This window comes from Drosophila obscura, unplaced genomic scaffold (genome assembly GCF_018151105.1).
Source record: "Drosophila obscura isolate BZ-5 IFL unplaced genomic scaffold, ASM1815110v1 contig_1, whole genome shotgun sequence".
NCBI lineage: Eukaryota > Metazoa > Arthropoda > Insecta > Diptera > Drosophilidae > Drosophila > Drosophila obscura.
In genome coordinates, this window is record NW_024542679.1 from 10,672,064 (window position 1) to 10,790,405 (window position 118,342).

General features: G+C 44.7%; 14 protein-coding genes across 24 annotated transcripts; 7 read left to right on the plus strand and 7 right to left on the minus strand.

Annotated features, from left to right (window-relative positions):
• The first annotated feature begins 17,446 nt into the window (after positions 1-17,446).
• Positions 17,447-18,080, plus strand: LOC111080710 (salivary glue protein Sgs-7-like). Its single transcript, XM_022376495.2, has 2 exons — positions 17,447-17,553; positions 17,647-18,080. The coding sequence occupies exons 1-2, from the start codon at positions 17,529-17,531 to the stop codon at positions 17,889-17,891; spliced, it is 270 nt and encodes an 89-aa protein (XP_022232187.1). The 5' UTR covers positions 17,447-17,528; the 3' UTR covers positions 17,892-18,080.
• Positions 18,081-19,123: 1,043 nt separating this feature from the next.
• LOC111080700 (MOB kinase activator-like 2) lies at positions 19,124-59,580 on the minus strand. 6 transcript variants are annotated; one of them, XM_041593748.1, is made up of 5 exons: positions 41,030-41,566; positions 40,574-40,956; positions 23,371-23,531; positions 21,317-21,413; positions 19,124-21,238 (listed from the first exon to the last, which is right to left on the minus strand). In XM_041593748.1, exons 1-5 carry the CDS (start codon positions 41,456-41,458, stop codon positions 20,146-20,148), a joined length of 2,163 nt encoding a protein of 720 aa, XP_041449682.1. In that variant the 5' UTR covers positions 41,459-41,566; the 3' UTR covers positions 19,124-20,145. The 6 variants fall into 6 exon arrangements, with proteins under 6 accessions (XP_041449682.1, XP_022232172.2, XP_022232171.2 ...); XM_022376480.2 differs by lacking the exons at positions 40,574-40,956; positions 41,030-41,566 and adding exons at positions 23,658-23,994; positions 32,170-32,277; XM_022376479.2 differs by lacking the exons at positions 40,574-40,956; positions 41,030-41,566 and adding exons at positions 23,658-23,994; positions 32,197-32,247.
• LOC111080704 (salivary glue protein Sgs-3) lies at positions 24,805-26,084 on the plus strand. Its single transcript, XM_022376488.2, has 2 exons — positions 24,805-24,904; positions 24,986-26,084. The coding sequence occupies exons 1-2, from the start codon at positions 24,877-24,879 to the stop codon at positions 25,801-25,803; spliced, it is 846 nt and encodes a 281-aa protein (XP_022232180.2). The 5' UTR covers positions 24,805-24,876; the 3' UTR covers positions 25,804-26,084.
• Positions 59,581-59,953: 373 nt separating the features above from the next.
• On the plus strand, positions 59,954-60,620 carry LOC111080707 (mitochondrial import inner membrane translocase subunit TIM14). Its single transcript, XM_022376490.2, has 3 exons — positions 59,954-60,060; positions 60,140-60,379; positions 60,447-60,620. Exons 1-3 carry the CDS (start codon positions 60,058-60,060, stop codon positions 60,558-60,560), a joined length of 357 nt encoding a protein of 118 aa, XP_022232182.1. The 5' UTR covers positions 59,954-60,057; the 3' UTR covers positions 60,561-60,620.
• LOC121404405 lies at positions 60,607-61,043 on the minus strand. The gene is made up of 2 exons (XM_041593758.1): positions 60,872-61,043; positions 60,607-60,811 (listed from the first exon to the last, which is right to left on the minus strand). Exons 1-2 carry the CDS (start codon positions 61,032-61,034, stop codon positions 60,681-60,683), a joined length of 294 nt encoding a protein of 97 aa, XP_041449692.1. The 5' UTR covers positions 61,035-61,043; the 3' UTR covers positions 60,607-60,680.
• A 191-nt stretch (positions 61,044-61,234) lies between these two features.
• Positions 61,235-62,468, plus strand: LOC111080703 (BTB/POZ domain-containing protein 2). Of its 2 annotated transcripts, none has more exons than XM_022376486.2 (2): positions 61,235-61,382; positions 61,435-62,468. In XM_022376486.2, the coding sequence occupies exons 1-2, from the start codon at positions 61,363-61,365 to the stop codon at positions 62,426-62,428; spliced, it is 1,014 nt and encodes a 337-aa protein (XP_022232178.2). In that variant the 5' UTR covers positions 61,235-61,362; the 3' UTR covers positions 62,429-62,468. The 2 variants fall into 2 exon arrangements, with proteins under 2 accessions (XP_022232178.2, XP_022232179.2); XM_022376487.2 differs by having other exon boundaries at positions 61,236-61,382; positions 61,459-62,468.
• A 109-nt stretch (positions 62,469-62,577) lies between these two features.
• Positions 62,578-64,519, minus strand: LOC111080702. The gene is made up of 3 exons (XM_022376485.2): positions 63,774-64,519; positions 63,530-63,715; positions 62,578-63,464 (listed from the first exon to the last, which is right to left on the minus strand). Exons 1-3 carry the CDS (start codon positions 64,436-64,438, stop codon positions 62,663-62,665), a joined length of 1,653 nt encoding a protein of 550 aa, XP_022232177.2. The 5' UTR covers positions 64,439-64,519; the 3' UTR covers positions 62,578-62,662.
• A 5-nt stretch (positions 64,520-64,524) lies between these two features.
• LOC111080699 (protein O-mannosyltransferase 1) lies at positions 64,525-67,754 on the minus strand. The gene is made up of 4 exons (XM_022376476.2): positions 66,870-67,754; positions 66,232-66,794; positions 65,391-66,167; positions 64,525-65,318 (listed from the first exon to the last, which is right to left on the minus strand). Exons 1-4 carry the CDS (start codon positions 67,526-67,528, stop codon positions 64,597-64,599), a joined length of 2,721 nt encoding a protein of 906 aa, XP_022232168.2. The 5' UTR covers positions 67,529-67,754; the 3' UTR covers positions 64,525-64,596.
• Positions 67,755-69,646: 1,892 nt separating this feature from the next.
• LOC111080709 (protein new-glue 1-like) lies at positions 69,647-70,035 on the plus strand. Its single transcript, XM_041592155.1, has one exon. It carries the CDS (start codon positions 69,647-69,649, stop codon positions 70,019-70,021), a length of 375 nt encoding a protein of 124 aa, XP_041448089.1. The 3' UTR covers positions 70,022-70,035.
• An 8,719-nt stretch (positions 70,036-78,754) lies between these two features.
• Positions 78,755-79,132, plus strand: LOC111080705 (protein new-glue 1-like). The gene has a single exon (XM_022376489.2). It carries the CDS (start codon positions 78,755-78,757, stop codon positions 79,130-79,132), a length of 378 nt encoding a protein of 125 aa, XP_022232181.2.
• Positions 79,133-79,228: 96 nt separating this feature from the next.
• LOC111080708 lies at positions 79,229-79,874 on the minus strand. Of its 2 annotated transcripts, XM_022376492.2 has the most exons (3): positions 79,825-79,874; positions 79,601-79,758; positions 79,229-79,541 (listed from the first exon to the last, which is right to left on the minus strand). In XM_022376492.2, the coding sequence occupies exons 2-3, from the start codon at positions 79,671-79,673 to the stop codon at positions 79,309-79,311; spliced, it is 306 nt and encodes a 101-aa protein (XP_022232184.2). In that variant the 5' UTR covers positions 79,674-79,758; positions 79,825-79,874; the 3' UTR covers positions 79,229-79,308. The 2 variants fall into 2 exon arrangements, with proteins under 2 accessions (XP_022232184.2, XP_022232183.2); XM_022376491.2 differs by lacking the exon at positions 79,825-79,874 and having other exon boundaries at positions 79,601-79,817.
• A 2,204-nt stretch (positions 79,875-82,078) lies between these two features.
• LOC111080701 (ras-interacting protein RIP3) lies at positions 82,079-85,187 on the plus strand. Its single transcript, XM_022376484.2, has 4 exons — positions 82,079-82,250; positions 82,359-82,991; positions 83,062-83,213; positions 83,284-85,187. Exons 2-4 carry the CDS (start codon positions 82,442-82,444, stop codon positions 84,172-84,174), a joined length of 1,593 nt encoding a protein of 530 aa, XP_022232176.2. The 5' UTR covers positions 82,079-82,250; positions 82,359-82,441; the 3' UTR covers positions 84,175-85,187.
• A 736-nt stretch (positions 85,188-85,923) lies between these two features.
• LOC111080711 (OTU domain-containing protein 5-B) lies at positions 85,924-89,729 on the minus strand. 4 transcript variants are annotated; one of them, XM_022376499.2, is made up of 9 exons: positions 89,619-89,729; positions 88,906-89,421; positions 88,747-88,814; positions 87,825-88,356; positions 87,605-87,761; positions 87,317-87,519; positions 86,713-87,257; positions 86,454-86,650; positions 85,924-86,395 (listed from the first exon to the last, which is right to left on the minus strand). In XM_022376499.2, exons 2-9 carry the CDS (start codon positions 89,062-89,064, stop codon positions 86,301-86,303), a joined length of 1,956 nt encoding a protein of 651 aa, XP_022232191.2. In that variant the 5' UTR covers positions 89,065-89,421; positions 89,619-89,729; the 3' UTR covers positions 85,924-86,300. The 4 variants fall into 4 exon arrangements, with proteins under 4 accessions (XP_022232191.2, XP_022232189.2, XP_022232190.2 ...); XM_022376497.2 differs by having other exon boundaries at positions 85,924-86,404; XM_022376498.2 differs by having other exon boundaries at positions 87,825-88,359.
• A 20,501-nt stretch (positions 89,730-110,230) lies between these two features.
• LOC111071313 (serine-rich adhesin for platelets) lies at positions 110,231-116,804 on the minus strand. The gene is given in 4 exon segments (XM_041592165.1): positions 110,231-113,074; positions 113,076-114,151; positions 114,278-116,441; positions 116,745-116,804. Coding segments are annotated over 4 exon segments (5,025 nt in total). The 3' UTR covers positions 110,231-111,349.
• Positions 116,805-118,342: the final 1,538 nt, after the last annotated feature.

Genomic DNA, 118,342 nt, shown 5'->3' on the forward strand with positions numbered 1-118,342 from the left:
TAAATTCAAATCTGAGATACCAGGCGCACAGAAATCAGCAGAAGGTCGCTGCTTTTATTAAATTCTCTTTTTTTTTTGCTTGTTTCTCTTTGTATTTCGTTGATCTCTTTTTTCGCTCTCATTTTTCCCATTTTCTGCCTCCACTTTCCACCGCTCAAATGACAGAAAACCGTTAAATTCAAATCTGAGATACCAGGCGCACAGAAATCAGCAGAAGGTCGCTGCTTTTTTTAAATTCTCTTTTTTTCTTGTTTCTCTTTGTATTTCGTTGCTCTCTTTTTTCGCTCTCAATTTTCCCATTTTCTGCTTCCACTTTCCACCGCTTAAATGGCAGAAAACCGTTAAATTCAAATCTGATATACCAGGCGCACAGAAATCAGCAGAAGGTCGCTGCTTTTTTTAAATTCTCTTTTTTTCTTGTTTCTCTTTGTATTTCGTTGCTCTCTTTTTTCGCTCTCAATTTTCCCATTTTCTGCCTCCACTTTCCACCGCTCAAATGACAGAAAACCGTTAAATTCAAATCTGAGATACCAGGCGCACAGAAATCAGCAGAAGGTCGCTGCTTTTTTTAAATTCTCTTTTTTTCTTGTTTCTCTTTGTATTTCGTTGCTCTCTTTTTTCGCTCTCATTTTTCCCATTTTCTGCCTCCACTTTCCACCGCTTAAATGGCAGAAAACCGTTAAATTCAAATCTGAGATACCAGGCGCACAGAAATCAGCAGAAGGTCGCTGCTTTTTTAAATTCTCTTTTTTTCTTGTCTCTCTTTGTATTTCGTTGCTCTCTTTTTTCGCTATCATTTTTCCCCATTTCTGCCTCCACTTTCCACCGCTCAAATGACAGAAAACCGTTAAATTCAAATCTGAGATACCAGGCGCACAGAAATCAGCAGAAGGTCGCTGCTTTTTTTAAATTCTCTTTTTTTCTTGTTTCTCTTTGTATTTCGTTGTTCTCTTTTTTCGCTCTCATTTTTCCCATTTTCTGCCTCCACTTTCCACCGCTTAAATGGCAGAAAACCGTTAAATTCAAATCTGAGATACCAGGCGCACAGAAATCAGCAGAAGGTCGCTGCTTTTTTTAAATTTTCTTTTTTCTTGTCTCTCTTTGTATTTCGTTGCTCTCTTTTTTCGCTCTCATTTTTCCCATTTTCTGCCTCCACTTTCCACCGCTTAAATGGCAGAAAACCGTTAAATTCAAATCTTAGATACCAGGCGCACAGAAATCAGCAGAAGGTCGTTGATTTTTTTAAATTCTCTTTTTTTCTTGTTTCTCTTTGTATTTCGTTGCTCTCTTTTTTCGCTCTCATTTTTCCCTTTTTCTGCCCTCACTTTCCACCGCTCAAATGACAGAAAACCGTTAAATTCAAATCTGAGATACCAGGCGCACAGAAATCAGCAGAAGGTCGCTGCTTTTTTTAAAATCTCTTTTTTTCTTGTTTCTCTTTGTATTTCGTTGTTCTCTTTTTTCGCTCTCACTTTTCCCATTTTCTGCCTCCACTTTCCACCGCTTAAATGGCAGAAAACCGTTAAATTCAAATCTGAGATACCAGGCGCACAGAAATCAGCAGAAGGTCGCTGCTTTTTTTAAATTCTCTTTTTTTCTTGTTTCTCTTTGTATTTCGTTGCTCTCTTTTTTCGCTCTCATTTTTCCCATTTTCTGCCTCCACTTTCCACCGCTTAAATGGCAGAAAACCGTTAAATTCAAATCTGAGATACCAGGCGCACAGAAATCAGCAGAAAGTCGCTGCTTTTTTTTAAATTCTCTTTTTTTCTTGCTTCTCTTTTTATTTCGTTGCTCTCTTTTTTCGCTATCATTTTTCCCATTTTCTGCCTCCACTTTCCACCGCTTAAATGGCAGAAAACCGTTAAATTCAAATCTTAGATACCAGGCGCACAGAAATCAGCAGAAGGTCGTTGATTTTTTTAAATTCTCTTTTTTTCTTGTTTCTCTTTGTATTTCGTTGCTCTCTTTTTTCGCTCTCATTTTTCCCTTTTTCTGCCTCCACTTTCCACCGCTCAAATGACAGAAAACCGTTAAATTCAAATCTGAGATACCAGGCGCACAGAAATCAGCAGAAGGTCGCTGCTTTTTTTAAATCTCTTTTTTTCTTGTTTCTCTTTGTATTTCGTTGCTCTCTTTTTTCGCTCTCACTTTTCCCATTTTCTGCCTCCACTTTCCACCGCTTAAATGGCAAAAAACCGTTAAATTCAAATCGAGATACCAGGCGCACAGAAATCAGCAGAAGGTCGCTGCTTTTTTTAAATTCTCTTTTTTTCTTGTTTCTCTTTGTATTTCGTTGCTCTCTTTTTTCGCTCTCATTTTTCCCATTTTCTGCCCCACTTTCCACCGCTTAAAGGGCAGAAAACCGTTAAATTCAAATCTGGCCAGGCCAGAAATCAGCAGAAAGTCGCTCTTTTTAAACTCTTTTTTCTCTCTCTTTTATTTCTTGCCTTTTCGCTCTTCCACCCACCCCCAAATGAAAAAAACCATTAAATTCAAATCCAGGCACAGAATCAGCAGAAGGTCGCTCTTTTTATTTCGTTGCTCTCTTTTTCGCCTCATTTCTCCCATTTTCTGCCTCCACTTTCCACCGCTCAAATGGCAGAAAACCATTAAATTCAAATAAGATACCAGGCACAGAAATCAGCAGAAGGTCGCTGCTTTTTTAAATTCTCTTTTTTCTTGCTTTCTTTGTATTTCGTTGCTCTCTTTTTTCGCTCTAATTTTTCCCATTTTCTGCCTCCACTTTCCACCGCTCAAATGACAGAAAACCGTTAAATTCAAATCTGAGATACCAGGCGCACAGAAATCGCAGAAGGTCGCTGCTTTTTAATTTCTTCCTTGTCTCTCTTTGTATTTCGTTGCTCTCTTTTTTCGCTCTCATTTTTCCCATTTTCTGCCTCCACTTTCCAGCGCTCAAATGACAGAAACCCGTTAAATTCAAATCTGATAGACAGGCGCAAAGAAATCAGCAGAAGGTCGCCGCCTTTTTTAAATTCTCTTTTTTTCTTGTTTCTCTTTGTATTTCGTTGTTCTCTTTTTTCGCTTCATCCCATTTTCTGCCTCCCTTTCCACCGCTTAAATGGCAAAAAACCGTTAAATTCAAATCTAAATACAGGCAAACAGAAATCAGCAGAAGGTCGCTGCTTTTTTTAAATTCTCTTTTTTTTTTTCTCTTTTATTTCCCCCTGATTTAAACAGCGACCTTCTGCTGATTTTCTGTCCGCCTGGTTCAAATTTGAATTTAACGGTTCTGCCATTCGAGCGGTGGAAAGTGGAGGCAGAAAATGGGAAAAATGAGAAGCGAAAAGAGAGAAACGAAATACAAAGAGAAACAAGAAAAAAAGAGAATTTAAAAAAGCAGCGACCTTCTGCTGATTTCTGTGCGCCTGGTATCTCAGATTTGAATTTAACGGTTTTCTGCCATGAGCGGTGGAAGTGGAGGCAGAAAATGGGAAAAATGAGAGCGAAAAAAGAGAGCAACGAAATACAAAGAGAAACAAGAAAAAAAGAGAATTTAAAAAAAGCAGCGACCTTCTGCTGATTTCTGTGCGCCTGGTATCTCAGATTTGAATTTAACGGTTTTCTGCCATTTGAGCGGTGGAAAGTGGAGGCAGAAAATGGGAAAAATGAGAGCGAAAAAAGAGAGCAACGAAATACAAAGAGAAACAAGAAAAAAAGAGAATTTAAAAAAAGCAGCGACCTTCTGCTGATTTCTGTGCGCCTGGTATCTCAGATTTGAATTTAACGGTTTTCTGCCATTTGAGCGGTGGAAAGTGGAGGCAGAAAATGGGAAAAATGAGAGCGAAAAAAGAGAGCAACGAAATACAAAGAGAAACAAAAAAAAAGAGAATTTAAAAAAAGAGCGACCTTCTGCTGATTTCTGTGCGCCTGGTATCTCAGATTTGAATTTAACGGTTTTCTGCCATTTGAGCGGTGGAAAGTGGAGGCAGAAAATGGGAAAAATGAGAGCGAAAAAAGAGAGCAACGAAATACAAAGAGAAACAAGAAAAAAAGAGAATTTAAAAAAGCAGCGACCTTCTGCTGATTTCTGTGCGCCTGGTATCTCAGATTTGAATTTAACGGTTTTCTGCCATTTGAGCGGTGGAAAGTGGAGGCAGAAAATGGGAAAAATGAGAGCGAAAAAAGAGAGCAACGAAATACAAAGAGAAACAAGAAAAAAAGAGAATTTAAAAAAAGCAGCGACCTTCTGCTGATTTCTGTGCGCCTGGTATCTCAGATTTGAATTTAACGGTTTTCTGCCATTTGAGCGGTGGAAAGTGGAGGCAGAAAATGGGAAAAATGAGAGCGAAAAAAGAGAGAGCAATGAAATACAAAGAGAAACAAGAAAAAAGAGAATTTAAAAAAAGCAGCGACCTTCTGCTGATTTCTGTGCGCCTGGTATCTCAGATTTGAATTTAACGGTTTTCTGCCATTTGAGCGGTGGAAAGTGGAGGCAGAAAATGGGAAAAATGAGAGCGAAAAAAGAGAGCAACGAAATACAAAGAGAAACAAGGAAAAAAGAGAATTTAAAAAAGCAGCGACCTTCTGCTGATTTCTGTGCGCCTGGTATCTCAGATTTGAATTTAACGGTTTTCTGCCATTTGAGGGAAAGTGGAGGCGGAAAATGGGAAAAATGAGAGCGAAAAAGAGAGCAACGAAATACAAAGAGAAACAAGAAAAAAGAGAATTTAAAAAAGCAGCGACCTTCTGCTGATTTCTGTGCGCCTGGTATCTAGGATTTGAATTTAACGGTTTTCGGCCATTTGAGCGGTGGAAAGTGGAGGCAGAAAATGGGAAAAATGAGAGCGAAAAAAAGAGAGCAACGAAATACAAAGAGAAACAAGAAAAAAAGAGAATTTAAAAAAAGCAGCGACCTTCTGCTGATTTCTGTGCGCCTGGTATCTCAGATTTGAATTTAACGGTTTTCTGCCATTTGAGCGGTGGAAAGTGGAGGCAGAAAATGGGAAAAATGAGAGCGAAAAAAGAGAGCAACGAAATACAAAGAGAAACAAGAAAAAAAGAGAATTTAAAAAAGCAGCGACCTTCTGCTGATTTCTGTGCGCCTGGTATCTCAGATTTGAATTTAACGGTTTTCTGCCATTTGAGCGGTGGAAAGTGGAGGCAGAAAATGGGAAAAATGAGAGCGAAAAAAAGAGAGCAACGAAATACAAAGAGAAACAAGAAAAAAAAGAGAATTTAAAAAAGCAGCGACCTTCTGCTGATTTCTGTGCGCCTGGTATCTCAGATTTGAATTTAACGGTTTTCTGCCATTTGAGCGGTGGAAAGTGGAGGCAGAAAATGGGAAAAATGAGAGCGAAAAAAGAGAGCAACGAAATACAAAGAGAAACAGAAAAAAAGAGAATTTAAAAAAGCAGCGACCTTCTGCTGATTTCTGTGCGCCTGGTATCTCAGATTTGAATTTAACGGTTTTCTGCCATTTGAGCGGTGGAAAGTGGAGGCAGAAAATTGGGAAAAATGAGAGCGAAAAAAGAGAGCAACGAAATACAAAGAGAAACAAGAAAAAAAGAGAATTTAAAAAAAGCAGCGACCTTCTGCTGATTTCTGTGCGCCTGGTATCTCAGATTTGAATTTAGCGGTTTTCTGCCATTTGAGCGGTGGAAAGTGGAGGCAGAAAATGGGAAAAATGAGAGCGAAAAAAGAGAGCAACGAAATACAAAGAGAAACAAGAAAAAAAGAGAATTTAAAAAAAGCAGCGACCTTCTGCTGATTTCTGTGCGCCTGGTATCTCAGATTTGAATTTAACGGTTTTCTGCCATTTGAGCGGTGGAAAGTGGAGGGAGAAAATGGGAAAAATGAGAGCGAAAAAAAGAGAGCAACGAAATACAAAGAGAAACAAGAAAAAAAGAGAATTTAAAAAAAGCAGCGACCTTCTGCTGATTTCTGTGCGCCTGGTATCTCAGATTTGAATTTAACGGTTTTCTGCCATTTGAGCGGTGGAAAGTGGAGGCAGAAAATGGGAAAAATGAGAGCGAAAAAAGAGAAGCAACGAAATACAAAGAGAAACAAGAAAAAAAGAGAATTTAAAAAAAGCAGCGACCTTCTGCTGATTTCTGTGCGCCTGGTATCTCAGATTTGAATTTAACGGTTTTCTGCCATTTGAGCGGTGGAAAGTGGAGGCAGAAAATGGGAAAAATGAGAGCGAAAAAAGAGAGCAACGAAATACAAAGAGAAACAAGAAAAAAAGAGAATTTAAAAAAGCAGCGACCTTCTGCTGATTTCTGTGCGCCTGGTATCTCAGATTTGAATTTAACGGTTTTCTGCCATTTGAGCGGTGGAAAGTGGAGGCAGAAAATGGGAGAAATGAGATCGAAAAAAGAGGGCAACAAAATACAAAGAGAAACAAGAAAAAAAGAGAATTTAAAAAAGCAGCGACCTTCTGCTGATTTCTGTGCGCCTGGTATCTCAGATTTGAATTTAACGGTTTTCTGCCATTTGAGTGGAGGAAAGTGTAGGCGGAAAATTGGAAAAATGAGAGCGAAAAAAGAGAGCAACGAAATACAAAGAGAAACAAGAAAAAAAGAGAATTTAAAAAAGCAGCGACCTTCTGCTGATTTCTGTGCGCCTGGTATCTCAGATTTGAATTTAACGGTTTTCTGCCATATGAGTGGAGGAAAGTGTAGGCGGAAAATTGGAAAAATGAGAGCGAAAAAAGAGAGCAACGAAATACAAAGAGAAACAAGAAAAAAAGAGAATTTAAAGAAAGCAGCGGCCTTCTGCTGATTTCTGTGCGCCTGGTATCTCAGATTTGAATTTAACGGTTTTCTGCCATTTGAGCGGTGGAAAGTGGAGACAGAAAATGGGAAAAATGAGAGCGAAAAAAGAGAGCAACGAAATACAAAGAGAAACAAGAAAAAAGAGAATTTAAAAAAAAAGCAGCGACCTTCTGCTGATTTCTGTGCGCCTGGTATCTCAGATTTGAATTTAACGGTTTTCTGCCATTTGAGCGGTGGAAAGTGGAGGCAGAAAATGGGAAAAATGAGAGCGAAAAAAGAGAGCAACGAAATACAAAGAGAAACAAGAAAAAAAGAGAATTTAAAAAAGCAGCGACCTTCTGCTGATTTCTGTGCGCCTGGTATCTCAGATTTGAATTTAACGGTTTTCTGCCATTTGAGCGGTGGAAAGTGGAGGCAGAAAATGGGAAAAATGAGAGCGAAAAAAGAGAGCAACGAAATACAAAGAGAAACAAGAAAAAAAGAGAATTTAAAAAAGCAGCGACCTTCTGCTGATTTCTGTGCGCCTGGTATCTCAGATTTGAATTTAACGGTTTTCTGCCATTTGAGCGGTGGAAAGTGGAGGCAGAAAATGGGAAAAATGAGAGCGAAAAAAGAGAGCAACGAAATACAAAGAGAAACAAGAAAAAAAGAGAATTTAAAAAAGCAGCGACCTTCTGCTGATTTCTGTGCGCCTGGTATCTCAGATTTGAATTTAACGGTTTTCTGCCATTTGAGCGGTGGAAAGTGGAGGCAGAAAATGGGAAAAATGAGAGCGAAAAAAGAGAGCAACGAAATACAAAGAGAAACAAGAAAAAAAGAGAATTTAAAAAAGCAGCGACCTTCTGCTGATTTCTGTGCGCCTGGTATCTCAGATTTGAATTTAACGGTTTTCTGCCATTTGAGCGGTGGAAAGTGGAGGCAGAAAATGGAAAAGGAAAAATGAGAGCGAAAAAAGAACAACGAAATAAAAGAGAAACAAGAAAAAAAAAGAATTAAAAAAGCAGCGACCTTCTGCTGATTTCTGTGCGCCTGGTATCTCAGATTTGAATTTAACGGTTTTCTGCCATTTAAGCGGTGGAAAGTGGAGGCAGAAAATGGGAAAAATGAGAGCGAAAAAAGAGAGCAACGAAATACAAAGAGAAACAAGAAAAAAAGAGAATTTAAAAAAGCAGCGACCTTCTGCTGATTTCTGTGCGCCTGGTATCTCAGATTTGAATTTAACGGTTTTCTGCCATTTAAGCGGTGGAAAGTGGAGGCAGAAAATGGGAAAAATGAGAGCGAAAAAAGAGAGCAACGAAATACAAAGAGAAACAAGAAAAAAAGAGAATTTAAAAAAGCAGCGACCTTCTGCTGATTTCTGTGCGCCTGGTATCTCAGATTTGAATTTAACGGTTTTCTGCCATTTGAGCGGTGGAAAGTGGAGGCAGAAAATGGGAAAAATGAGAGCGAAAAAAGAGAGCAACGAAATACAAAGAGAAACAAGAAAAAAAGAGAATTTAAAAAAGCAGCGACCTTCTGCTGATTTCTGTGCGCCTGGTATCTCAGATTTGAATTTAACGGTTTTCTGCCATTTGAGCGGTGGAAAGTGGAGGCAGAAAATGGGAAAAATGAGAGCGAAAAAAGAGAGCAACGAAATACAAAGAGAAACAAGAAAAAAAGAGAATTTAAAAAAGCAGCGACCTTCTGCTGATTTCTGTGCGCCTGGTATCTCAGATTTGAATTTAACGGTTTTCTGCCATTTGAGCGGTGGAAAGTGGAGGCAGAAAATGGGAAAAATGAGAGCGAAAAAAGAGAGCAACGAAATACAAAGAGAAACAAGAAAAAAAGAGAATTTAAAAAAGCAGCGACCTTCTGCTGATTTCTGTGCGCCTGGTATCTCAGATTTGAATTTAACGGTTTTCTGCCATTTGAGCGGTGGAAAGTGGAGGCAGAAAATGGGAAAAATGAGAGCGAAAAAAGAGAGCAACGAAATACAAAGAGAAACAAGAAAAAAAGAGAATTTAAAAAAGCAGCGACCTTCTGCTGATTTCTGTGCGCCTGGTATCTCAGATTTGAATTTAACGGTTTTCTGCCATTTGAGCGGTGGAAAGTGGAGGCAGAAAATGGGAAAAATGAGAGCGAAAAAAGAGAGCAACGAAATACAAAGAGAAACAAGAAAAAAAGAGAATTTAAAAAAGCAGCGACCTTCTGCTGATTTCTGTGCGCCTGGTATCTCAGATTTGAATTTAACGGTTTTCTGCCATTTGAGCGGTGGAAAGTGGAGGCAGAAAATGGGAAAAATGAGAGCGAAAAAAGAGAGCAACGAAATACAAAGAGAAACAAGAAAAAAAAGAGAATTTAAAAAAAGCAGCGACCTTCTGCTGATTTCTGTGCGCCTGGTATCTCAGATTTGAATTTAACGGTTTTCTGCCATTTGAGCGGTGGAAAGTGGAGGCAGAAAATGGGAGAAATGAGAGCGAAAAAAGAGAGCAACGAAATACAAAGAGAAGCAAGAAAAAAAGAGAATTTAAAAAAGCAGCGACCTTCTGCTGATTTCTGTGCGCCTGGTATCTCAGATTTGAATTTAACGGTTTTCTGCCATTTGAGCGGTGGAAAGTGGAGGCAGAAAATGGGAAAAATGAGAGCGAAAAAAGAGAGCAACGAAATACAAAGAGAAACAAGAAAAAAAGAGAATTTAAAAAAAGCAGCGACCTTCTGCTGATTTCTGTGCGCCTGGTATCTCAGATTTGAATTTAACGGTTTTCTGCCATTTGAGCGGTGGAAAGTGGAGGCAGAAAATGGGAAAAATGAGAGCGAAAAAGGAGAGCAACGAAATACAAAGAGAAACAAGAAAAAAAGAGAATTTAAAAAAAGCAGCGACCTTCTGCTGATTTCTGTGCGCCTGGTATCTCAGATTTGAATTTAACGGTTTTCTGCCATTTGAGCGGTGGAAAGTGGAGGCAGAAAATGGGAAAAATGAGAGCGAAAAAAGAGAGCAACGAAATACAAAGAGAAACAAGAAAAAAGAGAATTTAAAAAAAGCAGCGACCTTCTGCTGATTTCTGTGCGCCTGGTATCTCAGATTTGAATTTAACGGTTTTCTGCCATTTGAGCGGTGGAAAGTGGAGGCAGAAAATGGGAAAAATGAGAGCGAAAAAAGAGAGCAACGAAATACAAAGAGAAACAAGAAAAAAAAGAGAATTTAAAAAAAGCAGCGACCTTCTGCTGATTTCTGTGCGCCTGGTATCTCAGATTTGAATTTAACGGTTTTCTGCCATTTAAGCGGTGGAAAGTGGAGGCAGAAAATGGGAAAAATGAGAGCGAAAAAAGAGAACAACGAAATACAAAGAGAAACAAGAAAAAAAGAGAATTTAAAAAAAGCAGCGACCTTCTGCTGATTTCTGTGCGCCTGGTATCTCAGATTTGAATTTAACGGTTTTCTGCCATTTGAGCGGTGGAAAGTGGAGGCAGAAAATGGGAAAAATGAGAGCGAAAAAAGAGAGCAACGAAATACAAAGAGAAACAAGAAAAAAAAGAGAATTTAAAAAAAGCAGCGACCTTCTGCTGATTTCTGTGCGCCTGGTATCTCAGATTTGAATTTAACGGTTTTCTGCCATTTGAGCGGTGGAAAGTGGAGGCAGAAAATGGGAAAAATGAGAGCGAAAAAAGAGAGCAACGAAATACAAAGAGAAACAAGAAAAAAAGAGAATTTAAAAAAAGCAGCGACCTTCTGCTGATTTCTGTGCGCCTGGTATCTCAGATTTGAATTTAACGGTTTTCTGCCATTTGAGCGGTGGAAAGTGGAGGCAGAAAATGGGAAAAATGAGAGCGAAAAAAGAGAGCAACGAAATACAAAGAGAAACAAGAAAAAAAGAGAATTTAAAAAAGCAGCGACCTTCTGCTGATTTCTGTGCGCCTGGTATCTCAGATTTGAATTTAACGGTTTTCTGCCATTTGAGCGGTGGAAAGTGGAGGCAGAAAATGGGAAAAATGAGAGCGAAAAAAGAGAGCAACGAAATACAAAGAGAAACAAGAAAAAAAGAGAATTTAAAGAAGCAGCGACCTTCTGCTGATTTCTGTGCGCCTGGTATCTCAGATTTGAATTTAACGGTTTTCTGCCATTTGAGTGGTGGCAAGTGGAGGCGGAAAATTGGAAAAATGAGAGCGAAAAAAGAGAGCAACGAAATACAAAGAGAAACAAGAAAAAAAGAGAATTTAAAAAAAGCAGCGACCTTCTGCTGATTTCTGTTCGCCTGGTATCTCAGATTTGAATTTAACGGTTTTCTGCCATTTGAGCGGTGGAAAGTGGAGGCAGAAAATGGGAAAAATGAGAGCGAAAAAAGAGAGCAACGAAATACAAAGAGAAACAAGAAAAAAAAGAGAATTTAAAAAAAGCAGCGACCTTCTGCTGATTTCTGTGCGCCTGGTATCTCAGATTTGAATTTAACGGTTTTCTGCCATTTGAGCGGTGGAAAGTGGAGGCAGAAAATGGGAAAAATGAGAGCGAAAAAAGAGAGCAACGAAATACAAAGAGAAACAAGAAAAAAAGAGAATTTAAAAAAAGCAGCGACCTTCTGCTGATTTCTGTGCGCCTGGTATCTCAGATTTGAATTTAACGGTTTTCTGCCATTTGAGCGGTGGAAAGTGGAGGCAGAAAATGGGAAAAATGAGAGCGAAAAAAGAGAGCAACGAAATACAAAGAGAAACAAGAAAAAAAGAGAATTTAAAAAAAGCAGCGACCTTCTGCTGATTTCTGTGCGCCTGGTATCTCAGATTTGAATTTAACGGTTTTCTGCCATTTGAGCGGTGGAAAGTGGAGGCAGAAAATGGGAAAAATGAGAGCGAAAAAAGAGAGCAACGAAATACAAAGAGAAACAAGAAAAAAAGAGAATTTAAAAAAGCAGCGACCTTCTGCTGATTTCTGTGCGCCTGGTATCTCAGATTTGAATTTAACGGTTTTCTGCCATTTGAGCGGTGGAAAGTGGAGGCAGAAAATGGGAAAAATGAGAGCGAAAAAAGAGAGCAACGAAATACAAAGAGAAACAAGAAAAAAAGAGAATTTAAAAAAGCAGCGACCTTCTGCTGATTTCTGTGCGCCTGGTATCTCAGATTTGAATTTAACGGTTTTCTGCCATTTGAGCGGTGGAAAGTGGAGGCAGAAAATGGGAAAAATGAGAGCGAAAAAAGAGAGCAACGAAATACAAAGAGAAACAAGAAAAAAAGAGAATTTTAAAAAAGCAGCGACCTTCTGCTGATTTCTGTGCGCCTGGTATCTCAGATTTGAATTTAACGGTTTTCTGCCATTTGAGCGGTGGAAAGTGGAGGCAGAAAATGGGAAAAATGAGAGCGAAAAAAGAGAGCAACGAAATACAAAGAGAAACAAGAAAAAAAGAGAATTTAAAAAAAGCAGCGACCTTCTGCTGATTTCTGTGCGCCTGGTATCTCAGATTTGAATTTAACGGTTTTCTGCCATTTGAGCGGTGGAAAGTGGAGGCAGAAAATGGGAAAAATGAGAGCGAAAAAAGAGAGCAACGAAATACAAAGAGAGACAAGAAAAAAAGAGAATTTAAAAAAGCAGCGACCTTCTGCTGATTTCTGTGCGCCTGGTATCTCAGATTTGAATTTAACGGTTTTCTGTCATTTGAGCGGTGGAAAGTGGAGGCAGAAAATGGGAAAAATGAGAGCGAAAAAAGAGAGCAACGAAATACAAAGAGAAGCAAGAAAAAAAGAGAATTTAAAAAAGCAGCGACCTTCTGCTGATTTCTGTGCGCCTGGTATCTCAGATTTGAATTTAACGGTTTTCTGCCATTTGAGCGGTGGAAAGTGGAGGCAGAAAATGGGAAAAATGAGAGCGAAAAAAGAGAGCAACGAAATACAAAGAGAGACAAGAAAAAAAGAGAATTTAAAAAAAGCAGCGACCTTCTGCTGATTTCTGTGCGCCTGGTATCTCAGATTTGAATTTAACGGTTTTCTGCCATTTGAGCGGTGGAAAGTGGAGGCAGAAAATGAGAAAAATGAGAGCGAAAAAAGAGAGCAACGAAATACAAAGAGAGACAAGAAAAAAAGAGAATTTAAAAAAGCAGCGACCTTCTGCTGATTTCTGTGCGCCTGGTATCTCAGATTTGAATTTAACGGTTTTCTGCCATTTGAGCGGTGGAAAGTGGAGGCAGAAAATGGGAAAAATGAGAGCGAAAAAAGAGAGCAACGAAATACAAAGAGAAACAAGAAAAAAAGAGAATTTAAAAAAGCAGCGACCTTCTGCTGATTTCTGTGCGCCTGGTATCTCAGACTTGAATTTAACGGTTTTCTGCCATTTGAGTGGCGGAAAGTGTAGGCGGAAAATTGGAAAAATGAGAGCGAAAAAAGAGAGCAACGAAATACAAAGAGAGACAAGAAAAATAGAGAATTTAAAAAAAGCAGCGACCTTCTGCTGATTTCTGTGCGCCTGGTATCTCAGATTTGAATTTAACGGTTTTCTGCCATTTGAGCGGTGGAAAGTGGAGGCAGAAAATGGGAGAAATGAGAGCGAAAAAAGAGAGCAACGAAATACAAAGAGAAACAAGAAAAAAAGAGAATTTTAAAAAAGCAGCGACCTTCTGCTGATTTCTGTGCGCCTGGTATCTCAGATTTGAATTTAACGGTTTTCTGCCATTTGAGCGGTGGAAAGTGGAGGCAGAAAATGGGAAAAATGAGAGCGAAAAAAGAGAGCAACGAAATACAAAGAGAAACAAGAAAAAAAGAGAATTTAAAAAAAGCAGCGACCTTCTGCTGATTTCTGTGCGCCTGGTATCTCAGATTTGAATTTAACGGTTTTCTGCCATTTGAGCGGTGGAAAGTGGAGGCAGAAAATGGGAAAAATGAGAGCGAAAAAAGAGAGCAACGAAATACAAAGAGAAACAAGAAAAAAAGAGAATTTAAAAAAAGCAGCGACCTTCTGCTGATTTCTGTGCGCCTGGTATCTCAGATTTGAATTTAACGGTTTTCTGCCATTTGAGCGGTGGAAAGTGGAGGCAGAAAATGGGAAAAATGAGAGCGAAAAAAGAGAGCAACGAAATACAAAGAGAAACAAGAAAAAAAGAGAATTTAAAAAAAGCAGCGACCTTCTGCTGATTTCTGTGCGCCTGGTATCTCAGATTTGAATTTAACGGTTTTCTGCCATTTGAGCGGTGGAAAGTGGAGGCAGAAAATGGGAAAAATGAGAGCGAAAAAAGAGAGCAACGAAATACAAAGAGAAACAAGAAAAAAAGAGAATTTAAAAAAAGCAGCGACCTTCTGCTGATTTCTGTGCGCCTGGTATCTCAGATTTGAATTTAACGGTTTTCTGCCATTTGAGCGGTGGAAAGTGGAGGCGGAAAATGGGAAAAATGAGAGCGAAAAAAGAGAGACAACGAAATACAAAGAGAAACAAGAAAAAAAGAGAATTTAAAAAAAGCAGCGACCTTCTGCTGATTTCTGTGCGCCTGGTATCTCAGATTTGAATTTAACGGTTTTCTGCCATTTGAGCGGTGGAAAGTGGAGGCGGAAAATGGGAAAAATGAGAGCGAAAAAAGAGAGCAACGAAATACAAAGAGAAACAAGAAAAAAAGAGAATTTAAAAAAGCAGCGACCTTCTGCTGATTTCTGTGCGCCTGGTATCTCAGATTTGAATTTAACGGTTTTCTGCCATTTGAGCGGTGGAAAGTGGAGGCAGAAAATGGGAAAAATGAGAGCGAAAAAAGAGAGCAACGAAATACAAAGAGAAACAAGAAAAAAAGAGAATTTAAAAAAGCAGCGACCTTCTGCTGATTTCTGTGCGCCTGGTATCTCAGATTTGAATTTAACGGTTTTCTGCCATTTGAGCGGTGGAAAGTGGAGGCAGAAAATGGGAAAAATGAGAGCGAAAAAAGAGAGCAACGAAATACAAAGAGAAACAAGAAAAAAAGAGAATTTAAAAAAAGCAGCGACCTTCTGCTGATTTCTGTGCGCCTGGTATCTCAGATTTGAATTTAACGGTTTTCTGTCATTTGAGCGGTGGAAAGTGGAGGCAGAAAATGGGAAAAATGAGAGCGAAAAAAAGAGAGCAACGAAATACAAAGAGAAACAAGAAAAAAAGAGAATTTAAAAAAGCAGCGACCTTCTGCTGATTTCTGTGCGCCTGGTATCTCAGATTTGAATTTAACGGTTTTCTGTCATTTGAGCGGTGGAAAGTGGAGGCAGAAAATGGGAAAAATGAGAGCGAAAAAAGAGAGCAACGAAATACAAAGAGAAACAAGAAAAAAAGAGAATTTAAAAAAAGCAGCGACCTTCTGCTGATTTCTGTGCGCCTGGTATCTCAGATTTGAATTTAACGGTTTTCTGCCATTTGAGCGGTGGAAAGTGGAGGCAGAAAATGGGAAAAATGAGAGCGAAAAAGAGAGCAACGAAATACAAAGAGAAACAAGAAAAAAACGAGAATTTAAAAAAAGCAGCGACCTTCTGCTGATTTCTGTGCGCCTGGTATCTCAGATTTGAATTTAACGGTTTTCTGCCATTTGAGCGGTGGAAAGTGGAGGCAGAAAATGGGAAAAATGAGAGCGAAAAAAGAGAGCAACGAAATACAAAGAGAAACAAGAAAAAAAGAGAATTTAAAAAAAGCAGCGACCTTCTGCTGATTTCTGTGCGCCTGGTATCTCAGATTTGAATTTAACGGTTTTCTGCCATTTGAGCGGTGGAAAGTGGAGGCAGAAAATGGGAAAAATGAGAGCGAAAAAAGAGAGCAACGAAATACAAAGAGAAACAAGAAAAAAAGAGAATTTAAAAAAAGCAGCGACCTTCTGCTGATTTCTGTGCGCCTGGTATCTCAGATTTGAATTTAACGGTTTTCTGCCATTTGAGCGGTGGAAAGTGGGAAAGGAAAAATGAGAGCGAAAAAAGAACGAAATACAAAGAGAAAAAAAAAAAGAGAATAAAAAACAGCGACCTTCTGCTGATTTCTGTGCGCCTGGTATCTCAGATTTGAATTTAACGGTTTCTGCCATTGGGGGGGGGGAAAATTGGAAAAATGAGAGCGAAAAAAGAGAGCAACGAAATACAAAGAGAAACAAGAAAAAAAGAGAATTTAAAAAAAGCAGCGACCTTCTGCTGATTTCTGTGCGCCTGGTATCTCAGATTTGAATTTAACGGTTTTCTGCCATTTGAGCGGTGGAAAGTGGAGGCAGAAAATGGGAAAAATGAGAGCGAAAAAAGAGAGCAACGAAATACAAAGAGAAACAAGAAAAAAACGAGAATTTAAAAAAGCAGCGACCTTCTGCTGATTTCTGTGCGCCTGGTATCTCAGATTTGAATTTAACGGTTTTCTGCCATTTGAGCGGTGGAAAGTGGAGGCAGAAAATGGGAAAAATGAGAGCGAAAAAAGAGAGCAACGAAATACAAAGAGAAACAAGAAAAAAAGAGAATTTAAAAAAAGCAGCGACCTTCTGCTGATTTCTGTGCGCCTGGTATCTCAGATTTGAATTTAACGGTTTTCTGTCATTTGAGCGGTGGAAAGTGGAGGCAGAAAATGGGAAAAATGAGAGCGAAAAAAGAGAGCAACGAAATACAAAGAGAAGCAAGAAAAAAAGAGAATTTAAAAAAGCAGCGACCTTCTGCTGATTTCTGTGCGCCTGGTATCTCAGATTTGAATTTAACGGTTTTCTGCCATTTGAGCGGTGGAAAGTGGAGGCGGGAAAATGGGAAAAATGAGAGCGAAAAAAGAGAGCAACGAAATACAAAGAGAAACAAGAAAAAAAGAGAATTTAAAAAAAGCAGCGACCTTCTGCTGATTTCTGTGCGCCTGGTATCTCAGATTTGAATTTAACGGTTTTCTGCCATATGAGCGGTGGAAAGTGGAGGCAGAAAATGGGAAAAATGAGAGCGAAAAAAGAGAGCAACGAAATACAAAGAGAAACAAGAAAAAAAGAGAATTTAAAAAAGCAGCGACCTTCTGCTGATTTCTGTGCGCCTGGTATCTCAGATTTGAATTTAACGGTTTTCTGCCATTTGAGTGGTGGAAAGTGGAGGCGGAAAATGGGAAAAATGAGAGCGAAAAAAGAGAGCAACGAAATACAAAGAGAAACAAGAAAAAAAGAGAATTTAAAAAAAGCAGCGACCTTCTGCTGATTTCTGTGCGCCTGGTATCTCAGATTTGAATTTAACGGTTTTCTGCCATTTGAGCGGTGGAAAGTGGAGGCAGAAAATGAGAAAAATTAGATCGAAACGAGAAGAAACGTGTGAAAACTCAGCTGCGCCGCTGTCGTTGTATGGTTAGTGACTAGGCTTAGTTGTAGCATCGGAAATACTAAATAAATTGGATATCGGAAATACCTGATAGGGGAATGTGGATTGTAAAGCATGGAAATATCTCAAAGGGGCGAAGTAATCGATTGTTCTGCAGCTCATCCCCATCCACGAGGCACCGTTCCGATGAGGCAGCACTGAAGCTGGGAATCCTGCCCTGGAGGACCAGAATGTCTGAGGTCTCCTATTATTAATATTATTAATTAATACTAATAATACCAGCCTTGCCCACATTTACTTTTAGCCTTCTGCTGTTCCAGTGGCAGAGGAGAACATGTGGACTGACAACATATTTTTCTATAATTAACCAGCCGAAAATATTGCATAAAGTGGAGTGCATGATGGTATTTGCATTATCGACAAGTGGTTCGTCCATTTTTAACCCATGGAAACTGTTCAAAGTTCACACAACCCGTAAATGGATCAGGCATACCTATAAAAGGGGTCGACTCCTCCAAGGAAGGCATCAGTCTGTGGCATCTGCTCCCCTGAACAAGTCCAATACACCAATTACACACCAATATGAAGCTGACCATTTTCATCGTCGGTACGTATAAAGCTCCGATCCCCGCCAATGGATCGGTTCTTAATCTCCTTCATTACTTCATTTCTTATCCTTTCCATTTCTCTACATTCGCAGCGAGCATCCTGCTCATTAGCTTGGCCGATCTGGGCACTGGATGCAAGACCCCAAACAACAAGCCCCCAAAGAGCAAGCCCCCAACCAATCCCTGCGACTTGTGCGGATTATGCGGTCCCGGTGGAACCGCCTGCCAGGGATGCAAAGGAAGGGACGGTCTCTGCCAGGAGCTGCTCGACAATGTGCGCGTCCTTGAACGCAAGATCCGGCAGTGCGTGTGCGGGCAAAAGGCGTGGTTGCTGTAAAGGGGATCTACTGTATCCCTGAGCCTACTCCTACGCCCTGATGTGATTGTGTGACGTGACCCCTGCCCCAATTGTTATTGTTATGTTTCCATCAATTCATGTTGTGTATATTTACTCTTTTATGTATAAAAAAACCCGTGCGGAGTGCTGACTTCGGTCGCATTCCCATCTTTCATTCCGTTGCAAATATTTAATAAATATTTTTCATTAATCACTGACTAGAAAATGACAGTGGCGGTCCAATAGGCTGGTAGTTGCACCTAAATAACTACCGATTTGTCAGTCAGAATAACGGGGAGATGTTTTACCCCGTTTACCATCTTATTCGTATAATCGTGATTTAATCTTTATTTCCGATCTGTTGTTCTCAATATCCACATTAATGAAACTCATTGGAATGAACATGGACATGGGCTCTCCCTCTGAACTGTCTCTCTCTCTCTCTCTCTTTACTGAAGTTACTTTCACATGGTGCCCGCCGGGATGGATCAGCTAAAGTCGAGTATCGGCAATAAAACAATGCGCTTAAATTGAACATAACAGTTTACATATTTTATTATCTTCCTTCATGCTCCTTCCTCATAGCTTTTGCATACGTTTTTGCTCCAAAGGTTTCGTCAAATGGTTGTTGTCTTTGCTATTCGTTTCATCTCACATTCTTACACACAATAAGCGCATACACACATTCTCGTATGTATGCAATGCATATTGTGTCATCTGTGAGTGCGTGGTGTGTGTGTGTGTGTGTTTGAGTTCGACAGATCGAAAGTTTGTGTTCATTTAGTGGACAGTTCTTTGAGATTTCGGAGTGTGTTATCTACATCGGGAGAGGTGAACCATAGTAACACGCTTATTACATTTCTTTGTTTTTGTTTTCTAAAATTCTACATCGAACATTTCATTTTTTTTTTTTTTTAAAGTAATCGTTTTTCATTGCCATTCGTTCTTTATGGGATGGATGGATGGTCGGAACGGGACAACCAATACAACACAACATACATACAAGTATTATCTGCTTTGCTTTTTTTTGCCAGTGTGTGTTTGTGTGTGTGTTTGGGTAAAATATTTCGTGCATACTTGTAGGTGGCCGCGCCGGAGTCGGTGAACGTGAATACTTTGGTGCATACTCGGCGGCTGGCGTCATTAAGTGGAATGCATGTGGAATGCATACGAGTACGTGTGGATTACGTGCTTTTTTTTTTGTATTTATTTATTTTTGCCCGATACCGATACCGATCTCGATCAGCCGTAAAGTCGTTTAAAGTACAAATTGAAATGTTCGCATCGTTCGTCGCATTAGTATTTTTATGTAGGAAATTTGTAGCGAAAATTCGATCAAAATCGATCAAACAAATAAGACAGAAAGTACATACATACATACATATTACAATTTCTATTTGCCACGAGTAGTGTGCAACTACTCTATCACACAATGCAAATTCAGTTCTCTAACGAAACGAATTTCTCAAAACAATTTTTTAACGCATACTTAAACATTCTAAAACATTTGGTTAAATACTTGGGTTGGGCTGTTGCGGGATCTGTGGGGGAGGAGAGCCTATTTGTATTTTTAAAATTCAATATATGTATTGATGGGGGCATATGTTATGCTTGTAAAATCCTTTCCTTTGCCAACAGTTATCTTAAGGGGCGAACATTTTGGAAATAGGAAAATTTTGAATTTTTTTCTTTGTGTTTTTTTTTTACATTTTCCATTGGACTCTCGTTTGAAATTTGTTTCTTGGTTTTTCTTTTTGGGCTGCCTTGTAGGCCTCTGGTTTTTGCGACTCGAAGTAGTAGGATGACGCGCTAAAATACTAACAGAAGCAGAAGCGAGTAGGCGGCTGCCTTCAACTGCGACAACTCTCTCAAACACTATGCTTTGCTTTGCTTTGCTTGCAGCTCTCTATACAGTTAAGGTATCGTACATATCTAGATAAACGTGCTACCCGGCTTACGGAACTACGGATGCCAGCCAACACTTTGCGGCTTCATAATAATGTCTCACAATATTCATCTCTCTCTTTCTCTTTCTCTCTATTGTGGCTCTTTCTTTGCATTTGCATTTACGTTTTATCTTTTCTTTTTTTTCTTGTTTTTTTTTTATTATTTTTACAATATTTTCAACTTTAGGATCATAGAAGTAACATTAAATAACATTTTTGCGTAATTCTAGTATTTCTAATGTTTTTTGTTGTTGTTTTTGTTGTTTTTGTGGCTGCTGCTGCTGCCGCTGGTGCTGTTTTGCTGCTGCCTATGCCGTTGAGGATGCGGATGTGGCGCCCCCGGGTGCGGCACTTGCTGCATTGCCACCGCCAGCTCCCGCCGCATTGCACTGGATGAGGCCACTGTGCGGCACAGTCGTGGACGCCGGCGCCTGATGATGCCCGTGGCCATGGTGCCCATGGTGATGGTGCTGGTGATGGTGGTGCTGGTGGTGGTGATGGTTCAGATTGTGGTTATTGTTATTATTGTTGCTAAAGTTTAAATGTAGTGCGCCCGCGCCATTGTTCAGGGCCGCTGAGGAGGTGCCGTCCGCTGCTGGTCCCGCCGCAGACGACGACGCCGCCGCCTGGGGAACCGCCGAGGTGCAGTACCGCGTAGTATCACCGAATTCGCCGCTGGTCAGGTCGCCCAGTATGCCACCCAGCAGGCCACTGCTGCCGGCCGGCTTGCAGCCCGCTCCCGCCTCCGGCTGGGTGCAGATGGGCGGCGCCGCAGAGTCCCCGTCGATGAGGGAGGCTGACGCCGACGCCGAGGCTGAGGCGGATGTGGTGTGGCTGTTAGTGTTGCTTTGTGAATTGACGTGCAGCGCCTCCGCGGAAGAGTTGCTGTTGCTGGTGCTGCTGCTATTGTTGTGCTGCTGCTGCTGATGCTGCTGCTGCTGCTGCTGCTCGCAGCCAGAGGCTACGGCAGCGACGACTGGCGGCGAGGACGAGGAGGAGGAGTGCTCGTGCACCGACGAGGACGAATCCTGGCCGCTGTCGTCGGTGAGGCGCAGTGCCACCTCCAGATCGCGCAGCACATCCGTCTCCTTCTCGTCGATCAGATTGAAGCGCCGATGCAGGGCGGTGAGGTGCGCAAAGGTCAGATTTAGATGGGTGTGCAAGCCGAGCAGCGCGATTTCTCGGAAATGCGCCGCATACAGATGCGCTATCACATGGAATTGCAAGCGTAGGATCTTCCGCGCGATCGACTCGAACGAGCCGGGGAACTCGTTCGCGTATTTGGTTGGGAATATCGACTCATCGCTGACCGTCTTCTGCGTGAATGTCATCACGTAGTCGATGTACTGGGGCGCCGCCACGCGCGTCTTCTTGCCCTTCTCGTCGAACCATAAGTACGTTCTGTGGACGGGGGAGTTTAGTTTTAGTTTTAGTTTCATTTAATCGAATCGAATCAAAAGGGTGTGCGCCAAGGCTTACCTGTTGCCAGGTCCAGTCATGTCTGCGCAGCCGGATTGTGTACAAAATTCACTAATAGTTCCGTATACCAGATTTACATGCTCGAAGAGAGCCAGAGCTGCAAGTGGGAGAGATGGAACAAAATAGGGAGAGAGAGAGAGAGAGAGATGCATTAGATATTATCAATTTCGGAAACAGGGAAAAAGGGATATGGGATGGGATCCTATCCTGTCATCAGAGAACGAACTACTAAATAAATATTTAATTCAACTAATTCTTTACCCTGCTTAGATAAGTCTAGAGTTGCCTCAACGAACTACAATGATCGTTAAAAATATGTTTGAAACACTGCAAATAATATCACTCATCATTAATGATAGATAATCTAAGCAGTTCTTAGTTCAAATTTGGTTCAGTCTTTATGGGGTGGTGACATCGAAGGGAGACCGTCAGTGAGGTCAATGCCAAATGCAATATTTGCACAACTGGCGGGCAGGCAGGCGGGCAGGCATATTACGTCATTGCAAGTTGTTGCATTATGGAATGGCCAGAGGCAGAGCAAACAAAAATTAGCTGCTGCCAGATAAGCGTTTGTGGCAGGGGGGGCCAGTGAATGGTTCTGTAAGTCTCTCGAATAGTCTCTCCTCCACAAGATGACCCTGTATTCATATTCCCTAGAAGTTTGTCTCTCTGCAGAGTATTCCACGCTTTATTTTGTTTGTTATTTCTGCAGAAATCGTTCCCAGAGAAGCCAAAGAGGGGCATAGTATAAATAAAGGAGCAGTGTGGCATGACTGCAGACTGAAAGAATGAATCGAGAATGAGTGTGGTATGAATGGAGGCAATAGATGGATGAGTGTGCGGGTGCTGCCTTCGGGTGTTTGTGGAAACTACAATTTGCTGACACATTGCCAATTAGCCGCCTCATTTTGCTGGCAACAAAGAAACGTGTAATTTGCATAGCAGCAGCAGCAGCAGGAAAAAAAGAAGATTATTTACAGGATGATGTAACTTCTGAAATATCGATTCTCGTTCAATGGCAAAGAGGCAAGCAAATAACCTCCTCCGCCAGAAAGCACAGCGGGTGGCAGCGGGCGAGTTAATTAATATGTGACTCACAGTAGGGGGATAACAGATTAGATACTTAATTATTCCCATAGAAAGAGAGAGAGGGGCGAACGCAGCTGAGAGTGCACCCAGGGGCTGAGGGAAACCAAAGGCTATTTGTTGTCCAGCGGCTACCCCAGATCTTGCTATCGGCCACTGACTGATTTCAGGTTCAATGCCTTGGTTAATCCACGGCGCATCGATCGATACGAGGGTTCTATCGCTGCACGCTACACTCTACTCTCCCTATCCCACACTCTTTTCTCTCTGGCGACGGCCAAGGTCGGTCCGAAATGCTACCGAATGGCGATTAGGCCCGCTATCAAATGTTTTTCCCAGCAGCTGCGGCTGTGGCTCTGGCTGTAGCTGTGGCTGGAGCTCTGCCTGCGGCTATGGGACTGTGACTCGTTAAACTCATTTATAAATCACACGATAATGCTGGGCAACAATAGGGGCCTAATAACGCAGCCAAATGCCAAATGCTAGACGTGAATAAATCAAAGCCAATTCGTAAGCAAAAAAAAAAAACAAAAAAGATTGCAAACTTTGCTGCCGTGATTTAAGCTATTTCTAAATACCCTTTTTTGTATTGCAAAAAGAATTTCAAGGAAAATCATTTGGAAATTGAAGAACAACTTTTCTTTAATAAATAAATATATTCGAATATTCGTTTGATCTGCCAGCTTTCAGTATTCAATCCTCATAGTATGTACGAGTATGTATAAAATGGGAGGACTAGTTATCCCATAAAATAAGGCATGATCTGTGTGAAAGATGCTTGGAGGGGGAAGGTGTTCCCTCTGCTAGGGTAAAAATCACTTGCATAAAAACGAAAACTCAGGCCAGAGAACAACACCGAAAGAGCACAGCGCAGTGAATGATGAATAATGAACAACGAATACTGAATGAATACTGAGTGATGAATGAACGGGGCGGGGCGGGGCTGGGCGGCTATGGTCTGTACTTACTGTGTGACGCCAACCATTCATTGTAGTCCAAGCCTGCGGGTAGATCCACCAAGGCTTTGAGATCAGCTTCAGGTAATTTACGTTCTAGGACACTCTCCTCCAAATACAGTTTGGTGTCTGTTGAATTTTGATCGCCATCGCGTTCCTTGCGACGGGCCTTGCTGTAACGACACACAACAGAAGAGATTTAATTAATTAATTTTGGTATAGGAATGCAATGGTAAGGGATATGGTATTATACATGTAATATTATGTATATGCAGAGTATCTGTTGTGTAGACTCTCACCCAGCTACGCAGAGAAAGGTGTCGACAGAGTCCTGCGCATAGCGGTACAGGGTGCCCAGGGTATCACCGATTTTGGCGGGTATTGTCGTCACTTGCCACATAAAACGCGCCGTTTTCAATAGACATTTAATTACATAGGAGGACGGCGGCGACGGTGGTCCTGTCGCTGTTGCTGTTGTGGCTGTTGTTGCAGTGGTTGAACCACTCTTTAGCTTTGACTTTGATTCCGATACGGAATCGAATGTTACTCCCACTATTCGTGTTGTTGGCACCTTTGAGCTTAGAGTTTCTTTCATTTTTTGGTTTGGTTACATTGCTTTGGTCATCATCCTGCGTCCTGCAAGGCACACAGAACACTAAGCAACAGTTCCAGACTCCAACCGAACCGAACCCAACCCAACCGTACCGATCGCGCGCCTAGTTGCCTCAAGTGACTCGATTCAAATGACCAAAGGGCTACTCTTTCGAGAGTTACATGTGATGTGTGTATTTCGATAGCAAGATTCGTGGCTAGATTTCGGGCTACACACTCAAGCAAAGGCATCGGAGAGTGACGAAGTGCGACATTGGACGAAGAAATACTGGAAGGTTTTTGCAAGCGCAAGGTCAGGCGTTCTTAGAGGCGATAAACAAATCTCGAAATTGAAGGAACAGCCGACCTTATAGACTCTTCTCTGGAAAAGTACTAGATGATGCAGATCTGTGTATGGAAATGTGAGTTTTATGCTTAATACTAGAGAATGAACGGCAGTAGGTAGATCGATGATATATGTAACAGTGTGCAAGTTACAAGAGGCACACGAAAACTTTAAGCAGTGTGGCAGCACGCTTTTTGCGCGCACTGGCAGCACTCCCCAAGGGTTGCCACCCTGCATCTAAGGTGAATGTGGGATGCCACTAATGTGTCCCATGCCTGAAGGGTCGGGTACGGCACCGAAAGAACCTTGAACTTGAGCGCACGCACGCGCCCCACTCAGAGCCCCCAAACTGCAGTGCAGTGCACACAAAACGTTGGCACGTTTCGCTATTATTAGCCGTGGGCCGGAGTACGAGTTTATTTGCTCTAGAGACAAATGGTTTTTGATCCATTTTTAAAAAGTTGCTGTGTAAACGGTGGCGAGGCGCCTATAAAAGCGCAAGGCTGCCCCAAGAAAGGCATCAGTTTGTGGCTTAGCCACTTGAGCAGAACTTAATCCCAATTGCGAGCAAAATAACCAAGATGAAGGCAACCATTGCATGCGCCATTGGTGGGTAGTGTAGGGTCGATGCCCGTCCTGGGCATCGGTTCGCCATTTTGACTTTGAATTAATTTTCCGTTTATTTTACAGCGAGCATCCTGCTCATTAGCTTGACCGATCTGGCCACTGGATCGGCGTGTGGATGCACCGAGCCAACAACAACCACGACAAAAGAGAGTGGGTGTGGATGCCCCGAGCCAAAAACAACAACCACATGCCAGCCACCAAAACCGCCGAGCACGACCACCACGACAAGAGCATCGACAACAAGCACGACAAGAGCACCGCCATGCACGAGCACCACGACAATAGCAACGACAAAAGCAACGACAAAACGCCCGACAAAGGCCACCACCACTAAGAAGCCCTGTGAGCCACCAACCAAAAAGACAACCACGACAACCACTAAGAAGCCCTGTGAACCACCAACCAAAAAGCCAACCACGACAACCACTAAGAAGCCCTGTGAGCCACCAACCAAAAAGACAACCACGACAACCACTAAGAAGCCCTGTGAACCACCAACCAAAAAGCCAACCACGACAACCACTAAGAAGCCCTGTGAACCACCAACCAAAAAGCCAACCAAGACAACCACTAAGAAGCCCTGTGAACCACCAACCAAAAAGCCAACCAAAAAGCCAACCAAAAAGCCAACCAAAAAGCCAACCAAAAAGCCAACCAAAAAACCAACCAAAAAGCCAACCAGCAAGCCAACCAGCAAGCCAACCAGCAAGCCAACCACCAAGCCCCCAACCAATCCTTGCGGCTTGTGCGGTCCCGGTGGTTCTGCCTGCCAGGGATGCAAAGAGAGGGACGGTCTCTGCCAGGAGCTGCTTAACACCGTGCGCAATCTCGAGAAAATGATCCGCCAGTGCGTGTGCGGACAGCCTACATGGCAACTGTAAGAGCCAGCCACTATACTGATCCTGATCCCGCTCCCGCTCCGAACTGCCCCCATCTGCCAACCCTTATCTGTTGATCTAACCCAGACTGAGCATGGACTATGATTTCGCATTTGTTTAGTTAAGTTAAGTTAAGTTCGGTTTTGTTTTGTTAGCCACAATTTGGTGTCTGTTGAATTTGTTACCATTGTTAAATTACTTAATATATATTCTGTAAATAAAGCGGGGCGAAAGAAAGCCGGACCATCCGTCGCTTTCGTCTCCGTTAATTGTTTCTGCAAATATTTGCTTGACTTATTATTTACGGGAGATAAAATAGAAATCTAGAAACAGGACTGCAACAGATCCTGGAACTTCTGCAATTAAAAATACAAAATTAAATAAAATTATTCGGAATACCAACTGGATTTGATCGCTCTGAAATGACCTGAATTTCAAGTTCCAGAAAAGTTCCAACAGTCGCAGCAAAAAGTACTCCAAAAAGTATCCCCGGACGCAACTAACAAAATAAATTTACATACGCACTCGTAAATCTTATCAAAAAGAAGAATCAACAATTTGTTGTACATTTGTTGTACGTTTTTATTTGTTTATACGAAATGCCACCCCACCCCCTCCAAAGGAACCAAGAAAAAAGTGCGTGGCGTGGATCGCGTGGCGGCTGCAGAAAGAGAACCAAACTTATTTATCAGTCGAGTGGCGGGGGGTGGGGGTCGCACAAGCAAAGCGACTCTTTGGGCACTTAAAAAAATAAACCCACTTGTGATTATAATTATGCCCCTGACACCACCACGCCCCTCCTCCCTCCCTCCCTGTCGAAGGCCCGCAACCAAAAGCGCGAGAGCCACCGAAGCGTGCTGATAAAGCTCCAAAATGCTTAAGCACATATGCATATGTACATACATACATATATCCACATACAGCAGAGCTCAAAATAGTAGCACATAATAATTACAAATATTCATGATATTTTAGGGTCCCGAAATCTGATTTACTTCTTCCTTTCGCGTGGATATCGAGCAGGTTCGATCCTCTGATCTTCGACTTTACTTTCACGGCCTTTTTTAGCCTTTCAGTAACTATTTCGTTGGCCCCAGCTGTGCATATGTTATGGGTATAGTCATATGACATTTGTGCGCATTTGTTTTTCCCATTTTCCAGCTGTGAAGCAGCCAGGCATGGCCAGCCCCCAGCCCCCGCCTCCAATGGGCAGGTAACTTCCCAGTTCCGTCCCAACTTACCCACCCCCGCCCAGCACAGTGTCTCCCCTATCTGTGTGTAGATAATGAAAATTGGAGGGCCCCGCATGCAGCAGTGCCACATTGTCATTGAGGTTGAATTTGAATATTCCACGGACACCTGCCGGTTGCTGGGCTGGGACGCATATGGTGGCGCCACTTGGGGGCCACAGTTTACCCAATAAGTGCCAAATACAGCCCCACAAACACACACACACAGAACGTACTTTGCGTGACAGGTCAGGCTAGAGGCGTTCAAAGGTCATAGTTTCCATGCAAATGCATTGCCGGATGCAGTCCTTGATGCCCCACAAAGATAGGAAAGGCCTTAGGCCTTAGGTGGAAGGTGCAAAGGGGCAGCCTCACATCAGGGCAAACTGTACCCTTTGTCTTTAGCTTAAAGGCATAGCTTTCGAGACGTCTTTAAGCAGCGATGGATAGCCTTGCCTCTCATCTGTAATCTCTTCAAGGAGTGCTCACAAAAATCGACCATAAGAATGAGAGACAGGTAAAAGCTGCTTTAACCCCCCCTAGCCGATGGTTTAGTCAACGAACCAGCCGATCACTTCATACCCTGTACATCAAACGTACATCGAAAATGTAAGACGCCTTCCGTATCAATTATAGAGTTGTTTTGTTGTTGCTGTCACTGTGCTGTATCGATTTGATAAGGAAATTAGCAGTAGAACATAGTAGGTATATTTGTGACTCTCAATTTCCCAGTGCCTCGTGACGCTGAAGGAAAACCCAGCAAACACGTGCCATTAGTGAAAGCAGAAGGCAGGCTCTGGCTCTGGCTCTGGCTCTGGCTCTGGCTCTTGCTCTGGCTTTTAGTCGATTAACAAAGTCATCGAGTGACATTTTTATGACGACTCCTCCGCCTTGGATCGTGGCTTCCATTTACCATTTACCATTTAGCATTACCCACATTCACAATATGTACACTGACACACTGACACATTCTCTGGGCCGCCCCCAATCGATGGGAGGGGGAGAGCACGATAAGAGACGGGGCTCTGCCTTCAGTTTTGGGGGCTCTTGGAATTTCACAATAACTGCCACGGAACCAAACACACACACACACACACACACACACACACACACACACACACACACACACACACACACACACACACAGGCAAACAAATGCCAGCCACATAAAGTAATTTGATTATCGTCCGTTTTCCGTTTTTTTTTTATATCTTTTAAAGCACCTCACGCCTTACGCCACCCACCCCCCAACCCACCTGGATTTGTGGTCGCAGAGCAGTCCGCAGATATATTTGCACGTCAGGTTCTTGTTTCGCATTTCAGGTCGCAACGCAGGCAACGACGTCGCGACGCGTCAAGCGAAGGCCTAAAACTAAAACTAAAACTAAATTCCGCTAAAAGCGAAACCAAATCGAAAGCACAAATCGAACGCAGAAAATGGGTGCATAAAAATGTGATAAATAAATTGAAATTTGAACACATCAATTCCGTATTTGCTACCACCCCACCACAACGACCCATTCGATGGCTGGACAGGAGCGTGCCATGAAGGGGGGCACACGGCAGTGACCCTGACCCTTCTGAATGATACCAGAGAGAGAATCGTCTGGGCCCAAGAATCAATTAGCCTCATGGACACAAGTATAAGGAAAATTCCAATAGCCAATATCCAATATCCAATAAATGGTCAGCAGGGAACCTGTCTCAATGATATATTTATTATGGCAGCAGCGACCAAGTAAATGAAATGAAACGGAACGGAACATATGGCACCCACCAACCGCTAAACCACCACACACCACACACAGGGGGCAGATTGGCTGAAATTGGGGCATATGCAACGACTCGAGACAGCTCCGGGCGGGAGGGAGGTAGGAAGGTAGAGGCATGGCCATGAGCACACATGTCGCTTCCCCATGTCCATGGATGGCTCCCTGTGCCTCGCCTCGCCACTCCACCCTTTATCACTTCAGATAAGTGCAACCAGCAGACAGGCTTTCCCCATTTCCAAAAGTATTGCGATAGGCTCTGCCTGTTGTTGTGCTGCCATATGCTATACGCACAAAAACCAATCACCGCGATATTGATCTATCAATTAAAAGGCTTTGCCTGTTGCCACATACCCACCCACCCCACATACATAGATATATACAGTAATATATATATATTAGTATCTATATGCAGAGGAGGGGGGTGTGTTGAAGTAGTAGTGTAGTAGAAGAAGCTGTACTCCAAATTATTATGTTTCCTGATCTCAGACAATATTTGCAACACTTTTCATGTGTTTCTTCCCTGTTAAAAAGTGACGAAAAATCTTCTTAAATTTCTTAGAACTAGTCAATAATTATTATAGCCACTATTAAAGTTGTATTTATGGATCATACAAATGTTGCTTCAAAGATTTCCTCACCCCCGGAGAAGCATAATGATATCTGGCATACATAAATGCTGCTGTTTATGCTGATATTTTTCTTTAGTACGAGACACAGCAGAGATTTGGTGTTTATTAGTGCTACTGGAGTTGGGGGGCCGGGGCCGGGGCCCTGTTTAGCTAGCAAAAACTGAACGCTATGGAGTCGAATGGAAATGTATTGCCCAATATCCCAGACCAGACAATGACTAAACTACGCCCAGCAGAAGAAACAAAGGGCACACAGAGCTTCGCACCGACAATAGACAATGGAAAATGCTACTCTACCCCTTGTTTTCCATAACCGCTATTATCTATACATACATATATACACGTACATATGTACAGTCTCTGCAGTCTCTCTCGCTCCCTCTCTCTGTGTGGGGGTGTTATTGTTGTTAAAAGTAAGTGCGACGCACAGTGTAAGTGTCCAAAGGTGTGGAAATTACTATAGAAACAACAACTCCTTAGAGAAAGAGAGGTAGAGAGGGAGAGAGAGTGCGAGTGGTACAATGATAAGTTAATAGCCATAAAAGCTGACAAAATGCAGTCAACAACAATTACAACAGCAAATGCCCGATAAGATATAAGGGACTGATCAGGCCACACAAAAGCTACAGAAATAACAAAAACACCCGCAGAATATTGGCCACAATTTGTTGAGCTGATGCTGCTGCTGCTGCTGCTGCTGCTGCTGGGTTCTGCTGCTTCTGAATGATGATGATGATGATGATGGGACGATGATGTAATGGACTCTATAGGCCATAAATATGGGGCTGTCTAACTGGCTAGAAATGTATTCCCGCTGCCTGCCCCTGCCTGGCCTGTTCTTTGTGTTTCCCACTGGAGGCTGAAGATGGGCCCAAGCCAAGCCAACAACCATTGACTCATTGAGTTGGCCCTGCCAAAATGAGCATGAAAACGTGACAGCATAATGGCATCCATATAAAAGTGCCATTGATACACCATAAAGCCCCACACAGCACAGCAGAGTGTGATGGAAGTAAATGGACAAACATAAAAGCCTACCAAAAAGCAGGCCAACAGATTGGACTCTTTAATCCGAAAGTGTGCCAGCCAAAAGACGCTGTTTTGTGGCGTAGGATTACACCTCGCTGGAAGGAAGAGCCGCAACAGCAAAGCTGAAGATGGGTTTAAGTCTGTGTGCCAATGCTAGAACTGGAATAGGCAATATCCCAATGAAGAATACTTGCTTCACCCGAAATCGCGGAACTAGTTTATTGTGTGTGTTCTTTTTTTTTCTTATAAGATTTATCTTTCTGCTGCCACAACTATCCTCCGATGGCTGAAATTTCATTATTTCCGGATGGGATACACTTTTGTGTGGGAGGAAATATCTGTAGCCATTTGACATTCGGCCCTCCTCCCCCTGATGATGGTAGGGATTGAAATATAACCCAGTGTGAACCGGTTACGATCCGTTCACTCGTCAGATTCATAAATAAAAGCGCGGAGGCCACACAACTGAGCGGGGGAGGGGAAAATTACGTCATATCGCTCGAACCGATGCATTTATCCAGTTGGATTGACATTATACCGCACTGCGCACCGCACCGCACCGCACCGCACCATTGGATCATTGCGATCGTTTATTGACACGGGACAATTAAATGGGGGGTGGGGTTAAGGTAATATTCAAACAGTCAGACGTGTAAAAGTTGGGTAATTTCCCTTATTCTACGAGTTCTAGCAGTACCTGCTCCCGAGTGCGTATAAATTATCATGCCAAATCAAACGATCGCCAGCCAGAGCTTGTTTAATTAATGGCAATTACGGGTACGGGTACTGGTTCGAGTACGGGTTGAGCAAAAACTAAGAACGCATCGAAATACCAGGCGGGCGGCGCCAATGCCATACATATGTCTGCCCTCTTTTGATCGATGTCAATTCGTGAGTCATCCAAAATTCGTGAAGGAAAAACGAGGCACAAGTGCAACAAACATGGGACAAAAATCATAGGTTGAGAAATCGGTGGAGCACACAACACAACACACCACACAACCCACCCGATAACGATCAGGAGAGCACAAAGAGAGAAAGAGAGAGCTCTTATCAGCGTTCTGGAAAGCAAAGCAAAGGCATTGAAAGAGAGGCAAATAAATTGGCTTTTGCCATATCAATCATCGAAATGGGAGCTTGGAGCACGCCACCAGATTAGATTATTAGATTGAATGGAGCTTTTACGTATCACTAGACCCCAGCCGAAGACGGCATTAACCCATAGAACATTCATTTCTGGAGTATCCCACAGTTTGACCCAACAAAAAGCACACAAAAAGAACGGTTATTGCACGTAAATCAAGGCACAGACAATGGTAGGAGGCATGAGGGAGGGAGCGGGCGCTAGCTGAGTTGCATGACAAACTGTTGAAGGTTAAGAGGGGGCGGGGCGGGGCGGGCCTGGCGTCATCGGCCGGTTAATCGAGTGTCGAACGCGTTTTTCAAGTCCATTGAAACGGTTGACGCTGACGCTCGTTGAGGAGATGCCGAGATGCTCTGACGCTGGAGCTGATGCCGAGATGTCGATGCTGATGACAGTGGAACACCACAGTTGTTGCTGTTGTTGTTGTTGTGTCATTTTTGGTGGTCACTGGGGGCTGGGCGAAGGGCGGGTTAGGGGGTTTCGGTTCGGATCGGAATTTAGTTCTTGTTGTTGTTTTTGTTATTGTTTCAATTGGTTTAATTTATTTTCGATCATTTTTCGCACACCACAAAACGAGTCGAGCGAGCGCGTACCGTTATTTATTTTATGCGTTTCTTTTATTGTAAATATTTTTTTGTTTTCATTAATCTCCGTTTTGTTGTATTTTTTGTTTTGTGTTTTTTTTTTGCGTGCGTGCGGCCCGCCGTCGGCAGCAGAATCGGAAGACTGTCTGTCTGTCGCGACCGCACGCGCACCTTTGCCGCAGCGCAGCGGGCTTTGGGGCTGTGTGCGAGCGAGCGAGCGAGCGGGCAGGCGATTGTGTGTGTTAGAAGGCGAGGAGAGCGGCACCAGAGAACCCAGCCAGGCAGGCAGTCACCCGAGCAAATCAGCTGTGTGCTGCTCGCGCCCCCACCCCACGCGCTCTTCTAACCTATCTACCTTGCTCCCTCTCACTCTCTCTCTCTCTCCCTATATGCCGCGCTGCATGCAATCTGAATGAAATGAAATTGGTAACGGCAGTTTGCATTTGAGCTTTCATGTGCATTGCGCAAATATGAAGCTCTGCCGGCGCTGCCTCTGCCTCTCCTCCCCCTCCCATATTATTCTGTTATGCAAACACGCGTCGCTTGGCGTCGCTTCTCTGCCGGGGGCTTTCTGTCGGTTCTCCGCTGCTCTTCCTGCTGCCGCGAATGCCGAATGACGCAGACAAATGTCCAACCGCTGTCGATGGATGGACTGCAGAGACAGGCGACAGAGATAGACCTCATGCAGATGGTCGGAGAACGATGCCTGCCGACTAAAGGATACCCTTTTACATAGATTTCATTCCCCCAGTGCAGATAAAATTAAATAAAATTAAGAATATTAGAGCTCACGAAACTGATCTAGGAAAACACTGAAAGGCATCTCCAAGTTCAGGTATACTTTGTGGGTTTGGCCTACCCTTTATTTCTGTATGTGCGACAATAAAACAGCTGCGCGACTGAGCAATATGAAATATGTATTCAAGATGGGCCAGAGACAGATGCAGGGGGGAATGCGCACGGGTGGGGGGTGGTGCGCTGCAAAAGCGTTCGTCAAATTGTCTGTTTGTCCCCATCAGGGGGATTTTGCTTACGGTTTGGTTTGGTTTGCCTTTGCCAAGTTCAAAATTATTTAAAACAATTAATATTCATTTTGTTCCGTGTTGTTTTATGCCGTTCTGTTGCTGTTGCTGTTCTGTTCTGTTCTGTTCAGTTCTTGCTGCCTTCAATTAGCCTCGCTCGCTCGTTTGATGATGATCATCATGAGGTTGAGACCCATCTCTCTCTCCCTCTCAATCTCCCTCTCTCTCTCTCGCTCTCACTCTGTCGCGCTTGCTTGAACGTGCCTCATGCGGCATCTTGATTAAGGTGTCAGAAATTTGCAGCCATAAATTAATAAAAACAATCACAAAACGGCAAATGACTCGAAATTTATTCAATTAATCGGACACCAGATACACAAATTTAGACACTTTGAATCTGTCGGCAAAAGCAAAAATACGAACAAGGGCAGCGGCGACTGTACCACTATATTTTTTTAGGGGAAAATAATGTAAGGCATTAAATTGCCAGTGTGACGTGAATAAACCAACAGCAGAAACCTTCTCACACGAAATTGATTTACAGACTTCGCTCGCACCTTCCATCACTTATTATAAATTCGAAAATTCTTCATGTGATTGAGAGCTCTCAAGTTATTCAATATTAATCCTGATTAATATGAAATCATTAGTAGAAATATTTTATACAAAAGTCTTTTCAAATTTCGTTTTCTTTCTTCTTTGGGATCCCATAAAAAAACAATAACCGGAAATAAAATAAATACTCGTACATTTTGCAAAAGGAAGTCAGTCGATTTCAATTGTTTGGCACAATAAAAACAAGTATTGCTATGCATATTCGATCTGAGCCTGATGTCAGTATATAATTGCTGCTAGAAAAATTGTTGGACTGCGGTATTTTATTGATTTTTGCATTGGAAGGGGGCGAAAGGAAATGGGGGGCACAATGGGAGCAGAACAACTCATGGCAAACGCATTAATCTATCAAAGCCACGCTCCATTTACGCGAGAGAAAGAGAGAGGGGGCGGCAGGCTGTGGGAGCGGTGGCTGAGGCCCCTCCCTGGCGGGCATCTATCGTAAGTATGTAAATGTGTGTCACAATTAACAATACAAATTTACGCATTAATCAAGCACAAAGACAAAAACCTACTGACACAGCAAGCGACTAGCGATGGGGAGGGGTCGTGCTTGAGTGCTGCAAACTCCATTTCGTGCGTGCTCTCGCACAGGTTTCCACAGCACGAAACACACACACGAAAGCCAAGATTGTTGGATGCACAAGTACTCCGATATATTGGTAAGGTAATTCGAAGTCTGCACAATTTTCAAACATTTAAAAGTTATATTTTTTTTGGTAAATATTTAAGACAATGCCGTGAAAACTTGTATCTTTTATTTAATTAAAATATTAACTGCTGTTGGGATTTTTCTCTTTCGGTAGAATTAATCTTGAGAGGGGAAACTCAGTTTCCTTAATCCAAAATGAGTTTCTTAAACTTTGTGGCCGTTGTTGTCGTGTCTTAACAGCCCGGCCCGCACCCAGCTCTGTTAGCCAGCTTAGCACGGCTTAGAAAATATACATTTTAATTAACTTTTCTGTTGTTGTTGTTGTTGTTGTCAATGGCGGATGTGTGAATGAATGGATAGATGGATGGCTGGTTGGATGGATGGATGGACAGCTGGTTGAATGAGGAGGATGTAGCGGATTGGGGACTGGGACTTGAGAAAATGGCCAAAAAGCCCCCGATATGAATCAGCTTCTGCCCAAAATGTGAACAATTCCCAATATTGTCGCTGTCGCTGTCCCTGTCCCTCTTTCTTTCTCTCTCTCTCGCTCGCTGACTCTGACTCTGTCTCTGACACAAGACAAAGCTTTGGCCATAAATTGCAAAGTACCGTTTTGCCCATTTGGCGGTGGGGCAGCGGGCACACGGCCAGCATATAAAAACGAGAATCATCGCCCCCTGAGAGAGCGAGCTTCGTTTTGGGAGTGGAGTGGGGAACCAACCGGGAGAAGAACTGAACTTGCTCTCTCTCTCTCGGTCTCTGTCTCGCTCTCTCACTGTCTTTCTGTTTCACAGCTGACGACAGCAGCTGGTCCGAGTGTGATTGTGTTGGTGTATGCTTGTGTGCGAGAGTGTGCCAGTGTGCGAGCGAGTGGGGGGTGAGTCATTGTCGGGTGACGACAACTGACATTAATGTTTCGCTGATGAGAAGGTAAGACAAAAAACAAAAAAAAGCAGCAACAAAAAGAGCCAGAAATAATAATAATAATGGAAAGTATTTAAAAGTGAGAGAGAGATACCGAAAGACAGGTAGATAGATGGCGGATGATGATGGGCCATAACATGCAGCTAAATGGATTAAAAAGCGACAGACAGCGACAGAGAGAGAGAGAGAGAGCGACAACGAAAGCTCAGCAAATGAGTCGCAGCCGCAGCCGGAACTCCAGACATCACTTGAAGGTAAAAGCATTTTACGAACTCTGTAATTTTTATGATTCGTTTTTTTTTTTTGCATTGCGAATGAAATTAAAAACACAATCGAGATCAAAGCTCTGCTGCTGTTGTGCCACTGTGCAGTTACTGGAAGAGCCATGAGATGGGAGGGGGGGGTAGAGCAACAATTATGCTCGGGAAATCGGTTCAAGTTGTCATCATCTTTTCTTTTTTTTTTGGCATCACTTTGGACCGGACCGCCTTGAGGTTCTTGGAAATAGAAATTTCCGCTGACCTTTGCTCGTTTTGGCATTGCCACCGCTAAGGGGAGTCGTGTTCCAAATCTCCAGCTAATGGACAAATAATTACAGCCACAACCATCTAACGTTCTGCGATGCCGCTACCGTTGCACAATTGTCTGTTGACCGGGGTCGTGGGTCGCTCTCAAGAGCAACCTCCCCAGTCCAGTGGGTTGGCTTGAGGCAATTGTTTCTCTTTTCCATATTTAATTGCTGCCATCTGAAGATCTTTAAAGCTCTCTAGCTTTGTATGTCTGGTGCTCACGATTCGCAATACCGTTAGATGGTGGGAAATACATACACGAAGGAGTGTGTGTGTGTGTGTGTAACCCCCCCACTGTGCGTTTCAGAACTATATGTAGAACACCATTAACCGATCTCCAACTTAATTGCAGCGCTCAATTGGGCTCTAAGGGAGGCTAGGCTGTAATTTCACAGGAAAATATCTCTCCCAAAAATTTAGAAATAAAACAAACACCAGAATTTAAAGAATTTCCCATGTAAAGTTTAAGGAATCATTCGTATCATTCCATAAGAAACTTCTCTCCATTTCAAGATTTTTTAAATGCCCAGATATGTGATATCATTTTCTTGAATTTCTGTTTGTAATTCCAGTAAGATAATCATTAGAGGGGGTACTTAGTGGCCACAAGAAGTATTTGCTAATTCTAATTCGTGAGGTCTCATTCTTGGCTAATTACTCGGTTCTCCATCGCTGACTCTGGCCCATCAGTCAGCGGGCAAAGGAAGCGTAATGAACTCGGAATACATACAGTATGCAGTAGTCGTAGTACCCTTGATACGCCTTCTGGCTCTACTAATTCGAGCGTAATCTGGAAACGCTTTGTGTCTGTGTGTGGTGTACCTCCCTCCAACAGCTGTTCTTCTGCCTGAGCCACCTGAGTCAGCCAGTCATTAAGTGGTCCAGTGCGTGCAGACACTGGAGTGGAGCGGAGTGGAGTGTCAATGAACGCTGGCTGGAGCCCCATGGGCCATGGGGCCATCCGCTTGGGGCCAGGGGTCGCCTGAGCACCTGTTCTCGTTTTGAATATGAGAGAGCCCCGAAGGCTGCACCACCACCGAAACAGCTGTGACAGCTGGCGCGGCAGGTTATTGGCCAGATGATTAGCCGTCAAATGCTTAATGGATGGCTTGGAACATGGAATATATTTAACTAGAGAGCAGCCATATCTAACATTTGGAACAGAGCAAATCTCTGGCAAAAATTGATTGCCTCGTAAAACAGCAGCAGGGAAAATTATGCTGGAGAGAGAGAAGAGAGATCCATAAAAGTCCGGCAAAAACATACATACAAAATTGGAACAGGAAATTAAAACGTTAGCTGAAGCCAGCTGAAGCAGAAACAGAAACAGAAAACGGTAACGGAGACTCCCGATGACTGCTGACTGCAGACTGGAGACTGGGGCCACATGATAAGGCCCAAAGTCGAACATGTGGAGCAAAAAACCCAACGAGGCAGAGTGGATGGACACAAAAAACAAAAAAAGGGCAACGCAACAGCTGAAGCTGAAGGAAAGCGGCAGCGCCAGCGCCAGCCAAGATTAACAACAATGTTGGACATGGAGGGCGTAAAAAAAGTGCAAGTAACATGTGCTACACCATACTGAGCACAACTGTACCCCACCTATAACCCATTTGTAGCAAGTGGCATGTGGCAAGTGGGCCACAGGGTGGATGGAGGAGTCAGTTGGTCAGGCCAACTTAATTTGCTTAGCGAATCGAAAGAAAATTCCAATAAAAGCTTTCTTGTAATCGAAATATCGATTAAATTATCACACAGTTTGTTTTACAGTTCAAGTTTCCAGTTTACTCGTTTCAGTGTGACCAAAGGCTGTTATGATGAATGCTGGCCAATGATTGGGCACATCTCTTAGCTAACTCTTTTGCTGGACTTTCGATATGCCAATTGTGTTAGCTGCAAATACTAACTTGTTAACGAGGCCGATTGAGAAGAGCTCTTTGTGCTGTGGCCAAGAGAGAGAGAGAGAGCAATTAGCAATCCCAAAAGTACAGTTGGCAAGAAACGTTTCCCATTCCAAGACAATATTACTTCATTTATGCATGAAGAAGATATCTCAGATCTGTGAGGGATTTATTTTTTGTGTGTTAATTTTGTATTTGTTTACAAAACCAAAGCAAATCCGGACAATACAAAACTTTTCAACATTATTATGCAAATTTGTTCAGTCTCCTCCTCAACGTGTTGCTGGGTTGTTGGTTTTGGGTTTGGTAGCTTTTTGGTAGCTTCTTAGTGTGCCATTGACACTCGTTGGGGTTTTGTGTATGTGCCTGACAGGTTTATCATCACCATCATCATCGTCATTTTATAATGCGCGCTGCTAGGGCGACTCTTCCTTCTGCTGCCGCTACTCGCATAACAAATGACTCTTGTTGTGTGGTTGATTCGTTCCTCTTCTTCGACTTCTTCTACTGCAGCCTCGAAAGACGTACTGTTAGTCATTGTTTCGAGTGGCACAAGCAACCCCACACCCCCACTCTGTGGCTGTGGCTGTGAGTGTGTGTTTCCTTGCATGCACAAAGGCGACCCCCAAACAACAGAACAAGTTGTGTTACTCACACCCAGCCACAGCCACAGCCACAGGCAGGCAGCACACAGTCAGCAGAACTTGGAGACGTGCCTCTGTGCCTCTCTGTGTTTCACCGCTTTTCATGGCAGGTACTCGTCACTGCGAGGGTGCAAGGGGTGCAAGGGTATACGGGCGTACTGCTCTAGGGATTATCATACCCAGCAATCTTCAAGTTATGGCATATAGCTATTTATCTATCGATTTATTGTTATACTCGTAATAGGCAAAAACAAAACAAGTTCTTGTGGAAAGTTTTGTCAGCTGTCCTGGCAAACAAAGGGTATCCCCATAGTCGTCATATGTCTACAGGCCATGTTCTTTAGTTGCTATTCCCTCTATCTTTGTCGCTCCCTCTCCTCGCCTGCTTTGCCTTCAGCCTTCAGCTTCGTCTAGTATTTATGCATGTTCATGCAAGTCAATATTTGGTTTCCTAACTAATTATCAGTTCAGCGCACTCTGTGACTCAGGCAGAGTGGGGTGGGAGGGGGACAGAGTGATAGAGACAGAGGCAGAGGCAGATGAGTGTCAACGCTTTTGCGGTCGCCTCACCTCACCTCGGCTACTAATTCGAGAGAGTTCATTTAACTCTGGTGCTCTGGTCCCACACAAAAGCCAAATCATATATAAATATAGCTCGGCTGCTGCTGGAATGATGATGGATTTCGGTTAAATTTGGACCACAAGCAAATAAGGAAGTTCTCCTGCTCTTCCTCCTACTGCTACTCCACCGACAGCGACAGTGACAGTGCCTGCTAACAGTATGCCAACAGTGTGCTGTTATCGCAGAGGTGTGACCTCCAAAACGCATTTGGTTTGTAAACCTTTGGGCCTAGGCCTACTATGCATAAATTTATTCACTTGACTTGGGTTGCCTTTGTTTTTCAGTTTCTGTTTCTGTTTCTTCTATAGTATTTTCTGTTTCTGTTTCGACTTGTGTGATATTTTAATTGCCGCACGAACCTTGAATTCGCTCGCACAGAGTGCTTTTGGTGGTCAAAACCTACCAAAAGTCCACACAAAAGCCCCGCTTGAGAAATGTTCGGTTCGTAATTAAAGCCATAAAAAGTGAGTAAATACCTACATTTATCTGGCTTGTGCCCTGCTCTACTCTACTCTGCTCTCCTCTGCTCTGCTCTGTATTTTTGTGGGTTCTTTTATTTTCAGTATTTCGTTTCCTTTGTGCGACCTTTGACTGCGACTGTGGATTTTGTTTAAAGTATTTTCCATAATGCAGACACATTATTATTATTATTAGACTTTGTGCAAATCTCTGGCCAATCTCCGCTACGACCTTAGAAAGTTGATCTCACTGTCGTATAGTAGTGACTGGAATGGTATTATAATTGGGCTAATGTGTTGTCTTTTTCTCAAAGAGCATTCTTGACTGGAAGCAGTTGGTTGTTGGCCAATCGAAATAATGCTAAATAGTTCTTTAAAGGAGTAACCATTCTCCTGTATGTGGCGTTAATTTTCTAGATATTTCAATAGACAACTTCTGTTCTATTTTCCCTGTTGCGGTACAGTACGTTGTAATTGTTTAGTTTTCGTCGCCTATTTAACAGATACCAAGGCCCAGCTAGACCCACAAACAAGCTCTTTGTTGGCATAACCGAAACCCACAAGTAAATGCCCATCTAATCAGTCTGCTAACAGAGTTGGCAAGTGTAAATACATTAGCTATGATGATAAAAGAGAACCCCTAATCTTGAAAGTAAATTGGTATACCCCACAATCCGATCTCAAAATTATTCTCTGTAGAAGAATTCTTTTAAAGCTGAGACTGAGAATAGGTTTACTTTTGACTTAACAGTTAACTTCATTGGTTCACTTTTGGAACGTTGTTCGATGGCAGAGGTAACAGAACTTCTTGCATCAGGAAAGGAATAGCAGTTGAGGGATGAGTCAGTACTAAAAAGATGATTAATATTCCCCTTTTTATCAATCATTCCCCCTGCTGGACTGGAGGACTCATCATTCTGTTGTATTGCACTTATTATATATTCTTATTGGGGGGTTTTTTTTATATCTTTTAACTTACGCAACGAGGCCGCCGAGAAAGGCCACTGGACCGCCGCCTATTAGGCGAATCTTGCGATGACAGGAATCGAAGAGCGAGGTTCGGGTGGGCGCCTGCGATGTGGGTGACATGATCGATGTGGGGCCACTGCTGCTGCTGTTGCTGTTTCCTACCCTGTTAATGAGCAGCTGTTGCTGTTGCGTTGTTGCTTTCCACGACGCTGTTGTTTGCTGTTCGTTGGTTTTGCAATTATAATTACTTAGGTAGTTGTTGTTGTTGCCACTTGTGTCCCGATAAGGCGTGTTGTTATGATGGTTAATGCAACTGTTTGAGAGACTGCTGCCACTGCTGATGCTGCGACAACTGTCGTCGTCGTCTGTTGAGGTCTGCTGCTGCTGCTGCTGCTGCTGCGGCTGCGGCTGTTGCTGTTGTTGTTGCCACTGGTGATGTGGCTGTGGCGACTATTAATGTTGTCGCTGTCTTTGGCTTCTTGTGGCGCCTCAGGGCTGCTGCTAGATTGTAGCTGCAGGACTCCTTCTTCTTCTTGGTTTTCAGCGGCAATGTCGCCTCTCCGCCCGCAATTGTCGCCGCCAGCAACAATAGACACTTGTCGCTCGAATGTGGCGAAGGCGGCGCCTGTTGCTGTTGCTGCTGCTGAAAATAATATTCTGCTGCTGCTTCAGCTTCTGCCTCAGCCTCTCCGTGTGGCGATGTCAACTGCCGTTGAAGCTTTTGCTGCTGCTGCCGAAGCTTTTGCAACAAAGATGTCTTACTGCGATGCTGCTGCTGTTGCTTTCCACTGGCTGCTGCTGCTGCTGCTGCTGTGGCAGCTGCTGTTGCTGTCGTTGTTGGTGTTTTCGTTCCGAAGCCGAGTTCCACGATGTGCTGTGTGGGCGCTCTCAACATTATTCACTGTCACTTTTCTACGTTACTGATTTTCTGTTTCACTTTTGTCTCTTCTCTTCTGCTTTTCTCTTCGCTTCTCTTCACTTCGTTTTGTCACTGTTGTTGTTGTTGTTGTTGCGATTAACTTACTTTTGCACACATTTAAATTTTATTCAATTTGTTTTTTCTTTTATTTCTTTTTGAAGCTCTAAACTTTCTTCTAAACAAAAATAAAACATGGGATTTAAGCATTTAGCGAACTTTCAACTTTGTTTCGCGGATTCCCTTTTGCGTCTTTTTTTTTTCGTTGTTTTTCCATTCAAAACTTCTCGAGCCGCGAGCATGTGTGTGTGTGTCATTCATTGGCTTCAAAATTGTGCCCCCATGTGAGCGCCAAACGCAAGCAAAAAAAAAAACCCCCCAAGAATAGCACAGTGGGACGGCGTACGATAAAACCAAAAGAATATGACTGAACACATTAAAGTGTTGCAAAAGTTTCCTATATTTGAGTGGCATTGAAACAACAACATCCGTAAACATAATACAAACTAATGGAATTTAATGCAGATATCGATATATCAATAGTTTTATCTTTAAGAGAAATTTCTCATCACTTCAGACATTTTTTTTGGGGAACCAAGAAATTAGAGAAAATCTTGAAAATTTCCAGCACAACTGTGGAATATCGAAATATCGAAATCTCTGGGCTATAAATAAGATATTGGCGCTATTAAAAGAATCCCCACAAGTTTGACGAAAGCGCGCTAATCCACAAAGTAATCCCCCGCCTGCCCACACCACCCAATCCGCATGTTCTGGACAAGTTTTGTAATAAATTCAGTTCGTAATCATTTGCTGGTGAATGGTGAATCTCCCAATCCCATGCCTAATCTCCCCCGTATAAGCACACTCGTAAATGTGAACCACAGTGCAGTAGGTGATGTGCCTCGGAACACACCATACCATGTGCTTGCCTGCTCTTACATACACATACTCGTATTTATTATTTAGTTTTCATATATTTTGCATACGAATGTGCTCGATATATACGTACATACACATCGCTCATGTGTGTTTCTATGTGTATATTTTTTCTGCTTTATATTTGTCGTTAGAAAACGACGGATCGCGTGAGTTTTTCGACATACAAAATGCAAAAACAAAATCCAAAGAGCTGCTATAGAGAGAGGAAGAGGGGGAGCGAGAGAAGATGCCCATTTGGCAATATGAGTGAGTGGGCGCGTGCGATGGGGTTGGGGCCTCCAAATCTGCTTATATGTTAATTAGATTTACTACAGAAATACAGAGAAATTAATTATAAGTTTATTCCTTTACAGCGATTTTTTGTTTTCTGCTAATTCCGCCACTGAAGCGCGTTACGTTACGTTAATTCATGCAAATACTCATACGTTAAGGCCAAGTTTAAAGCATTAATTGTAAAGGCAGGCAGGGGAGGCAGGGCAGGGCAGGGCAGGCAGGCACCACGCCAGCACATAAGAAATGGTATGATAATGTGCTCTGCTCTGCTGTGCTGTGCTGTTCCTTTTCTTGCTTCAAAGAAGAAAAAGAAAGTAAAAGGCGGCGTCATCCAAACGCTTACGCAACCTCCAGCCCAGGCGCAGAAAAAAAAACAGCGAAACGACACGACAAAACAAAATTAAAACACATCATTAAAGAAGGGCAAGAAGAAGGCAGGCAGGGAGGCAGGCAGGCAGGGAGGCAGGCAGGGTCCAAGAAATGGGCAGGTCTCCACACAGAAGAGCAGGCAACCGAGTGAACGAGAGGAGGAGCAGGAGAGGCAGAGGAGAGGAGAGGAGGACACACTCTGTTGGCATTATGAGTATATTGAGTGCAGCAGGAGCCGCCAATCAGTTGGGATGGGGACACCCGGATAACCTTCACCCAAATACCCGCTGCTCCGCCACCGCACAGCACACACCAGAGTGTGGCACGAGTACGAATATGAATACGATTACGATTACGAGCCATGTAATGGATTGGTGGTCCATCCGTTTAAAAGTGAAGGGAGCGAGAGCAAGCCCTGGCCGGACCTGGCCTAGAAATAGCTCAAATAAATATATACATAGGTAAACATACTCGCATCATAGTAAATGCAATCAGAAACGAAAGCAAAGATAGATGGAAGATGCATGCAGCTAAGGAATAATCGGAGGTGAAACATTCCACTCCAAATCAGCTTTAAATAGCCATAGATTCATGCTTAAACATTCTTGAAGCAAATTCTAGCAAATGCCTGAGAACTGAGAACGATAAAAGCCACGCCGGAAGCTTCTGGTTAATGTCCAGCGTCAGTAAGCCACTGCGTAAGCTGCAGAGATTACAATATCACTCGGAAAAAATATGACACATGGGTTTCGTTTCATTTTTCTTTTTTTTTTTTTTTTTTTTTTTTTTTTTTTGCATATACAACAGAATTTCCCGGCACATGCCATATACGAGAATAAGCTTATCTGCCCGCTCTCGCATGGAGCATCGGACAACGTGCCTGATGTGATTCAATGATTCAGTGGCAGTGGCAGTGGCAGTCTCTCTGGGGCACACCACAAGCCAGGCTGAAAGTTATCTCTGGCAGCAGCAGCAGCAGCAGCAGTACGGAAAAGTAAAAGAAAAAGGTGTGAAAAATAGAATGGCCTCAGTTTTGACATTTTGTTACTTTCACAACTGACGGGGCCGGCCCCCCCGTACCATAGATTGAATTGTATGTCTGTGTTGGGGTTGGGGGGTGCTGAAAAAAATTGAAAGTGTGCTGTGGCCAGATCATAAAACACTTCTAGCTCGGGCCTGTATTGGCCTGTAGAAAGGGGGGATAAACTTTCTACCCAAGCGACTCCTAATTCGCGAATTACATGCCATGCAACATCCACAAATGATCTGCCAGTCACGTCGCATCGTTAGAATTAAGTCACTCCGGCAACCATGAAAGTTTCCACAGAATCAACGAACAAAAAAAGAGTCAAAATCATCAAGTGAAGCTCTCTGATCCATGATGATGATGATGACACTGCTGCGATGATTTTGGGTAGGAAAAAGTCATAGTTTCCATGCTAGAAATGGCAGAAATGGGACGGGCGGTGTACGCCACACGCTTCGAGAATTTTTAAAATGAAAGTTCGTGCCTCTTCCACGGTTGACAAAGCATGCGGAAATCTTGAGAAATATAAATCGCTTAAGAGCAAAAAAAATAAAAGCAAAGAAGCATCCCCCCGCTGCCCCTGCACCAGAGACCAAGTCTGTGTAAAAGTCTAGCCAAGAAAAAAAAAAAAAAAAAAATAATTATATTTATTTTAATGTATTTTCTTTTTTTTTTTTTCTTTTCTTTTGACTCTGGCTGCTGCTGCTGCTGCTGCTGGCTGACTGGCTGGCTGACTGACTGCCTTTTCCTATGTTTTCCGTGCACAGCAGCTGTCGTTTTCCAGCCCGGCATTACTGTGAATTTTCAATTAAGCCAAGCTGCCACACTGCCTGGCCAACAGTTCTCTCCACTCCGTTCCTTTTCAATGTGGCTGCGGAAAAAATGATGAAAGCTTTCTCTATGCCTGCGCAATCCCCCCCAACCGCCCCCTTCCCGCTCAGTGTACCCTATCCCAGCTGCTATCCCCCTTTCGACGCTTGGACGCTTCTCCTCGGTGGGCACAAGAAAGGGAAGAGCCAGAAGTGTCATGGAGTGGCAAGGTTATGCGTTGTGCATAAGCAATTAGCTTTGCGGTTTCCACAAGTCGGAGCCCGCTTTGGGGTCACACACACACACACACACACCACACGAGAGAGTACACGAGAGAGTCCCTTCCAGGCAGTGTGTAGAAATGGAAATTGATTTGGCGCAACTCTGCTCAGTTCTTCGATCATTACACAAAATGATCATCCATCCAGTATTGAGCTGTGGTAAATCCACAACTGAAACTTATTTCCACATAAAATCGGTTCTCGAATGCTCCAGTTTGAGTGGGTAAACCAAAGCTGAAGCTAATGGGAAATAATGTCTGTACATGTCAAATTATCACATTTGAAGGTGACCGAACATAGCGGCGATTAAATCTTTCAATAATTCCCAGCGCCTTGGATATTAAATCCAGTCTGCACAGATCACATATTACATATGTACTTGTACATATATATATGTATATTACAGCAGATCAGTCAATTAGCCAAGCCCCCGTTTCCAAGGGCTTGACCCCAGCACACCAGATGATAGATCGGCCAGGCGGGCCTATAAAAATGTGCTTGAAAACGTTCGAAGCGGTGTGTTGTGTTCAGTTCAGTTCGGCGTTCAGCGTTCAGCGATTGCAGCAATTTTCACACTCCGAAGGCCGCAAACAATTGACTGGATGGAACCGAGTACTACATATGCAAATGGGAGTGCAGAAGAAGAGAAAAAAAAAAACGGAAAGCCAATCCATGGATCGATCTGTGGGGATCTCTACGTGCTATGTTCGCTACGTTTCAATCCGGCTATGTGGCAGTGTGGCTGTGTGGCTGTCATTTAAACCAAAGCGAAACCTGAGCGATTGCAGAGCCCGCGATGTTCTCACGGCGAGTTACACAAAACGCCGCACATCACGTTTCCAGCATTAATGGGAATGTCTGTCCGTCCGTCCGTCTGTCTGTCTGGCTATTGCTCCACTCCAATCCAATCTACACTGTACTCCAACCTTCTCCTCCACCTCCTCTTTATATTCCACAGTGTACTCCTCTCTCTCTCTCTCTCTAGTCTACTCTACGGTGTACTCCAATCCATTCCCTCGGCTCCATTCACGACGGCGCTCAGCTCTCAGCTCAGCTCTCAGGCCTCGCAATAAACTTGTGTAGAGCCCAAAACGTGAGAGAAATAAGAAAGGAAAAATAAATGAAATGAAATAAAATAAAATAAAAGTAAAGAAGAGACTCGGCAGAAATTACCAAAAAGAGAAGAAAAAACACACAATAAAAATAAATACTCGTAGACCCAATTAAATCGTGTAAAAGAAAAAAACCTACATACACAATCCAAAAGCGTGGACTATGGCTACTGGTATATATAATATACCCTGTGTGTATGTGTTTGTAAGTCGCGCTAATTAAGCAAATTAGTAAAAAACAAAACAAAACAAAACAAAAAACAATAATGGGCCCCGGCCGCGGGCGCGCCTGCGATCAAATATACTTTATGGGGTGGCTCTGCCCATCCACTTTCCAAATCTAATATACCCTTAACTTTTTTATAGGGTAAAAAACAATATGCGCTGCTGCTCTGCTGCGGTCAGCGCGGCGTCTCGTCTGCCTTTTTACCCCACTTTTTGTTGTTGTTGTTGTCTCTCTTGTGGCGCATTGTCAACATTTTGACCCATAAAATTTCCCACCAAAATTATAGTAATTTTCGCTAACTCAATTTGATGAGCGAAAACGAAAGAAAAACAACACGAGGGAAACCCAAGCAGGAGATGGATACCCCTACCCGTAGCCGACCCGTAAAATTATAGGAAAAGTGGACGGCGGCGGACCCACAGGCGGACGCTGTGCTGTGTGCTGTGGGAGTTGCGATTGCAAAAGTAGCCGAAAATTGTTTGTTGCAAAGAGGGGCAGAAAATGGAGGAAAAACCAAGGCAATTTTCACTATCCAGTTACCGGAGGCTTCTTTTTGGGCTGGTTGAAGATGCCGACGCAGCTGGGCATGGGGATGGGGATGGGGACGGGGACGGAACGGGGGCACAACCGCATAATTACGATGTCGTGGTAGAGGTAGAGCTAGAGGAGGCTCCTCCGCGGATCACAGCTGCCGGCATTGATGTCGCTTCGAGGGGCCGCAGCAGCAGCAGCAGCAGCGCACAGTGGCTCCCCTGGGGGCTGGGGTTGTATGGGGAGGAGCCTCACGCAATCCGGCAATATCAGCAGGGAGGAATACATTATGTTTTACGGCTGATCAACCCATCAAATGTTTCCTTCATAAAACATTTCTCTCGCTCTCTTGCACTAATCAAAAATGCACAAAATGTAGTTGCCATAAGGAAATCAATAAGTCAGCCGCAACATTTTCCATGCCACTGTGCAGTGCAGCAAGCAGTGCGGGGGGGACGTGGCCACAATGTAGTGGGTGAAGAGAAAAAACAAAAGAAAAATCAACGTTTCGAGTGATGTGTGGTGGCAAAAGCTACTCGTGCAACATCATCTCGAGTGTTGGCTCTCTGTCTGTCTGGCTGTCTGTCTGTCTGAGTGTTTGTGTGTGTGTGGGGGCATGAGATGTTGCAACATGTATTCATATACATCTTAATCTTAATCCACTCCCTCTGCCTCGTACACATGTTTTTTTGTTTCAAATGTGTTTTAGCCACATGACCAGCCAGCCGCCAGCCAAGTGACAGCCAACAATTATTTAAGAGGTCTGCGAACATGTGCGATTAGATCTCTGCAACATTTTCCTTCTTTCTTTCTTCTGCTCTGCATGAGTGCTGCGTGCAATTAGCGGCAGTTGCAAAGGTGAAGAGGCAGGCCCAGGCGTGTGCTGTGCTGTGCTGTGTCTGACGGAAAACATTTTGCCAATCTAGAATACAAAATATGAGGTTTATTTAAAGATACGTTCTGTTGCGGGTACCACAGGGTAGAAGAAAGCAGAAAGCGGAATGCATGCAAAACAAACCCATATGGGATGGCCTATTGCCGACAGCTGAATAATAAATTTAGCACAGGTCTTCGATTTTGTGGTAGGATTTTTGCTTTCCCAGCCAAAAGCAGCTGACATTGACACTTTTCGTGCAGCAGCGAAATCGTTCAAGTTTATTTATAAAATACGGGAGAGAGAATACATATATCGAAAACATGCCACAAAAAGAGGAAAACGCACAGGGAAAATGGTTGGGGAAAACTTATGTGCAAAAAAATGGCAGAGTCACGAGTGCCATTTACATTATATGTCAATCTATAATATATACACATATGTATATTTATGTACTATGGTAACCGCAACTACAACTCTATTTTGGAATAGAAAAACCACTCGATTTCCGTGTCGCTATCGTCGGCACTTAACCTTCAACTCGCATTCGATGGGGTTCTCTTTGTCTCCATCTCTGCCTCCATCTTCCTCTTCGTCTCCGTCGCAGTTCTTGTTTTCACACCCGCCCACCGCAAACAGCGGGTGAGAGGGGGGGGCCAATTAAATCATCAAATTTATGAAGTGATTCTAGCAACGCGTCGCCGAGTGTTTGTGGATTGGCATTGCTCGCGTTTTGAATGGGAGAGGAGAGGCGGCTTAGGCTTAATTGTTGCCAAATTTTATAAGGGGTTGTGATTGGTGGGTGGGGTGCGGGGGGTGGTATTGTCGAAACAAAGCACCGTTAAAGGTCAAACGAGCATTTGGCAAAAGCTACAAAAGAGAGCGAAATAGGTGTAGAAAGAGAGCCGCAAAGCCGTCGAAAAAGAAACCGAAACCGAAAACGGGCAAAGTCACTGCCTCCCCCCCTCTGGCCATACACACAGAGCCATAGAAAAGCTGTAGAATTATGAGCATCAAAGAAATAAAGAGAGAGAGAGAGAGAAAAACAACGTATAAAACGAGTTTCACAACATCAACTGTCGAGAGCAGGAAACCTTGCTGCTGCTGCTGCTGCTTGGTGGCTGCTGCTTCTTGGTGGCTGCTGCTTCTGCGACCGACGGTTGACGCTGACGCTGACGCTGATGATGGTGACGTGAGCCGTGGAGAGCACCGAGCACAGAACAAGAGGTAAGAGGCAAGAGGTAAGAGGCAAGAGATGCACATGCAACGCGCGAGGTGAGGTGACATGCTATACATAGATAAGTGCCTCTACATGTATGAGGTTGTGGCATACGAGAGTGTGTGTTGCATATGCTATATGTACGATAACGGTTCACGGCAAACGGGGCGCATCAATCGAAGGCGGAGATGTTGTTTTCGGTTCGCCGTTGGCCGTTCGCCGTTTGGTCACTCGGTCGCAGCCAGAGCAGAGCCAACCCAACAACAGTTTAAATAAAAGATAACCCACTTTTCAGATAACTGTGAACATCCTTTTGGGGCATACACACACACACACACACAACGTATCAGAGATGTGGAACCAGAGATGTTTCTCTTCTGCCATTGATTAATGTTCCCAGGGAAAATAGATGGAATATACACCAAGCGAAAGTACTGCGGAAAATACTTTAATTAAGTGCATTTCTATTTTGTGTTTATTTAATTGATATGCCAGTATAGAGACAGCTTTTAGAGAAGTCTCTTCCAGTCACCAATGACAGTCGCCAGGCCAGAACGAACCTTCTCTTCTTTCCAGACAAATCTGTAGCTCCAATGCTCAAGTAAGAGCCGATAAGAACATCCAAATGAAGACCAAATTACTTGCTCTTAGACTCTTAGACTATTCCCTTCCGTCTTGCAGCTTTATGGAGACTTATTTCGTAATGTGTGTTCGGGCAGGTTAACCCCCCCAATCAATAAGTTATCAAACAAAAATGGACTTTCATTGGAATATTCGCATACGCTTTCCATACTCTTGATATTTCCCGTAGACTTGTTCCCTAGCTGCTTCATGGAAATTCCCAACTAATTTGCAAAACAAAAAAAAAAAAAACTTTTAGCCTGACCGAAAACCAAAATCGATAAATGCCCTAACGCGAACGGCATAAGCTGTGGGGGAATGCGGTAGGTGTGAGAAAAATAGCATGCGGGCGCAGGGCTCTGGGACTGGGGTCGAACAGAACCGAACCGAACCACTCGTCAAGTGTGTGCCACTGTGCATTGTGCCCCTGTGCCTTGTGGACGTTGAACACGTAGGCGTTAACGGGGTTGACAACTGCAGCAGAGGCAAAGACAGTGGCAGGGGCAGGGGCAGGGAACACCTGACACTGCAGGGCCAGGGGCGGGTTGGCGGCTTGGGGGGATGGCCCAGACAGGAAGCCTCTCAGGAAGGAAGTTCCTGCCGCTGCGGCAAAGGAAGTGGTTAAAACAATATGGAAGAAAAAAAAGTCGTGATGGTGGTGGCGGTGGCAGTTCGGTTCGGTTCGGATCGGTGGCAGCAAACAGCAGGCACTCGTGAATGTACCGTAACAGTTGTTGTTGTTGTTGTTGTTGCAGTTGCTGCTGCTGCTGCTGCGCCAATTCTAGGCGCTGCATTGGCAACAGTCGCGCTTCGCCGGTTTTGCAACTGAACTCGGGCTGCCGTTTGCCACCACCACCCTGCTGCTGCTGCTGCTGCATTGCGCGTAATCAGTGAAGCAACAAACCGTGGCAGCAGCAACTACAACAACCACAGCAATAGTTGCAGAAGAGCTCTGCCTAAAACGCTTTGTGTTTGGCGAGGAAAAACTTGTATGCCGTTTGGCAGTGGAATGACACAGTTTCATACGAGAGGCACGAGAGGCACCAACAAACACACACACACACACACACACAGGCAGGCCTGAGAGGAGGCACCAACACTGAGACACACACACACACACGAGGAGAGCCTCTTTAGCTTACTTTGTGCCTTTTCAGGATTCGCGCAATTGAATTGCATTTGATTTTGCTTTTGATTGTATTTGCACTTTTGCATAGCATTTCAGCTGCGCCACGAATATCGAGCGGCGGCGGCGCCTCCAAAACAAAGTCAAAAGACGCGGCGAGGAGACAAACGACGAACGACGACCTACGACCCGTTGCTGCTGCTGCTCTTACTGACCGGAATCGAACCGAACCGACCACGGCAAAGGAAATTTTTACAATGAGAGCCAGCCCCCAAATGAGCCCCGTTGAGGCGTTGAGTCCGCCGTTTGTCTTTCACTTGCTCTGCTGCTGCTGCTGCTGCTTCTGCTGCTGCTGCTGGCTCACACATACACACACTACCACACACAGAAGCTGGCTGGCAACGAAAGCAGAGCACACAGCAGAGATGACGATGATGGTGGTGCGATAGTAAGTGAGAGAGAGAGAGAGAGAACACAATTGAGTGCGGCGGCTTGTGTGTGTTTTGCATACAAATATATACATATATACGTTTCTGTGTGTGAGTGTGCTTTGACGACCACTTGTTTGACTGGTTCTCTCTCTCACTCTCTCGCTCGCTCTGTGTCTGTCTCTCCCGCTCTTTCGCACTGTTTTGCGCTCTCTCCGCATCAGCTGTGTGTGTGATGCTCAGCAGCTGACGGCGTGCAGCGTTGCCAGACGACAAAGAGCGGGCATCGCTGCGCAAATAGCAGTGGAATCTACTACGTTTTTGCCCAAAGGACCCTGAGTGGGTAGTGGAAAAGGAGTGGGGAGGGATTTATTTGCAGTTAATATACAGAACGGACGGGATTACCTTTCGTTGGACTTTTACTTAATTTCCGTACAGGATATGGTTTTACTCACCTGCAAGAGAAGAGTTGGAAAAATGGTTAGCAAATAGGTAACAATTAATTAACCCCAAAAGGTGAGACCTTTTATTCTTATCAATGGATGCCAACCCCAAAACCCGCATGATATTCTATCCCCCCCATCCCTGTTGTCTCCCTGAGGTACAATTATCACGCTCTTTGGGCTCTCCACCATTCATGGGGAGGAGGAAACAGAGTAAGAAATCAAAAAAAAAAAAAAAAGCAGAACAGAACAGAAAGAAGAATAACACAGGAACTGCATTTCATGGAATCGAGGAATCATTTGATGGAGTAAACGCATCGTCATTCACAGCAAATAAGGTTCACCAAACAGGAACACGGCTACAACGCAGCTGTCGGCCAGAAAGAGACGGAGCGAGGGCGAGAGAAAGAGAAGAAGGAGCGTAAGGTGAGAAGCAGATAAAGTCGGGAACGAATCACCCGCCCGGGCAGCCCGGGCAGCCAGGCCAGCACCTGTGACCGCCCGCGACGCAGTGCGGCAAGTTCAGTTGCGTTGCACCACTGGCAGAGTCGTTCACAAGACAACACCGCACCAGCACACACACAGAGCGGCTAATGGAACGCGCTCCATGAGCCACGCCAGTCTTGTGGAGCCTGCGTCTGGTAATGCGGCAACTGCAACAACTGCAGCAACGCGACGCTTGGCTGCTTTCTAGCGGTTCTGTCTATGCCACTTGCCATTATTTGAATTGCTTTGAGCCCATTACTTGTGGCAGCAACGACTGTTAAAGCTGCGTTGCACACGTTCTCTATCCTTTCCTTTCCCCCTTGACTCAAAAAGAGAGGAGCTTGCGCGGTGGAGTATTGGCTTGCTAACGAAGTTCAAAGGAAAAGCAATGGACATACATTTCTGGATTTCTGGCCTCATGAAATATCGTGGATAAGGAATTCATCTGAGTTTATCGGATGTTTGTTCAGGAGGGACAGGTGCCACGAATCCAAGGGAAGGATCCCGCACAGGTTGGTAGGGATTCTACTTCATTTGCTGCACCATTTTAAATGTTTCTGGAAAGTTCTCTTCATAATTTGAGAGTTTATAATGGATAATGCACATTCGTAAGTCCATTCCATTTGGAGTTCTACTTTCTCCCTACACTCAGAATCCATTTGATGCGCCAGCTGACAAGGCTGACAGCTAATAAAAATAAATATCAGGGCCGTGACTTTTATTGATTATTCTCGAAAGGGTTCTGTTTCATTTGATTCGTGACCTTTAGTTATCCTTCTAGTGTGGGCCCAAAGTGGGCTTGAAATTTATATGAAAATAGTTCTCGAAAGCGAATAATCCAAATATGTATAGGCAAATATGGAAGCTATAAGCTGTACGAAATAAGTTGCACGAAATTAAGTGGTAAAGTGAAGGAAGAATCGATGCCACTAATAATACTATATTTTAGTTTACTTTTTTGCCTCGATTTTATTATAGCGGATTTGATTTATGCAGGTGTTTTGATAAAGTAAGCACAGGTGGGCCCCCACAAAGCAGGTTGTAATTGTTATTGTTGTTTATCGATCTGTGTTATCTTTGATTTACGATTACTTATCGTTCTACCTCCTGGCCCCACTCCCACTCACACTCCCACTAGCACTCACACTCACACTCTCACTCCATATTTTCTCACCTTCTCCCCCCCCCACCGCTCACCTAACAACTTAATTACAATGAAAGAGCTGCTAACGAGAGACAGAGAGAGAGAGCGAATGAGATCTGTTCCTGGTGACAGACAAAAACAACAATCAAACGGAATAAACGAAAGAAGTATGCAAAGAAAATACTATTCTGATATATCTCTCTTCTCTCTTCTCCCTTCACTCTCTATCTCTGCTATTCTCCCGCCTTCCTTTCTCTTTCTAAATTGTTTTTATGGCCGTAGCTGATGTTTATGTTGATGGCATACCCTAAGCAAAGACTGTAATGATTTTAATGTGAGCTTTGCAACGCCGAGCACATACATATCTTTTGACCCTTTAAATTATTCATACGGTATTGAGAGGCCCGTCTTTTCGTCTCTCTATCGGACGTTTCTTCTTTCACATGTATGCATATGTACATATGTATGTATGGGTACATATGTAAACAGTCTATCGGCAAGGGTATCAAAATATTCAGTCCCACCGAATTTAACCTTTCTTTCTTGTTTTTATTGCCGTAGCTGATGCTGACGCTGCGCTGCGGCTGCTGTTTTGTTTGTTTTCTGCTCTTTTTTTTTTATTCATTTTTCTATTTTTATTTGCAGGCAGCAGGAAAAGCGGCGGGAGTTCCGTTTAGTCGGTCACCCATCCCATCCCATCCCCACACACACACAAGACGAAACGTATCGTATCAAGTTGTTGGTGTTGCTGCTGCTGCTGCCAGCCATTACTACAGTTACTCTGATTGCTGCGCTGCTGTTCTGCTGCTCCTCTGCTGCTGCTGCTGCTGCTGCCACTGCCTCTGCTCTGGGTCATGCGCATTGCAGATGACGTCAGAGGTAGCCGTTGAATTTAGGAAGTCGCAAAAAAAGAAACAACAAAAACAACAAAAAGTAGCGCCACATAAATGCACACAAACAACTTACATACATACATATGTATGTACATGAGTATACAGATTTATGCATATGCGTCTCAGATCTGTCGCCGTGTGATTTATGTGTCGCCATGCAGCCTGCAGGGGGCGTGTCAAAATATGGGAAGGGATATATGCAAAGACGCACAACAACAGACAGGCTCGTGCGTACATATTTATGCATGCATGTATGTATGTATGTAGTCAAGTGTGAATCAGCAGCAGTGACCCCCAACCCAACTCAACCACCGTTTATTTATGTACAGATATTGTTTGTATATCTATCCACCACATGGAAACCCTACAAAACGCAAAGAAAATGAAAGAAAAACTGCGCAGCAAAAGCAAAATTTAATAATTTACAAGAAGTGCCAGCAGGGGTTGCGGTGGGGGTGGGGGGTAGAGTAGAGAAACCGCCTCAACAGCGAAAACAAAAACAATGATAGGCAGCGAAAATCAGCTGTTCTTCTGAACGGCGACGCGCACGCACACATGTGACCAGAGAGGGAGAGCAACAAATCGAAAGAGAGAGAGGGAGAGAGTAAAAACACTAACACACATGTTTGACTTTGCAAATTGCTTTGTCCCTGTCCCTCCCCCCCTCTTTGAAGCTTTGGACTCGGAACGAAGGCAAAAACCAATAAGTAAGCAGGCTGGAAGGTCTGCTAAACGAATACCCCTACCCCTTTGTTTTCGTCCATCATTATTACAGCTATCTGCATTGAAAGGGGTCACAAAAACTGTTTTCTTTATTTAAATTGCAACCAAATCCCATGGTCAGGTGCTTATCTTTCCGATTTGGTTAATAATGTTTGATTAATATTTGGTGAATGATAACATCCATATTTATAATCTGTTACATTCGACTGTTAAGTTGATCTCTTCTATAGTTGGTTGGTACACGAGTAAGGAAAGATATCTGTGGATCCACATTTGTAATCCCATTCTCTATTGTCGAATATTGCAGTTCCCTTCCCATTTTTCCTGTTCCCATTTTTTCCCCGCCTACAGAATATATTCAATAAATCCTGGTTCCTGGTTCGTCTGATCTTACCGACAGAAACAGGTGACCGTCTCCTCAACGTCCATTGGCAGCGACAGCTGTGTGGCAGGGCCAGCGCCACCAGCTCCTCCAGCTGCGCCTGCACCGCCTGGCGGAGCATTGGAATTTGACTTGCCGCCGTTGCCGTTGGCATTCTGGCGCGGCACGGCGCGTCCGGGCACATGGCGCGACGAGGAGTGCAGGAATGTGGCGGCAAACGTGGAGGACAGCGAGGTGTGCGACGCGGATGCACGTGGAGTGGAGGCCGTGGGAGTTTGGGGGCCAGTGGAGGAACCGTCAGCAGCATCCGTCAGCGGCACCGAGGAGTAGCGCACGAGAATGGCCCGACTGACGCGGTTGCCGCCCGTCAGGTTCGAGATGGCCCAGTTCATGAGCGAGGGAACTGGGAACTGGCCGCGCTCAGGGCTCGACTGCAACTGAGTGCACGGCCGGGGCATGTGGCACACAGCTAGAGGGCACAAGCCAGCCAGCCAGCCAGCAGTCCGAAGGCACACAACGGACCGGGAGGGAAGCCTTTGCACAAGCTAAATATACACAATCCCCCGGACCGAGGATGGACTTTTGCTCTGCAAAATTGATTTGGTCTACTGATTTGCGCCTCCCCCTGGCGGTTTCTTTGGGCCGGGGGGTTCTTGGCCAGCGACTCGACTCGGACTCGGCCTCGGCCCCAGTCCCACGGGCCTGGGTCTGTCAATCAATGAAGCACAACAAAACAAATGGCCAACTGTCACTTTGTTTCTTTTGCTGCCTCTTCCGCTGGACCTCATACTACTCGTATTATTGTATTTATGCCCCTTCTGCCAGCGCGCTGCACTTGCACCCTTTTGCCGCCTAATTCAATTAGAGTTCTACTAAGTGCGCCTCAAGGCTGTCGGCTGTCGGGTGTCGGCTGCTGCTGCACATGCCAGCAGGCAGGGCGACGAGGGTAGCTAATGATGTACCTGTACGACTGACTGCAACGATCTGCACTGATATTCTCTTAAGATATATCCAAAACAGAAAAGAAAGAATAGCTTTGGATAATCATACAGGACAATGGATAAAGCGACTAGCACCTGTAGATGCTTCATACAATGAAGAAGTCCATCATTCACATATAAATTACTTCAAGAAGGGATAATCTATCAAATCTATACTTTAAATTGAATTTCTGTAGAATCAAAATTCAAGCCAAGACAAGATTAAACATGGTGCATAAGGATACATATATTTAATCACATATAATGGTAAAGTTAACTGAAGATAATACTATATATACCTACATATGTTTCCCCCAGCAAAATCAAGAGCTCTCCTCGCTGTCGCTAAGGCACAAAAATCGATGGCTTTTCCTTCTCTCTCGTTGCCACATTTTTAATTGTTTTTCCTGTGCTCTAATGAAAAACCCTGCTGCTCCATTGGCGGGGCGATGACGTCCACTCAGACCCCTTCCGGATGTACCACCCACCTCATCCATCGTACAACGTGTAGATATTTGTTTTTCCCTCTGCTGATGTGTGTGTTTTTTTTTTTTTGTTTTTTGGTATGTGGGGTGTGACATGTGACACAATTTGTTTGTTCTTTGTTACTCTCTCTCACATCGTTTGCTTTATTTCGCCCTCCTCAGTTTTCTTTGCCAATTTGGATGCTGTGACAGCATCCACAAAAGGGTCTCCCCTCCCCTCTACCCAGTGTATGCACATATGTATATATGTACTCGTACATATAGATGTAACTAACGGAAGAACCCACGTTATCAAGCTGTCAGTGGATTGTGTGGACTTAATTTGTCCGGCGGAACAGGAGGAAACTTCGTTACGGGCCGCCACTATCGAATGGGTTGGTTTCCAATCAACTCGATTTCCGCCATTTTCCGACACCCAAGCTGAAGCTCACTTTGTGTGTCTCTAATCACCAAATTGTGCTTAATTGGATGTTTTAGCACTCATTGCGCTATCTTTGTGCTGTTCCTTTACTAATCCGGGTTAAGGGGCTGTTTCATCCGTGTTAATTAATCTAATTGAGCTAGCTACAGAATAAGAGCATTTAACTATAATCAAAGTCCTTCAAATATTATGTATTCTTACGAATAACAGTCCCAAAGTGATGTCTGAATCGGCATCTGATGGCAATATCCTTTAAATCTGCATTAAATGTATTTAATTGCTGTCTATTTTATAAATTTAACAATATGCAGGGCCAGACATTTCCTTTGTTCTGCTGCCTGCATTCATTAGGAAGGAAAACCGTTCAACCCAAAAGTAGCCCCTGCGTTTCCTTGGAATAATCGTGTGTACCTAGAGATCTACCCAAGGAGGGTGGTTTCCACCAAAAGTGGGTTGGTAGTTTGCAGAGCTAATTCCTTCTTTATATTCGCAGGTATACCTACATACATAAATATCTAATTATTTCCACAGCAACCCTTTCGTAGAGTGTCCCTTTTAATTGTATTCTTGCATCCATTCCTGTTCTTAATATTGTAGATATCTGAGCTAAATTGAGCTTTGAGTGTGACTTTACGTAGATCGGTTTTATATACATAATTCTATACGCAAACATGGGGAGAGGCTTACATATGTATTTCTGGTAATTGTTAGGAGAGCTTATACATGTGTAAGTGAGAACCCTTCAGTGAATGGAATCCTACGAGTCTCAATGCAAAAATAAACCAAAGAACTGTGCAGAGCTTTGACTACAGGTACTTTTATATTTTAATTGATTAAAAACATACTTTCTATACTATCAATATGTATACTTCTGTCAACCGATTATTCGGCCATATTTTGCGAGTATGGCAATGAAATTAGCTAGTTCATTAAACCTGGCCCTTATCTATAGCCTCCGTCTGCAACGTCCTTCTCTCTGATTTCGTTTTCTCTGCGTGAGCGCATAAACAAGCAATAAGGCCAAAGTCGAGTGGGTCGACCGCCAAATACCCTCTAGATGCAATGAACTCTTTCAAATCTCATGAAATGAATATAGAATTAAATAACTTTAACTTAATGGGTGTACAGTGCACCTTTAGATTTGTAGAGCCCTAAATTCTGTTGCTCATAGAGATGAGCAGCTGCGTGTTCTAGTGCTGCCTGTTACATACATCCTACATGTACAAATATGCCCGTGTTTTCCATTGTATAAAAGGGTATGCTGCGGCGAAGCTGAAGACGAAGACGAACACAAATAAACGCAATCAAAGCGCAGCGATGGCCTTGCGCCTGGGACTCGGACACGGACACGGATGTGGTTGTGCTTGTGCTTGTGGATGTGTGCATGCAGACAGAGGAGCAGACTGATCACACACACACACACATACGCATAGGCACACAGAGTAAGTACGCCATCGATTACATTACTCGGTCACACAGTCCAGGCCACATTTGAGAAATCGATAATGCTTGTCCGAATTGATTTTGTTGTTGTCTGCAGTGGCGTTTGTCACTGCAGCTGCTACAGGGGCAGGAGCGAGACCCCTCTTGCAGGGGCAGTCGTAGCAGCCAGGCTGGCCTGGCCTGGCCTGACCCAAACCGAAATGAAACGAAAGGCAGCCGCCACAAAAGGCAGCGACGAAAAAAGAAATTTCTTGTGACGGCAGAGACGCAAAACGAGGCCAATTGGCGAGGGGCCAACTGGTGAGGCGACGCGACGCGACTCGACTCGAACAGAGGACACAAGAGACGGCCCACCGAGTGGTAGCGACATCGTCGTAACCGTAGCGCACCCCCGCCTGTGGATGCATGTCACCCCTCACCCACTGGCTGTGCTGCACCGATCCGGGGGCAGATTCGTCAGGTGGGGTGGTGCTGACGCCTCACTCTGTTATCAAATGTGGCCAAGCTATTACTACTAACTACTAACTACTCACCCCATCAACCAGTCGACCGTGTCGCGCAGATATTCCGGAATTCGCTCCAGCTTGACGGCTGCTGCTGCTACTGCTGCTCCTGACTATGCCACAAATTATGTAGTTTTCCCAGCTGGACACAGCACGCACACTCGCACACACACACACACACGCACGCACGCTCACCGGACACACACACCACCGCCACCAGATATATCGCCCGATCGGACCAATTGACAATTTTCCTTTCGTAAATCAATATAATATACGATTCCGTTTTGAAACTTTGCACATCAGAAATTTTCTCGCTTCTTCTTCGTTTCGTCTTGTTTGTGCACTTTGTTGAGCCCGATAGCAGATAGCTGGCAGGGGGGGGGCGATAGCAATCGATAGCAGCGGTCGCCTATTCGCGCAGGTATTCGATACGCGCTGCGCAGATTACCTGGCCACCTATCAGGTGAGGCTGCAAAAACAATTAATAAATACTTTCTAAATGTAATCGAACTTGCAGTTGCAGAGATAGCGGGTTCGGGCAGCACAACTGTTTCGCAACGGTTGAGCTGCAGCCCTGGTTGTAAAATACTAAAAGTATTTTTTTCTTTGAGCGCTATTTTCAAATTTATGCCATATTTGTTAATAAATACACCATTTTGCTTTTGCGAAAGTTGGCAATGTGCTTTTATAGGTTTTACAGATATTTCCTTTTGCAACTAATTAGCATAATGTGCTGCAGCCAGAACATGTAAATCGCGGACTTTGCCTATCGACTGTCCACTCTGCGACGCATGCGGTCACACTTTAGTCACAGCTGTTAAAATTACATAAAAATGGTAAAAATTACTTCATTTCAATCGAACAAAACAAATATCTACATATATAATGTCTTATTCCCACAAATCTACTGTAAAGGCGAGCTCCATCATTCTGGCGGGACTCGGAGTGGCAGCCGTTGGCTTTGCGGGGAAGCACATGCTGCGGCGCATGCCCCAGATGACCACCGCCTTCAACGAGGCCCTGAAGAATCTGCCCAAGTTTGATGCCGAGAGCATGGCTGCTTCGAAATACTACAAGGGCGGCTTTGATCCCAAGATGAACAAGCGAGAGGCGGCCCTCATTCTGGGCGTCAATCCAAGTGCCTCCAAGCTGAAGGTAATGCTGTCTCGTCTCCTTTATGGCAAGAAATGTCTCACTCACCCATCCCACCTGTCACTTGCAGATCAAGGATGCGCACAAGAAGATCATGCTGCTAAATCATCCGGATCGGGGCGGTTCCCCCTACCTGGCGGCCAAGATCAACGAGGCCAAAGACTTTATGGACAATACTAAATAGTTGCCGGGCAGGCCTGCCGCCACCGAGTGTAAATAAAATAGTTTGTGTTTAGCCTGTAAACAGCCGCCGTTTGTTTATTAATGGTTTATGCCATTCGTGATGCAGCCCACAGCATTGGTTTTATGCAAACTCGTCGAACAGGCAGCCCAGTCCGGGCCCGAGATATACGTGATTCTCAATGCACTTGCACCTGTAGTCCCAGCAGATGATGAACTGAGCGTAGCAGTAAAGTTCCTGCCCCAAAAGGCAAGCTTAAAAATACAAGAGGATCAAAATAAAGCTGTGCTAAATATACGAGCCTACGAGCTCACTTTTGCGCATCAACGGGTTGTGCAGGGCGTAGGCAAACTCTGCACTCAAACAGATTATGTACAGCATGGCCAAAACGTATAGAGCACACGACGACTGCATTGTCGGGGCGACCATTCCGAATTCCAGTTTGATTAATTTCCAAGTGCTTGCTTGGCCAGTCATTGGAGGCTGTGAGAGCTCGGAATAGAGCTGTTGAGTGCTACAGTAAATCCTTGGTAGCACGTCTTTGCCTTGGGCAGTCTTTGTGGCTGTCCCCTTGGGCTTCCTTGTGCCTTTCAGTTGCCTTTGCTCATCTGTCAGCCAACTGTTAGTCCCCACCCAGACCCACAATTTAAAGTTTTCTGAATCGAAAATGCTTTCATTTTCCCATCAGTCTTCCAGTGTTCCACATAAAAACCAGCTGGAGCAATAGTCACATGACTTTGCCACAGCCTATACAAATTTCAAAGCCAACAGCAACAAATTTAAAGTATACAAAATTATAATCGTAATGGAGAAGATGAATGCGTGGTGAGTGGGGAATATACAGACATCGTTGCGAGCCGATTCGAATTAATGGTAGGTTCGGTATTGCACCCCCCTGCAGGTTGCGGATTTCCATTGAGGACTTGGGCCTGTCCAATCGCCACACTGACTGCAGCTTCATTATCCAAACAGCCACCGAACGCAGGGTCTTCCTTTGCCACAAACTAATATTCTGCTGTGCCTCGGAGGCTTTCGATAGAATGCTCTATGGCGACTTCAAAGAGTCGACCACTGGCGAGGTAATGCTGAAGGACGTGGAGCCGGATATATTTGAGAAGTTCCGTGGCTATTTATACGGCTACCAATCGGAGAAACTGGAGGACTACGGCACCGACACCCTGATCAAGCTGTGCGTCTTTGGCAACAAGTTTCTGGTGGAGTCCATCAAGGAGGACTGTGTGAAGGAGATGACGAATCGGAGGTGCCGTCTGGGCATGAGCGATCTGATGCTGCTCTTTCAGTGCGCCCACACACTCAACATTAAGTCGATTACTAAACGCGTCGTCTCGAAAATCAGTCCCTTCCTCAAAGAGCCGTTCAACCAATCTGTGGTCTTCGATTTCGACAGGGAAGTGTTCAAGAGCTACATCGAAACTATCGACATGAAGCTGCTGGAGGCGGATCGTTTTATTCTAATTGAAACGTACCTCAAGCACAATGGCCTGGATACTCCGTCTGCAGCGGTCGCTGCACCGACTGCCATCGATGCCATAGAGGAGGAGATTCAGGAAAATAACAGGGAATACATTTCGCAGCTCTTGGGATTGATTAAATTCAGGAGATTCACGCCCAAGCAGTTCTACGAGGGACCTGGCAAAAGCAGCCTACTCACCACCCAGCAAAAGTACGAGCATCTATATACGATAGCCAATGAATGTGCCAGGGCCAAGGACGTGGTGAAGAGCACGAGCGTGGAGACTTTGGCCACGGCTAGTCTGATATCTGAGCTGACTAGTTTCCCCTACTACAGGGCCGCTCATTGTCATTGTCGTAGCACTCATTTCCCCTTTTCAGCCGATTTGTCGGAATGATCTTTCAAAGTTTTTGGATATAAAAATATATAATTTCGAATTTAACACAATTAAAGTGTTCCCCATCGAGCAGAGCAGCTTGGCGTTCCGCTTTCAGCCGATTCTGATTACATTAAAGTTGTTCTCCTGTTTTTGGTATCCTGATTGTCTCAGGCTTGAGAGCATTTGCTGGACATATTTAATTTTTCATCTACATAATCTAATAATTGAATTGAATGTAATCCCTAAGATAATCTATGTGGGCTCCTCTTCACGCAATATTGTTTTCCCCACCAGTGCCTTGAACTGCACCACCGAAAACAACTCCTGCTGATCCGCATGATCGGCCATCAGTTGCAGCCAGATGCGTTCGAACTCATCTTTGGACACGATGTCCTTGAAAATAGTCTCGAGCTGGTCTTTGGGTCGCAGGCGCTTAAAGTCGCTGGGCCCCAGGCCGGACAGGATAGCCAGATCGGGATATATTAGCTCCTGCACGTGAGTGTTCTCGGCGTCCTGCTGCTCGGGCGTCAGCTTGTGCTTTCGCTCCACGCGACCCTTGTTGGGCGTCTTCTTGAGATCGGCGCAGAGCAGGCGATAGGTGGTATCCTTGTTGTAGTTATTCTCGGGCATCGTCGAAATGTTACCAGTTGCTGGCAATGGCACCTGAATGGAGATGAGCCGGCAAAATTCCTCGTAGCTGATGCGCTCCGTGGCACAGCCCTCGTCGATGAGCATTCGAAAGTGCCCCACGGCGGTGCGCATCTTCTGGGCGTCCACGCGAATGTGAAGCTTGTGCATGATGTCGATGATCAGCGCCAGCGGCAGGTATCCCGTGCGCTCCTTGTCCGTCTTCTCCAGCAATGAGATCAGATCGAACATGTGAAAGTTGGGGCGCTTATGCAGCGACTGGCGCAAAATGTTCAAATGGGTGAAGGCATTCACCAGCTTTTCGTTGCTCGTATGGGGCGTGGTGTTCTCGAGCAGCATTTTGACATCACACTTGGCCGTTTCTCGCCGCAGGCCATGCATCATGTCTGGCACATCATACGGATATCTAAAGGGAGTCGTTTTTGGCTTAGCGTTTTGGGCTGGAGCTACTGCTACTGGATCTACACTCACTTTTTGTACTTCAAGCCCAATGGGCCGTAGGTGCGATCGATAAAGTTCATTTGCGGCTTGCGCACTATCACCACATGGTGATCGTCGCCGTCGTCCTGCTTCAGGCAGCGTTTCACCATCAGTCCGATGCCATCGAATGCGGTCTGTTGCCCAAAAGTGCTCAGGGGGTCAAAGGGCTTTTCATATCTAAAAAAAGGGAGATATGTTTGGGTATTGTACTGCATTGTATAATATTGATACCCACTTGCGATTGATCTTCTCCGAGGGGAAGTAGTGATTGTGGCTGATGATGCGTTGCTGGTGGAAGTCACCAAACTCCCGATTGACCTGCTCCGCTCGCTTCGGTGGCATTATAATGTCGTACAGGGGCTCCGGAATGCTGGATGACCGTCCAAAGATGCGACTCTCATTGGTCACACTGTCGGGCTTGGAGTGGGCCGGCGTGATTTCGCCCAACTTTGGCTTTCTGAAGTACATGTCCTCGGAGAACTTCTCCTTGAATGCCATGAAGCGTGACTTCTTCAGCTCCGTACTGAGCAGATCTCCGACGGTAATGCACGGTATGATCGGGGTGCGTGGACCAGTTGGCTTGACCAACAAACGCCTGCATTCGTCACGTATCATCGCCTCGGCCTTCTCCTCCGGATGACCGAAGACAAAGCAATCCTGGACGCGTTCCGTGTCGGCCCCAGTGTTCCTAATCGAGGACAAACCTGCTGCCCGCATATCGGCATTCCTATCTATAAAGTGTCCAATGTTTGCCATATTCGTATGTGTGTCCCTTTTCTGGTGTGTTCCCCGCGAGACTTTCAATTTCTGTGTAAACCCAAACTGATTATTCGACTTGACGTTGGCATACTTTGATTCTGGGTTTAAATAAATAAATAATGCGTTTAATCGGCAGCACATACGGAAGGCATGGCATCTATGGAAGATAAACTTAGCACTAGTTAAACTTTAGCTACGTCCTCAGCTGAACCTTAAGTCTCTATTGTACATGGGGAGGGGGCGGGGAAGGGTCCACCTATTGCACGAGCAGTCTGCAGTCTGCAGCCAAAGGTAATGCTTCAGTTCAGCGCATAATTCTTCTGCAGGATAAAGTCCCAGGTGTCCTTCCAGCGCAGACGTCTAACCTCCTCAATGGTCATCTTTCTCGCTCCGTAGCTGAGCGGCAAGAATTTGGCAAACACACTGCCGACGGCGAGCAGCCAGAGGAGCAGCGCCAGGCGATAGACGCGCACCAGGTGCACCCCGCGACCCGAGCAGTGTCGGCGCAACAGATAGTCCAGATGCTCCACGACAAAGCACAGCAGCAGCAGCTTGAAGACAAACGCGGGCAGATAGTTGTGCAGGAAGAGGGTACGGTCCACAAAGAAGTACGGCAGATAGTGCATCAGATAGCCCACGAAGAAGGTGTCGCCAGCCATGAGGAAGCGCTGCCACTCGTGCTGGGATACATCGAAGCAGAGTCGCCTCCTACGCACCGCATAGAAGGCCAGTAGAGCGGCGTATACCAGTATCCCGGCGCTGGCCGTGTACCAAATGAGCACGTTGCCCAGGAGATAAATCTGGGCACTGGACTGCGAGTCCAGCCAGTAGGCGATGCCCTTGTCCATGAGGGGCCACTCGTGCGGCAGCGAGCTGTACATGTGCGCCTGCAGTTGCTTGCCGTGCCAGAACATCTTCGCCTGCAGCTCCAGGAGTTTGGCCCAGAACGAGAGCGTTGTGCGCTTCGTGGGTATCATCTCGGCGGAGAGCAGCTGCCGCTCCCGTTCCCGCTGATCCTGAGCTGTTGCAGCAACAAGGAAGGCAAAGTGAGTTAGAGTGAGTCAATCAATAAGTCAATAAATCATTCACTTACTCCTGGTGTAGCGATGCTCCTCCACATTCCAAATGGCATCTTCGTGCACCTGATCCCGATCGGCTACCACCTCGTGCTGGTTGAAGCCCCAGTCCGGCAGCTGGCGGCCGCTGAACTTCAGGGCAGCGCCCGTCGACTCGTGGACGAGACGAATCTCAGATTTTATGGCGTGCCAGCTGTCGCCCTCTGAGTTCCTATTGAGGATCTCCACGCGCCACAGCAGCTCGCCGGCCATCTTGATCTCGTAGTCAATGTAGCAGCTGACCTCCTGGCACTGGGGCGTCATCGGAGCAGCGACGTCGTGCGAGTTCAACGCCCGGCTGGTGATTCCGTGCACCAGCTGGATGACGTCGCCGTGCTGTATGACGTCTGGCTCATCCCCCACCACCAGGTCGTCCCGCTCAGGCCGTTTCACAATCCACCAGTTGTTCACGTCTTTAAATGAGTAGCATGTGACCTGCTGCTGGTGGGAGGAGCCTCTCTTGTCCTTGTACCGCACCGGGTAGACTGCCGCGTGGGAGTGCAGCCAGCAGGTGCGTCCGTGAGTGTGCCGCAGCGTTATCTGCGAGCCGTGGACCACAGCCAGGGGCTGGCCACTGGTGATCGAGGCCAGGCCGCCCTCCAGCGACGCCTGAAAGGCGCTGGTCATAATGCTATCATGAGGACCTGCCCGGTGCAGCGCCCGGAAGTGGACATAGAATACTCCTATATACACGGCCATGGGAATGCCCACGAAGAGCATCAGTCGACTCAGGGCGTGCATCCAGAGCTGGCGATCTGTCGGGAGGGAAATATATTGATTATTATCGAAATCAGATCAAATCTGGAGAGGATTACTCACTCGTTAGACTGGCGTCGTACAGCAGTTGCCACAGGTGGCGACAGAGCAGGTACCCGGCCAGAGCCAGGGCCAGGAAGCCTATATACTTGACGGAGCCCGCACAGGCCAGGAGCACACCGGCCGCCGATCCACTGCACAGCCACTGGAGGCTGCCCAGGCGACAGCGCTGGAAGCGGAGCAGGCAGGCGATCCCGAGCGTGCTGGCCAGCAGCAGCATCGATTCCATGAGCACGAACCGCGACTGGGTCAGCAGGGAGTTGTCCAGAACGACGAGAAGACCGCCCAGAGCGGCTGCCCAACGCTGGAGCCTAGCCTCCAGCAGTAGCCTGTAGACGGCGGGGGCCAGCAGGCTGCCGCACAATGCGGGTATGAAGCGGAGCCAGAAGATGGGCACGTCCGGCGCGTACGCGGCCCCAATCCTCGAGAATGTGTAGTTGCCATCGTATCCGGCCAGGCTGACGAGGCCAGCGATCAGCTGTTTGCCGAGGGGCGGGTGCTGATCGAAGAAGAAAATGTTGCGCATGTAATGGGCAATGTACTTTCCGTAGTGCAGCTCATCGAATCTGTGGGAGGGAAGAGACAGAGTTGAGCAACGTCGCATGCATATGTATGTATGTGCATCTCCATTTTATACTCACACAATGTGGGGTGGCGTTGCCAGCTTGTAGAAGCGCGTGCAGAACGCCAGCAGAAAGAGAGTCCAACTGAAGAGATCGATGCTCAGGTTAACGGTAAACTGCGGTGTGGCTGTAGATGCAGCTGCTGCTGCTGCTGCAGCGCTGTGTTTATGGCAATCTACAAGGCGGCCGTCGCAAGAGCACGAACGGGAGCGGGACCGAGAACATGATCGAGACCGTTCGGAGGTAGTAGGCGAAGGTGAAGCTTGTTTTGGCGTTGGCGTCGGTGTCGGTGTCGCTGTTAGCGATGATTGTCGGCTCTCGGAACCCCGACTGCGCGACGACTCCACGCTGCCACGCAAAGGTGCATTCAGGTGGCAGTTGACGTCGCGGCAGCAGTTGAGTATGGACAAACCACCGTTACAGCACAGTGGGGAAGGTGAGTTGATGGCTGAGGTTGTTGAACGGCTGCGCGGCAGCAGCGGCGTCGACAGCGGCGTGTCTTTGCTGCTTCCGCGAAAGTGAAGTCTTTCGTTTTGTGCGCCGTTTGTTTGATTTTTTTCGATTACGTTTTCGCTGGTGCATTGTTGCTGCTGCTGCTGCTTTGATCTGGAGCGTGTCGTGGTCTTGCGGCGCTGCTGCATTATGTTGCCACTGCCACCGTTGTTGTTGCTGTACATGGCTGGTATTCCTAATATTCCGTGGCGTGAGAGAACGAATCGCGCACCGTTCTGCGCTTTGCGTACGAACTGTCTGTCACTTTCACTTTTTACACGTACAATTATCGCAGCCGATTACCACACGTGAGATAATCCACGTTAATTGTGTTTTGTTTGTTCATACATATCTCCCTCTGCCGCTGCTGCTGCTCAGCTGCTGAGCCACTGCCACGTTTGCCAGCTAAAACCGGTTTGCCGCCGCTTTCGCACTTTCTTCGGCCACTTGTTGTTGTTTTGGTTTTTGTCTGGTCCCTTTTCTCTCATTTACATATTTTTTGTTTGGGCAGAGGGCGGCACGCGGGGCCTGCAGCGGATGAAAGTTCACTATAAAATATTCCCACACGCACACACTCGCGCGACCAAAAATGCTTTGGCTCTGTCTTTTGCTCTCCTGCTAAAAATTTCCAACCTGCCCGCTGAAGATCTAGACGCGGACTGACAATGAGAAGGCCCCACGACCGCAGCTGGGGCTCGGGCTCCACTCTTTTGCTCTTCGACTGCGCAGCGAGCGCTGGAATGCGGTCCGATCTCCGTTCGGCTGCTGTGTCTGCGGCGGTGATTCTTAGCCCATTTCTTGTTTTGCCAGCCAGCCAGCAGCCAAGCCAGGCCAAGCCAACAAATGCATGCCAAAAGATCTCTCTCGCTGCTCTCTCTCTCTCCCTTGACGCGCGCGCTCTCTGTGTCTGGTCTGTGTGCGGCGAATGTCGCCGAGCAGGAACTGCAAAGTAAAAAAAAAAACAATGCTAAGCTGATATAACGACTACGCGCTACCCTTTAAACGAATTTGTCAGTGGGATACATTAAAACAGTGCGTGAAAATGCGAGTGAAAAGTGATATAAATTACTCGTACACACAATTGTACTAATATTTAGTTGATTGCAATCATTTTCATCGGATCGGTGAAAAATATTATTGTATATGTAACAAACTTATGCACGTACACAATATACCCTAAACAATACGCGTCTATCAGGGTACAAAAACACTTTATTTGTACTGTTAAGCGGCGCAGGTATTGAACAGGTCTGAGAACCGTACGAAGCACGCGACCCAAGTGCGGAGACGTGTTTTGTTGACTTCTTTGGCGTTTAGGATTATACGTGTACACACACACACACAGACATGCTAAGAGTTAAGGAGTTCTTTGCATTGTGACCCAATGACCTCATTCATGGAGATCCATATCGTATGTACCTTATGGAGATGCTGTGGCCTTTTTGGGGCAGTCGTTGTTTTTATTTATTTTCTCTGACGAATGACATCAGATGCCATCATTCGGAATTAGGTAAACGGTTTTAAGCCGGTTCTCCGTTCCATGCCAAAACCATTATTACATACCCGTTGAAGCGCGCATTCCATCCCGCAATATTAATATTTCTCTTCATTGTGCAGCCGTTGGGAGCTTGTAAGCTATATAATACATTTATAGAACACCAGAGAAAGACTTGCTGTAATAGTTACATAGCTGCACAGCTTGAGTAGCTACACAAAGAGCCTGCTAGGTGGGAGTTTCTACTTCCGCCATCGTCTATAGAGTCTAGAGTGTTAGAAATAGCAGGTATAAGAAACAAACTCAAGCCCAAAGTGGTATTATTTGCTGTCCCCCTTGTCTCTTTCCACACAAGCGTGTGCCATGATTAAAGTAGCAACTCCCTGAATATTTTCTGTATTTACTCTGCAATCATTTAACTAGCAATTTCTATAGCTTATACGTAGCTGTTGTGTATCATTATGACGCCTTGACGGTGAGCTATTTGTACTTCGCCAGTGCGTGTACTTAGACAATGTTGACAGCTCAAACATCAGCCGGATCTAGGCCTATCCACGGCACGCAACGTGAGAACTTTGTGGGTGGCAGAATCTGAGCCACATGTCCAAATACAAATATTTTTAAAAGTGGGCCAGACACAAAAATAATTCGCACTCAGCAATTGTTTAAACATTCAAGAACTGTTTATATTTCTAACGCACTTTTTAATTAAACGGGTAAAACTCCCTCCGAGATTCCAATAAAAAGGCGGCTGATCCCATACAGAACTATCACTTTCTGATAAGCGACAGCAACAGCAACAGAAACCATGAAATACTCTTGCGTTCTCCTGCTCCTGGCGACTATCGGCTGCGTCCTGGTGGGCCAGACCAGTGCAGTGACTGCCACTTCCACAACTACCTCTGCCACAGCTACGACCGTAGCGGCCACGACTACCACGTCAGCAGCGGCCACGACTACCACGTCAGCAGCTGCCACGACAACCACAGCCGCCACCACCACCACAGCCGCCACCACCACAGCAGGGACGACCACAGCAGCCACATCTGGCACCGCTACCACCACGAAGGCAGGAACTTCCAAGCCCAAGAAGACAAAGGTGCACCGCAAGCGGAAGGTCAAGCGCGGCAAGAAGAAGATCACCCGCAAGCACAAGAAGGCATCCAAGAGCAAGAGTGGATAAAGGACAGCTGGATAGCAAGCGACCAACGGAATACTAATGAAACGGAAATCCCAAGACATGTCTTCAATCTATTTAACTATCAATTTTCCAATTCTTTCTCCATTTAAAATGAATTCATATTAAATCTGCCACAAATATTATATTATTAACTTGGCTCCATTATCCTGTATCCTTTCAAAACAGTTAAAAGTGGCATCCTCCGTTATTTTATCCATCTGGCAGCTCTGTGAAAAAGCTAACAGTACAGGAGCTTTCGCGGAGATAGGTATGGAAACGTAGGAGAGAAAAGGATACATGAATACGATGGAGAGCAGAGGCCAAAGCTTGGGGCTGGAGCTGGAGTTGAATGATGGAGAGGGGTGTCTGTCTCTACTTGCAGCTTCGAGTGCAACCCACGCGGCCGAGAGATGGTGAGATGGTGTCGGGTGTCGAGGGTTGAGAGGTGAGAGGTGAGAGGACATGCCTGCCACATGGCATCCTTGCACCCAACAATTGCAGCAGAGAACAGCGATGGGGCAGGGATTTTGCTGGCGACGGATTGGTTGCCAGGCTTGGCGGTGTGACTGTGAGTGCCGCAACGACTCCTGCCCCAGACCCCAGCCGCAGAGATTCAGCCCCTGTGTCGGCCTCGCGGCCTGCACAAGTGCAAGGATATTGTCGCCACCGCCTGCTCCTGCTCCCGCTCCGGCTCCGGCTCCTGTTGCTGTTCCTGCTGGTGTTTCTGGCTCTGATGGTGTTGCTGCTTCTCCTGCTCCTGTTCCTGCTCCTGCTCCTACTCCTGTTCCGGGGCTGTGCATCGTTGCAGCATCGTGGCTGTTTCTGTTGTGTCTCGTTTTTGCCACAGGGTGGTGGACTGGTGGATGGAAATGGAGGATGTGCTGCCGCCTACCGTGTGCCACTTTGGCCATGTTCGTGGCCGTGGCCGTGCCCTCGACTCGTGCGCTCGTTTCCCTCCAGCCAAGGCCAAGCCAGCCAAAGGACGACGACGTCGCCAGCGATAATGTGGCACAATGACATTGACATTGAACTAGGTCGAGGACGTATTCCATTTAGCCACCGTTTGGTTAATGCCTGCCTCCGTCTTCGTCTCGCTACGAGAAGCGAGAACACCACCCACCACCACCCCACCCACTCAACCACGGACCCCAATCGGGCCTCTGGCTTGTGGCTCCGTGGAGCCGGTGGTTGTGGCCCACCATTTCGTATCAGCGACTGATTAAACATATGCACATTGTTGGCTTATCTTCGGGATAAATAGCGGGTATACTGAGGAGCGATATGTTGGGGTATATTTGTGGCAAATTGAATAATTAATGAGAGAAAAAGGAACAAGAATTGAGGGGCCAGGAAGACAAATGAATGCTCCATGAATGTACAGTAAGATAATGAAAATACTAGTGCTTCCCTTTTTGGGCTCGGAAACACATGTAGAGATATTTGAGAGGGATTTATCAAGCATTTGGAAAGCCTTTGAAATCGATAGTTGTAGAAACCGAAACCCTAAGAATATAACAATGAGAAAAAGTAACAAGCTGAAGGGGTTCAGGTTGGGTCTCGTCTCTGAATTAAGTATAAATCAGCTAAAATATCAAAATGCAGACTGCAGACTCTGGACATAATTGTAGTTTTCTTAATGGTATTACATACATACATATGTATGTAATATGCACATTTGTGTATGTATAAACTATCTTCCTACAGGTCGCCATTTTATAGTGGAGCGATTAAGTATACGCATCAGCTGCACTAGAGCTGCATATGCTTGCATTTTTATGTGCAAATTGATGCGTTTAAAGCCTTTTCTTGCCCCATCTTCTGACACTGCCACTGTCACAGCCACAGCCCATCTTTATTTCTGGCCACTCGTCCTGACCGGACAGATTCATCTGCTGTTGCGGCTGCCGTCTGCTGTCTGCATCGAGATGATTTTGTTGGTGGACTGGGTGTCTATTATGGATGTGTCTGCGCTATGTCTAAGTTCTTGTTTTTGTGGCTCGACGGGCGTACGGAGGCGGGGTCCAGTTTTATTTATTTTAATTTAAATGAAATTTATTTTATACACATCCACACACACACCGATGCGGATCGGATGTTTTTTTGAGCTGTTAGTCAGAAGCTAAGGGTTGTATTTCGCAGTGTGTGTGTGTATATGGATACATGGATTATGCACTCACACCCACACACACTCAGGCATGCAGCACACATGCACGTACACACACACATACATATAGAAAATATATATAGAAAATGCAACTAAAATGTTTCACATGCATTTGTTTTTGCTGTTTTATGGCCTGTGTCTGGCCGGCAACAACTCTCCCCGCCCCCCCAGCCAACCCTCTATCATCATTCCATCAGTGCACTGCACCCCAACCCAACCCACCCCACCTGTCCCTCCCACCAACGCATTGCACTGCACTGTGGCAGACTGTGGGGCGACTGCTGCTGCTGCAGCTGCAGTTGGCCTGCAACAACATTTTGTTGTAGTTGTTGTCGCCTGCAGTCTGGCAAAATTTTTGCCATTTGATTGCATTTTGTTGGGCGGCCTTTTTGTGTAGAGTTTGTTGCACTTCAGCCTGGAGTTAGGTGTTGTTGCACACACACACACACACACACACTTCAGTGTGGCAAGCACACACGCACAGAGAGAGAGAGAGAGAGTCGAGTGCAGGCGGAAAAACCCAATGGACGGCAGTGCGAGGATGTTCGATAGGCCTTAGGATACTACAAAACTTCTACATACGCATTTGCCTAGACACATACGCACATACATACATACGTATATGTATGTGATATGTGTGTGCATTGGCATGTGTGAGTGTGGCTTTATGTAAGGGTTTTTTTAATATATAAATTTATTTACATATATTATTCAGCATATACATATGTATGTATGTACATATATAAATTGCAGGCTTTTTTAGTTTGATTTGCTTGCTGTCATGTGCTAAAAATAATAACAAAATGGCCGACGTCTCTCGGCCTGTGCGGTACAGTTGCGTGCAAAGTTGCGTTGTGTAGTTTCGTTGCCGATTGTGTAGCATACTTTCCTGCTGCACAAGTAACACACTTTTGCAGGACTCTTACTGCTCCTGGGAGCAGAGGGGTTTCCCCTGAGCAGGGACCCAACTAAACTCAAAAGTAGAGTTCGTTTCCCCCATGGGTACATCCATCCATGCATCCGACCATCCATCCACATCCATCTATGCATCCATCCAGGCAACACCGAACTTTGTGGGTGCTTTTTTCGCGTTCCACAGACAACCACACACACACACACACACAGAAGAGAGGAACGAACAAGAGGAACCCCCACCAGCCCCCCCCTACATAGCAGGAGGCATGCCTCCTCAGAAGCCTTCCCTCTCCGAAGGGGAACATCACTCGTCCGGACTGTGGCGACTGCCGAGTGGTTTGTTTAGAATTTTAGATTTTAGCGCGTTTTAGAATTTTATGAATGAATTTCGGCGCTCGGCAGAGCTCTCTGCCTGGAGCCAGGGATCTGGTAGATGGTGAGAGTGAAGCACAGGAGAGTCCACGCCCCTCTACTCCACTCCGGTTCGTTTGCCTCGGATTCACTTTTAGTTTTTGGTTAGTTTTCGGTTCCCCATTTGTTGGGGAAGGTGGTGCCGTTGCCGTTGCCGTTGCCGTACCTCGGCGTGACCTTGCCACTGCCACTGCTACAGCTAGTGCTAGTGCTGGTGCCACTGGCTGGTGTTCGTTGTTGTTTAGATTTAGTTACTATCGGGTTGCACTTCAGTTGGTCCATTTTTGTAGTTGGCACAAATCCGTATTGTACGTATGTGTACCGTGTACATGGGCAAGGCCCTTCGAGCAAGCACCATAGCCGGTTTCTAGTTTTCGTTTCGTTTCGTGTGCTTGTTTTTTTTTTGCCTTTACACAGGAATATCGATTTCTATGACAATTGAAGAGGATTTGTCGCTCTAACGAACTTAAAGGAAGCAAACGAAACTGCACTTTGACATTGAGAATGCATAAAACTAACATCTATTTCAGGGATTTAAATGGGTGTAGCAGAACATCGAGTTGGGTAGCACATTTCTCTCAAAAGCATTCAACTTTAACAAATTCACAAAAGTAGAAAAAGAAAACACAGGAACTTAGTATTTTTAAAGGCTTTGATTGGTCACATAATGGAGCACTTAGAAAGGATTTTTATAGCACCATCTGAGCAAAATTTATTGAAGTTAGCAAACGTTATATGCAGAAGCTATTGACGGGGGGGGGTTGCGTAACGTTAGAAATTGTTTCTTCCCAAGAACTCGCATAGTGTGATATATTTAGAAAATAATTACTTTCTCAGTAAATATGTACTGTAATTGCACTTGTGCCAATCGTACAAAATAAACTTAAAAGCAGTATGCAGCTGCATATTATTGTATTATTAAGTGTTTCTGGAAATGCCAGAGTAAATATTATGGAATATATTTTGTCCCCCATGCAGATGACAGCTTGGCGGCGAATCCCCCCACCAGCTGATCCCAACCATTTCTGTTCATGTTTGTGAGTATAAATCTGTGTGTATTAGAGTTAGTTTACCTTGTAAAATTTACGCAAAACTTTGAGGAAGCATAGTGCAAAATTTTCGAATTTCCTTCTCAGCAGATGGGGCCGCTGCAATGTGCAAATCCACTTTACATAGAGCATAGGCTGTACTTAAAAAATACAAATATACATACATAAATACATATGCACATACATATGTATGTGTAGATACACCGCATTTATATACTTTAATGATTTTCGTTAGTTTTGATGCATGGAAAAGTGCTTGTAAAAGTCCTATTGAAAAAAACTGTTGCATACCTGCCGGCGCGCGCTCAAATCAACTAACGGCACAAAGCAGAGGGGCTTGCAATCATAGAGAGAGTGGAAGAGAGAAAGAGAGAAACAGAGAGCAAGCGCCGGCTACAAAGAGCACAAGAGAGTCGTGCCAGCATCCTGCCGCCCCACGGGAGCCGAGGGTGGAGCCGAACCCTAAGCCGAAGGGAGCACTAAGCCAGCGAGAGGACAAACACAAAAGCGAAAGCGAGGAGTTCGCCGTCATAATGCGTGCATCCCTCTATTCGTAAGTGTGTGTGTGTGTTCATGAAGGTGCGGGTGGAGAGTGTTCATTGTGTGTGTGTGTTTGTGTTTGTGTTTGTAGGGGGATGCCGCTTTGTCGGCAATTTAAAGAGTAAATAATTGTCTGCCGCCGGCAAACGTTTGCCCAAACCGTTAGTCGACAGGAGCATCGGCTCCGTATCGGTATAGGTATCGGTATCGTATCGGATCGGCTTCGGCCCCATCCCTATCCCCCGCCCCGCCCCGACAGTCGCCATCCCCGTTGCCATCACAAAACTCTGCACAGTTTTAGGCGCCGGGGCCATCAACAGAGGCTGTGGCTGCGGCACTGGAGACCGGCTACGGCTCTGGCTTTGACTCTGGACAACACAGACGAACGCACTTTCAATCAGTTTACGTTTCAGCGTCAGCGGCGACACTACGTCATCGAGTCGAACAGTTCGCATCCGTCCGTCGCCCGCCCACCAACCATCCTGTGCGGCATCCAAGCTGCAGTTGTGTCTGTGTTTATTTTATCTGTGTTCTGTCTGCTGTCTGCCCGTCTTCTGTGCGTCGCGTTTTTACTTTCACGCGGGTAATACGTTCTCGCCGGTGGCAGGAACAGGAATCACCGAATTCCCCGCAAAAACAAACGTGTCCAAAACGTGCTACAACTGGCCGAAACGTGTCTTTGTCAAATTATCCTTGCCATGGAGGCCTGACATCTGAACGAGGTGGAGTGGAGTGGTGCAGAGCAATCGAGTCCTGTGAGTATGTAGCTCTTTAAGTTTGTGGAAATAAAATTTCCGTACAGGGAGAACCAACAATAAAATAAACTGCAAAGTTTAAGTGATAACAAAGCATTAGGCAAGCGATTCGCCATGAGAATTGTCTCTGTGAATTGTTTAAGACAAATAAATTCATTGATTGTACACTAAAATTTTATAAATTTAATTTAATTGGTCTGGTAATGGAAAAAGTTACGTTTTAATTGTTGGGCAGCTGGGAGAGTTCCAATTTGTTGGCTACCCTCAACTGATCCTTGTCACCTATCCAAAAATGAATACTCGTAATAATAATTTGAAATGTATAAATTTTTAATGGCCGCATAAAAAATCTATTTCTGGTCAGTGTTTTTCCTTTGGTAGAATTGCCAAGTTTCTCCCTTTCTCTGTGCCCCATCGTCAGCTATTAAATAGCTTCCCAAATATAATAATAGCCATGTGCGACTGTTTATTTAGCACGAGACAATAATTAGGTTGTAGTACTGGATGAAAATTATGAAACTATTCCTCATACTCAGAATTAGAAAAAATATTTTTTTGAAAAAATTAAATAACATAATTTTTACTCGGCATATACAGCACCGATAGCCAAACAATTAATGAGTTAAATAAGATAATTGTATAACCTTTCCTTGGTTTGTTTTTAGTTTTTGTTCTTACAACGGTTATAACGGAAGATATATTCAGCCAAAGCTGAAAAAGCAAAAGCTTTTATCTTTTTTAAGTTTCTACAACTTTGATATTTTGTTGAATGTTATTTTTGTTGTTTTAGACTTTAGTTCTTTACATTAGTTCCCAACAATAAAAGCTATTTATTATTAAAATTGTCCAATGAATGAAGGGGGAACAATTTCATAATTAAATAAACCCCAAAGTCCGGAATAATCTATAATTTGGAATGATTATAATACTTATAATAGTTAAAAATCCTTTATCCTTATCCTTTATCCTGTGTGAAACTTTAGAAGACCTCTATGGTGTCTGTGACCATGCAACAAACAAATACAACAAATACTCGTACGCGCAAACTTGTCTCACATTTTCAATGAGAGGGCCTTGCCCACAGCCGGCCACATGAAGGGCACACAATCAGGCAATAAATCAGCCTTTAATGTACTTGCATCGAAATGTGGATTTAGCCGACAACGTCATCGACATCCTGTGACCGCGTTTCCGAATTTATCCCGAAAACTTGTGTACGTGCGTGCGTCGGCCCCGAAATTTCGTTGCACAGACGGGTCATGGCCACGGCCACGGCCACGACCACGACCACGGCCACGGCCACGAATATGGCATTTTGGCGATGGATGCCGCCTCCGACTCTGCCGTGCGTCGCAGTTTCACTTTCACGGCGCACACACAGGCTCTGGCTCCGGCTCTGGCTCCGGCTCTGGCTCTCCTCTCCCGGGTAGGAGCCAAACGGCGAGCGCGACTTGCACTCAGCCTCACAGCTCGTCTTTGCCAAATCGACCCCAAAGGGGGAGGTCCAGGCCCACACACCACACAGCCAACTCGACCTGCCAATGACAATGACGTCGTTCTGCCACAGTGGCATGCATTTTGTTTGTTTGGAAAAATACATTCAAATCAAAGTACCCTAAAACATGGTCAAAGGAACAGAAGAAAGTAGTTGAGTAGTTGCTGCCTGGGAAAAGTATTGCAGCCAAAGGGATTTGCCCCAAAAATGCAGTTTTCGACCAGGGTGACTGCCACTTGTAACACATTCGAATGCGGCGGGTCCTGTGGGAATGGGAATCGGACGGTGTGAGATGGCTGGCGGGTTGACCAGCAGCATGCGGCGCGGGCGACTAGCTGCACGCTCGTTTCGACCACGACCACGACGACGACGACTACGACGATGATGCAATGTCTGGATGCCGGCAAGGTGGCGCCCACCCACAGCCCCATCCCCACATGCGCATGGGAGAGGCTGCACTGCACTGCCGCCTCTCCCGACACTCTCACTCGGCGACCAAGTGTGTGTGTGTGTGTGTGTGCTCGGTGTTTGGCCAGAGTGCAGTTACCTCTGCTTGGGCAGCCGCTGAGTGGGGGTGTCAGGGTGGCCAGCCTCCTGCAGTGGTAGGTAGGCCGTTGGCCGGGAGTATCGTCATCGCTGCGTCATCTCTCCATCGCAGTCATCCCATGCAACGCCGTGCCGGGCCGTGCCGTGCTGGAATTCGTGTGCGTGGCCTGGTTTCGTTGATTGGCCTTGGGTGCGGCTTTCAGTGTCAGTGTCAGGGGTGCAGCATCTTTGTTTTGGTTGCAGCCACCCCAGCTCCAGGCCGCAGATGTTCTGCTCGAGTTCTCCTGCGAATGCAAATCTGAGGGGCACACACACACACACACCCCCGCCCCCACTTGCACGAGTGAGTCATGTGAATGGAGGGCACACACATCGCATGGACTAATGGGGACGAGTGGTGGAGTCTTGCTTATGGTGTTACATGTGTGCAGCGAGGGAAATATTTGTGTGTGGAAGGGAAAGCACTTGAAATTTATTTCAATACCGAAAGTTTAAGCTCCAGGATAAAGAAATGGATGGACTGCCCCGCCGAGGGACCTATAAGGATACACACGGGTAATTCCGGGTTTCTCCCTTGGCTCTCAAACTGCCTACAAAGTGTCAATACTGTGCCGCCCGGCGTATTGATGAATGTTTGAACAATTGCTTTGTAGGCGGCACAATTGAGTGCGAATCGGTGTGTGTTTGCCTGGCCCACTTTTGGATATAGAGTTCTCACGATGCGTGCCATGGATAGGCTCAGATCCGACTGATGTTTGCCTTGTCAATAGCGGAAACATACGCACCGGTGCGGTATAAATAGCTCTACCTGATCCATGGATCAGTATCAGTTGATCCCAACCGACTTAGCGACTTATCAGCATGAAATACTCTTGCGTTCTCCTGCTCCTGGCGACCATCGGCTGCGTCCTGGTGGGCCAGACCAGTGCAGTGACTGCCACTTCCACAACTACCTCTGCCACAGCTACGACCGTAGCAGCGGCCACGACTACCACGTCAGCAGCAGCCACGACTACCACGTCAGCAGCTGCCACGACAACCACAGCCGCCACCACCACCACAGCCGCCACCACCACAGCAGGGACGACCACAGCAGCCACATCTGGCACCGCTACCACCACGAAGGCAGGAACTTCCAAGCCCAAGAAGACAAAGGTGCACCGCAAGCGGAAGGTCAAGCGCGGCAAGAAGAAGATCACCCGCAAGCACAAGAAGGCACCCAAGAGCAAGAGTGGATAAAGGACAGCTGGACAGCAAGCGACCAACGGAATCCCAACGATCTAAGACCCCAGTACCCCTATGAATTATTACTTAAGTACGAGTAATTTCTGTTAATTTTCTGTTAATTTCTGTTAATTTTCCTTAGCCTTAATGCAAATATAATGTAAAATCAAAAGTTAAAAGTGGAAATTCCCTCAGAAATGTGTTTGCAGCAAGGCCGAGCTGAGGGTATCGCTGTCCAGGTGACGGGTCGTGTGCTTGGGCAGACATGCTCCTCGCACTCGCCGATACCCCCGACGGCAAACGCATTTCGGGTCGTAGCAGAACTGCTCAGCCGGACAGAAGCTGCCTGCAGTGCACTGGACGAGCATGCAGCTGACGACTTCGTCTTGCCCGCAGGAGACACCCACGACATCGTAGGGTGCATCTGGGGAGAGTAAGATAATGGATATGGGATTCACTTGGATCACTCTATAGTCACCGCACCCCTCTGAGCTGCTCCACGCCCTGCAACCGCGCCGGAGAGCCATGAAGCCAGAACTAGCCAGGGAAAACGCATGCTGTCACCAAGGGGAAGGGATGATCGCGTTGGTGGGAACTATTTAACGGCTACCGAAACGTGCCGTAACTGATCTTATCGATTACTTTTGTTGAGGCCTCAAAAGAGGGAATGATAATTACGGGAATATGCAGAAGATTACCGAACTCACTCTCCACAATGCACTGGCACTGCACACCACCCCCCACCACCACTTGACCAACGCTTCATCGAATTGTTTCCTTGCTTTAAAAAATCTCCATGTATGCACGTCGACGCAGGCTGAACAAATCGCAAATAAAACGGTTATTAGCAAGGTCTGTGGATATGAGGTGAGGCACCACTCTCACTGGTGTTTGTGTGTGCGCTGCCGTCGCGACACGTGCTCGTGCAGAGGGAGAGAGTGAGAGACAAGGTGCCTTACCTTAGTTCTTGCTATGAAAGAGCGCTAGTTGTTTTTTTTTCGTCTCTCTGGCGCTATTCTCGCTGTCTGTTCGTTCTCGTTTCTGTCACTCACTCACTCACCCACCCCACTCACGCCTCTCTCTCTCTCTCACACAGATTCATCAGCAGAGTTAGACAAACTAACACAATCATATGGCAATTGCCGAAGGTTCTGTCTCGTGCTTTGCACGAGGAGCGGATTTGTGGGATGGCCCTGGGGGCCGGGCCAGGCAGGACAATTTGAAGCGAACAAACGGCATGGCATGGCATGGCATGGCTGGGCATGATGTCGGGTCGGGTTGGGTCATCAGTAGTGAACTTGCGCCACACGCCGATAGGTGGCCAGTCGTGGATGCGGCAGCCAGAGACGGAGTGGGTGTCCATGTCCGTGAATGGTGCATGTGCATGTGTGCGCCACCCAGACGGCCAGCAGTAGGTACGAGGTACGGTACGAATAGTGGTAGCCAGCCGCCGGCTCCTCCAATACATATTTTTTGTCGCGCCTCCCCGCTCTCGCCAACCCTGCCGCAGAAACTGAATCATGGACTCCCTTGAGGGGCGTGTGCCTGTGGGCGGGCGGTGGGTGATATGCTGCGAAAACAAAAAAACATTGCACTGCCATAACGGAGCACTGCAGTTTGGCCATGCAGCCAGACAGCCGATCGGCTGCAGTCGACGTCTGCATCAACTGCGGCTGAGACTGTGGCTGCAGCTGCAACTGCTGCTGCGGCTTTTCCTTTGTCCGTGTGTCGGTGGACGGACGCCTCTCCTTTATTGTGTCACGGGTTCGTTCGCGCGCGTCCGCCATCTCGGAGATGGAAATCGGGAAAAATGCCGCGTTCCCAAGTGAAAGTACTCTGTGGGGCTGCTGTAAACACAAATAACTTACCGGACAAAATTTAAATATGACTCCGGCGGCGAGCTCCTGCCCGAAGTGGAGTCGGTATGTGTGTGTTTGTGTGCCGTTACTCAATTAAACACGGCAATAATTTGCGTACTTGGAGAAAATCGATATGGAGGAACCCCATTCATTGACTGCTCCCCGGACTCACCTCACAAGTCGGCCTCACACATTTCCCTACTATGGGATTCCTCACAAACAATTCCTAATCTGTGCTGTGTCTTTGAGCACGATTCCCGAATTCGTTAAACATTTACCAATCACGGGTCAGCCCTAACCTAATCTTCATGTAGCGACACACTAACTCGTCATGGCTGTGCCTCCGCCTTAGCCCTCTGCACTGCCCCATGCCTCCACCAACTATCATCCTACCCCAATCCCACTCTTCCCAAACCATTGTTGGGGCTCCGCTCATTTTTCTCTTTCTGATGTAGCGCGCAGGATTGGCGCTCTTTTTTTTTTTGTCGTAACGCTTCTCACGGTCTTGGTCCTGCCGCATGGTTAGACGTTTGTGTGGCGCACTACTGTATGGCAGTGGGGGTGGGGGTGTGTGTGTGGCACCACTGCACCGCTGTTTTCACTTTTCATATGAAATCTAAGCTTAAATTGTACTCCTGTTTCCCGTATCGTATCTCCCTCCAGACTCCACCAAATGTTCCTGTGAAATTGCTCCTGCTAAAGATCTTAAAATTTAATAAATAATAGCGGTTTAATTTTTTTAATATTTAATATTATTAATATTTAATGTTCAAGTATTATATTCTCCTAATATCTGTTGAGATCAATTATTCATAAATATTAATTTATCTATCTAGTAGAACTATGCATTTTTGTTTCTTGTTGCTTTAAAGACATTTAGAAAGGAAGACCTATGCTGGGCTCCTTGATGATACAGTCTCAAGTTTTGCTAAAATATTTTTAGTTCAGGAAAGTTAGGAGAATTTCATTGCCATACAAATGGAGATCAATTTATGAGAATGCCTCTATGCAACATCTAATTGACTTGATAATTAATAAAGCCGGGGGATTATTGCTTATCCCAAAAATTGGTAGGCTGTGAGGGAAAAATCTTATAAAGCAGTCAAGGCTTTTCAGCTTAGATCATTCGTAGACATAGGTCAGCTCCAGGCACATTTGTACACTGTTTTCATTGTTCATAAAGTATAAAGTACAAATTGATTCACATGCAAGCGATCGCGTATAAATATATTTCTATATTGTAAATCTGCAGCCATCGCAAACGACTCAATGTGGTACAGAACTAACTACATAACATATGTACAATATATTACACCTAAATCATACCCATGTACAGCTCTTACCGCATTCCGAATTCTTTATCAACGGATTTCCCATTTCAGTTGCCCCGTTTTCAAAGACAAACACATCCAATTTCGAGCGAGTTTCCTGAGCGATCAGCAGAGAGCTGAGCAACAAGTGCAAAATGAATTTCACACCCTTCGGGAACAATTTCCCCGGCAATTTACCTGGACTGCCCCAGTTCACAACCAGCACGGCGCCCCTCGTCTCTTCACTAACCGCCGCCGTGGCTGATGTGACGGTGACGGCAACCAATAACCCGCAGCAGCAGCAGCAGCAACAGCAGGATGCCGGAGGCGGGAGCACACGCTACCAGCAGCAACAGGCCGCCACCACGGTGGGCATGACGCACTTCAGCCAGCCGACCATGTCGGCGGGGCAAAGCGGTGGCAGCAGTAAGTTCCGCAGCGGGCAGGAGGAGGGTATGCAGGGCGACAAGTACAATGGCCACCTGGTATCCACAGCGCAGCAGCAGCAGCAGCAACAGCCGCAGTACGCCACAGTCGCATATGCCAGTGCGACGGCAACGAGCGGCGCCGCCGACGCCCTCCAGGCGGGCACCTCCAGCCAGGCACAGCAGCAGCAACAACAGCAGCAGCAGATGCAGCAGCAACAGGTTGCGGCGCCGCAGGAACTCACCCAGGATCTGTGCAACGCCATCCTGCAGCAGCAAGGTGAGTCCCTCAGCCAATCTCAGCCCCTTCTTTTAGTCAATCCAATGCTCATCCTCATCTGCCATTTTAGTGCTCCAGAACACCTCCTGGCAGACGCTCACGCCGGGCACCACTGTCGCCGACTATCTCTCTCATCTTCCGGCCAACACGCTGCCCCTGTCGCTGCACCACTTCCTCAAGTACTCGGCGGAGACGATCAAGAAGGAGAACCAGCAGAACGTGGTGAGTGCCCATGAGCTGTGGCGTGGCTGGGCCATATCCACTACTAATCGATGGCATGGCTCTTCCGCAGGTGCTGCAGGTTCAAACGGGACCAGCCATAGGGATCAACACCATTGGCACCACAACTATCAGCATACCTCAGCAGGATCAGTTGACGCTGCAGCAGCAGCAGACGACGCTACAGGTGCAGGCACAGGCACAAGCGCAGACGCAGGCGGCTGTGGCATCCACGTCTGCGGCGACAGGCGTCGCCACCAGCAGCAGCACCAAGAAAAAGAAGCGCAAAAAGCGAAGCAAGGACCGCAAGCCGAAGCTGCGTCCGGGCGAGATCCGTCTGGGAACGGCACTGGACGGCAGCCCGCTGTACATGTGCCCCGAGTGTCATGTGGCCTATCCGGAGCCGGAGCTCCTCGAGGTGCACCTGGTGGGCCACAACCTGGAGAAGCGGTACGTGTGCGATGTGTGCCAGGCGTCGCTGAAGCGCAAGGACCACCTCACCCGGCACAAGCAGTCGCACAATCCGGAGCGGCCCTACATCTGCACCGTCTGTCTGAAAGCCTTCAAGCGCAAAGAGCAACTGAGTCTGCACTTTGTGATCCACTCGGGCGAGAAACGGCACCAGTGCCAGGAGTGCGGGAAGGGCTTCTACCGCAAGGATCATCTGCGCAAGCACACCCGCTCCCACATTGCCCGTCGTGTGAAGGCCGAGCTGAACAGCCACGTGCGGCGAGAGAACGGCACCAGCATGCTCCAGCCGGTGGTGACGGAGGCGACCACCGCGGCGCTGCAGCACGCGAATCAGCTGGCCAGCCAGCAGCAGCAGTTGCAACAGCAGCAGCAACAGCAGCAACAACAGCAGCAGCAGCAGCAACACCACATCGTGATCACCCAGCAGCAGCAGCAGCAGCAACAGCAGCAGGCGCCGCAGGTGCAGCAGCAACAGCAGCAGATGCTAAATTAGCCAAATGATTTTTGTAAAGTCAGTTAAGCAAAATTCGATTCCGCCACACAGCCAGCCGCCACCAGTCGCCACAAACGGCTGGCGGCCGGCCCAAAACGCAACTCTCTCGGTCCACACAATTTAATTGACTCCGCAAATCGGATTGAACACACTGGAGAATATCGTTGACGATATCAGCAGGTTCGCTAGCAAATATCTCGGGAGCTTCCACATGGAAACTCCCAATGTTGTACAATTTTAATGGTAAGCCACCCCCCACCAGCCGGACCAGACCTCGACGACAGTTGGGACCGTCTCCGAATCTACTACACACACGCACAAATCGCGACTACATTCTATTACCAAAATTAACTGCTTTGCTTAAGCCCTACCTAATACAATCCTCAAGAAATTAGGACTAAATTCTATTAGGCACTCCAATCCAATGCTCGTAATGCTTTCAAAATGGTTTACCTTCCCATAATCCGATCCTTTCTTCCCACAATCTGTTCTTAAGCCTAAAGAAGGTCCATTCCAAAGTATTTACACTATCTCTTTACTATTCAAAATCGAAAATCATCGAAAGATGGAGAGATCCGATCCCTATCTAGCATCTAGGAGTGGTGTCCCAGGTCCCAGGCCTTTGTATGCTCCCAAATAACATTCCATAGAATACTTTAAGAGAACTGTGCAAAGGAATAATAGTTTTGTAAGCGATGTATTTTAGTGAAATGTATTTTTGTACAAATTGAATCCGTATCGGTGTACGGTATGGTATGTGGCATCTGCATGCCGCCTGTGCGATTACGTGAACACATGAGATGTCAAATGCAGGCGCACTACATGCGTATATGTATATTTCTATAACCGTGTATATGTACATAATGTAAACGATTGCAATTTAGATTTACACTTGCATCTAGGTACGAATCAGATATTGTGAATTGAATGTATGTATGTTTACCTTTTGCTACACCGATAAAAGAACCACAAAAAAACAAGTGTAAAAATGCAGTAAACAATATAATTTGATCTTCAACTTAGCGGAATATGTTCATTCAATACTTTGGTCTATGGGTTGTGTTTTTCCTTTTTGACCGTGGCAGATTTTCATTGAGTAATCTGAACTTTAGAGCTGCATCAGGGGAATATCGTAGATCCACAATAAGAGGAAAGGTACCAGCGGACCTTTTGCTAATTGTTTAGATAAAATTTCAACACCTCTTTTTCTTTATGACAAGAGACTAGCTTCGATAAAGTTTGGATTTGATCAACGATTGGCTCAAGGGGCCATACATTCCCTTATAGCTATGTATTTCGCGAACCTCAAATTAGTTTCAATTGTCTTTCATGGTTGGTCTGTCTGTCCGTTGATATCTTCCAACATTATCCTCATTCGAATTAAACCAGCGATGTCGTCTCAGCCTACGAGTAGAGAGGGAATCCAGCATAAATAGTTGTAGCCCCTCTGACATCTCTAAACAGTTGTTAAAATTGCACTTTCTAGGGTTATTAGCTTTATTTAGAGTACTCATCATTTATGATTATTATGCACCATTTATTATATTCAATTAAGTAATTAAACACTAGCATTATGTGTATTCTGTATGTCTGTAGGTTTTCGTATGTTTTCAATGCCTTTATTTTGTTTACGCACTGCGAGCAGCTTCGATACACCACTGTTCGCGCGTGCGTACGAAACTAAACTTAAGTTTAAAACTATGATAGATGTGTATGTATGAAGTTACAAGTTACGCATTAATTATATGAAGGGAAATGGAGCACACATTCGTGACAGAAAATCGGACAGGGTAGAGGGGTCTCGAAGCTTATCAAAATTTGTGCATCTGTACAAATCCATCTGCAGATTCGATGATGAATGGTTTTGTTTGTGGATTTACTTCATAACAAAATATATGCTTAATATACAGATACATATATCATGTAGTATAGTGTATGCGTTGAAAATTGGGGCATGCCCCGATTTCCTCTACGATAAATTCATGGGTGGCCGCCTATTCATCAATGTTTCAGAATTGTAGATATTTACTGCGTTTGGTTTTTGGTAGGTTTTTGTGTTTCGTTTTCGTTGCGAAAAGAACTCTTAAATCACTGTACAAAGAACGACGCGTTGCGGCTACCATCTCCTATGGCCCGCAGAGATACTTCCGCTTCTGGTCTTCCATGTAGTCGCTTGTCGACATTTGAATGGCCCGCTGAAGCATCTCGCGCTCGTTGCGCCCTGCCACAGCAAGAGGGATTTGATTATGACTCTTTAAAATTGACTGTCTGGAACTCACCATCATTGGCAAGCGAAGCCTCGAGTAATTCCTGATAAATATTCGACGACGGAGCATCCCCCCGCTTCTGCGGCGAGTGCGACGATTGCTTTGATGTACAGGGCTGCTGATCAGCCTCTGGGGTGATGGCACGAGCTGCAGAAGGGACAGCATCACGCTTGGGACTTTTGCGTAGCGGAGCCTCAATAGCCTCGGTACTGCAGATAGATATTATTACACACAAACACACGCACAACGATTGGCAATGCAGTATACACACCTTTTGCCAGCCAACGATCCCTCACGAGTTTCGTGGCGGCGCTTCTTGCGCAGCGTAGTGCGGCGCTGTGACTTGGAGGCTTTGCTTGACCGCTGGGCGGCTGCAGTGCTGGGGGAGGCGTTGCCACCGCAGTGCCCCACCGAGCTGGTGCTGCTCATGTCTGTGGCGTCGCTTTCGTAGCCGCCCAGATCGCCGACTTCTGGCGGAAGCTTGTGTCCGAACTGTGTGAGCGTTTTGGGTGACATCGAAAACATTGTGGATGGGCCAGCAACACTGCTAACGCTGGCCAGAGTTGCAGCCGCGATACCGCCGCTGCTGCTGGTGCCACCACACGAGTACTTGGAGGGCGAGGCGTCCGAGTCGGTGAGAGCTTCAGCCGAGGTAACTGTCGAGGATGTGGCCGAGCCGCCGGCTGTATTGCTACTGCGCGAGCGTTGCATGTTGTCGCGGCACCACTGCAGGTAGGACTCGCGTGCAATCTGCTCCTCGATGGCCTCATTGGTGGCCTCCCAATCTGTGGTCTTCAGCTTGTCCTCGAACATCGTCTACGATTGGGACGTTGTCACTTAATATAGCTTCATGGGTTGATGGCTGCACAACTCACCTGCTCGATCTCCAGCTGCTCGCTGAGACGCAAAGCCTCTTTGGTTTGAACCTGAGGCTTGTAGCCAGCCAAGCCCAGGCCAACGCCGACGGTGGCGTTGTAGGGATCCAAAATGGCATTGTAGTGAGAGCCACGCTGATACGATAGGCGGAGCGGGGGGTAGCCAGCCTGCGATTGCTCAGAGTTGAAGATATTGATTGGGGCTGAAATATGAAGAATATTTTAGCAAAGGGGAACTCCTCAGTAGCAGCTTTTGTTTCCCACGATTTGGAGAAATGAACAACTTACTAGCCTGATAGCAGTAGACCTCGACTGTGCGACTATAGATCTCCGATATGGCCTGAATTTCAATGTGATTGCCGTGAGCATCGCGAGCCCGCTTTCGCTGGATGTAGCTGCTGATGTCCTCAGTGACAAACTGCCCAAAGTACTCACGGTTCTCGTGCTGCAACAGGGAACAGAGTTACGTTAGACATCAGCTTATCCAGCGGAGTGCTGCCAACATTACAATATAATCCATGGTATGCTGGCGAATCACATCGTGCATTCCCTCATCGCCGTAGATTTGAAGCGAGATGGACCGAAAGAGGCAGGCTCCGTCCTCCTCGACGGGCTTCAGTTCATAGCCGTTCTCTTCCATGCACTTGGCGAACTCCACATCGCGACGCTGCCACTCCTCCGCCGGTATCTTGCGCTCCTTTGGCTGCAGATGCTCGTCGCCGCTGTTGTAACCGGAAAATGTATCCTCCGCAATCTTGGTTAGATTGGCCACCGCAGTGGTTGGCGGTATCTGTCCCAGTGTCGTTGGTACATTGGCACATCCCAAGCCCAGATGTTCAGGGGACTTGCGACCCACCGCAGATGGGCTGCTGCTGCTGCCAGACGCTGTGGCCAGGGGAGGACTGGTGCATTTGCTGCCAGCCACTCCAGGCACGCTGCCCGGCACCACGGCCGGATGGATGAGTTTCTCACGCTCCAAGCGGTCGCGCTTGTGATGATGCGCATGACTGTCGTGGTGGTCGCGACGCTTCGAGCGCGTGCTGCTTTAAAAACAAGAAAAAAATTCAATAAATTAAACAATCTGTCAAAAATTGATGTATAAAGAGTACAACGGCTGCAATTGGTACCATTGCGAATTAAAAACTGATGCACAATTACTGTGCTAACGTGAAAGGTCCTGTGGCTGACCCTTTGGTTTCTTTTAAGTAACCTAAAAGGATATCTGCACGGCCTGTAAGCCAATTCGAAACCCAGCTCTTGATTTTCCATGGTGTATGCTGGCACTCCTGTATAACGCCCCAGAAATCATATTGAAGGCAGGGGTGTAGCACCTTCATGTGTATGTCTGGGAGCACATATCGCTTCACATGTGCACATTTACATGCAGGTGACACCCAGCCAAGGAATGTGGGCCAAAAACGATCACTCACCTCTTGTGGGGGCTGCAGCGGTGAGTGCGTGCCAGCTCGTCGTAGACCTCGCCGCGCCTCTGAGGACTCTGCGCGATGCAAATACACAAAAATTAGCGTAAATCGAGTGGTGCAGAGTTGGGGGTAGGCGCTTTCTTGGTAAGCCAAAGACACACTTACCTGGCCGTGGCCATCGATGACGACATTGCGGTGCGTTTGATTAACCACTGACTGCTCGACCACGACCTGTCCGGTTGCATGCGCCTCCTTGTTGTCCGCGTCCACGACGTTGCCAGCCACGCGCTTCGCGCTGGGAGCGCTTACTGGCTTGATCGTCATGCTTCTGATGCAGCTTCCCCTTCCTCTTGCTCTATTTTCGCCTTTGTTCCTGGTGCGGCAAAGTAATTATGCAGCAAATGCGAGAATCGCAACACAAGTGCTCGACTTGAGGCTTCTCTAGCGCATAAATGACGATGCGACGTGTAGCTGGAGCCCTCGAGCAGTCCCTCAGTTGTTGTTAGTTTTAGTGGGCCTTTCGTTTTGTATGTGCGTATGTCACGGCTGCACTGCGTTCTTTGTCCGAAGATGTCGTCGTAGGAAAATAAGGCCGCCAGGGCTCTCTCTCTCTCTGAAGTCTGCTTATGTTTGCATAGATCCAAACGCTTTTACCAGTTGCTTGTGCTTCCTTTTATATGTCTGAAAAGCATTTCAAAGGCCACATAACATAACTATTTCATCTACAAAGTAATGAAATTTTCCAGATTTTCATATTCCCCTTCTGTGTGTGCGTGATTTCGCGTGTGTGTGCGTGTGTGTCTGTGAGTTGTGGGCCAACCTCACCCTTTGTTTTGTCGTATCTGGACAGCTCTGTAACAATTCAAGGCGTATCTTACCGTTTCCAAGTTGTTTTTTTGTGTTAATTTTACAAATTGTTCAACTGTTCTCGTTGTGTTTCATGGAATTTACATCTTATCAGCGTGACCGTGACGATAACGATCAAAAATACCATCCGTCCTAAAAATAAATACCATTAAATACCATTTCAGCTTCGAGAAATACCATTTAAATACCATAAAGTTAAAAGAAAGAAAAACATATACAATAATTAAGTTAGATTTTATTATTATTATCATTATCTATCTGACAGAATTTGTATTTATTTTATAATTGTTGTACAAACGATTATTTTATATTTTATTTTATTATATTTTATTTTGCTTTAAACCAGCACAAGTTATCAATTAGTTTAAATTAATATAAATACATACATATGTATACTGTATGCAGCAGAAGATCGCTGATTTTTTTAATTTCTCGTTTTTTCTTGTTTCTCTTTGTATTTCGTTGCTCTCTCATTTTCAGCCTCCACTTTCCACCGCTCAAATGGCAGAAAACCGTTAAATTCAAATCTGAGATACCAGGTGCGCAGAAATCAGCAGAAGGTCGCTGCTATTTTTAATTCTCGTTTTTTCTTGTTTCTCTTTGTATTTCGTTGCTCTCTCTCTCTTTTCGCTCTAACTTTTCTCATTTTCTGCCTCCACTTTCCACCATTCAAATGGCAGAAAACCGTTAATTTCAAATCTGAGATACCAGGCGCACAGAAATCAGCAGAAGGTCGCTGCTACCTTTAAATTCTCGTTTTTTCTTGTTTCTCTTTGTATTTCGTTGCTCTCTCTTTTCGCTCTAATTTTTCTCATTTTCTGCCTCCACTTTCCACCGTTCAAATGGCAGAAAACCGTTAAATTCAAATCTGAGATACTAGGCGCACAGAAATCAGCAGAAGGTCGCTGCTATTTTTAAATTCTCGTTTTTTCTTGTTTTTCTTTGTATTTCGTTGCTCTCTCTTTTCGCTCTAATTTTTCTCATTTTCTGCCTCCTTTTTCCACCATTCAAATGGCAGAAAACCGTTAAATTCAAATCTGAGATACCAGGCGCACAGAAATCAGCAGAAGGTCGCTGCTATTTTTAAATTCTCGTTTTTTCTTGTTTCTCTTTGTATTTCGTTGCTCTCTCTTTTCGCTCTAATTTTTCTCATTTCCTGCCTCCACTTTCCACCGTTCAAATGGCAGAAAACCGTTAAATTCAAATCTCAGATACTAGGCGCACAGAAATCAGCAGAAGGTCGCTGCTATTTTTAAATTCTCGTTTTTTCTTGTTTCTCTTTGTATTTCGTTGCTCTCTCTTTTCGCTCTAATTTTTCTCATTTTCTGCCTCCTTTTTCCACCATTCAAATGGCAGAAAACCGTTAAATTCAAATCTGAGATACCAGGCGCACAGAAATCAGCAGAAGGTCGCTGCTATTTTTAAATTCTCGTTTTTTCTTGTTTCTCTTTGTATTTCGTTGCTCTCTCTTTTCGCTCTAATTTTTCTCATTTTCTGCCTCCACTTTCCACCGTTCAAATGGCAGAAAACCGTTAAATTCAAATCTGAGATACTAGGCGCACAGAAATCAGCAGAAGGTCGCTGCTATTTTTAAATTCTCGTTTTTCTTGTTTTTCTTTGTATTTCGTTGCTCTCTCTTTTCGCTCTAATTTTTCTCATTTTCTGCCTCCTTTTTCCACCATTCAAATGGCAGAAAACCGTTAAATTCAAATCCAGGCGCACAGAAATCAGCAGAAGGTCGCTGCTATTTTTAAATTCTTTTTTCTCGTTTCTCTTTGTATTTCGTTGCTCTCTCTTTTCGCTCTAATTTTTCTCATTTTCTGCCTCCACTTTCCACAGCTCAAATGGCAGAAAACCGTTAAATTCAAATCTGAGATACCAGGCGCACAGAAATCAGCAGAAGGTCGCTGCTATTTTTAAATTCTCGTTTTTTCTTGTTTCTCTTTGTATTTCGTTGCTCTCTCTTTTCGCTCTAGTTTTTCTCATTTTCTGCCTCCACTTTCCACAGCTCAAATGGCAGAAAACCGTTAAATTCAAATCTGAGATACCAGGCGCACAGAAATCAGCAGAAGGTCGCTGCTATTTTTAAATTCTCGTTTTTTCTTGTTTCTTTTTGTATTTCGTTGATCTCTCTTTTCGCTCTAATTTTTCTCATTTTCTGCCTCCACTTTCCACCGTTCAAATGGCAGAAAACCGTTAAATTCAAATCTGAGATAATAGGCGCACAGAAATCAGCAGAAGGTCGCTGCTATTTTTAAATTCTCGTTTTTTCTTGTTTCTCTTTGTATTTCGTTGCTCTCTCTTTTCGCTCTAATTTTTCTCATTTTCTGCCTCCACTTTCCACAGCTCAAATGGCAGAAAACCGTTAAATTCAAATCTGAGATACCAGGCGCACAGAAATCAGCAGAAGGTCGCTGCTATTTTTAAATTCTCGTTTTTTCTTGTTTCTCTTTGTATTTCGTTGCTCTCTCTTTTCGCTCTAATTTTTCTCATTTTCTGCCACCACTTTCCACCGTTCAAATGGCAGAAAACCGTTAAATTCAAATCTGAGATGCAGGCGCACAGAAATCAGCAGAAGGTCGCTGCTATTTTTAAATTCTCGTTTTTTCTTGTTTCTCTTTGTATTTCGTTGCTCTCTCTTTTCGCTCTAATTTTTCTCATTTTCTGCCTCCACTTTCCACCGTTCAAATGGCAGAAAACCGTTAAATTCAAATCTGAGATACTAGGCGCACAGAAATCAGCAGAAGGTCGCTGCTATTTTTAAATTCTCGTTTTTCTTGTTTCTCTTTGTATTTCGTTGCTCTCTCTTTTCGCTCTAATTTTTCTCATTTTCTGCCTCCACTTTCCACCGTTCAAATGGCAGAAAACCGTTAAATTCAAATCTGAGATACCAGGCGCACAGAAATCAGCAGAAGGTCGCTGCTATTTTTAAATTCTCGTTTTTTCTTGTTTCTCTTTGTATTTCGTTGCTCTCTCTTTTCGCTCTAATTTTTCTCATTTTCTGCCTCCACTTCCACAGCTCAAATGGCAGAAAACCGTTAAATTCAAATCTGAGATCCAGGCGCACAGAAATCAGCAGAAGGTCGCTGCTATTTTTAAATTCTCGTTTTTTCTTGTTTCTCTTTGTATTTCGTTGCTCTCTCTTTTCGCTCTAATTTTTCTCATTTTCTGCCTCCACTTCCACCGTTCAAATGGCAGAAAACCGTTAAATTCAAATCTGAGATACTAGGCGCACAGAAATCAGCAGAAGGTCGCTGCTATTTTTAAATTCTCTTTTTTTCTTGTTTCTCTTTGTATTTCGTTGCTCTCTCTTTTCGCTCTAATTTTTCTCATTTTCTGCCTCCACTTTCCACCGTTCAAATGGCAGAAAACCGTTAAATTCAAATCTGAGATACCAGGCGCACAGAAATCAGCAGAAGGTCGCTGCTATTTTTAAATTCTCGTTTTTTCTTGTTTCTCTTTGTATTTCGTTGCTCTCTCTTTTCGCTCTAATTTTTCTCATTTTCTGCCTCCACTTTCCACAGCTCAAATGGCAGAAAACCGTTAAATTCAAATCTGAGATACCAGGCGCACAGAAATCAGCAGAAGGTCGCTGCTATTTTTAAATTCTCGTTTTTTCTTGTTTCTCTTTGTATTTCGTTGCTCTCTCTTTTCGCTCTAATTTTTCTCATTTTCTGCCTCCACTTTCCACCGTTCAAATGGCAGAAAACCGTTAAATTCAAATCTGAGATACCAGGCGCACAGAAATCAGCAGAAGGTCGCTGCTATTTTTAAATTCTCTTTTTTTCTTGTTTCTCTTTGTATTTCGTTGCTCTCTCTTTTCGCTTTAATTTTTCTCATTTTCTGCCTCCACTTTCCACCATTCAAAAGGCAGAAAACCGTTAAATTCAAATCTGAGATACTAGGCGCACAGAAATCAGCAGAAGGTCGCTGCTATTTTTAAATTCTCGTTTTTTCTCGTTTCTTGTTGTATTTCGTTGCTCTCTCTCTTTTCGCTCTAATTTTTCTCATTTTCTGCCTCCACTTTCCACAGCTCAAATGGCAGAAAACCGTTAAATTCAAATCTGAGATACTAGGCGCACAGAAATCAGCAGAAGGTCGAAGACAAAACGAGAATTTATAAATAGCAGCGACCTTCTGCTCATTTTTGTGCGCCTGGTATCTCAGATTTGAATTTAACGGTTTTCTGCCATTTGAGCGGTGGAAAGTGGAGGCAGAAAATGAGAAAAATTAGAGCGAAAAAGAGAGAGCAACGAAATACAAAGAGAAACAAGAAAAAACGAGAATTTAAAAATAGCAGCGACCTTTTGCTGATTTCTGTGCGCCTAGTATCTCAGATTTGAATTTAACGGTTTTCTGCCATTGAACGGTGGAAAGTGGAGGCAGAAAATGAGAAAAATTAGAGCGAAAACAGAGAGCAACGAAATACAAAGAGAAACAAGAAAAAACGAGAATTTAAAAATAGCAGCGACCTTCTGCTGATTTCTGTGCGCCTAGTATCTCAGATTTGAATTTAACGGTTTTCTGCCATTTGAACGGTGGAAAGTGGAGGCAGAAAATGAGAAAAATTAGAGCGAAAAGAGAGAGCAACGAAATACAAAGAGAAACAAGAAAAAACGAGAATTTAAAAATAGCAGCGACCTTCTGCTGATTTCTGTGCGCCTGGTATCTCAGATTTGAATTTAACGGTTTTCTGCCATTTGAACGGTGGAAAGTGGAGGCAGAAAATGAGAAAAATTAGAGCGAAAAGAGAGAGCAACGAAATACAAAAAGAAACAAGAAAAAACGAGAATTTAAAAATATCAGCGACCTTCTGATGATTTCTGTGCGCCTGGTATCTCAGATTTGAATTTAACGGTTTTCTGCCATTTGAATGGTGGAAAGTGGAGGCAGAAAATGAGAAAAATTAGAGCGAATAGAGAGAGAGCAACGAAATACAAAGAGAAACAAGAAAAAACGAGAATTTAAAAATAGCAGCGACCTTCTGCTGATTTCTGTGCGCCTGGTATCTCAGATTTGAATTTAACGGTTTTCTGCCATTTGAGCTGTGGAAAAAGGAGGAAGAAAATGAGAAAAATTAGAGCGAAAAGAGAGAGCAACGAAATACAAAGAAAAGCAAGAAAAAACGAGAATTTAAAAAAAGCAGCGACCTTCTGCTGATTTCTGTGCGCCTGGTATCTCAGACTTGAATTTAACGGTTTTCTGCCATTTGAACGGTGGAAAGTGGAGGCAGAAAATGAGAAAAATTAGAGCGAAAAGAGAGAGCAACGAAATACAAAGGGAAACAAGAAAAAACGAGTATTTAAAAATAGCAGCGACCTTCTGCTGATTTCTGTGCGCCTGGTATCTCAGATTTGAATTTAACGGTTTTCTGCCATTTGAATGGTGGAAAGTGGAGGCAGAAAATGAGAAAAGTTAGAGCGAAAAGAGAGAGGGAGCAACGAAATACAAAGAGAAACAAGAAAAAACGAGAATTTAAAAATAGCAGCGACCTTCTACTGATTTCTGTGCGCCTGGTATCTCAGATTTGAATTTTTTCTTTTCTTTTTTTGCCTTTTGAATGGTGGAAAAAGGAGGCAGAAAATAAGAAAATTTAGAGCGAGAAGAGAGAGCAACGAAATACAAAGAGAAACAAGAAAAAACGAGAATTTAAAAAAAGCAGCGACCTTCTGCTGATTTCTGTGCGCCTGGTATCTCAGATTTGAATTTAACAGTTTTCTGCCTTTTGAATGGTGGAAAGTGTAGGCAGAAAATGAGAATAATTAGAGCGAAAAGAGAGAGCGACGAAATACAAAGAGAAACAAGAAAAAACGAGAATTTAAAAATAGCAGCGACCTTCTGCTGATTTCTGTGCGCCTGGTATCTCAGATTTGAATTTAACGGTTTTCTGACATTAGAGCTGTGGAAAGTGGAGGCAGAAAATGAGAAAAATTAGAGCGAAAAGAGAGAGCAACGAAATACAAAGAGAAACAAGAAAAAACGAGAATTTAAAAATAGCAGCGACCTTCTGCTGATTTCTGTGCGCCTAGTATCTCAGATTTGAATTTAACAGTTTTCTGTCATTTGAACGGTGGAAAGTGGAGGCAGAAAATGAGCAAATTTAGAGCGAAAAGAGAGAGCATCGAAATACAAAGAGAAACAATAAAAAACGAGAATTTAAAAATAGCAGCGACCTTCTGCTGATTTCAGTGCGCCTGGTATCTCCGATTTGAATTTAACGGTTTTCTGCCATTTGAACGGTGGAAAGTGGAGGCAGAAAATGAGAAAAACTAGAGCGAAAAGAGAGAGCAACGAAATACAAAGAGAAACAAGAAAAAACGAGAATTTAAAAATAGCAGCGACCTTCTGCTGATTTCTGTGCGCCTGGTATCTCAGATTTGAATTTAACGGTTTTCTGCCATTTGAGCTGTGGAAAAAGGAGGAAGAAAATGAGAAAAATTAGAGCGAAAAGAGAGAGCAACGAAATACAAAGAAAAGCAAGAAAAAACGAGAATTTAAAAAAAGCAGCGACCTTCTGCTGATTTCTGTGCGCCTGGTATCTCAGACTTGAATTTAACGGTTTTCTGCCATTTGAGCTGTGGAAAGTGCAGGCAGAAAATGAGAAAAATTAGAGCGAAAAGAGAGAGCAACGAAATACAAAGGGAAACAAGAAAAAACGAGTATTTAAAAATAGCAGCGACCTTCTGCTGATTTCTGTGCGCCTGGTATCTCAGATTTGAATTTAACGGTTTTCTGCCATTTGAATGGTGGAAAGTGGAGGCAGAAAATGAGAAAAGTTAGAGCGAAAAGAGAGAGGGAGCAACGAAATACAAAGAGAAACAAGAAAAAACGAGAATTTAAAAATAGCAGCGACCTTCTGCTGATTTCTGTGCGCCTGGTATCTCAGATTTGAATTTTTTCTTTTCTTTTTTTGCCTTTTGAATGGTGGAAAAAGGAGGCAGAAAATAAGAAAATTTAGAGCGAGAAGAGAGAGCAACGAAATACAAAGAGAAACAAGAAAAAACGAGAATTTAAAAAAAGCAGCGACCTTCTGCTGATTTCTGTGCGCCTGGTATCTCAGATTTGAATTTAACAGTTTTCTGCCTTTTGAATGTTGGAAAGTGTAGGCAGAAAATGAGAATAATTAGAGCGAAAAGAGAGAGCGACGAAATACAAAGAGAAACAAGAAAAAACGAGAATTTAAAAAAAGCAGCGACCTTCTGCTGATTTCTGTGCGCCTGGTATCTCCGATTTGAATTTAACGGTTTTCTGCCATTTGAACGGTGGAAAGTGGAGGCAGAAAATGAGAAAAACTAGAGCGAAAAGAGAGAGCAACGAAATACAAAGAGAAACAAGAAAAAACGAGAATTTATAAATAGCAGCGACCTTCTGCTCATTTTTGTGCGCCTGGTATCTCAGATTTGAATTTAACGGTTTTCTGCCATTTGAACGGTGGAAAGTGGAGGCAGAAAATGAGAAAAATTAGAGCGAAAAGAGAGAGCAACGAAATACAAAAAGAAACAAGAAAAAACGAGAATTTAAAAATATCAGCGACCTTCTAATGATTTCTGTGCGCCTGGTATCTCAGATTTGAATTTAACGGTTTTCTGCCTTTTGAATGGTGGAAAGTGGAGGCAGAAAATGAGAAAAACTAGAGCGAAAAGAGAGAGCAACGAAATACAAAGAGAAACAAGAAAAAACGAGAATTTAAAAATAGCAGCGACCTTCTGCTGATTTCTGTGCGCCTGGTATCTCAGATTTGAATTTAACGGTTTTCTGCCATTTGAGCTGTGGAAAAAGGAGGAAGAAAATGAGAAAAATTAGAGCGAAAAGAGAGAGCAACGAAATACAAAGAAAAGCAAGAAAAAACGAGAATTTAAAAAAAGCAGCGACCTTCTGCTGATTTCTGTGCGCCTGGTATCTCAGACTTGAATTTAACGGTTTTCTGCCATTTGAGCTGTGGAAAGTGGAGGCAGAAAATGAGAAAAATTAGAGCGAAAAGAGAGAGCAACGAAATACAAAGGGAAACAAGAAAAAACGAGTATTTAAAAATAGCAGCGACCTTCTGCTGATTTCTGTGCGCCTGGTATCTCAGATTTGAATTTAACGGTTTTCTGCCATTTGAATGGTGGAAAGTGGAGGCAGAAAATGAGAAAAGTTAGAGCGAAAAGAGAGAGGGAGCAACGAAATACAAAGAGAAACAAGAAAAAACGAGAATTTAAAAATAGCAGCGACCTTCTACTGATTTCTGTGCGCCTGGTATCTCAGATTTGAATTTTTTCTTTTCTTTTTTTGCCTTTTGAATGGTGGAAAAAGGAGGCAGAAAATAAGAAAATTTAGAGCGAGAAGAGAGAGCAACGAAATAAAAAGAGAAACAAGAAAAAACGAGAATTTAAAAAAAGCAGCGACCTTCTGCTGATTTCTGTGCGCCTGGTATCTCAGATTTGAATTTAACAGTTTTCTGCCTTTTGAATGGTGGAAAGTGTAGGCAGAAAATGAGAATAATTAGAGCGAAAAGAGAGAGCGACGAAATACAAAGAGAAACAAGAAAAAACGAGAATTTAAAAATAGCAGCGACCTTCTGCTGATTTCTGTGCGCCTGGTATCTCAGATTTGAATTTAACGGTTTTCTGACATTAGAGCTGTGGAAAGTGGAGGCAGAAAATGAGAAAAATTAGAGCGAAAAGAGAGAGCAACGAAATACAAAGAGAAACAAGAAAAAACGAGAATTTAAAAATAGCAGCGACCTTCTGCTGATTTCTGTGCGCCTGGTATCTCAGATTTGAATTTTTTCTTTTCTTTTTTTGCCTTTTGAATGGTGGAAAAAGGAGGCAGAAAATAAGAAAATTTAGAGCGAGAAGAGAGAGCAACGAAATACAAAGAGAAACAAGAAAAAACGAGAATTTAAAAAAAGCAGCGACCTTCTGCTGATTTCTGTGCGCCTGGTATCTCAGATTTGAATTTAACAGTTTTCTGCCTTTTGAATGTTGGAAAGTGTAGGCAGAAAATGAGAATAATTAGAGCGAAAAGAGAGAGCGACGAAATACAAAGAGAAACAAGAAAAAACGAGAATTTAAAAAAAGCAGCGACCTTCTGCTGATTTCTGTGCGCCTGGTATCTCCGATTTGAATTTAACGGTTTTCTGCCATTTGAACGGTGGAAAGTGGAGGCAGAAAATGAGAAAAACTAGAGCGAAAAGAGAGAGCAACGAAATACAAAGAGAAACAAGAAAAAACGAGAATTTATAAAAAGCAGCGACCTTCTGCTCATTTTTGTGCGCCTGGTATCTCAGATTTGAATTTAACGGTTTTCTGCCATTTGAACGGTGGAAAGTGGAGGCAGAAAATGAGAAAAATTAGAGCGAAAAGAGAGAGCAACGAAATACAAAAAGAAACAAGAAAAAACGAGAATTTAAAAATATCAGCGACCTTCTAATGATTTCTGTGCGCCTGGTATCTCAGATTTGAATTTAACGGTTTTCTGCCTTTTGAATGGTGGAAAGTGGAGGCAGAAAATGAGAAAAACTAGAGCGAAAAGAGAGAGCAACGAAATACAAAGAGAAACAAGAAAAAACGAGAATTTAAAAATAGCAGCGACCTTCTGCTGATTTCTGTGCGCCTGGTATCTCAGATTTGAATTTAACGGTTTTCTGCCATTTGAGCTGTGGAAAAAGGAGGAAGAAAATGAGAAAAATTAGAGCGAAAAGAGAGAGCAACGAAATACAAAGAAAAGCAAGAAAAAACGAGAATTTAAAAAAAGCAGCGACCTTCTGCTGATTTCTGTGCGCCTGGTATCTCAGACTTGAATTTAACGGTTTTCTGCCATTTGAGCTGTGGAAAGTGGAGGCAGAAAATGAGAAAAATTAGAGCGAAAAGAGAGAGCAACGAAATACAAAGGGAAACAAGAAAAAACGAGTATTTAAAAATAGCAGCGACCTTCTGCTGATTTCTGTGCGCCTGGTATCTCAGATTTGAATTTAACGGTTTTCTGCCATTTGAATGGTGGAAAGTGGAGGCAGAAAATGAGAAAAGTTAGAGCGAAAAGAGAGAGGGAGCAACGAAATACAAAGAGAAACAAGAAAAAACGAGAATTTAAAAATAGCAGCGACCTTCTACTGATTTCTGTGCGCCTGGTATCTCAGATTTGAATTTTTTCTTTTCTTTTTTTGCCTTTTGAATGGTGGAAAAAGGAGGCAGAAAATAAGAAAATTTAGAGCGAGAAGAGAGAGCAACGAAATACAAAGAGAAACAAGAAAAAACGAGAATTTAAAAAAAGCAGCGACCTTCTGCTGATTTCTGTGCGCCTGGTATCTCAGATTTGAATTTAACAGTTTTCTGCCTTTTGAATGGTGGAAAGTGTAGGCAGAAAATGAGAATAATTAGAGCGAAAAGAGAGAGCGACGAAATACAAAGAGAAACAAGAAAAAACGAGAATTTAAAAATAGCAGCGACCTTCTGCTGATTTCTGTGCGCCTGGTATCTCAGATTTGAATTTAACGGTTTTCTGACATTAGAGCTGTGGAAAGTGGAGGCAGAAAATGAGAAAAATTAGAGCGAAAAGAGAGAGCAACGAAATACAAAGAGAAACAAGAAAAAACGAGAATTTAAAAATAGCAGCGACCTTCTGCTGATTTCTGTGCGCCTAGTATCTCAGATTTGAATTTAACAGTTTTCTGTCATTTGAACGGTGGAAAGTGGAGGCAGAAAATGAGCAAATTTAGAGCGAAAAGAGAGAGCATCGAAATACAAAGAGAAACAATAAAAAACGAGAATTTAAAAATAGCAGCGACCTTCTGCTGATTTCAGTGCGCCTGGTATCTCCGATTTGAATTTAACGGTTTTCTGCCATTTGAACGGTGGAAAGTGGAGGCAGAAAATGAGAAAAACTAGAGCGAAAAGAGAGAGCAACGAAATACAAAGAGAAACAAGAAAAAACGAGAATTTAAAAATAGCAGCGACCTTCTGCTGATTTCTGTGCGCCTGGTATCTCAGATTTGAATTTAACGGTTTTCTGCCATTTGAGCTGTGGAAAGTGCAGGCAGAAAATGAGAAAAATTAGAGCGAAAAGAGAGAGCAACGAAATACAAAGAAAAGCAAGAAAAAACGAGAATTTAAAAAAAGCAGCGACCTTCTGCTGATTTCTGTGCGCCTGGTATCTCAGACTTGAATTTAACGGTTTTCTGCCATTTGAGCTGTGGAAAGTGCAGGCAGAAAATGAGAAAAATTAGAGCGAAAAGAGAGAGCAACGAAATACAAAGGGAAACAAGAAAAAACGAGTATTTAAAAATAGCAGCGACCTTCTGCTGATTTCTGTGCGCCTGGTATCTCAGATTTGAATTTAACGGTTTTCTGCCATTTGAATGGTGGAAAGTGGAGGCAGAAAATGAGAAAAGTTAGAGCGAAAAGAGAGAGGGAGCAACGAAATACAAAGAGAAACAAGAAAAAACGAGAATTTAAAAATAGCAGCGACCTTCTGCTGATTTCTGTGCGCCTGGTATCTCAGATTTGAATTTTTTCTTTTCTTTTTTTGCCTTTTGAATGGTGGAAAAAGGAGGCAGAAAATAAGAAAATTTAGAGCGAGAAGAGAGAGCAACGAAATACAAAGAGAAACAAGAAAAAACGAGAATTTAAAAAAAGCAGCGACCTTCTGCTGATTTCTGTGCGCCTGGTATCTCAGATTTGAATTTAACAGTTTTCTGCCTTTTGAATGTTGGAAAGTGTAGGCAGAAAATGAGAATAATTAGAGCGAAAAGAGAGAGCGACGAAATACAAAGAGAAACAAGAAAAAACGAGAATTTAAAAAAAGCAGCGACCTTCTGCTGATTTCTGTGCGCCTGGTATCTCCGATTTGAATTTAACGGTTTTCTGCCATTTGAACGGTGGAAAGTGGAGGCAGAAAATGAGAAAAACTAGAGCGAAAAGAGAGAGCAACGAAATACAAAGAGAAACAAGAAAAAACGAGAATTTATAAATAGCAGCGACCTTCTGCTCATTTTTGTGCGCCTGGTATCTCAGATTTGAATTTAACGGTTTTCTGCCATTTGAACGGTGGAAAGTGGAGGCAGAAAATGAGAAAAAATTAGAGCGAAAAGAGAGAGCAACGAAATACAAAAAGAAACAAGAAAAAACGAGAATTTAAAAATATCAGCGACCTTCTAATGATTTCTGTGCGCCTGGTATCTCAGATTTGAATTTAACGGTTTTCTGCCTTTTGAATGGTGGAAAGTGGAGGCAGAAAATGAGAAAAACTAGAGCGAAAAGAGAGAGCAACGAAATACAAAGAGAAACAAGAAAAAACGAGAATTTAAAAATAGCAGCGACCTTCTGCTGATTTCTGTGCGCCTGGTATCTCAGATTTGAATTTAACGGTTTTCTGCCATTTAAGCGGTGGAAAGTGGAGGAAGAAAATGAGAAAAATTAGAGCGAAAAGAGAGAGCATCGAAATACAAAGAGAAACAAATAAAAACGAGAATTTAAAAATAGCAGCGACCTTCTGCTGATTTCTGTGCGCCTGGTATCTCAGATTTGAATTTTTTCTTTTTTTTTTTTGCCTTTTGAATGGTGGAAAGTGGAGGCAGAAAATGAGCAAATTTAGAGCGAAAAGAGAGAGCATCGAAATACAAAGAGAAACAAATAAAAACGAGAATTTAAAAATAGCAGCGACCTTCTGCTGATTTCTGTGCGCCTGGTATCTCAGATATGAATTTAACAGTTTTCTGCCATTTGAGCGGTAGAAAGTGGAGGAAGAAAATGAGAAAACTTAGAGCGAAAAGAGAGAGCATCGAAATACAAAGAGAAACAATAAAAAACGAGAATTTAAAAATAGCAGCGACCTTCTGCTGATTTCAGTGCGCCTGGTATCTCCGATTTGAATTTAACGGTTTTCTGCCATTTGAACGGTGGAAAGTGGAGGCAGAAAATGAGAAAAACTAGAGCGAAAAGAGAGAGCAACGAAATACAAAGAGAAACAAGAAAAAACGAGAATTTAAAAATAGCAGCGACCTTCTGCTGATTTCTGTGCGCCTGGTATCTCAGATTTGAATTTAACGGTTTTCTGCCATTTAAGCGGTAGAAAGTGGAGGAAGAAAATGAGAAAAATTAGAGCGAAAAGAGAGAGCATCGAAATACAAAGAGAAACAAATAAAAACGAGCATTTAAAAATAGCAGCGACCTTCTGCTGATTTCTGTGCGCCTGGTATCTCAGATTTGAATTTTTCTTTTTTTTTTTGCCTTTTGAATGGTGGAAAGTGGAGGCAGAAAATGAGCAAATTTAGAGCGAAAAGAGAGAGCATCGAAATACAAAGAGAAACAAATAAAAACGAGAATTTATAAATAGCAGCGACCTTCTGCTCATTTTTGTGCGCCTGGTATCTCAGATTTGAATTTAACGGTTTTCTGCCATTTGAACGGTGGAAAGTGGAGGCAGAAAATGAGAAAAATTAGAGCGAAAAGAGAGAGCAACGAAATACAAAGAGAAACAAGAAAAAACGAGAATTTAAAAATAGCAGCGACCTTTTGCTGATTTCTGTGCGCCTAGTATCTCAGATTTGAATTTAACGGTTTTCTGCCATTGAACGGTGGAAAGTGGAGGCAGAAAATGAGAAAAATTAGAGCGAAAACAGAGAGCAACGAAATACAAAGAGAAACAAGAAAAAACGAGAATTTAAAAATAGCAGCGACCTTCTGCTGATTTCTGTGCGCCTGGTATCTCAGATTTGAATTTAACGGTTTTCTGCCATTTGAGCTGTGGAAAGTGGAGACAGAAAATGAGAAAAATTAGAGCGAAAAGAGAGAGCAACGAAATACAAAGAGAAACAAGAAAAAACGAGAATTCAAAAATAGCAGCGACCTTCTGCTGATTTCTGTGCGCCTGGTATCTCAGATTTGAATTTAACGGTTTTCTGCCATTTGAGCTGTGGAAAGTGCAGGCAGAAAATGAGAAAAATTAGAGCGAAAAGAGAGAGCAACGAAATACAAAGAGAAACAAGAAAAAACGAGAATTTAAAAATAGCAGCGACCTTCTGCTGATTTCTGTGCGCCTGGTATCTCAGATTTGAATTTAACGGTTTTCTGCCATTTGAACGGTGGAAAGTGGAGGCAGAAAATGAGAAAAACTAGAGCGAAAAGAGAGAGCAACGAAATACAAAGAGAAACAAGAAAAAACGAGAATTTAAAAATAGCAGCGACCTTCTGCTGATTTCTGTGCGCCTGGTATCTCAGATTTGAATTTAACGGTTTTCTGCCATTTGAGCTGTGGAAAGTGCAGGCAGAAAATGAGAAAAATTAGAGCGAAAAGAGAGAGCAACGAAATACAAAGAGAAACAAGAAAAAACGAGAATTTAAAAATAGCAGCGACCTTTTGCTGATTTCTGTGCGCCTAGTATCTCAGATTTGAATTTAACGGTTTTCTGCCATTGAACGGTGGAAAGTGGAGGCAGAATATGAGAAAAATTAGAGCGAAAACAGAGAGCAACGAAATACAAAGAGAAACAAGAAAAAACGAGAATTTAAAAATAGCAGCGACCTTCTGCTGATTTCTGTGCGCCTATTATCTCAGATTTGAATTTAACGGTTTTCTGCCATTTGAACGGTGGAAAGTGGAGACAGAAAATGAGAAAAATTAGAGCGAAAAGAGAGAGCAACGAAATACAAAGAGAAACAAGAAAAAACGAGAATTCAAAAATAGCAGCGACCTTCTGCTGATTTCTGTGCGCCTGGTATCTCAGATTTGAATTTAACGGTTTTCTGCCATTTGAGCTGTGGAAAGTGGAGGCAGAAAATGAGAAAAATTAGAGCGAAAAGAGAGAGCAACGAAATACAAAGAGAAACAAGAAAAAACGAGAATTTAAAAATAGCAGCGACCTTCTGCTGATTTCTGTGCGCCTGGTATCTCAGATTTGAATTTAACGGTTTTCTGCCATTTGAACGGTGGAAAGTGGAGGCAGAAAATGAGAAAAACTAGAGCGAAAAGAGAGAGCAACGAAATACAAAGAGAAACAAGAAAAAACGAGAATTTAAAAATAGCAGCGACCTTCTGCTGATTTCTGTGCGCCTGGTATCTCAGATTTGAATTTAACGGTTTTCTGCCATTTGAGCTGTGGAAAGTGCAGGCAGAAAATGAGAAAAATTAGAGCGAAAAGAGAGAGCAACGAAATACAAAGAGAAACGAGAAAAAACGAGAATTTAAAAATAGCAGCGACCTTCTGCTGATTTCTGTGCGCCTAGTATCTCAGATTTGAATTTAACGGTTTTCTGCCATTTGAACGGTGGAAAGTGGAGGCAGAAAATGAGAAAAATTAGAGTGAAAAGAGAGAGCAACGAAATACAAAGAGAAACAAGAAAAAACGAGAATTTAAAAATAGCAGCGACCTTCTGCTGATTTCTGTGCGCCTAGTATCTCAGATTTGAATTTAACGGTTTTCTGCCATTTGAACGGTGGAAAGTGAAGGCAGAAAATGAGAAAAATTAGAGCGAAAAGAGAGAACAACGAAATACAAAGAGAAACAAGAAAAAACGAGAATTTAAAAATAGCAGCGACCTTCTGCTGATTTCTGTGCGCCTAGTATCTCAGATTTGAATTTAACGGTTTTCTGCCATTTGAACTGTGGAAAGTGGAGGCAGAAAATGAGAAAAATTAGAGCGAAAAGAGAGAGCAACGAAATACAAAGAGAAACGAGAAAAAACGAGAATTTAAAAATAGCAGCGACCTTCTGCTGATTTCTGTGCGCCTAGTATCTCAGATTTGAATTTAACGGTTTTCTGCCATTTGAACGGTGGAAAGTGGAGGCAGAAAATGAGAAAAATTAGAGCGAAAAGAGAGAGCAACGAAATACAAAGAGAAACAAGAAAAAACGAGAATTTAAAAATAGCAGCGACCTTCTGCTGATTTCTGTGCGCCTGGTATCTCAGATTTGAATTTAACGGTTTTCTGCCATTTGAACGGTGGAAAGTGGAGGCAGAAAATGAGAAAAATTAGAGCGAAAAGAGAGAGCAACGAAATACAAAAAGAAACAAGAAAAAACGAGAATTTAAAAATATCAGCGACCTTCTAATGATTTCTGTGCGCCTGGTATCTCAGATTTGAATTTAACGGTTTTCTGCCATTTGAATGGTGGAAACTGGAGGCAGAAAATGAGAAAAATTAGAGCGAATAGAGAGAGAGCAACGAAATACAAAGAGAAACAAGAAAAAACGAGAATTTAAAAATAGCAGCGACCTTCTGCTGATTTCTGTGCGCCTGGTATCTCAGATTTGAATTTAACGGTTTTCTGCCATTTGAGCTGTGGAAAGTGCAGGCAGAAAATGAGAAAAATTAGAGCGAAAAGAGAGAGGGAGCAACGAAATACAAAGAGAAACAAGAAAAAACGAGAATTTAAAAAAAGCAGCGACCTTCTGCTGATTTCTGTGCGCCTGGTATCTCAGATTTGAATTTAACGGTTTTCTGCCTTTTGAATGGTGGAAAGTGTAGGCAGAAAATGAGAATAATTAGAGCGAAAAGAGAGAGCGACGAAATACAAAGAGAAACAAGAAAAAACGAGAATTTAAAAAAAGCAGCGACCTTCTGCTGATTTCTGTGCGCCTGGTATCTCAGATTTGAATTTAACGGTTTTCTGCCATTTGAATGGTGGAAAAAGGAGGAAGAAAATGAGAAAAATTAGAGCGAAAAGAGAGAGCAACGAAATACAAAGAAAAGCAAGAAAAAACGAGAATTTAAAAAAAGCAGCGACCTTCTGCTGATTTCTGTGCGCCTGGTATCTCAGACTTGAATTTAACGGTTTTCTGCCATTTGAGCTGTGGAAAGTGGAGGCAGAAAATGAGAAAAATTAGAGCGAAAAGAGAGAGCAACGAAATACAAAGGGAAACAAGAAAAAACGAGTATTTAAAAATAGCAGCGACCTTCTGCTGATTTCTGTGCGCCTGGTATCTCAGATTTGAATTTAACGGTTTTCTGCCATTTGAGCTGTGGAAAGTGCAGGCAGAAAATGAGACAAATTAGAGCGAAAAGAGAGAGGGAGCAACGAAATACAAAGAGAAACAAGAAAAAACGAGAATTTAAAAAAAGCAGCGACCTTCTGCTGATTTCTGTGCGCCTGGTATCTCAGATTTGAATTTAACAGTTTTCTGCCTTTTGAATGGTGGAAAGTGTAGGCAGAAAATGAGAATAATTAGAGCGAAAAGAGAGAGCGACGAAATACAAAGAGAAACAAGAAAAAACGAGAATTTAAAAAAAGCAGCGACCTTCTGCTGATTTCTGTGCGCCTAGTATCTCAGATTTGAATTTAACGGTTTTCTGCCATTTGAATGGTGGAAAGTGGAGGCAGACAATGAGAAAAGTTAGAGCGAAAAGAGAGAGGGAGCAACGAAATACAAAGAGAAACAAGAAAAAACGAGAATTTAAAAATAGCAGCGACCTTCTGCTGATTTCTGTGCGCCTGGTATCTCAGATTTGAATTTTTCTTCTTTTTTTGCCTTTTGAATGGTGGAAAAAGGAGGCAGAAAATAAGAAAATTTAGAGCGAGAAGAGAGAGCAACGAAATACAAAGAGAAACAAGAAAAAACGAGAATTTAAAAAAAGCAGCGACCTTCTGCTGATTTCTGTGCGCCTGGTATCTCAGATTTGAATTTAACAGTTTTCTGCCTTTTGAATGGTGGAAAGTGTAGGCAGAAAATGAGAATAATTAGAGCGAAAAGAGAGAGCGACGAAATACAAAGAGAAACAAGAAAAAACGAGAATTTAAAAATAGCAGCGACCTTCTGCTGATTTCTGTGCGCCTGGTATCTCAGATTTGAATTTAACGGTTTTCTGACATTAGAGCTGTGGAAAGTGGAGGCAGAAAATGAGAAAAATTAGAGCGAAAAAGAGAGAGCAACGAAATACAAAGAGAAACAAGAAAAAACGAGAATTTAAAAATAGCAGCGACCTTCTGCTGATTTCTGTGCGCCTAGTATCTCAGATTTGAATTTAACAGTTTTCTGTCATTTGAACGGTGGAAAGTGGAGGCAGAAAATGAGCAAATTTAGAGCGAAAAGAGAGAGCATCGAAATACAAAGAGAAACAATAAAAAACGAGAATTTAAAAATAGCAGCGACCTTCTGCTGATTTCAGTGCGCCTGGTATCTCCGATTTGAATTTAACGGTTTTCTGCCATTGGAACGGTGGAAAGTGGAGGCAGAAAATGAGAAAAACTAGAGCGAAAAGAGAGAGCAACGAAATACAAAGAGAAACAAGAAAAAACGAGAATTTAAAAATAGCAGCGACCTTCTGCTGATTTCTGTGCGCCTGGTATCTCAGATTTGAATTTAACGGTTTTCTGCCATTTAAGCGGTGGAAAGTGGAGGAAGAAAATGAGAAAAATTAGAGCGAAAAGAGAGAGCATCGAAATACAAAGAGAAACAAATAAAAACGAGAATTTAAAAATAGCAGCGACCTTCTGCTGATTTCTGTGCGCCTGGTATCTCAGATTTGAATTTTTTCTTTTTTTTTTTTGCCTTTTGAATGGTGGAAAGTGGAGGCAGAAAATGAGCAAATTTAGAGCGAAAAGAGAGAGCATCGAAATACAAAGAGAAACAAATAAAAACGAGAATTTAAAAATAGCAGCGACCTTCTGCTGATTTCTGTGCGCCTGGTATCTCAGATATGAATTTAACAGTTTTCTGCCATTTGAGCGGTGGAAAGTGGAGGAAGAAAATGAGAAAACTTAGAGCGAAAAGAGAGAGCATCGAAATACAAAGAGAAACAAATAAAAACGAGAATTTAAAAATAGCAGCGACCTTCTGCTGATTTCTGTGCGCCTGGTATCTCAGATTTGAATTTTCTCTTTTTTTTTTGCCTTTTGAATGGTGGAAAGTGGAGGCAGAAAATGAGCAAATTTAGAGCGAAAAGAGAGAGCATCGAAATACAAAGAGAAACAAATAAAAACGAGAATTTAAAAATAGCAGCGACCTTCTGCTGATTTCTGTGCGCCTGGTATCTCAGATTTGAATTTAACGGTTTTCTGCCATTTAAGCGGTGGAAAGTGGAGGAAGAAAATGAGAAAAATTAGAGCGAAAAGAGAGAGCATCGAAATACAAAGAGAAACAATAAAAAACGAGAATTTAAAAATAGCAGCGACCTTCTGCTGATTTCTGTGCGCCTGGTATCTCCGATTTGAATTTAACGGTTTTCTGCCATTTAAGCGGTGGAAAGTGGAGGCAGAAAATGAGCAAATTTAGAGCGAAAAGAGAGAGCATCGAAATACAAAGAGAAACAAATAAAAACGAGAATTTAAAAATAGCAGCGACCTTCTGCTGATTTCTGTGCGCCTGGTATCTCAGATATGAATTTAACAGTTTTCTGCCATTTAAGCGGTAGAAAGTGGAGGAAGAAAATGAGAAAAATTAGAGCGAAAAGAGAGAGCAACGAAATACAAAGACAAACAAGAAAAAACGAGAATTTAAAAATAGCAGCGACCTTCTGCTGATTTCTGTGCGCCTGGTATCTCCGATTTGAATTTAACGGTTTTCTGCCATTTAAGCGGTGGAAAGTGGAGGCAGAAAATGAGAAAAATTAGAGCGAAAAGAGATACAATATATAAAAATAAAAGATGTTAATGGTTTGATTTGGTTGACAGGTTCAGACAGGTTTTCTGCGCCACTTCCGTTCTATGAACTGGCACATATATTGTATGGTTCGTGATGGAATTTAACATATTATTTATCTTGTAACCAGTGTGACCAAGGATTGTTGATAAAATATACCAGTTGACATATTTTCATTCTTTAACATATTTGTAATGTTTTGATTAAATTTGCCTCCTATTGCTTCATGAGTTGGAAACTGTCTATGTCTGAGATAATTTTGAATATTTTGGCCTGTTATATTACAATAAATGCCGCTTTACGTCCATTTCGATATAAAAATGTACCAAAAAGTACATTCCGTAAACGGTCTTCTTGCGTGCGACACCAACCGATTCAATTTCCAAGGCTTCTTTGGCTGAAGAATTCGACTTTTTGAATCTGCTTCCGCTTTGAGACCGTACCCGTTTAATTAATATATCCGAACAACAAGTTGAATTTCTAGTAAATTTCACATTACTCTAAGTACTTCGTATGTGTGAGTGACTTTTCGCGTTATTAGTGTTTGACGCCTAAAGCAGTTGTTCAAATATTTGTACCCATAGAATGTACAAAAGTTTCTAAAAAATGAGATATAACACCCAAAAAATATAATTTGGCTTTAGTCAGCATTCCAAGAATAATGAAGCAGGTGTTACTTTCCTTATTTTCACTTTGCTGGCGTTGTCGATTGCATCTGCAACCGCCGCATCTACAACTACTACGGAGGAGCCCACGCTGAAGCAACCAGCGCAGCTTTCGCGAATCCAATGGATAGGTCTGATGCAATTAATTCGAAATAGTAGCAGCGATGGAAAGAAGTTTTACTTTTTCTTCTAGACTTTATACATCAATAAAAATCCATTTCTTTTGAAAATCTAATAAAATAACCGACTTATACTCTTGCATAATGCATTGCTTTAACATATTTATGTGTGTTTGAGCCAAGATTTTTGATGGGGTAACGACAAGAAACCCATTTCCTCCAGCGCAGCTTTACATCGACTAATTTAGTTGCAAATATAACTCCGAAACCAAAACTCAATAAGTTAATATTCAAATGCATATGTATATTTTTTACAATCGTTAAAATCAGTCATTTAGCTGAAAGTTTATAGCCGTACCGGGCATAAGATCTAGTCCCATTTATGCGGTCCACTACTTTTGATAACGATTGTTCCATCCACCCCAACCGCTTCCATAGGGACGCCAGCCGTACCTCCAACTAGGTTGGGCTCTAGCCCAACGTCCGTTTCCCCACCAGTATTGTCCGGGGTATTGTCCGGAGCCCTGCTGTGCGCTAGTTTCATCTGTAGTTTCATCGCCTGAGCTCGATTCTTGCACATTCGTCGAGTCGTCGGAATTAGCTTCGGATGCCACAGAATTATCGTCGTTTTCGGTGTCGTTCTCATTTGTATCTGCGTATCTTTTAGTCCATGTTCGCGAGCCTTGAGCGCCTGATTGGGACAGCTCACTGAGTCCTCTGCTGGCCCTACCAAATCTGGCACGAAAGCCTGCAGAGCCTGTTTGATCAGAGCTATCACCAGAGAAGCCTGACCGCTGAGACCAAGATTGTAAGCCGCGAGATCCAATGCCGCTGCCATAGGTTTCATCTTCTGGCAATGAGCCTGGCGTCGCCTTTTTGATCAGCTTAGACCACGAGCTGGATCCGCCATCTATGGAAGACGCATCAATCGATGGTTGGTTAGTGATTTGAGTGGTGGAGCGCTTGGACCAAGCTTTTCTAGAGCCTGAACCGGAGTTGCCAGTGGTTGAGCCTGAAATCGGAACCTCATAAGGCTTACCACCATTGGATATTTTCTTTGATGAACTTGACCAAGAGTATGATCTTCTAGTCTTAGGTACTTTCACAGAACTAGATGTATAGGTGGTTGTAGTTTTGCTTGAGGTGGAGCCTGACTTTCCATTCGACTTTGGCACAGCCGACGAAGATGTGGATGCACTTTCGCTTGATGATGACTCTTCAAGTGTCTTAGGAACACCTGACGAGCTTGAAGAATAGGTCTTTGTAGTTTTGCTTGTGGTTGAGCTTGACTTTCGGTTCTTCTTAGGGATCTTCGAAGAGCTTGAAGTATACGTCTTTGTAGTTTTGCTAGAAGTCGAGCTTGATTTTCCACCATTCACAACATTGCCACTCTGACTGGCAATTACAACAGGTTTGCCTTTGATGTTGTTGTGATGGTTGTTTTTGTTGAAGAAGACTTAATCGAACCACCGTTAGTCTTAGTGGAGCTTGATTTGCTGACACTGACAACTGGCTTCGATGAGCTTGTCTGAGTATGTCCATTGGAATCTGTTGTGACTGTTGTCGTGGTGGAAGAGGACTGACTTGAGCTACCACCGCTCTTACTTTTGTTACTATTGACAACAGGGTCAGACGAGGAGCTTGACTTATCCTTTCCATCATTGGAAGTTGTGGTGGTTGTCGTTGTAGAAGAAGAGGACTGATTCGAATCTCCACCTTCCACGGCGGTGCTGGACTGGCTGGCATCGACAACGGGATCAGACACGACGGTTCCATCATTGGAAGTTGTGGTGGTTGTTGTCGTTGTAGAAGAAGATGACTGATTCGAATCTCCACCTTCCACGGCGGTGCTGGACTGGCTGGCGTCGGAAACGGGATCAGACACGACGGTTCCATCATTGCAAGTTGTGGTGGTTGTTGTTGTAGAAGAAGAGGACTGATTCGAATCTCCACCTTCCACGGCGGTGCTGGACTGGCTGGCATCGACAACGGGCTCAGACACGACGGTTCCATCATTGGAAGTTGAGGTGGTTGTCGTTGTAGAAGAAGAGGACTGATTCGAATCTCCACCTTCCACGGCGGTGCTGGACTCGCTGGAGTCGCTGGCCTCGACAACGGGCTCAGACACTACGGTTCCATCATTGGAAGTTGTGGTGGTTGTCGTTGTAGAAGAAGAGGACTGATTCGAATCTCCACCTTCCACGGCGGTGCTGGACTGGCTGGCATCGACAACGGGCTCAGACACGACTGTTCCATCATTGGAAGTTGTGGTGGTTGTCGTTGTAGAAGAAGAGGACTGATTCGAATCTCCACCTTCCACGGCGGTGCTGGACTGGCTGGCATCGACAACGGGCTCAGACACTACGGTTCCATCATTGGAAGTTGTGGTGGTTGTCGTTGTAGAAGAAGAGGACTGATTCGAATCTCCACCTTCCACGGCGGTGCTGGACTGGCTGGCAGCGGAAACGGGATCAGACACTACGGTTCCATCATTGGAAGTTGTGGTGGTTGTCGTTGTAGAAGAAGAGGACTGATTCGAATCTCCACCTTCCACGGCGGTGCTGGACTGGCTGGCATCGACAACGGGCTCAGACACGACTGTTCCATCATTGGAAGTTGTGGTGGTTGTTGTCGTTGTAGAAGAAGAGGACTGATTCGAATCTCCACCTTCCACGGCGGTGCTGGACTGGCTGGCATCGACAACGGGCTCAGACACGACTGTTCCATCATTGGAAGTTGTGGTGGTTGTTGTCGTTGTAGAAGAAGAGGACTGATTCGAATCTCCACCTTCCACGGCGGTGCTGGACTGGCTGGCGTCGGAAACGGGATCAGACACGACGGTTCCATCATTGGAACTTGTGGTGGTTGTTGTTGTAGAAGAAGAGGACTGATTCGAATCTCCACCTTCCACGGCGGTGCTGGACTGGCTGGCATCGACAACGGGCTCAGACACGACGGTTCCATCATTGGAAGTTGAGGTGGTTGTCGTTGTAGAAGAAGAGGACTGATTCGAATCTCCACCTTCCACGGCGGTGCTGGACTCGCTGGAGTCGCTGGCCTCGACAACGGGCTCAGACACTACGGTTCCATCATTGGAAGTTGTGGTGGTTGTCGTTGTAGAAGAAGAAGGACTGATTCGAATCTCCACCTTCCACGGCGGTGCTGGACTGGCTGGCATCGACAACGGGCTCAGACACGACTGTTCCATCATTGGAAGTTGTGGTGGTTGTCGTTGTAGAAGAAGAGGACTGATTCGAATCTCCACCTTCCACGGCGGTGCTGGACTGGCTGGCATCGACAACGGGCTCAGACACTACGGTTCCATCATTGGAAGTTGTGGTGGTTGTCGTTGTAGAAGAAGAGGACTGATTCGAATCTCCACCTTCCACGGCGGTGCTGGACTGGCTGGCAGCGGAAACGGGATCAGACACTACGGTTCCATCATTGGAACTTGTGGTGGTTGTTGTTGTAGAAGAAGAGGACTGATTCGAATCTCCACCTTCCACGGCGGTGCTGGACTGGCTGGCATCGACAACGGGCTCAGACACGACGGTTCCATCATTGGAAGTTGAGGTGGTTGTCGTTGTAGAAGAAGAGGACTGATTCGAATCTCCACCTTCCACGGCGGTGCTGGACTCGCTGGAGTCGCTGGCCTCGACAACGGGCTCAGACACTACGGTTCCATCATTGGAAGTTGTGGTGGTTGTCGTTGTAGAAGAAGAGGACTGATTCGAATCTCCACCTTCCACGGCGGTGCTGGACTGGCTGGCATCGACAACGGGCTCAGACACGACGGTTCCATCATTGGAAGTTGTGGTGGTTGTCGTTGTAGAAGAAGAGGACTGATTCGAATCTCCACCTTCCACGGCGGTGCTGGACTGGCTGGCAGCGGAAACGGGATCAGACACGACGGTTCCATCATTGGAAGTTGAGGTGGTTGTCGTTGTAGAAGAAGAGGACTGATTCGAATCTCCACCTTCCACGGCGGTGCTGGACTGGCTGGCATCGACAACGGGCTCAGACACGACTGTTCCATCATTGGAAGTTGTGGTGGTTGTCGTTGTAGAAGAAGAGGACTGATTCGAATCTCCACCTTCCACGGCGGTGCTGGACTGGCTGGCAGCGGAAACGGGATCAGACACTACGGTTCCATCATTGGAAGTTGTGGTGGTTGTCGTTGTAGAAGAAGAGGACTGATTCGAATCTCCACCTTCCACGGCGGTGCTGGACTCGCTGGAGTCGCTGGCCTCGACAACGGGCTCAGACACTACGGTTCCATCATTGGAAGTTGTGGTGGTTGTCGTTGTAGAAGAAGAGGACTGATTCGAATCTCCACCTTCCACGGCGGTGCTGGACTGGCTGGCATCGACAACGGGCTCAGACACTACGGTTCCATCATTGGAAGTTGTGGTGGTTGTCGTTGTAGAAGAAGAGGACTGATTCGAATCTCCATCTTCCACGGCGGTGCTGGACTCGCTGGCCTCGACAACGGGCTCAGACACGACGGTTCCATCATTGGAAGTTGTGGTGGTTGTCGTTGTAGAAGAAGAGGACTGATTCGAATCTCCACCTTCCACGGCGGTGCTGGACTCGCTGGCCTCGACAACGGGCTCAGACACTACGGTTCCATCATTGGAAGTTGTGGTGGTTGTCGTTGTAGAAGAAGAGGACTGATTCGAATCTCCACCTTCCACGGCGGTGCTGGACTGGCTGGCAGCGGAAACGGGATCAGACACTACGGTTCCATCATTGGAAGTTGTGGTGGTTGTCGTTGTAGAAGAAGAGGACTGATTCGAATCTCCACCTTCCACGGCGGTGCTGGACTGGCTGGCATCGACAACGGGCTCAGACACGACTGTTCCATCATTGGAAGTTGTGGTGGTTGTCGTTGTAGAAGAAGAGGACTGATTCGAATCTCCACCTTCCACGGCGGTGCTGGACTGGCTGGCATCGACAACGGGCTCAGACACTACGGTTCCATCATTGGAAGTTGTGGTGGTTGTCGTTGTAGAAGAAGAGGACTGATTCGAATCTCCACCTTCCACGGCGGTGCTGGACTGGCTTGCATCGACAACGGGCTCAGACACGACTGTTCCATCATTGGAAGTTGTGGTAGTTGTCGTTGTAGAAGAAGAGGACTGATTCGAATCTCCACCTTCCACGGCGGTGCTGGACTGGCTGGCATCGACAACGGGCTCAGACACTACGGTTCCATCATTGGAAGTTGTGGTGGTTGTCGTTGTAGAAGAAGAGGACTGATTCGAATCTCCACCTTCCACGGCGGTGCTGGACTGGCTGGCATCGACAACGGGCTCGGACACGACTGTTCCATCATTGGAAGTTGTGGTGGTTGTCGTTGTAGAAGAAGAGGACTGATTCGAATCTCCACCTTCCACGGCGGTGCTGGACTGGCTGGCATCGACAACGGGCTCGGACACGACTGTTCCATCATTGGAAGTTGTGGTGGTTGTCGTTGTAGAAGAAGAGGACTGATTCGAATCTCCACCTTCCACGGCGGTGCTGGACTCGCTGGCCTCGACAACGGGCTCAGACACTACGGTTCCATCATTGGAAGTTGTGGTGGTTGTCGTTGTAGAAGAAGAGGACTGATTCGAATCTCCATCTTCCACGGCGGTGCTGGACTCGCTGGCCTCGACAACGGGCTCAGACATGACGGTTCCATCATTGGAAGTTGTGGTGATTGTCGTTGTAGAAGAAGAGGACTGATTCGAATCTCCACCTTCCACGGCGGTGCTGGACTGGCTGGCATCGGAAACGGGATCAGACACGACGGTTTCATCATTGGAAGTTGTGGTGGTTGTCGTTGTAGAAGAAGAGGACTGATTCGAATCTCCACCTTCCACGGCGGTGCTGGACTGGTTGGCATCGGAAACGGGATCAGACTCTACGGTTCCATCATTAGAAGTTGTGGTGGTTGTCGTTGTAGAAGAAGAGGACTGATTCGAATCTCCACCTTCCACGGCGGTGCTGGACTGGTTGGCATCGGAAACGGGATCAGACACTACGGTTCCATCATTGGAAGTTGTGGTGGTTGTTGTCGTTGTAGAAGAAGAGGACTGATTCGAATCTCCATCTTCCACGGCGGTGCTGGACTGGCTGGCATCGGAAACGGGATCAGACACTACGGTTCCATCATTGGAAGTTGTGGTGGTTGTCGTTGTAGAAGAAGAGGACTGATTCGAATCTCCACCTTCCACGGCGGTGCTGGACTGGCTGGCGTCGGAAACGGGATCAGACACGACGGTTCCATCATTGGAAGTTGTGGTGGTTGTCGTTGTAGAAGAAGAGGACTGATTCGAATCTCCACCTTCCACGGCGGTGCTGGACTGGCTGGCGTCGGAAACGGGATCAGACACGACGGTTCCATCATTGGAAGTTGTGGTGGTTGTCGTTGTAGAAGAAGAAGGACTGATTCGAATCTCCACCTTCCACGGCGGTGCTGGACTCGCTGGCCTCGACAACGGGCTCAGACACTACGGTTCCATCATTGGAAGTTGTGGTGGTTGTCGTTGTAGAAGAAGAGGACTGATTCGAATCTCCACCTTCCACGGCGGTGCTGGACTCGCTGGCCTCGACAACGGGCTCAGACACTACGGTTCCATCATTGGAAGTTGTGGTGGTTGTCGTTGTAGAAGAAGAGGACTGATTCGAATCTCCACCTTCCACGGCGGTGCTGGACTCGCTGGCCTCGACAACGGGCTCAGACACTACGGTTCCATCATTGGAAGTTGTGGTGTTTGTCGTTGTAGAAGAAGAGGACTGATTCGAATCTCCACCTTCCACGGCGGTGCTGGACTGGCTGGCGTCGGAAACGGGATCAGACACGACGGTTCCATCATTGGAAGTTGTGGTGGTTGTTGTCGTTGTAGAAGAAGATGACTGATTCGAATCTCCACCTTCCACGGCGGTGCTGGACTGGCTGGCGTCGGAAACGGGATCAGACACGACGGTTCCATCATTGGAAGTTGTGGTGGTTGTTGTCGTTGTAGAAGAAGAGGACTGATTCGAATCTCCACCTTCCACGGCGGTGCTGGACTCGCTGGCCTCGACAACGGGCTCAGACACGACGGTTCCATCATTGGAAGTTGTGGTGGTTGTCGTTGTAGAAGAAGAGGACTGATTCGAATCTCCACCTTCCACGGCGGTGCTGGACTCGCTGTCCTCGACAACGGGCTCAGACACTACGGTTCCATCATTGGAAGTTGTGGTGGTTGTCGTTGTAGAAGAAGAGGACTGATTCGAATCTCCACCTTCCACGGCGGTGCTGGACTGGCTGGCATCGGAAACGGGATCAGACACGACGGTTTCATCATTGGAAGTTGTGGTGGTTGTCGTTGTAGAAGAAGAGGACTGATTCGAATCTCCACCTTCCACGGCGGTGCTGGACTCGCTGGCCTCGACAACGGGCTCAGACACTACGGTTCCATCATTGGAAGTTGTGGTGGTTGTCGTTGTAGAAGAAGAGGACTGATTCGAATCTCCACCTTCCACGGCGGTGCTGGACTCGCTGGCCTCGACAACGGGCTCAGACACGACGGTTCCATCATTGGAAGTTGTGGTGGTTGTCGTTGTAGAAGAAGAGGACTGATTCGAATCTCCACCTTCCACGGCGGTGCTGGACTCGCTGGCCTCGACAACGGGCTCAGACACTACGGTTCCATCATTGGAAGTTGTGGTGTTTGTCGTTGTAGAAGAAGAGGACTGATTCGAATCTCCACCTTCCACGGCGGTGCTGGACTGGCTGGCGTCGGAAACGGGATCAGACACGACGGTTCCATCATTGGAAGTTGTGGTGGTTGTTGTCGTTGTAGAAGAAGATGACTGATTCGAATCTCCACCTTCCACGGCGGTGCTGGACTGGCTGGCCTCGGAAACGGGATCAGACACGACGGTTCCATCATTGGAAGTTGTGGTGGTTGTTGTCGTTGTAGAAGAAGAGGACTGATTCGAATCTCCACCTTCCACGGCGGTGCTGGACTCGCTGGCCTCGACAACGGGCTCAGACACGACGGTTCCATCATTGGAAGTTGTGGTGGTTGTCGTTGTAGAAGAAGAGGACTGATTCGAATCTCCACCTTCCACGGCGGTGCTGGACTGGCTGCCATCGGAAACGGGATCAGACACGACGGTTTCATCATTGGAAGTTGTGGTGGTTGTCGTTGTAGAAGAAGAGGACTGATTCGAATCTCCACCTTCCACGGCGGTGCTGGACTCGCTGGCCTCGACAACGGGCTCAGACACGACGGTTCCATCATTGGAAGTTGAGGTGGTTGTCGTTGTAGAAGAAGAGGACTGATTCGAATCTCCACCTTCCACGGCGGTGCTGGACTCGCTGGCCTCGACAACGGGCTCAGACACGACGGTTCCATCATTG

Coding starts and splice junctions, on each gene's coding strand:
- LOC111080710 (XM_022376495.2), top strand. CDS start 17,529: ATGAAGCTGACCATTTTCATCGTCG. Junction 17,554..17,646: donor GCTGACCATTTTCATCGTCG/GTACGTATAAAG, acceptor CTACATTCGCAG/CGAGCATCCTGCTCATTAGC.
- LOC111080704 (XM_022376488.2), top strand. CDS start 24,877: ATGAAGGCAACCATTGCATGCGCCATTG. Junction 24,905..24,985: donor AACCATTGCATGCGCCATTG/GTGGGTAGTGTA, acceptor TTTATTTTACAG/CGAGCATCCTGCTCATTAGC.
- LOC111080700 (XM_041593748.1), bottom strand. CDS start 41,458: ATGTTGAGAGCGCCCACACAGCACATCGTGGAACTCGGCTTCGGAACG. Junction 21,414..23,370: donor TGAATGGTTGGCGTCACACA/GTAAGTACAGAC, acceptor TCCCACTTGCAG/CTCTGGCTCTCTTCGAGCAT. Junction 21,239..21,316: donor ATGACTGGACCTGGCAACAG/GTAAGCCTTGGC, acceptor CCCCGTCCACAG/AACGTACTTATGGTTCGACG.
- LOC111080707 (XM_022376490.2), top strand. Junction 60,380..60,446: donor CAAGTGCCTCCAAGCTGAAG/GTAATGCTGTCT, acceptor TGTCACTTGCAG/ATCAAGGATGCGCACAAGAA.
- LOC121404405 (XM_041593758.1), bottom strand. CDS start 61,034: ATGACTGGCCAAGCAAGCACTTGGAAATTAATCAAACTGGAATTCGGA. Junction 60,812..60,871: donor CAACCCGTTGATGCGCAAAA/GTGAGCTCGTAG, acceptor TGTATTTTTAAG/CTTGCCTTTTGGGGCAGGAA.
- LOC111080703 (XM_022376486.2), top strand. CDS start 61,363: ATGGAGAAGATGAATGCGTG. Junction 61,383..61,434: donor ATGGAGAAGATGAATGCGTG/GTGAGTGGGGAA, acceptor AATTAATGGTAG/GTTCGGTATTGCACCCCCCT.
- LOC111080702 (XM_022376485.2), bottom strand. CDS start 64,438: ATGTGCTGCCGATTAAACGCATTATTTATTTATTTAAACCCAGAATCA. Junction 63,716..63,773: donor TCGGAGAAGATCAATCGCAA/GTGGGTATCAAT, acceptor CCCTTTTTTTAG/ATATGAAAAGCCCTTTGACC. Junction 63,465..63,529: donor TTGGGCTTGAAGTACAAAAA/GTGAGTGTAGAT, acceptor GACTCCCTTTAG/ATATCCGTATGATGTGCCAG.
- LOC111080699 (XM_022376476.2), bottom strand. CDS start 67,528: ATGTACAGCAACAACAACGGTGGCAGTGGCAACATAATGCAGCAGCGC. Junction 66,795..66,869: donor GCAACGCCACCCCACATTGT/GTGAGTATAAAA, acceptor TCCCTCCCACAG/ATTCGATGAGCTGCACTACG. Junction 66,168..66,231: donor GTACGACGCCAGTCTAACGA/GTGAGTAATCCT, acceptor CCCTCCCGACAG/ATCGCCAGCTCTGGATGCAC.
- LOC111080709 (XM_041592155.1), top strand. CDS start 69,647: ATGAAATACTCTTGCGTTCTCCTGCTCCTGGCGACTATCGGCTGCGTC.
- LOC111080705 (XM_022376489.2), top strand. CDS start 78,755: ATGAAATACTCTTGCGTTCTCCTGCTCCTGGCGACCATCGGCTGCGTC.
- LOC111080708 (XM_022376492.2), bottom strand. CDS start 79,673: ATGCGTTTTCCCTGGCTAGTTCTGGCTTCATGGCTCTCCGGCGCGGTT. Junction 79,542..79,600: donor GCGTGGAGCAGCTCAGAGGG/GTGCGGTGACTA, acceptor TACTCTCCCCAG/ATGCACCCTACGATGTCGTG.
- LOC111080701 (XM_022376484.2), top strand. CDS start 82,442: ATGAATTTCACACCCTTCGGGAACAATTTCCCCGGCAATTTACCTGGA. Junction 82,992..83,061: donor CGCCATCCTGCAGCAGCAAG/GTGAGTCCCTCA, acceptor CTGCCATTTTAG/TGCTCCAGAACACCTCCTGG. Junction 83,214..83,283: donor AGGAGAACCAGCAGAACGTG/GTGAGTGCCCAT, acceptor GCTCTTCCGCAG/GTGCTGCAGGTTCAAACGGG.
- LOC111080711 (XM_022376496.2), bottom strand. CDS start 89,064: ATGACGATCAAGCCAGTAAGCGCTCCCAGCGCGAAGCGCGTGGCTGGC. Junction 88,360..88,746: donor CGCTGCAGCCCCCACAAGAG/GTGAGTGATCGT, acceptor TTGTTTTTAAAG/CAGCACGCGCTCGAAGCGTC. Junction 86,651..86,712: donor GGATCGTTGGCTGGCAAAAG/GTGTGTATACTG, acceptor ATCTATCTGCAG/TACCGAGGCTATTGAGGCTC.